Source organism: Apaloderma vittatum, unplaced genomic scaffold (assembly GCF_000703405.1).
Source record: "Apaloderma vittatum isolate BGI_N311 unplaced genomic scaffold, ASM70340v1 scaffold11967, whole genome shotgun sequence".
NCBI classification, from domain to species: domain Eukaryota; kingdom Metazoa; phylum Chordata; class Aves; order Trogoniformes; family Trogonidae; genus Apaloderma; species Apaloderma vittatum.
In genome coordinates, this window is record NW_009726785.1 from 4612 (window position 1) to 127561 (window position 122950).

The following is a 122950-nucleotide window of genomic DNA, read 5'->3' on the forward strand; positions in this document are numbered from 1 at the left end:
ATATTGAGGTGAAACAACTCAAATTATCAGTGGTATAGTATAACTTAGACTTCCATCCTAGGGAAAAAAAATATTTTTGCCAAGTTGCTTCAAGCACATAAGTATATATGTGTATATACACATACACAATCACCTCGTGTGAAAAATTCCATATGAAGATGAAATTCTGAAGTTAGAAAATAGAATACAATGGAATACAAATGGAATACATTTACATTCAATGATTTATTAGTAGTCATACCAAGTTAAAGGTTTTTATTATGGGAAGACACTTAAAAGTTATTTTTTGTATCAGATGAAAATATACATTTTAAGAATTGGTTGGTTTATCTGGGAAGCACAGAATTTAAATACTCTCAGTACTTCCGTACTTCCTGAACAATTTGCTCCTTTTAGAACTGTGTAGTGAATGGAGCAAGAATGGGCAACCTTTTCAAAAGAAGTTTGCTTTTGCTAGTCAGTTGCTTAACGGGGGAAGGCAGTAGTTTTGGTGCATATCTTTTGCTTCTCAAAGAAGCAGCTAAGAACACTTAGTATTCCACTTCTCACCTTTGTGTGCAGAACTTAGGTTAAATGGATAAGCTTTGCTTGAGACTTGTATCCTAACTGCTTTTTGTCAAAATGAGACAAATTGGGAAAAACTATTTGATTTTTAGATCTTTTCTGGTCTTGGCTCACACTGAGTGAGGTTGGTTATGTAATAGCCCTGTTAGTAGATCACAGGATCACAGAATCACAGAATTGCCCAGATTGGAAAAGACCTTTAAGATCATTGAGTAATTAAAAAATCATTAACCTAACACTGACAAGTTTTCTGCTACACCGTGTCCCTATGCACTATGACTCTTCATTAGCTCAAGGGATGGGGACTCCACCATTGCCCTGGACAACCTGTTCCACTGCCTGATAGCCCTTTCAGTAACGAAATTTTTCCTAATATCTGGTCTAAACCTCCCTTGGTGCAACCTGAAGCCATTTCCTCTTGTACTGTCACTTGTTACTTGGTTGAACAGACTGACCCCTACCTCTCTACAATCTCCTTTAAGGTAGCTGAAGAGAGCAATAAGGTCTCCCTCCAGCTTCCTTTTCTCCAGTCCAAGCAGCTCCAGTTGTCTCAGCTTCTCCTTGTAAGACTTGTGCTCTAGACCCTTCAACAGCTTCATTGCCCTTCTTGGCACATGCTTTAGTGCCTCAACATCTTTCTTGGAGTGAGGGGCCCAAAACTGAACACAGGATCTGAGGTGCAGCCTCACCAGTGCTGAGTACAGGGGCACAATCACTGCCCTGATCCTGCTGGCCACATTATTGCTGACACAGACCAGGATGCCATTGGCCTTCTTGCCACGTGGGCGCACCGCTGGCTCGTATTCAGCTGTCTATCAGTCAACACCCCCAGGTGCTTCTGCCTGGCAGCTCTCTAACCACTCCTCGAAAGCCTGTAGTGCTGCGGAGGGTTTTTGTGGGTGAAGTGCAGGACCTGACATTTGGCCTTACTGAAACTAAGTCTACTGGTCTTGGCCCAGTGATCAAGTCTGTTCAGATCCCTCTGTAGAGCCTTCCTACCCTCCAGCAGATCAACACTTCTACCCAGCTTGCTGACTTATGCAAACTTGCTAATGTTTTGCTCAATCTCCTCATCTAGATCATTGATAAAGATGTTAAACGGAACTGGCCCCAGTGCTGGGCACTGAGGAACACCACCTGTTACTGGCCACCAACTGGATTTAACTCTCTTTACCACTGCTCTTTGGGCCTGGCTATCCAGCCAGTTTTTAGTCCATCAAAGTGTGTGTCCATCCAAGCCATGAGTAGCCAATTTTTCCAGGAGAATGCTGTGGGAAACAGCGTCAAAGACTTTTCTGAAGTCCAGATGCACAGCATCCACAGCCTTTCTCTCATCCGGTAAGTGAGTGACCGTGTTCTAGGAGAAGAGGAGGTTAGTCATGCAGGACCTCTTTCACAAACCCAGGCTGACTGGGCCTGATCATCTGGTTGTCCTGCATGTACAGCATGATGGTGCTCAGGATGATCTGCTCCATTGCTCTTCTCAGGACTGAAATCAAACTGAGAGACCTGTAGTTTCCTGGATCCTCCTTCTGGCCCTTCTTGTAGATGGGTGTCACACTGGCCAACTTCTAGTCTGCTGGGACCTCCCTGGTCAGCCAGGACTGCTGAAAAATGCTGGAAAATGGCTTGGTGAGCACCTCTGCCAGCTCTCTAATAGCTCTTGGGTGGATTTCATCTTGTCCCACAGACTTGTGTACATCTGTGTGGTGCATCAGGTCACTGACCATCTCTTCCTGGACTGCAGGGAGATCATTCTGCTCCTGAGCTCTGTCTTCTAGCTCAGGAGGCTGGATTCTCAGAATACAACTGGCTCTATTACTAGAGACTGAGACAAAAGCAGCATTAAAAACCTCAGACTTTCATCTGAGTTCTGAGGGTTAAGTAGCTTCTGTCAGGATAGAAATTATGGGAAATTTTTTAATATTTCCATTGGCTCAGCTTAATATCAGATGGGGATTCGCCATTTTAAAAACTGATAGGAAAATTCCCACGTTTTTGGGCCATATACAGATTGTTGAGCAAACACACCCTTCTTGATGACTTTATTTCACAAGTAACCTTCAGTCTGGCAATTTCCTCCTGTCTTCTCCCATGAAGAATTGATTATGTCTTCTATTATACGAAGATGAAATCCTTTCTTCTGAAGTATTCAGTAGTTATTTTAACCTATAACTCAATTTAAAGGACTGTTTTCTCATGAGATATGCATCTTACTCGAATGGCCAGAATTCTCTGATTATTCTAGTAATAATGGGAAGTACAACACAATAAACTAAACTCACATGTTTTTGTTTGATAATGAGGAAGTAGAGTAGTCAAGAATTTATTTTGGCACATTTGCTTAGAAGGATAAAATATGTATCCTATCTAAGAAAATAAAATTAAATTGCCATGATTAATGTTCAGATCTGATTTGGTATTAAAGTTATGCAACAATGACTGATGATAGTTAATATCCTATAGATCAAAATTCTGAGGAAATATTTGCTTTAGGTTTTTTGACATTTGGAATTGCAGGTAATTCTTGTTTGTATAATGAAATTTTAAATTGTTCCTCTTACCAGAGTTGTCATGTTCTATACCTAAATGTTTTAGTTAAAATCCCACGAATAAGTTACTTGTTTAGTGCCTAAGAGGTGTATGTTGAGTGTTGTGGGGTTTTTTCCCATGAGATGCATTGGGACAGTCATTTCTCAGTGAGTTGTCTTTTCAAAAGTGTGTGGTTTCACTGGATAATAGTTGGTCTGGAAGTACTTGCAGTTCAGCAAATTCTGTTTAAGGCTGATAAATCGCATTTCACAAGTAGGATAGAATATCATGGAAGTTCTTTATGGGTTTTTGTGAGGGAAACTTCTCTAAATAATTTAATAAAATATTTAACAGATTTTTGTATTGTAGCCATTAGCAAGTTACAGTCAGTAGATTAGATTTTGATTTTTTTTCCTGTTCATTTCAGTGAGTTTTGTGTGTGATTTTTAAAGCATTAATCCTGTCAATACATGTGAGATGTTTGCCATCTATCATCTGGGCTGGCTAGTAGGAAGAGATCTTAAAACTGGTAATCTAAAGTAATCAAAACACCATGTTTCTAATGCAGTTTCCTAAAATAGAACTATTACCACAAAAGTTATTTTTTGTAAATTATTTTAATTAAAGTTATTTTATCAGAAAACATGAATCTACTTCTAGTGAAACCTGAACACTAAGTATTAGTCAGTAATAATGAAGGCAGATTGGTTAGTGAGCTTGGTAAAGGTAACAGTGTGTGGGGCCATAGTTGAAGAAGAATATTTTGAAAATTAGACTTGTTTCCTGAAATTAAGGTAGCATTAATTATATATAAGCTCTTAGCATGAAGCTATGGAAGAGCAGATACACATCTTTTAACAATCCATACACAGAATTTTTACTGACGTTGATAAAGGATATGATATTAATCTTTTTGTTTCAGCAATTACCATTGAGACTGCAGTTGAGTTCTATATCTAGGTCGAATGACAGCAGCCTAAAAAGGATGTTGAAAGACAGTGGAAAGGAAAAATGTTAGAGAAGAATCCTGAAACTTCGCCTGATAGAGACTCAATGAGCTGAATATGCTTCAATTTATTCAATAGTGTATTAAGAGGCTTGGCAATAGTAAAGAAATACTGAAATGGATATAAGATGTCTGACAGTTTAAATTTCTTTAAATTCTTCAAGACATAATTAGATCCATTGATCAGTAGTTAGCAAGGTCGGAGGAGGAGAGAAGTATTTCTTTGTCAACTGAGAGATTATGTACTGTGGAACTGATTTTTAAGGTAGGAATGCAGTAAATTCTTTACCATTTCTAGCCTTCAAATATGAATCAGTGAATGAAATTTCTCTTTTAATCATCAAACAAACCAGTGAGCTCAAAAAGCACCATTTAATAAGCCTGAGACTGGAATAAGCATGTAGATTTCTTGGTGATAATAACTCTTAATCAGTTCATACATCTGAGTTATTTATGGAGAAGAGCTTGGGGCTTGAGTTCTGAATAACTGTTGAAGTACAATTTTTTGAGGTTGGGAAGAATTCTTTATGTAGTCCTTCTGAGGATGGCAGAACTGTCCATGTGAGACTTGTGGTGGGAAATTGTTCTTTCTGTAGCACATTAATTACAAGTTTTTTGTCTGTTTGTTTTTTTTTTTCCTTTTTTTTAGTTGTGTGTTTTCTCTTCAAAATCAAGCTGCCTTCATAGTATTAGCAAGCAACTCCTCATTGACTTGGCCTTCTGATTCCCCCTTGCTGTCTCTGCATCATTCCCCAGTAGATTTACAATCCCTTTGTGGCAATAATGTTAATTTTTTAAAGCTAATTTTATCGTTCAAGTATTTGCTAATAAACCTTTACATTAAATGCAGTTCTCTTGAGAGGGATTCGTTAGATTTTGGAAACCTTTCATCTTCTTTGTGAAATGTTTCCAAACCTGTGATTTGTGAAATCGTCTGTTAACTGGGACAGAAAACACCTGATGGATATTATAACATATATAATGTTCAGTTTAGCTCATTAATGGTAGTGGAAACTTCTGGTCAGCTATCTCTACGATTAAGATCTACATTCATTGGTGTCTGTGTGATTTAGAACCTGCTGGCAAACATTTCAGTCTCCTGAGGTTGAACTTTTGGTTAGATAAGATGCAGATCATCTTTTGTCATCATAAACTTACTAGACCATATACATTCCTCCCTTCAAAATAAGTAATTTACTTATACTCATTTGTAGCTTCCTTCTATTGTGTGATGCACAGTAAATTAAATGGATAGCAGAGTAACAAGTGCTGAAGATTTTCAGAGAGAAAAAGATGTCTTCTCATTTTTGGTGGTACACATGTAAGCTTTAAAAATTAATTATGTTCTCAGCATTGTGGTTGTAAAACCTAGCAAACAGTTTTACTTAAAACAATATTGTTTTGAGTTCCAATTTGGCTTTAGAATTTTTCCAGGAAGTGTTGGGGTTTTTTTAAAAAAAAAACACAACCCACAACTTTTTTTTCCATCTAATGGAAAATAATTCTGAATATAGATTGAATTACTTGTCTGTAAGTTGGTGTTTTATCCCAGTCTGTCAACAGCATGAACTCCTTTCGGTTCTTTCTGTATAAAAGTATATTTTTGTAGTTGTCTTCCTGGACCATTAAATCAAAATTGCCACTGATACACAATGTGGAATATATGTTTCCAGTTACTTTATGCAGAGATACTACTTCAGAGGACTGCAGTGGATTCATAGAGTCCATGGACAAAGCTTGTTTGCTCTACAAACTTTTCCAAGTAGACATAATGTATCTGATATTTTTTACGTAGATTAGGTTTACTGACATAAAATTTAGCCACTGAGTAACAACTTTCTCAGTGACTCTAGAACAGCTAATTTTTGAACCCAGGGCCCATGTTTAGAAGGGTCTAGATGACATTAATAGCCTCCTGAGCACTGTACATGAAAAATAGTAGCATTATAGTTCAGTTTCACGAATTCTCTGATATTTTGGGGAAAAGTCCATGCATTTGTAATGTAGGTGTTCCACATGTAAACTCTCATTTTTTTTTATCCTCTCCTTAAGGTTAGCACCCTTACAAAAGAATTAGTGGAATGAGTGATGTGAACATTACTTTAGTAGAAAGTTAGTGGCTTAGCTTAAAGAGCCTCCGCATCACGTTACGTTCAAATGAATGATTTAGCAGTGAAACAGCCAGATGATAATATCTTAGACAATGCCAAGTAGATCTTCAAGATACAAATAAATTAAATATTTTTTTCTGAGCATTTAGTCTGTACTTTCTTACTGTTAATATTTCAAGCTTTTTGTTGTTCTTTCAAATGAAAGCTGAAGTACTCACACAGTCTACTAGTTTCAAGAGTGTATGGTCTTGGCAAAAATATACAGTACTGCAAGACTTCCAAAAGCAGTAGATGAGACAGATCTACCCACTTTGCCTGGAATATAACTTAAACGTATTCCATGCATATTCAGTGCCATAATATAGGAACAGTTTAACACAGTGAACCTTGCAAGCTTCATTACTTGTAATGACCGTGAATCAGAAGTTAACTTAAGCAAGGCACTTTCAAACTGTTGCAGATATTATTTAGAATGAAATATCAAATGTGTGTGACTAGTGATTTTATAAAATTCAAAGCAGGAGGAAAACATAGAGGTACATGAAGTAACAAAATTGTGTGGCATCGAGGAGGCCAGATTTTTGCATACATGCATGCATGAAGTAAACACAAAGAGTACAGAACTGATAGTCTGGTACCTGATCCCAAGATTTTTTTTAAAAAAATATTTTTTATTACTCTGTCATTTCCAGAGATTTTAGGTCTCTGTCTCAGTTTTCACCTGTGTGAAACATAATACTTTTTGCTTCCACACAAACCTGGTTTAACCAGTATTTTTGTGTACTGTGCAGCTATTGCTTGAGTTCTTACATGGAAATACCATGCATAGTTACTACTTGAATTACCTGCACTGAAATACCATGCAGATTATCTAAAAACTTGTTCTCAAGAGTAGCGCAAGATGAAAATAAGGCAAAACTTGCATTTATGAAAATCAAGATAGGCAGGAGGATTTGTATGTGCCACATCTCTATCCTCACATAGTTTATTTTTTATTTCAGCTATAGTAATTAAGCTTTATTACTGGAAACAGATTAGGAATCACATATGTCAATCATGTTAAGTTCTGGTGACTTTTTTTCTTTCCTCTTGACTCTCTTCCTTTGGCATAGGAGCATGATGTTTTGGTGTGGGAGAAAGTCAAAATGATGTCTTGTGAGCAATCAGTTCTGGAGACTTGTTCATAATACAGTAAGACTGCCTTCATCAAGAAATTGGTGCTATCTCGCATGTGTGTAGTAATTTGCACTGCACTGGCATAATACTTTGCTTTTTGTTTTGACATGTGTAAAGGTGTGAAGCCCACTCGAGATATATGAGGATGGCTTTTACTAGACTAACCTATCTATTTATAGATATGTGTGCAGTGCAGAGCTGATTAAGAGAGCACAGCAAATGAGCAGGCCTGGTTAAGAGGAGTTTGAATAATGACTGTGCTGGTCTTTGCTGAAAGCTGTATGTTTACAAAAGGGTTACTAAAGCTATTTTCGTCTTTATAAACTATGTATGCTTATATTAATATTTTTCTGAAGTTTTTCTTGATTAAAATGTTAGCTGCTGCAATAAAAATGCAGTCAGTTGTAAGAGCTTGCATTGGAGAGCTTTTCCAACTGACATTTTTACTGCATAACTTCATTTTTATAGGGTTCGTACAGTTTCAGGTAGATTATCTTAACTGAAAATCTAAAACCAAAGAAAAACTTGCTGCAGTGCAGAGAAAATAGAGGACTAAACCATCCTAAATTGTGCCAATTATCATTCTTCATTTATTTAAGGAAGTCATGCTAGTATGTCTGTGGCTTTCTGGAAGACAGTATTGCTTGTGCTTGTGCTTTGTTCCCAGACCACGCGGAATGGTTTTCATGTTAAAATGCAAATGCGTTTATGCACATAGACAGGATGACAACTCTGCTTTCCGCATAAGCATGGTGGAAGTGAAATTGATCGAGTGATTTTTGCCTTGCAGCACATATAAACACAACTTTTTGCTGAAGTCTAGGTTTTTAATTGAGCATTGTGCTTTGGTCATACTGAGCCTCCAAAACTAGATAAGCTTGTTTTTCTGAAATTCTAAGTTTAGAATTTCATGTTACCCACAGCTTCCAAGTTTACTGTATATGAAACAGAGGAGGTTAATTCTGTTTGCCGGTGTAAGACAAAGAGTCTCACACAGGAAAAAGCTAGGGAATTCACCTAGTGGTGATGGATTATAAACTAAGAATTTGTAGTTCTTTCACAGTAGTTTCAAATATACATGCACATATATCCCGTTTGCATATAAATACAGTGACTTGATAACTTAACCATGTGATGTCACTCGTGTTGTTCATGTGCAAAAAGCAGATGTGACATGAAAATACCCTTTCTTTTTTTCCATCTGGAAACTTAGTTTACAACCTAACATGATTTCACCAAAGGCTGAAAGTATCTGGTAAACTTACGCTTCTGACACTGACTTCTCTGCAGCTACTGTATGTACTGAAACAAGATGGTTCAACTTTTTCAGTGGTGGGAACTAAATGGTAGTTTAGCAGTGCCTGTCCTGGGCTGTGTAAAATGGGCAGTAGCTTGTGGGTCTAAACAGCTGCTCATAGGCATGTGCAAGAGGATGTTTTGGCATTTCATGCACTTATGGAAGCTGTGTTGTATTTCCACAAAATTGAGAAAGGAGATGACGGGCCACGAGGAGCAAGGAAATTGTGGAAGCAGTCAGATTCAGCCTGGGACCAGCAGTCTGGCCTGTTTGCATTTGTTATTGATGCCTCTCTTGGTTCAACAAAAAACACGTCTGGATTTTAAGCATATAAGTATTCTGAAAATTTAAAATTGTATTTCAGAAGTAGTTTATTTTTTCAGGATCCTTCTTAAATGCATTTTGCCATAGTAGGAAGGAACTATATATACAAAGCATCCTGAACTTGTGTTTCACTGATAACTTCTAGTTAAATGGAAGCTGGCAAATGGCCCAGTTGTCAAGAAGGGTAAGAAGGAAGACCCTAGTAATTACAGGCCTGTCAGTCTGACTTCACTACCTGATTAAAAATTATGGAGAAGGTTCTTCTAGAAGTTAGAAGAAGACAATGCCATTTGTTGGTCATAGCGAGCATGACTTCACAAGAGGGAAGTCCTGGCTAAACAGCTTAATTTCCTTTTGTGGCGTCATCCACGTAGTTGATCAAGGGAGGCCAGTAGATGTGGTGGGGGTTTTTTTGTTGTTGTTTCGTTTTAATTTTAGCAAAGCTTTTGATACTGTCTGTCACAGTTTCCTTCTGGACAGAATATCCACCACACAGCTAGAGAAGTTGATGGTATGTTGGGTGAGCAACTGACTGATGGGTCAGGCTCAAAGACTGGTCGTAAATGGGGTTACATTAGCCTGGTGGCCAGTCACCAGTGGGGTTCCTCAGCGTTCAATTTTAGGTCCAGTGTCCTTTACTGTTTCTATAAATTATCTGTATGCAGGAATTTAATGTACTTACACTAAGTAAGTTTGATACTGAACTAGGAGGAGCTGTGGACTCCCTCGGGGGTAGAGGGGCCTTGCAAAGTGATCTGGGCAATCACCGATCATGTGAAATTCAACATGAGAAAGTGCCAAGTTTTCTACCTTCTACAGGGTAATCTTGGTTTTTCAAGCAAATTGTAGGATGAGAGCCTGGAGAGCAGCCCCATGGAACAAGATCTGGGGATTTGGGTTGGTGGCAAGTTGAATATGAACCAACAATATACTCTGACAACTGAAAAGGCAAGCCATGTCCTGGAATGCATTGAGTACAGCATCACCAGCCAATTGAGAGAAGTGATTGTCCCACCTACACTGCCCTGGTTCAGCCCCATCTCGAGTAGTGTGTGCAGTTTTGGGTGCCTTAATTTAAGAAGGACATCAAAGCATTAGAGTGTGTCCAGAGGAGGACCACCAAGGTGGTCAATGGCTTTGAGGGCAAGACTTAGGAGCAGCAGTTGAGGTAACTCTGTGCATCTTGGAGTAGGCTGAGGGACACCGTAATGGCAGTCTACACCTTCCTCATGATGAGCAGTGGAGGGAAAGATGCTGATCTTCACTTTCTGGTGACCAGCAACAGGACATGAGGAAATGGAATGAAACTGCATCAGGGGAAGTTCAGATTTGACATTAAGTTCTTCACTGGGAGGGTGGTCAGTCTCTGGAACAGGCTCCCTAAGGAACTGGTCATGGCACCAAGCCTGCCAGAGTTTAAGGAGTGTTTGGACAATGCTCTTAGTCATACTGTGTTGTTATAGGTGGTCCTGCAAGGAACAGGGACTTGATGGTTCTTATGGGTCGTTTCCAACTCAAGATATGCTGTGATTCTAAGAAAAAAAAGAAATACAAATTTTGCTGATTCCCCAGGTAAAAAAGCTGGGCTTTTACACTTATCTAAAGAATAGCTGAATTGTTGAGGGGGCATCTGTGAGTTGAGTGAAGAAAGAGTTGAGAATTTTGCTACTACTTGATTGACCTGTTTGGGAGCACTTTCAGCTTGATTGCTGTGGAGTATCCAAACAGGTGTGGGGATAGATGCTTGTTAAGTACTCATGAGTGCAGAACAGCTTGGAAAAGATAGATAATTTAGAACAAATAGGAGCAACACACATGTACTGAAGCTTCTGCGCTTTTCCCAATATCCATCTTCCACTAGCTCTTAGTCAGTGACATTGGAAGGGTTACCAGGCATTGGAACAGGCTCCCTGGGTTAGGTGGTTGTGTCGCCATCCCTGGAGGTGTTGAAGAGATGGACGGACATTGTGCTGAGGGACATGGTTTAGTGGTGTTGACAGGGCTACGAAAAGGTTGAACTCGGTGATCTCGAAGGTCTCTTCCAACTGAAACCATTATATGATTCTGTGATTTTCTTATTTGTTTATGTCTTGCCTTTGCTATTTTTAAATCTATACATTTTCAACTCCAGCAAAACAACAGTACCCTTTTCCCCCATGTGGACAACGTAACTGATAAGGGCCTTTGTTTTCATCAGAAATAATAAAATTTAGTACTACTTGATCCACTAACATTTTGCTTTGGAGTTTCAACCTTACACAAAAATCGGAAGGGAATATAGGGTCTTCTTTAGTAGCAGCAATATTATGAAGTGACCAGTACATGAAAAAATTATGTTCTTCAGGGTTATCCAGATGAATAATAGGACTGTATCATGACTTTTTGGAGACCTGAGGCTAAGAACTGTATTTCTTCTCTACAAAAGATGCTGTCTTCCTTTCTGAATTTTTGGGAGGAGGAGTCTTATACTTTGATGTCTATTTCAAATCGTAAATAAGTAAGAATTTATGTATTTATCATAGTCTATGTGACTCAGTCTGGCCTGATCTTTATAAGCCTTTCCTAAGTTTTTATGAAGATTGTGCATATAAAGTTTGTTATTTCATACATAAATACAAAGTAAAACTCATTTTTAACATATTCTTTAGTCAAAAGTGCATAGTTAATCTTTATAGATGAGTCAAACTTTACATTGTTTAGAATAGATTCTGTAACTTAAAAAAAATCAAAATACATTTAAGACTTAGAATTTGATCTCTTTTGTTATTTCCTTTTGTGAGGTAGCAGTTCATTGCGAATGGAACTGCAGGAAAGTGACTGTGAGTGAGATCTAAGACAACAGCAAAAATGGTTAAAATTAGTTGTGATGCGTATAAGATCAGTTGAAGTGTTGCTTCAGAGAACTTTTAATTGCTTGGCTGCTTAAATTAAATTTCAGTTGATTTTTCACTGCTTTAATGGGGCTGAGTCTTAGTTCTGATCTAAGTTATTTATGGAAGAACTACTTGAGATCCAAATGTGCCTAAAGTATTTTATAGCCATGACTAATCAGCTTTTTAGAAAGCATCCTGTTTTCCTAGTGATTTACTCTTCCTGCTTTTGCTGTATCATGCAAGACTGCTCTTGAGTCATTTCAGTTCATGCAGGTGACAGTAACTTGAACTGTCGATGTTCTTTACCAGAAGTCTCCCCCTTTGATCTTAATCAGATGTTCCCCACAGGAGATCAATTACATCCCACTCTTATCTTTACTAAGTGGGAGATGAGAGTTGTTTTGCTTTCTTGCCCCATTTGGAAAATGACACAAAATTGTACCTCCTTTTGTTGTTGCACCCTTGAGAAGTAAATCACATAGTATCTGTAATTCAGCTACTCTTCTGTATAGAAATAATAATGAAGTTAAATATTGCTAGGACAGTAAATGAACTTGTGTGCATAGTCTCAGTAAAATGACAGTGCTCGATTTTTCTAAATTGCACAGCATTAGCATAGATTTTGAATTATTATTAATTCAAAAGCATATTGACTCTTTACAGAGCTCACTATACATTAAAATCACTGAAACTGTTACTCCTTGAATGTAAAAGTCATAGGGGGTTGATTCTCTAATCTGCTTTATGGATGGTTTTCTGAAGACTTGCTTAGATTCTCTGAGGATTTGAGCTGTGGAGAAGTAATGTGCTTTGATGCAGGCATCCATGATTGCCAACCTAATGCCTGGTGCAAAGGAAAACAAACTCTTTACTGAGTCAGATTTGCATGTGACTTCATCAGTAAGAAAGAAAGCTAATTAGCTCTCAGTGCCAGTGAGAAAGTAAATAAAAACTAATAAGTTTTTTTCCCTTGGTGCAGTCCAGTTGCCCAAATGCTCATGTCTAATGCAGTTAAATATATTCAGTATTTTAGGAAAATGCAGGAGGAAATACTTTCTCCCTTAGTATCTCCCTAAATAATGAAGGTTTATACGAATTCAAGCACAATGGACACGTTCAGGTTTTGCCTGTACATTGGCCTACAGAAGGGGTTTTATCAAATAGACTGAATCCATTAGAATTACCTTGAGTTAAACTTGAGAAAAAAATTCTTTAAGGAAGAAACCATCACAACCATGCAGTTAGAAACTTCTAAATGAATTATTTTTATTAATGTATGAGCCCTACACCGCGGTTTTCAGTAGAGTATATGCCTCCAATTTGAAGACTTACTAGTTTAAAGTTTTCTGTATCAGTCTTCTGGGAATCTGAACGATGTTCTGCAGCATGTTTGTGGATTTTGTTTTAAATGGCTCAGTAATTTGTCTTTCTGTTTATCTTCTACAGAATTTTAATGTATTTAAGATAGGAGTCAATGCAGTGCATTCTTCTCAATAATATCCAAAGCTTTACTTAACATAATTTTCCTTTTATGCAGTTTATTCTTGTGCATTGGTTCTCGAAACTGCTTGTTTGGTCTGGGGGGCAATGAGGGATGTTTGATCTGCCTCCCCAGCCCTTTCCCTTCCATGTCTGACAGTTATCCTGTCTTAAGAATGTAGTCACATTTTTTAGATTTCTTCTATTTTTCTACATTCTAGGCAACACTTAATATAACATGTATATGGCATATAATTGTCCTTCCTTAAAACTATGGATTCATACTGGCATAATAATTGTATGTCTGTGTACCCTCTACTGCTGCTTTCTGTCCAGCAGTTAGCTTATTTAACCTTTCCTCATTCTCCACAATTGATCTGTTTTTCACTTCCATATTCCTTCTTAGTTTTTTCCCCCCTACTTGTATGTTCATTCCCATCATGTTTCGTATGATATTTTTTCTTCTAAGATTGTAAAGTTTATCCCACCACTTTTGTTTTACTTATAGTCAGATTGTTTGTTTTGATGTGAGGAAAATTCTGCTGAGCATTAGTAAGTGCATTGGAAATTTTCAGAGACTGTTAATGGAAAAGATATATAGTAAAGTTATTCTTTTGTTTTTAATCAAAATTTTATGTAGTTTACTTCCCTTTTCCAAATTTTGGAGTTGGTTGTTTTGATGAGTTGATCTGCAGATGCTTTGGGGAAATTTTCAGGTTTTTCAAAGAAGTAGCAATGTACTTAAAATTTTGGACTTAAAATTTTGTACCTAAAATTTTTTACCTAAAATTGCATGGGCTATTTTTTCCATAACTTTGGGCAGGCCTTTAGAAGAGAATAGTTGAAATAGATACTTAATTTATATGCAAATACAACATAACTTTATGTACAGGATCTGCTGATTCAAAAAATTGTTGAGAAAACATAATGTTTCCACATCAGCTTGCTTTGTACATTAATCATGTCTCCAGCTCTGCTTACATTCTCCATGGATGCTCTTCCTGGGGTGCAAAAACTGAAGCAACAGGGAGATGTGTAGATGTCCCCGCGTTCCTCACTGCATGATCAATGGCCTAATTAGTTGTATGGACTGAAGAGGTTTTTTTTTTTCCTATTGATAACTTCGAGGAAGGAAGACTGAATGGCTGAATTACTTAAGCAAATAATTTCTAAATCTGAGTTCTGCTTGCATGAGATGTGTCAGTACTAAATTGGTAAGATTTATATTATGTTAATTACTAGCTTATTTCTAGGAAGTCTATTGCTACTATTATATTTTTACCCCTTTGAAGAATGCCTTTTTCTATTGTTAGCCTGACCAGTGGTTTAATCTGGGAAGACACAAAAATTACTCTGTCTGGAAAGCTTGTGAGCTTTGCATTTCAGTACAAAGAGGCTTCTTAGGCTCTAAGTAAGAGGCTCTGTCAAGTATAATACTGTGTCTTTACAACTATGTTCAATATAACTAAGAATGGTTTATATAGATGTATTGGTAGGTAACTGTTGGTATCTGAAAACAGTTCTCCTCTGTATCCTTCTCTAGTTTTCCTCAAATCTTGCATGTATTGGCCAGCAGGAGGATTTTTTTCTTAGTAATTCAGAACGTCTACTCTCTATCCTCTCTCAGAAGTGCATATGTGTCATTTCAATTTTGAGTTGTTTGCTTTTTAATTCGTTTGATTTTAATTCATTTGATTGGACACTGGGAGTAGTTCCCAGTCATTGTTATTAGATGTTAATCCATTTTTCCTCTGATAATACTAATTATAATTCAGATGTAATTACCCAGATGGTGATAATTTCTTCCATCAAAAAATGGCTACCAGTTTCATGTGGAAATACAGAAAAATATAATTTCATAGTTGCTTCAATCTATTTGCTGCATATCATGTAAAAATAAACTTTGGTGCTTGTTTCTTACTCTGGTAAAATGTTTTATCTGTTAAAGTTCGGGGGTTTTTTTACGTTTAGGGATTATTTAAGTTACAGAGAAGCTGGAGAATTGTTATAAATTATTTAGTTATGTCAATTTTTTGGCAGTTCTTTACATAGCTATGATTTTATGTTGGATGTGACTTTTCTTGTATTCTGGTTTAAATTATTTTAACTTTGTTCAGATGCTGGCAGTAGGTAGCTTATTTAGAAGTCTTTCTGCCAAGCAAGTATGGAAATTTTCTCTTAGATTTCTCCATCCGTTTGTGTGTACAAATTTTTTCAATATCTGGCAGGTGATTCAACCATCATTGAGTTCACTGTGCTCCACAGAAGGCAGCTATAATTTAATTCTACTGAAAGAGGGCAAAGAGAATACAATAATAAAAGTTTTCTTGCTGACATAGTCTTATACCACCATATGCACTAACTGCATCTTTACAGAACTTTTCAATTATTTCGTATATATCTGTTCTCTTTACATGTTCTGCTTTGCATTGTGTTATGTAAGCAACTTAATTTCATTCCTATGTAGGTAAAGTGGTTTTATGTCATTAAAAAAAAGAAAAAACAATCTTGCTTTAAGATCAGTTTTTTATAAAGAAGTTTAATTTAACACTTTCAAAAATGTGTTTGCTATCACTGATAAGATGGTAAATCTGGGCCCTGCCAATAAATTTCATTGCAGCATGCCATATTTGTATGGTGTTTTTAAAGTACTTTATAGCTTTCTGAGGTAGCCTTTTTGGGCAACCTTATTTTACAAAGGTAGGCATCGTAACATATTGCACAGATAAGCATTGTAATATAGTTACAAGATCCACAACATTAAGCTTGAACTGTACTTTTACCAATATTGTGCAAAAAGGCTTTGCAGTCCGGTAGAAGTGGAGATGGGACAGGCAGAGAAGCTTACAGGAATCTGACAGGCCAGGCTTTTAAATGTTCAGATTGGTTCAGTCCTTGAATTTCAGCAGATTGTATTAGAATAGTAGAAGAAGGGGCAGTGGCTTGTGGAATCAGGATTTGGAGAAATTTTCTGTGCTTGCAGGCTGGTAAATGATGGTGCATAAGTACCTTTAACAATATGTGTAGTACAGCAGTATTGTCAATAACCAATTTTATTAGAAAATTTGACTTGGTAGTAATACTGTAAGAAAAGAGAAGAAAAAAATTGCGAGGAGAAAAAAAACAACATGAGAAGACCACAACAGAACAAAAAAAAACATCCCCGAACCATAGTAATTAAAATAGTAGTTTATTATGGGTCATTTAACTTCTCAGTGGTCAGGAAAATATCCACATTACATTTCCAAAAGAACATTCCCATCCTTTTGTTAGTTGCTTTGAATTGCTCTTGGCAAATATAAGAACTTTACAAAATCTGTTTTGCAGATGTGGAATCCACCATTTAAAAACTTCAATTCAGACGTGTGTATGTGGACACTTTTTCACGAAGGTTGTTTTTTTTTTAAGAAGATTATGAAAGAGAAATTTGAAGTGTTTATGTGGCTGTGTGCATCCTTCAGTATATTAGAATCTGATGTGGTGAAAGAACAATATTTAGAGTTGGAGGGATAGTTTAAAAAGAAATCCCTACACACACACACACACACACACACACACACACACACTTTTACTAAAGAACAAATTTTCATTAAACCTTGTTTGTTTTCAGGTGGAAGAAAGCTCCATTCAAGATATATTTTCTTTTTATTTTCAGTGGAGTTCAAAAATATCTTGCTTACACCTATCAAAAGATAAATATTAGTATTACATTTCTGCTAAATGCTGAAGCGTAGAGTTTAAAATAATACTATTTTTTCATCTCACAGTTATTTAGGCCCAGGGAGATACTCCCAGGAGGAGACTTATTTGAAATGAGTCTCCTGGAACTGATCGGTAGGGTCCAAGGATGAAATTTTTTATTCATTTCAACACAAATAACACTACATTGGACCCAGAGTAGGTTAGGAAGTGAAAGTGGGACTTTGATAATGCAATCACAGTTATTTTTGTGTTATGTCTAAGGAGGAGGAAGAATCATTAAATGATACACAATATTCTGTAAAAAATGAGAGGCATAATTCCAAATTGTGCTAAGTTGACTGCAGTATGATATAGTGACTGAAGGTCAGTAGCAGAAGTGAAGAGAAAATACAGAAGCAGACTTAGTTAACATTTGTTTGCCATATTGCCAGTCTAAAGACATATTCCCTGGAAGTAAATCATTTGGGTTTCTGTGCTTCCATTTTTTTGTTTTAATCCCCTCTCCTTCTAGCTAGAATAAAGGGAGTTAAATATTAGGAAATATTAAATGGTATGAGGGAAAGGGACTGAAAAAGGTCTTTAGATACGTTTCAGGTGGAAACAGTAGACAGAGAAAAGCATCAAAGTACGTGCTGAAAGAGGAGACGGGATGCTTAGGTAGTTATTGATGGAGCATGGGGGGTGAAAGGCAAATGTCAGAACAAATTAGTTTATGTCATACTCATGTGGATGCCTCCTCCCTAGAGGTGTTCAAGGCCAGGTTGGATGAGGCCTTGAGCAACCTGGTGTAGTTGAGAAGCATCCCTGCCCATGGCAGGGAGGTTGGATTAGATGATTTCTAAGGTTCATTCCAACCTGGGCCATTCTATGATTCTGATACTCAGCCTATGTGATGTGGCTGCAGTGTTGGTGGATAAGGTAAGAGCAGCTGTCATCTACCTGGACTTGTGCAAAGCACTGGACATTGTCCCACATGACATCCTGGTCTCTAATTTGGAGAGGTGTGGATTGGATGGGTGGATGACTTGGATAAGGAATTAGCTGGATGGTTGCAAACTGTTCAGTCCCCAGTGACAACTGATGTTCCTCAGGGGTTAGTATTGGGACCGGTGCTGGTTGAGATCTTTGTCTGTGCTAGTAGAAATGAAGAATTAGGGTGGTGAAAGATTCTCAGAGGTTGTTTTTGGCATTGCAGCTGACATGCTTATGAGGCATCTTAGATAAAAAAGCAAATTAGGGGGAGGCAGGCGTTAAACTTCTTGCACATAACCATGTTACTAGTTACACCAAGGCAGTCCTGAAAAACTTGCAATGCAAAGAGGAAATAGCTTCCCAGCAGGAGATGATCGTCACAAGAGGAGAAGGAGAGGCTGGAGCTGGGTCTCTTTAGCTTGGAGAAGAGGAGGCTGAGGGGTGACCTCATCAATGTTTACAAATATGTCAAGGGGGAGTGTCAGGAGGACAGAGCCCGACTCTTCTCAGTGATGTCCAATGACAGGACAAGGGGCAATGGGTACAAGCTGGAACAAAGGAGATTCCACAAAAACATTAGATAAAACTTTTTCACTGTGAGGATGCCAGAGCCAGGGAGGTTGTGGAGTCTCCTTCTCTGGAGACATTCAAACCCCGCCTGGACACGTTCCTGTGTGACCTGCTGTAGGTGATCCCACTCTGGCAGAAGGGCAGGACTAGGTAATCTTTCAAGGTCCTTTCCAACCCCTGACATTCTGTGATTCTGTACAGGATATTCAGATGAGATTCTGGAAGGATTGAATATTATACAGAAAAGGGACTGGTAATAGACTCAAGTTTTAAGTAAATACTAGAATGGGAGAGAGTGTCAATGTGCCTCTTGAAAGGTAGGACACTGAGCTGGTTGTTGACAGTTGGTTATTGAAGATGGAAGCAACCATCCTGTTCGAAGAAAGCTCATCTAGGCACTGAGCACGTGACTGCGACTTTGAAAAATGAGACTAATCTTGACAACTAGAGATTCGTTCTACTTGAGTTACTGATTTCTCATTAGTGTCATTAACTATGCAAGTAAATAAAACTTCTATGAGCTATTTACAGCTCATTTCCTTGCCTGTTTTATCCTAGAATTTATGTATAGGTCAGCAGTGCCTGTCTGATCTTGCAGCTCTGATAGAAGTTGCCACAGTGTCTTGTCTTGTTCTGAAGAAATGGCAGCCTTGTTAAACTGTTATTTTCTTTGCTTGAGACCAGTAAATTACATGTCGTTGGATCATAGGCAGTGTTTGTATAGTCTAAACAAATGAGGTTGTCTTGAACTTTGTGATTTTTTCCTTTTGAAATTGATGCTCTTACTTCCTTTGCCAAACTCTGAAACTCCTCTCTGGTTCAGATGCCAAAAGAATTTTGAATTTTTGTCTGGAAAGAATTCAACATATTAAATGGACAGAAAACATTTGTATCTAAGACAGTTTAAAGAGTCCACCTGTATTTCAGTGTTTTAGTTCTCTCTCATTTGGATGTTTTTGTGTCTCTAAGAAACATCTAAGATCTAGGCAGATATTCTTTTTTCCATTAAAAAGAAAAAGGATGTATTTATTTTGCTAATAAAGTGGGAAAAACTCAACTTGAAAAAAACAGTCTTACATAAATGAGTCTTTGTAAAGTATTTGAAGAACACTTTTACAACAAAACTTTTAAGACTTTCAGGATTAGTGGAAGAGAACTACAATAATATTGCAATTAATTCTTTAAAATGGCTTTTTAAAATAAAGAAAATTGTGAAAAATAACCAGCCCAGTCTGCAATACTGCCAGTGAAAAGCAGGCTTGTCAGTTGTTGTCATGTCAGAACAATTAAGACTATTCGTTTAGTTAGTGAAATAATGCCTGGTCCTGAAGTCTTCATTCTTGTAAAGGGTGGAATACTTTAATCTTCCTGATTTGCAGTGACGATGGAAACTTTGAGGTGCCTGCATTTTAACCTTTGGTCATTTGTCCAGTTGTATATAGTTGTATGTGTTTACACAACAGTTTGGAACAAACTGAATTTTTTAATTTTTTTTTTTTTTTAAATTTCAGACCTTCATGTGTGTCCTAGTAAATATGATGTTTCTTACTTGGAAAGTTGTCACATTAGTTTCATGACTGCTATCCCATATCCTAAATGCTATTTTGCAATTAAAGCTTCATTTGAATGGTATTATCTACCAGTTATGCTTGAAAAGGTGTTTAATTATACCATAAGTTGTTTCATTTGTATTAATTTTATCTGAAACAATTATTTGTTTAAATCTATTTTCCAGAACTGTGAGGACATGGGATGTTAACAATGAAAAAAAGCACAAAAGTGTATTTAAACCACGATCAGTTCAAGGAAAACGGGTGATTCCTACAACTTGCACATACAGCAGAGATGGTAAACTTATTGCAGCTGGCTGTCAAGATGGCTCCATCCAGATCTGGGATAGGAATATGACTGTAAGTCAAGTATTTGATACCAATATACACCTACATTCCACACCCACTCTCCCTCTTCCCCCCTCCCTCCCCCCCCAACTAAAAAAACCCCAAAACATATGGCAAAATAATTAATATTTTCTCTGCCTCTGTACAACTGGTCATTCAGTGTGCTGCTGTTCAGATCAAAACACAGGAAAGTCTTGGCACTCTGCTGGTTTGGGGTTGAGGGTTTTGGGGTTTTTTTTTAAATGTTGACCACATACCTATATTTAAAATATTATTTATTTAAGATGCGATGCTTCTGAAAAAAAAACCTGTAATTTCTTGTTGGTTGTTATGTAATTAAAAAATGTATACTTCCATATTTTATTTGAGATATTCAATATATTAAGCAATAACCCATAAAACTTAATAACTGAAATGAGTTATTCAATCCAGAGGAGATTAGCATGTACATGCTATCTAGGAGGATAAGGGTAGTGCTGCACATTAAACGCCAAATGTTGTTACATTGTCCAACGTGTAAAACACTGAGGCAAACTTGAACTATTCAGGTAGGTGCAGTGTGGTCGTCAGGAGTCACAATGGGAACTATTTCAAATCCTTTAAAACGATGAAAACACTGTTATTCCTTCTCTTCAAATTGAACTTAAAATTGAGTTTCAAGTAGTTGTGAATCTGACAAGAATACATACAATTCCTCCTGTTACAATATAATGTGAAATATAGAACCATCAGTACTCCCTGTTGCTTTGTGTAGTATATTCTACAAACCCGTCCAGTTCCAACTATTTAATTTTGCGAAGTCAAGTGCAAATTCACCAGACAAAGCTTTACTGCCTTTAAAATTAATCATCCTAATAATCATCCATATCTCCTTAATGCCCATATTACCCAAAGAATTGATGCCCAGTCCCTTTCACTTCAGTGGAATAAGTACTGATGGCATGCATAGGAGGAGAAAATGAGATTACAGCCAACTTTTTTGGAAGCCAAAATAAAATTACTGAGGGAATGGGGTGGGGATGGGGCAGGATGCTTTGAATCAAACTGACATCATAAATCTTTGAAAGCTGTGCAATTCCAATAGGACAGCTTTGGGAAAATAATACTGATCTAACACAAGTTACGAGTCTATTGAACTTTATCTTTCAAAACATGTTTTTAAAAAGGAAAATAGGCAATTTAGGGAACTTTTCATGTAGGTTACATAAAATTTGATTGCAGGAGGCAAGAGGAAATGTATAGATGTAAAAGGAAAAGGACGCCTGTTGATCCTATTCAAAGTACAGCCTGTATTTTGGGGTTGTCATCTATTTTTATTTCTGTTTTTATTTCCACTGTAAACCCAGTAAAACTTCCTAATGGCATGAAGCTTGAGAATTCATCCAAAGTATAAACTTGTTCTAACAGAATAATAAATTTTTCAGAGACTGGCTTTCATCACCTGTGTATGTTGTTTATTTTAACATATACAGTATTGAAATATTAAGCTTTCTGGTGTAGTTTTAACAATAGTTCTCTTGGTAGTCTGCTTTTTCATGTGCTTTTCCTTTTGAACTTTCATGTGTCTAAAAAATGACATATTGCAATGCTGATTGAGTGCAGTTTAAGGTGATTATGAATAATTTAAAGGTATATCCTGTGCATCTTGTTCAGTTTCCAACGGATGACCTCTGTATAACAGTGCAAGACTATAGTGATTTCCTACTGAAAATTAATTTGGTAATGCATTTTGATTTTTATTTTTAAAGCTTAAAGAAATTTTGCCTTTGCTTTTGCTGGTGTCATTAAGAAACGTTCAAGATTTTTGTTTAAGAGACCAATGTAGAATTTTTTTTTCTTAGTGGAATTCTTATCTGAAACTGCTGTCATCCTCTTTCTTTGTATAGTTAAAATCGAACATTTCAAAAGATATCTGAATGGAATAATTAAAAAGAAAAGCCCTTTATCTTACATTTAGGAGGTGGGGTGGGATAAGAAAAAAGATTAAGAGGGAATATGCATTCAGTGTAGGATTTAGAAGGAGGAAAATGAGAATGACTCCTGCACTGAAAGTACGTGCTGGCCTAACAGGATGCAGAAATACTTGCAAAGGTGAACAAGAAAATATGGACTTATGGCAAAGCGGTGCAGTTTTGGGGGTGCGAACTGTAGGTGACACAGGAAAATAGGTAAAGCTGCAGAGAATCAAGACTTTAGGGTTCAGCTGCTTGAAGAAATACATAATGTTAACTTCTGATTTTTGAAGACAGGATTTTTTTAATTCCCATCCAGCAAATATCATTTGACTTTGTTGAAACAAGTGTAGAGCTGTATACACAGATTTTGCTGTACTACAGTACAGCTCTGTTTCAAATCAAAATTAAGACAGCATTTGTGTTTAACTTGAGAAGGCTCTATTGAGTTTGTAACAAAAATCTCTAGTGTTTGAAAGCAGAGAATAGTTGCTACAATTTCTTATACTTGATCAGTTTGGAATCGTTCTGGCACCATTATGTTAGACTATGGATTTGGCACATATGCAGCAGGAAGGACAGATTCAAGAAGGTGTTTAAAGTTAACTGTGACTTAGTTGACTGTACTGTCATGCCAGAGCCGATCCGGTAAAGGACTGTTTTGACGGACTGAATTAATTTTTGCCTTTAAGCAGAAGTATAAATGACATTTCAACGCTGCTGTTGAATGCCCCTACCACTATTCCATTATGTAAGAGTAACAGCGCAAACTGAATCTGGGAAGGTATTCCTGCCAGATATGTTGTTTTGCACTGCATATTGTCCATAGTGCCGCTCAGCCTGGTGTCTGTGAAAGTTTTTAGACACATTTATTTCTGACAGGAGTAAAAACTGTCTAACACAGAGCCTACGTGGGAGAAAAGGAAGTTTCTCTTTGCTTCAGTGGAAACATATAGACAATGCTTTCCATCAGGAGAAGGGTCATGAAAACAGCAGTACTGAGGGCAGAAGTGGATCACCTCAATAGGACAGAGGATCTGATAATGCCCATTCCTAGAGAAAAAGGGGCATGTATTACTTAGACAACACTACTGCAGTGCTGATAGAAAGCCAGTCTTCTTCTGGGGATTCACAGAGACCATACTACTTTACAAGGTGGCAGACGCTCCCTGACAAAGCTCCCTGAAATATTTCTTGCCACTGCAGCCGTAGTTTCTGACTGATATCATAGGTTTATTAATCCTCTGCTCCACGAATGACTTGCTAACTTTATGCCTGAGTACAGGAATCCCACTGATGTGTCTCAAAGGGCAAAGAAAAATCAACGTGTTGTGTGGTAGTGTCCCCATCACTACTGAGGCATTACTTGTGTTTGCTGCTCGATAGTGTACAACTCAGTCCAGAATGGTGTGATTAAATAATTCTTAGATTTTACTGTTGTTTTTTTTCATTAGAGAAAACGAGAACTTTTCTGTCCCATGTTTTATCATCCCTGCTGAAGTCAAACTACCTGTTTCTTGTAAGTTTACATCATGAGCTAGCTGTTTTTCCAAGTCACTCAGTGTCTTCGTATCTACTTTTTAAAAATTATGTTGTTGTGCATCAGGATGAGTTTGGTGTGATCAGTTCCTTTCTTCTGACTACTAATGCACACCACAAGGGTCTCATTCAGTTTTCTGCTTCCAGTGGTTTTTGGTGCAATTCCAAAATTTCCCAGCTGTATGTATTGACAATAAAAACACTTTTGGAACTTTTTGGAGGAAGACTTCTTCTGCCTTTGGGACACTGACATGAGCTTGCTAATGAACACTGAATTAGCTTGCTAATGGTAAAGCTAGCCAAATGCATTCCGGCTCTGCCTTGCCTTTCTCCAAACTTCCTCAGCATGATCATGATCCATTATAATCACCTGCCTCAGAGGACTTTTTTGTTTTGTCATAAATCTGTGTTATTTTCTCACATATGTTATTTTGTCAGTGCATGGTACTTCTTCAAGGTTCACGTACATGTGCATTTACAGTGCACATTAGCAGAACAGTCTGTCGTCATGTTTGAAATATTATGAACACTGTCAACTTGGCTTAAAATAACAGCTTCAAAGGACATAAAAAATAACTTCCTTCAAACTTTCAATGAATGGTGGAAACAATAGTGTGAAATAGTCAACTGTAACATAACACAGTAGAACTCTCTCGATTTAAATGTTCTGCGACACAGAGAAATGCCTGGCAAATGTGGAGAGCTGGAGATTGATAGTGGTCAAAATCAGACAAGACCTTGAAAATTATTGATTCAGAGGGTACTGCAGCAAAACCACTCCACTTGTGTGCGGTTCAGACAGGTTCAAATTCCTTGTCTTGCGTGTGATTGCTCAGCTTTCCTGTGTAGAAGTGGGAGTAAGTCATTCATAGAGATACAGAAAGACTGAAGTAATTTTTGTAAAGCTTATTAGTATGCTTGGTGGCTAGATTAAAATTGTTTTGTGTGTTTCATTGATTACAAATAGAATTTATTAGAGTGGAAGGCTGAACTTCTTAGTTAGCCTTTCTTAACCTTTCAGATGACCTGATGAGGCTACCTGTTACATGAATTTTCCCTCCAGCTTCTCCTGTGTGCCTTCAGCACAGGTTTGCATATGGCAGCCTGAACCATGTTTCTCAGTTTCACACATGGCATATTTTACGGTATATCATTGCAGATGCAATAAAAGATTGTTGATAATTATGTTGGGGAGGCAGAGTTTATAAGGAGTAGTGGAATCTTTTTAAATGCCTTTCAGAAAACAACTTCTACACCCAAAATCTTGTCTGTTTCATTTTTAGCATCAAACTGGATCTGTATAGAAATCTTGGGTAATTTTTATAAGTTTTTAGCTATCTCATGGCTGCACTGTAAAATCTGTAACAGATTTATCTTTCTAGGTAGAAATCTGAACAGGAAAGATGCAATGTTTTATGATTTTCAACATAATTTAATTTTCATTAAACATTGATTCTGTTCTCAGGGAAATATTCTTATAGCTAGTGATTACCTCTTGGTTCTTTACTTTTTTGTTTCGTAAAAGACCTAGCAGTATGTTTACTCCATTCTTCAACTATTTCCTGGTCAAAAGTGAGCATCTACTGAAGCACTGCTGAACTACTTCTTTGCTAGTGTTATCTTTTTTCCTGATTTTGAAACCTTACTTCATTTTTAAATTGCTAGAATATTTAATAGATTTTTATCCGCCTTAAATTACTTTAGCTAAAGCTCAAAGTGACTTTAGAGAATTTAAAATGAGCAACAGTAATGAAATCCAACACTATATAAAATACTGCCCAAATGAATATCCCCAAAAATGATGCGATCAAATGGTAATCCCAGTAACCTGTTTTCCACATGCCCTTAAGCCACCCTATCCTCAAAACATAAGGGCAAGAAAAGTGGGATGCTACAGTGTACACTGAAGTTAAGCAGATCCATGGTCTGTATGTTTTAATTACAAATACTCATTTTAAAAGTATTTTCCAAATAATGACATGATTTATAGATGTAAGATAAGCACGTTTCTATATTTAGTGATTGTTTGCTTTCAAAGGACTTTTGTAAGCTTTAGTTTTGTGGTGTGCAGTATGAAGTTTTAAGGTAGAGTTTTCAGAGATGAAAAGTTTTACAAGTGTTGGAACCATTTTGAAGACGTACTATAAAACTAAGGGCACAGATTTAGATAATGCAGAATGATCCTGTAAGACAATTTTTGGGTTTTGGTTGGTTTTATCCTGGTCTGAATCATAGAATGTGTTGAGTTGGAAGGGACCGTTAAAGATCATCTAGTCTAAGCCCCCTGCAGTGAGTAGGGACATCTTTCACTAGATCAGGTTGCTCAGATAGGGTAACTCTTGTTTTGGAATGAGAATCCAAGACCAGATCTTATTTGGGAATTTGTTGTAAACTTTATTTTGCTATTCTCGATGGATTTTACAGCTGATGTTGCCAAAACAGAGCAGCTAACACTAGTAGTAAGATCTGAGTCTTGCTGTAAATATTTTCTCTGTTAATTGGAAGGTCCTTTGAGGGGGTTTATACCTGTACGTTGGGAAGATGAGCTTGTTGAGTCTTTGTACAATTATAGAATACTGACATGCAAAAGACATAGCTCTCAGTAATAAGTTCTTGAAATATATGTCCATCTATTAGGAAGCATTACTACTGTGCATATGTCTTTTTAGATACAGTTTCTGCCAGGCAAAGATCATAGTGTGTGTTTGGCGTCTGAACTATCACAGTATTCCAGCATTATGCTTTTTTCACACCAGCTAGATTTTATTCTTTATTTCGGCCATCTAATATTCACTTGTCTACTTGGATATTTGGGTTTGCTTATACAAAATTTGGGGTTTATACTGATATCTTCACAGCTTTAAAATTTTTCCAGTGAAATGTCAATATTTAATAGAAACAATTTACAATGACTATTCTTAAATTTGCTGAATATCACTACTACAGCTAAACAGCAGGCAAATCATCCAATTTCCCCCAAGTATGTAACATGCTTCATGCTTTTTAAAAGGGCAGTCTGGCTACATCTGGAAATTTCTTGTGTAAATACAAGATGAAGGATATCCAAATATACTATATTCCCCTTTCAAACTTAAGGTAAGTTTTCCATATCCATAATATCCCACCCTTTCATTCCATATGTATATGTGCCAGACCTCTGCTCCAGAAACTGGAAATCATACACAAGCTTGCCAGCAGCAAATATTAACAGATTCATATATTATTCCTTTTTGTATACGTCTGGTTTAGCCAGTACATCACTATCTATACCCTGAAGCTAGCTGCAGTAAAGAATCTGACAATCATATGCTAAGATAAAATGTGCCCTGCTGTATTTCTAAGTGCATTTTCTCTCTTATGTAATAAACAGTTTATAGTTAAGAACTATCTAAATGTTTGCACTATCTAATACAGTGATGAAAGGCAATTCTAAATCTTAAAGTCTGTCACACCCCAGTGAAAATAGCATAAAGGATTTTACTTTGGATTCATATACGGTTAAAGGGAAAAAGCTTATCCCACAAGGATTATGTATTTTACTTTGATTTACTATTTAGAAAAATAACAGTAGAACTTACAGAAATAATTTTAAAATGACCATTTGAGAAGCGTAGGCATTATAGTAACATGATTGGTATTATTGATATTGTAGTGTTGCTAACATGAGTAACGTTCCAGAAATAGATAAAAATAATGAAAAATAATAAAGCAGAAGGGCCTTCTTGAGCTAGCTTTGTTATCTTACACAAAATTTTCCTTTTATACAAAGGCAAAAAGTTAGAAGTACACATGCTACATTTCATTCTAATGCAAAGTGAGTTCCAAAATGGTCTAGTTTATCAGAACAATGTCTTTTTAGGTTACTGTAGTATATGCACCGCATAATCAAGCAGAACACTACATTGATCTAGAGAGCCTGATAGTGTTTGTAAATTACAAAGAGAATTTTGTGCTCAGTGCGTATCAGGAAGCTAGTTTTGCCTTCAGATGTCTCCCTTTGTTGTTCAAGAAATAGTATGTCACTCTTTCTTGAAGCTAGCAAGATGAACAGCAGATTTATACTGTGAGTTTTGTAAAAGCAGTGAAAAGTACATTTCTGCACAACTCTTTGTCATTAAGTTTGTTTTATTAGAGAAACCTAAAACTCCCGTATTTTAAAATAGTCATGAACAAAAAGCTGTTAGAACTTGATCAACTGGATTTATTTAAGAACGGAAATAATGTTTACTGATCTGCGGAACATATTGAATGAAGAGTAGGTACTTTCTGTCTGCGCGTTTGCTTTGTCTCTTGGGTTATTTTATGGGCCCTTTATCTTCTTGCAGCTTCATATTTGGATGTGTCTCTTGCAGGCTACAGTTTTCTCATGAACTCATACTTTTTATAAAAGCTTTGTATTTTGAGGTGTTCATAAAAAAAATACTGTGAATTTTAGGAGATAATAAGAGCTAGCTGGGTTGGGATTTTAATAGAATAGAAAATAGGTGTGGGGTTTTTTTAATGAAATGGTCATTTCAGACAGTACAAAATCTCAAATCTAATGATTTGGAATTTTTAAACTTTTGAAATGTATTTCCCTTCTCAATTCTTCCGTAACATTTCTTTTTACTTCTTTTTTTTTCCTGCTCTCATTTTAAATATTTCCAGATTTCTAACTCTTCCAGAGATCTAATGTAGAACATAGGTAACATATTCTTCCCATTTAAGAGCTGTGGGATTTTCATGTATTCCTTTGCCACAGACCACTATCAGAAAGTGGATACTGGCCTAGGAAACTGATAGTTTAATGTTGTGCAGTGCTTGTGTGTGAACTTTTTCATAACAGTTTAGATTAGAAAAAATAAACTTAGCAAAGAGAGAGACAGAAAAATATTTTATATTTTTTTAGATCGATTAAGAATTTTATTTTGGAATATGTTCATTTTTTTGATATTAAGAAATATACTTGTCTGTTTAGTTGTTTTAAGTTTGCCTGGTTGGAGTTTGGTGGCGGGAGGGCTACAGGGGTGGCTTCTGCAAGAAGCTGCTAGAAGTTTTCCCTAAGTCTGACAGAGCCAGTGCCAGCCGGCTCCAAAGAAGGACTTGTGGCTGGTCAAGGCTGATAGGATAGGAACGCCTCTGTGAAAGCATATTTAAGAAATGGGAAAAAAAGAGCTGCACCACACAACAACTGGCAGAGAGACAGAGGAGTGAGAATATGTGAAGACACCAAGGTCAGTGAAGGGACGGGTAGGATGTGCTCCAGGTGCCACAGCAGAGAGTCCCCTGGGTTGTGGTGTAGCCCACGGTGGGGCACGCTGTCCCCCTGCAGCCCATGGAGGTGATGGGGTGTAGATGTCTACCTGTAGCCCGTGGAGGATGCCATGCTGCAGCAGATGGATGCCCGAAGGGGGCTGTAGTCCCATGGGAAGCCCATGAGAGGGACCCCACAATGGCCCAGGGGGAGAGTGAAGAGTCCTCCCTTGGAGGAGGAAGAAGTGGTGGAAACGGCATCGGATGAACTGACCACAGCTCCCATTCCCTATTCCCCTGTGCCACCCGAGGGGAGGAGGTGGATAAATTGGGATTGATGTTAAGCCCAGGAAGAAGGGAGGGATGGGGAGAAGATACTAAGGTCTGTTTTTATTTCTCATTACTCTTTTCTGATTTTGTCTTTACTAAATTTACCTAATTTCCCCCAAAATGGGTCTGTTTTGCCAGGGAAGGTAGATGTGGGTGATCTCCCTGTCCTTAGCTCAAACCATGGGCCCTGCCTGTGTTTTCTTCCACTGTCTAGCAGAAAGCATGTGGGGAGGGGGGCTGACAGAGTGGCTTTGCAGGCACCTGGCCACTAGCCAGGGCCAAACCACTACATTAGTACAAAAGTATTCCCCATGAATCTGTTAGAAATTGGAAGCTATATAAAGAAGAGAAATTGCAGTTAAGTACAACTTTTGTTCGTAACATTAGGTTACACACGCTTGACTGAGAGTAAGTCTGATGAAGAATGAACTATTTCTAATAGAGAGCAATTGTTTCATGGCTCTTTCATTCAATTAAAATATACACTTCTGTGAGGATACAATTTTAAATGTGGTTAAGTAGTTGGGCATAAAACACGACAGACTTCCCTCGGTTTCTGAAGAACATTTCATAAGTCTAGTTAAGTTTAATTAAAAAAAAATTACATAGCATTTTTAGAAAACTCATAATAAGGCTATAAACCAAAGCTTTGTGTCCATGATTCTTAGTGAGAATATAAACTGCGCAATTACACTATCTCTTGACAGCAGGTACAGAATTAAACCAATTATGGGAAATGAGAAGTATTTTTAATAATAATTTTTTACAAGACAGCTTGCAGTGAGCAAATTTCTTTCAACTCTTAAGTATGAATCTCAAATTTAAAACATAATTGAATATATATAGGGCTTTCTTTAGAAATAAGTAAAAAAAAATCTTCCAATGCAAAATGTTTAAAAGAGAAAAAAGGTTCTTTTCATGATCTCCCTATTTCTTAAAATTTGTTTTCGACAGATGTTAGCGCTAAACAGTTAGCAGAGAGGGTGGTGAAATAGGTGGAGCATTGTCCAGCTGTGTTTTATTTAATGTATGACTGCAGAGATACTACACAGACTGAAATTGGATACATCCGTAGAACAGCTGCCTTCCTCAAATCAAGTTCTAAATTTCTCATGAGACAGAGAACTAGATTTGGATTTGGATATGACTACCTATATATTTCACACATTACTCGCAAAATACATACACAGTGTGCCTCTGTGTGTCTAAGTATGCCTGCAAACTTCCATTAGATTAGAATTTCATTAGAATTTCTGAATGTCTGTAATCTCTCTGAGTTCTAGTAATTTCAACAAGATACTCTTTGATAATTTAATGTATGTAATTTTCATTCAGATTAAACAATAAATAGGATTAAAAAGAATGTCTTTATGGTTGCTATTTTCTTTTTAACATGTATGTGTATCGCTTCCAGATTTGGCTTGTGCTCAAAGCAGTCACCTGTAATCATCTCAACTAAATATTGTATTTAATTTTTGGTGTAATGAATGCATTTTATTATGTTTGAGACCGAGTAACCAAACTAGCTCACATAGGAAGACTGAAATATTCTGAAAAAAAATCCAAATCATTGTATAATCATGGATGATTATTTTTAAGGATGCTAAGAGCCCCTGGTGAAAGTAGCTGCTATGATCAGCACATACCCTGCTAACAGCATATAAATGGCACTGTGTCCTAGCTCCCTAGCCTGTTCTTTTGTCCTCAGCAGTATGCAGGTCTGTGGTCTTGTTTGGACAGGAGATTGAGTCTGACATTGTGTAAACAAACTTCATCTTGTTGTGGTCACCAAAGTGTACTGCTGTGACCTTTATACAGAGTGTTTCCCCAGGGCTAACAAAAGCACAACGAGTACAGGTAATGTGCTCCTGGCCTTGTGCTGGGAGGACTGGCTTATGTTCAAGACCACCTTCATGAGCTTGAGTGATTTTTCAGAAGTTAGGGACACCTGTTTTACTCAGCAGAAAGCATTGCGTTGCCAGTCATTGGCTTGTCGCTTGCCACAAATGCGCAAATGCCTGGTTCATGTTGATATTTGATGTGTCAAAGTGTGGTGCCCAACCGGGTAGGAGTTGGCAAGGGGGTAAGAATGTTTTCTCTGCTCCAGACAGATCACTGTTGTTTCTTGGCTATTGCATTGAGGTGGGAGAGTAAGGCAGGGCTCCACTAATGTGTGCTGCTGCGTGTCTGTGTCTATAAAACAAACTTCACTTTTGATTGTTCTCCTTACAAAACATACAAGGTTGTCAGAAAAGGAATCCTTTGGTGACAAGTTGGTAAGAAGTTTTACAGTGACAGGCAAAAACAAGGCAATGTGCAAACTCAGTTACTGCTTGTCTTTTTTTTTTGGATCATTTTTACATGATAGCTTCTTCTATGTCCATCTGTCTTACAGAAGAGAGAATAGTGATTTTGTTGGTTCTGGCTTATTTTTTTTCTTTATGTGAGGAGAAACACAGAAGTGCTTGAAAAGTCAGTGATCTGTAATTGCTATTATTGGAAGAATATATATGTAAGTCATTGGTAAAATACAGCCATTACAGACAAAATGAGGCAACAGAATCAAGAACTATTATCATGGAAACAGAGGGAAACGATCTCAAAATATGACAATACTGGGCAACAGGTTGTAGATTGGGTTTATTACAGTGTATTTTACAGTATGTGACAGAAAGGAGATGACACATTGCGATGCATATAACATTTTTCTTATGATGAATGGTTAAAAGAGATCATATCTTCCAGGGAAATTGAGGGCATATGGTATTCAGGTAAGAAAATCAAGAACAGCTTTCATCACATTGAATTTAACGTTCCCAGCTAAACATTCACTTTGTATGTGGTGTCAGGATGAAATAATATGTTCAGCAGACGGAGAATGATATACCTTTTCTTGGAAGGTAGTTTAACGGCATGTAAATATTTGTAGTCGTGGTTGTGAATAAGATTTTAAAGTATGTTGTAGAGTGAGAAGTTCAGTGACCAAGGGGATTGAGTAATGGTGAATGGCTAGTGAAACTGAGAGGAACAGAGAATGGCTACCAGAGAGAATAGTGCAGAAGGGAGCCAACGTGTAGAAGTAGTACAGGAGACACCACACTGCATAAAACAGTGAAGACAGGGAATAGAATATAGGCACTTTTTTCCAAGGCTGATAAGAATGATGATGGGGTAGCGTTGTTGGATTTGTCAGGGATAAATCTGTTGAGACTCGGGAAGGAATATAAATGTTACTGCCCAGGAGTGAAGATGGAGAAGGCAATATTGGTTGAAAAGGACAAAATGTAAAATATAATAATGGAAAGAAAGAAACGTGGAGCTATTTGGTGAAAACTGGGATGCAAATGAGGTTTCTGAGATATGACTTTCACAAACAGCAAATCCTGTATCTCCCTGTGCTCTGAAGGTGCCACTGCTGATGGAAAAGAAGTACAAAGTTGCTAGACATGAGTGTGAAATACTGTGCTGAAATGACAGTGGAAAGCTAGGATGAGAAAATGGAAGGAATCTTTCGGTTGGATGGAGAAGAATTTTAGAGATGCTAGTGGTGAAAGAGAGTTGTAGTCAGGAGAGGTAATAGAGTATCATTGAAGTGTGGAAATAGGGAAAAAAGAGACAAGAGGGTTTTGAAGCAACATTAGCAGTAGAGAAGGCTAACTTCAGAACAAAAAATTCTCTAAGGCTGTTGTACTCCTTGGGGACAAACTGGTATGGAGGTACTACAGCCTCTTTGAGGGAGTCTTGGATACTGATTAGGACTTTTTTACATTATTATGTCTTTAATAATCAGGTTATTATTTATATGAAAGGAGACAGAAGGTATTAATTAATTTAAGGATGTTAGGGAATTCTGTCCTCTCATATTTAAACAGTATTCTGGCTTTAATATGTAATAAAGTAACAAAATCATTTTAGAAGCAATTCACGTTTTAAATACATTCGGGTATCTCACAGCAGAGCATCAAGCCACATTTTTCTAAAAGATATTGCAAGCTTTTTCATTCTACCTAATACTTAGTTACATGACTGCTACTCTGTAGGCTAGCTTGGAATCCTGATATGACAGAGTGTTGTGTAGTGCAATGTAGATGGATAAATACACAGTGTGTTTTAAAATGGAAACATTAGTTTTCAAGTCACTTCAATATTAGGTGTCAGAAATCAAATCCAAGTCTGCCAGAGTTTCACCTTGCAGAAGCAGTGAAATCTTTTAAGTTTAATTTATTTTACAAAGTATCTCTAGTTATAAAAGACAGTAAGGAGATTTTTCTGAGGGGGTTGAAGCTGGTGCTACCAGAAAACTTGGACTGCCAGAGTTATTTAAGACTGTATGTTGTTTCTAAGCTAAATTCTGGATGAATTCAAATGCACTGTTCAGTTGTAATTTGTTGTATTTGAACAAAAACACATTTTGTCAAAAGAGCTTTCAGCAAGTGTATATTTTATGCATGGAAACAGTGGTTAACACTGTAATGTTTTACTTGTAAAGCCACTAAATTTGTTATATTTAACTTTGAGTTTAGAGATTCTGAGTCTAAGTGAGGTTTTGTTTTTTTCTTTTCATTGTTGAACAGTTCATTCGTTTAGTATAAAAGACTTGCAGAAATAGTGTTTGAATTTTTTTTTCCACTTTGCCATTCTTGTGTTTTCAAATGTGTAGAGTTTTTTATTTGTTTGTTTATATAGATAGTAAATTATGTAAGACTAATGTGAGGAAAAAAAGCAACATCAAAAATTAATCATGAAATAGGAATATTGCTTTAAAAAGAAAATACAGTTTACTCGAGTGTCCCCACCCCACTCCGCCCCAAGCTTCTTACTTTGACATTTTACTCATATATAACTCTAGGGCATAATCCTGGATTGCTGAACTCATTACATAAAATTCTTAGTTAAAGGTAACTGAAATTGAGAGCATTTCTCTTGCAGATTAATAGCATATCTTTGCTTATTAAAAAAATGCATCACTCCCACCATCCTCAAAAGCCTGGCTGACCCATAACAGAAGAAGAGAAGTTTTTGTTTAACTTCTCAAAACCAGCTTCTGTCAACAACTTACTTTGCTGAATGATGACATATGGGTTTTCTAGAGGTTTTTAAAATTTCAAATACATATAGTCCTTGAAAATCAATATTAAGTATATTGAGCTAGTAATTTCAGTCACCTTATATAACATTATTCATAAACCACTGAGTCTTTAAGTCAATGCTCATTTTATCACTGAAATGCTTCATGTGGCAAAATACCACTTTCTTTTTTAACTGAGACATTCTTCCTTCTTTGCCTTTCCACTCAAATAAAACCAAATCCACATTTTTAATAAGTATGTATTATTTTAATTAATAAGCAGAGAAAATGTCGTAACAGTTTACTGTATGGTTTTATTGGAAAAATCAAATAATGAAGAAGAGATAATAGCTCACTATATAAGTCCAGTGAAAGTGACCATTCATTTCTTAGAGAAATACACCTATCTAGTTAGAATATGCATGTTTTAGCTATTTTTGAATAAGTAACTAAATTTGTTGTACAGACACGTTTCATAACTCACAGCAAACTGCACCTAATTTTTGACTCAAGTGTTTCTGAAATACTAGCTTTATGAGACCAGAAATATTAGCTTTAGAAACCAGTAATATTAGCTTTATGAGAATTCCTGTATATATTCAGCTATATTTCCTTATTCATAATGTACCTATGTAAAATCACTAAAATGAGTCTTAAGCTTTGAAAGCATCAGAGGCTGAAAGAATATGACAAATTATATTAAATTATACTGAGAATAATGTTGTGATAGTTGCTTTTTAAAGACATCTTTGTATTTATATGCTTTATACTATTTTATATACTTTATATACTTTTTATGTTTATTGTTTTACTTGTTTATTGTCATTAGGCAAAAGGCTGCTTTTGCTTGATATGAAATATCCAGTATTGGCATGGGTGAGTTTGTAGCAATCTATGGACTTTCAGTGGGGTTCTAGTGTATCTTGGCTTATTTTAATGAATTTTTTACAGAGTAATATTGATCAGATTTGATTTTTTCTGGAAGGCAGTGAAACTCTTCAAGAGCTGGGCAAGTCAAAGAGCGATCAAGTTGCTTTTGAAGGAGGCAGAAGGAGTGCACTTTTTTATTTACAGAAGCCGTATTTATGATTGTAAAAAGGAAGAAGATAGTAAATTTGCTAGGATAGCATGGCAGGAGCTAGATAAGTTATGAAAAGATGCGAAGGAACATTTCTTGTGTGTTTTTCTCATGCAGTGCAAAAAATCTCCAAAGGAAGCCAACGGAATAATTTCCAAAAGCTATTTTTATTAGTAATATTTATCGGTTTTGTGGCCAAGGTAGATTATTTTCTCAAATGTGAAGTTTGACAGTGCAGCCAAACATTCAGCTGGAGTTTCATTTTCAAACCATTAGGCAAATATTTAGCAATGCTGTTAAGAAGCCATCTTTCTAAAAATTGTTTCCTAAAATCTTTCTTGATGAATTAACTTAAACACGAAGAAATTGTTTCTGTAGTCAGCAGTATTCTTAGAAGCTGAATGTGAAGGAGCATGAGCAACTAGAAGGGACTTTCTCATCACTTTACAGTGATTTGGAGACATCTCTGAGGCAAGCCAGCCTGCTTGTTTTCTTGTGTTATCTACAACCACATGTAGCCAAATGTATTTGCTGCCTCGCCTCGTTGTTTTATGTGTGAATGTTACAAGTTTCTTTTTCAATAGAAGTCAACTTTTTGTATAAATTGCAATTAAAGAAATGCTAAATATTTTTTTCACTTTGGCTGGCTACACTGCTTTATGAGATTGATGTTTTCCGTAACAGCCCAACGCTTTCTGACTAAGCCTTCCATACTTGTGTTTTTATTTTTGTTCATAGTTCCATGATATAATACCTGATCGATTCCAAGGGATTGAAGATTTTTCCACCCAGAAAAAGGGCTTAGTTGCAACAGATGAGAATATAACAGACACATAGGACAGTTAAATACAATTGCCAATCAGATGTCCTGTTTACTGAAAGTGAATTACGTTACTGTATTCATAATGGCTTAATTAGTATCGAGAGAAAAGATGGAGTATTTCAAGTCTGTTAATGATACATGTAGATATCACTGAGTTAGAAAAACACCGAGAAGAGCAAATCATGTAACAGTGCGATCAGATAAACAGTAAAACCTCAAATTTCACAAGTTAATCTTGTTTTGCATCTATATGGTCATTACTGAAACACCATCCATTTTGACACCACTGGAAGTGGTATTGAAGAGCTGTCACATAAATTGAAAGCCCAGAGATCATGTTTACTGAGACTTAGGGAAAGCATCTGATACAGTCTTGCAACTGCCTACTCAGGGAAAAAATGAGAAATTCCAGAATTCAGCTGGCATATGTAGACCTGGTAATTTGTAACCCAGAAAATACAGTTACAGGTTTTTTCCTCGATTATAATTGAGATAAAAGCTTCCTTCAGTAGTGATGACCAAATAGGGGAGGAGGAAGTGGCCATTTGGAGAGTATAACTCCTGCCCTGGGAACCTGTCTGTCTTGTCAGCTGTGATCCCAGCTCTGAGATTGCTGACTGTCTCTGATAGGATCGCTTTCTAGAAAGACACAAACAGCTTTGCTCAGCTGTGACTAAAAAAAATGGTTTCTGATTTGTTGGTTTGTTTGTTTATTTGCTTCTTGCATCTTTATCGCTCATGCCTATGTCAACTTGAGACTGGGCTATGATAATGTTACCTTGGAAGGCTTTTATGTTTTTTAAAAAATTACCATTTTTGCCGTTGCCTATTTACAGCATTAGCTAATTTATTTTTCCAAAAGTATCTTAGCTGGGTAGCATTACCCATTTAAATCTCAAACACCCATACATGGCTTGGCACTTGCCTGTCTGGCATCTCTGTCCAGCTTGTCCTGCCCTTCTGCCTCATGTCTGAAACCAGCATAAATCCTGATTTCCAGCTCTCTCAAGGACAACTGTTGGAAACAGTCCTTGCTGTGAAAGAGGGGGGAACAGCTGGTAAGCAAGCATGGGAGGAATCTCTAGAGATGAGCTTCTCTGCTAAGAATATGTTTTCCATGTTCTGGAGCAAAGTGGAGTAGATTGCACATTGCTAGTGGCAGATTCTGTATTGGACTGGCTGGCTGACTGTGTTCTCATTAATAAATGACTAAGATTTTTTTACACATCTGTAATACATGGAAAGGTTACTATAGTAATCTTTCTAGATCTCACTTTCCCCAAGGTCCTCCTTAATTTACTGCGTCTGCTTAAAAAAAAATCTTGAAGTTATGAATGAGAAAGAAGAAGAATGTCTTGGCTGGGACATTTGTTGTTTCATTAGAAGAAAGAAAAGGAGGGGGGAAACATTATAATCTTGGGAAATTGTTGGCTTACTGTGAAGTATTGTATCCTAGAAACAATGCGGAAAGTTCAAAATTTTCATTAGTTAAGCATATTGTTGTTCTTATTATGGATGTGGCTTGAATTTCTGAGATGAACAAACCGACTAGATTTATCTTCTACTTTTCCTAGAGCAGGCTTGTTTCAGAATTCTGGGAAAGTAGAGCGGTTGTGTGATAAAAAGCTCTAACCATGTGGCTCTGTTGTAGGTAATTAATTTCTGATAAACACTTCATGTGGCCACTGTCATCTTTACTTCCCATATTGGCCCTCTTCAGTCCACCTAGATTTCTATACGAAAGATACGCATTACAGATGCTCTAGTCATGTGCTTTCCCTCCGCCTCTCCTCTTCCCAATCCTTTCTCTACTTCCTTTTATCTTCTGGCTCTCAACCTCTCTGAGAACTGCAGTGATACTGGAAACTTGTTGTCCTAGGGTTTTTTGATACATGCAAGTGTATCCTGTCTCACACGTGCTGCCTGTTTTCTGCCTGTCATTTCATGTTGCACACAATATCAGTCAGCTGTAACTGCTTAGCAAAAATAAATGTGCTAATACAAAGCTAGAAAGAAAATGCTTACATTGCTTGAGTTGTTTACTAGAAAGCTTTCAAGCAATTTGCAGACTCTGTTACTGCAGAATTTGCTGAAATAACTAAACCTTTAAAAATTTTGAGAACTAATTAACTTTTTAAATTGCATATGGCACGTGACTAGTATTCTGTAATAGCAGGCACCTCTGCGGCAAAAGGAGAGGGAGATGCACTTGGCTCAAATTATCTTTAATCTTAATCTAGTGTTTCAATGCTCTCTCCTTCACTTCCTGAATCAAACTTTTGGATTGTGTACATTAGTTCTGTTGTTTCACATCTTTCCAGTGAGAAACATTCTGATAACAATTTTTGTTCCTAATGATTTGTTAGCAAGATTAGACATCTGTTAAAAATATTAAGAGGCCAGAGGCCAAATACATTGTTTTCTTTTGAAGCTGCAGTGAACATTTGCCAGTATATGTAAAAACCTCTTGTTCAACCTTCTATCATTTTTAGAGCAACCTTCAATCATTTTAGAATATTTGATTTAGGATTACAATTCAGGGTTATATTCCTTTGGACAGTAATATATGGGGGCAAGATTGCAGAGCTCAAAGTTAGGAAAACAATCTAAGCAAATTTCTTTTTCAACACAAACAGACTTGCTGATGCAAGTCTTGTTTTACATGAAATCCTAATTCATCAAAGCTGGATAGTGTTGGGCTAATTTTTTTCTGTTGTTTTCGTTTTGTGATTAAGGGGCAAATTATGTCCAAGTCTTGGATATCTCTATGTTGATATTTTTCCTTTTTCCATGTAATACTTGAAAAGGGGTAAGAACTGGTTGAAGTATAGATACTTCATTGAGAAGACTTAATAGTGGGTCACATATTTAAGGTTAGCTCTTTAATTCCTGAATGACACATTTTAGGTTTAATTAATGGATTATTGAATTAATTTTAAGTAAAATCAGTATCTTTGACCATAGGAAGATAACAAAACACCTGAAATACTATGTGATTATCTATCTAATCTATCTATCTGTCTACGTGTATGAAAGTATTTGGGCTTTTTGCTATTGAAACATAAAAGAAAATTGAGCATGGCACTAACAACGCTAAGGTTGTGGATTCAATTCCCGTTCGGTCCCCATGTGTTGCCTGATCTAGTCAAGAGGTGGCGTCCCTGGCAGTGGGGAGGCTGGATTAAAATGATCTCTAAGGTCCCTTCCAGCCTAGGCCATTCTATGGTTCTATGAAAAGACATTGTTTGGACAATACTTGTTGTTATTTTAATTTGTATACAAAACAAAAGGAAGGAATTTTAGATTGATTGAGAATGAAATAGAAATGTCAGTGTTACATCACCCAGGAGGTATACAAGTGTTGAATATACAAATGTTGTGGAGCCAAAAAAGGTTTTTCCAATTTGTTTGAAATAGTTAAATGCCATACTGTAATCTTTCTGTCATTTTTTAGGTGTGATGATTATTAACCGTTTATGATGGGGTTTTTGCAAGTGTCCATGGTATTTCTTAGACAGAAAATACATCATTTGAATTGCTTTTCAGTGCTTAATAAATATTGTAGAAAAAATATTTTCTGATAGCCAAGTCACAGTTTATTCTTTATATGTTACCACATACTTGGAAAATTTAATGTAACTGGAGGCATAAAATATGTTTCGTAGTATTTATAAACATCCCCTCCAAAAACATACAGTTGTAAACTGCAATCTGTTCACAGAGTTTCTCCAGAATGTGCACAATTGACTGCAAGTGACAGTGATTTTAAAACAAGTAGTATGGCTAAATTGGGCTATTATGTTCTATATCCAAATACTGTAAGAAGCATTTACTTGTTGTTTGAAGTCCTCCTTTGTTGAAGAATCATTTATGGAGGAAGTGCCTTATGAGACTCCTCTCAAAACTTGGCGAAAATTGCATGGCAAAGTAAGGTTGGAATCATTATTAATGTCATCACACAAAAATTCTCAAGGTTTTGGAACAAATTTAGAACATACATTTGTAACATTAAACAACATTAGTTACTTTACTAGCTTTGGTCTTTTGCATAGAAAAGAACCCCTCAGTAAGGTACATAGTAAAAAATTAGAAGGTACAGTAACTGTGGGATCCTGTGTGAGCTTAATTCAGTCCATATGTTTTCAATTTGTGGTCACATCCTCCTTTTTATTCTGTAGAACTCTGTCAGTTTTAATGTATGGATTGGGTTGTAGTCACTAGGCATCTGCTCAGTATTTTGTCCTCTTACAGACCAGGGTGTGATTCTAGATCTGGCTTACAGTGTGCCGTTCAAACCCTCCTCTGAAAATATGTGGTTCTAGGCATATTTTTCTGTTTTGCTTATCACTATGGTAAATAAGGGACTTTAAGGTCACTAGTTTGCCTTCTTCCACTCTGAAAAAAGGCATGTTTTAATTCTCATTTTGCAGGTGGGAAGCTGAGATACATTTGCACAGGCAAACTTTAATTCTTAAGTGCTTTATTTTACAACTACACGAATTAGATTTGTGTTAGAAAAAGAGTGCAAATGAGAAGTGTCATTTACACGGTGCCAAAAAAGAGTCAATCTGCATCAAATTCCTTCATCTCTTTTTGTCCTTTCCCTTTTCTTCCATTTTTCTATCGCATCTATGAAAGGTGTCTCGGTATCTTAGCTGAGAGCTTTGTTTTTCCTTGGGAAGTAGGAAAGCTTAATTTTACAAAAGTGCTAAAAATGAATTGAAGGTTCCTCCCTTTTTAACTGATTTTTTAGGTATTTTACTAAATAGTGACATAATAAATAAGGAGTCAGATCTATACAAGAAGAAAACTTTAACTTGAAAGTAACTTCTACCTTTCTCTACATTTATCAGCAAAATAGAAATATTAAAAAATACGTAATTCCCAAACTTGAATTTTGTGGCAGCTAAATGGAACATAAACCTCACAATATCTGAGCCTTGTTCTATTATATAAGCCATGAATTTTGGCAGAGATTGTTTGACAAAACTGTTTTCCCAATCCTATTTTAAGTCCCTTCCGAAGTAGGTATGTTGCATTTTTGATATTTTTTATAACTGTGTGTTTGCTTAGGGGAATATTGAGAAATGTCTTAAAAATATATTTTTATCTTAACCAGGCCTAACTACCTTTATTCAGTGCTAGTGGGAGTTGCCAGCAGTGTTGATGCATTGTAAATGTGGACTGTATAGTTAAACCTATGAAAAAGTCAAATTTTGCATTTAAGCTCTGAAACATATATGACTTTTAAAAAAAATACTTGGCTTTGGTACCTGCTAAAAATGTAGGATTTCCTGCATTAAATTTAGGAATAGCACCAGAGCACAGAAAATAATACCAAGAAATGTTTGTCCCAACTTGAAACATGTAAATTTTCTAATGTTTTCTTTGTCACACAGGTACACACAAAGTTCCACTGCAGGCAAGCCCATGCTCCAGGCACCGATACTTCATGCCTGACCTTTTCCTATGATGGCACTGTACTTGTTAGCCGAGGAGGTAGGTGACTGAAAAAAACATTTGATGTGTTGAATGTAAGACAATTTTAACTTTACTAAGTGAAATGGTTGGGTAAACAAACCGTTTTAATTGTATCATCATTAAATGTAATTGTCATGGAGCTAAGATAATGAAATCAGGTATTAGTGATTTAAACTTGAAGTGTTTTGCAGTTTACATCTTTTATTTTGATACAGCATGCAATACTGTCTTTCTGAAAGCACACTTTACAGCAGTTAAGTAATATTTTAAGAGTACTTTGCCGTTTATAATACGCAGTTCACAATCTGTCTTCTTGTCTAGCATTAGTAATACACCAAGAGGAAATTATTACCTTAACCAAAAATAAAAAAAGACCAGTTTTCTTACTTAGTTCTTTCCAGGAAGGTTGCTGCCTCTTAATAACAGTATCTCTGTTCTGAAGTTAAAGCAGCTTTCTTATGCAGTGTCCTTTTCTTTTCTGATTGGAATTTTGATCAAGTTTATATTAGTAACGTCAAGACGTGATGGCTGGAAGTGAGAGGCCAAGATGTACTTGAATGGCAAAAAAAAAATTGAAATGTTTACAGGGCAGGAAGAAAAAGCTTATTTTTTAAATATCAGGTAGAACTTCTGTAAAAAAGTGTTAGATAACAGAAAAAGTCTTGAAAAGCAAAGACGTATTTGAAGACTCATTCATCTCAGTGTTAGATGTCTTGTATAGGATGGTGTCTGCCTAAGACAGCTTTTTATACAGAGATTTGTCTACCCAGTATTTTGCAGGCAGGTGCAAGCATACAATCTGAGCTGTCTGAATGGAAACCAGCTGTAACCAGGAGCTGTGTATATGCATTAGCATGGCCCCAAGGCCAAATAAACAGGCCTAGGGAGAGGCAGTATATGTTAATGTCAGCTAACATTGTGCCTAACATGTGTACAGGACATCTGTTAAGTTTAGTACTTAAGAGAGAATGATATTACATATACAAAATACCAGGAGAGAGGTATTCATAGAGAGGTATTCATACTCCTGTTCCTGGTGAGTGAAGTGGCACTGGTGGCTTGTACAGTGATAGGCAGTTGCTATTGGATGCTACCTCTCTAGCTTCTTAGTATGTCTTGCCACATTTCTAAGATTCCAAATATTATGTTCCCCAGAGCACATCTTTCAGAATAAGATGATGGTGGTCTTGTCCTTGGACAGCTCTGGGTTTACAAGAGCACACTAATAGTACTTGGATTGTTTCGTAATTGATGTTCAGGCTCCTGGATCCAGTGTTCTGCCACTACAGCCATCATGAATGAGTCCTAAGTGGTTGAGCTTTCAACCTTGCTGGTCCTTAGTGAACCACATGCTTTGTGAGAAACTTTTCCTGCTTGGAAATAGGTGAACCACCTGTCTTTCTGTGTGCTATGTGCAATAAATGCTGCCCCTGTCTGCCAGTAGTGTTGCCCTTGAAAAATTCACACAGACATACTTCATAAGATTTAAAGAGAAATCTCAGTGTGCCTTTAAATGTTAACAGCAAATAAGCTTACTACTTACATGAGGAATATTCACTAGTGCTGTCTTGAAACATTCACTTACTAAGTTCTCTTATGTATCATATTTATGAATGCAGAACACACATGAGTTTTGCTTTTTTAATTGTACAGTGCACTTTTGGTTGCCTGCTCTTCTTCATCTGTCTCCAGATTTTGTCTCATGTTAAACAGACTTTCACTTACTTAATATTGTGCCTACCACACTCTGCTCTAAGCTACATAAAATGTTGATTGGTTTTTTGTACAGAAATTTGGCTGCTCAGTGTGGATAGTATATTCAAAAAAAAGCCCAGTGTCTATTATATTCAAAAAAAAGCCCAGTGTGCACTGTGCTAGAGAACAAGGCGGGTTCATACCTTATTTTGGCTTGTTTGGTTAGTGCTTTATTGTGAGTATTGCTTTGGATCTGTACCAACAAAAGCAGATGTGGATCCAGCATGCATAGATTAACACACCTGCCAAGTGCCAAGGATCAAAGAGAGAATAGTTGTTTGGGGCATGGGGACTTCCACTGAAAGCCTGATTGACTCTTCTGCATCTGATGTAGATTCTGTGTTGGATATGAGAGAGATGAGGCAGAGCTCAGCTGCAGGCACAGGGGAGAATGAAAAGCTAAGGAGCTGCTTATGAGAGTTCCCAGTCTTACTCTTGGTGGGTATTAGGTTGTAACTTGACAGAAACTTAAGAAAGTGATATTTTTGTACACTTGTAACCATGAAAGTGGTTTGGTGGGGGTTTTTTTTTTGTTTGTTTGTTTTTTAATCTAAATGCAGTGAAGGAGTATTTGGGGAATGTTTTCTTTTTTTAGCAGTGAAATGGTAAGCATTAGAACTGAACTTGGGGTCCTATTATAAAATTCTAAAAAACTTCTTTTTGACTCCTGGTATGTATTTTCTGTGTGACAGTGTACAGACTCACTGCTATCTTAATTGGTAAATGTTATAGGAAAATATGTTCACCATAGGTAAACCAAGAAAAAAATATTCACATCTAAGCCTATCAGATAGCTTATGCAGATTCATGCTTTCTTTTTGAGCTCAAAGTTTTTTTTTTTCCCAGTTGATGTTTTGGCTGTGATTTGGCTTTTTTTTCATAGTTTTAGCTGTATTTCTTTTTTCACAGTGTTCTTGAGGAAAAATAAAACATTTAATTTTGAAATTGGTTTAAAAGGCAGAAACACCTTGACTAGAGTTTCCTGTGTACTCAAGGATTACACAGCACCATGTATAGTGACTTTCTGTTTTCTGTAGACTACTAATACAATTCTCTTTATGGAGAATACTGACGTCAGAATTTTAAAAATCAAATGGTTTTATGTAAAGTAATAGAATCATAGAATCATAGAACAATTCAGGTTGGAAAAGACCCTTGGGATCATCAAGTCCAACCTTTGACCCTACACTACAAGTTCACCCCTAAACCATATCACCCAACACCACATCTAAACGACACTTGAACACATCCAGGGATGGCGACTCAACCACCTCCCTAGGCAGTCTGTTCCAGTGTCTGACCAAATGTGCCAATGGTAATGAGCAATGGATTTACCCAGAGGTCCTAGAAGAAGAGTCTTTAGTGAGCCAGGATAGGCATTTTGCAAACAGCTCTTAGTCAAAATAAGGCCAATGCACTGATAATCCAAAGATACTCCAGATTTCTGATACTCCAAATTTCTGATACTCCAAAAATTTCTGATACTCCAAATTTCTGCTTGTTAATAGAGAAGGTCTTGTGGAGGATGTAATTGTTGGAGGCTGTCTTGGACAAAGTTATTTCTGAGGAGCTGAGTGCTGATGTTAAATTCAAACAATGCCAATAGTCCTGTTCATAACACTTGGAGCTGAAATGTCCTCAAAGTCTTCCAGTTTCTTTCACTTCCATATGTTTGGAGAGAATGAATGTACTGAAATATTTGGCCAAGCTGGTATGGATGCAGGTGGTGGTGAGAGTTATTCCAAGTGTAAGTGCAGAAACCCCAACTTGTAGCTTCTCTCCCAAGGCCTTTGGCTCTGGGTGAGCATGGCCCTGACCTGTGGTGCCTCTGGAGGTCATTCTTTAGCTGTTGCAGCTTCTCTTGCAGAACCAGTGCAGAATGCAGAAGCATATAACTTGTTCTGTAAGGTGCTACTCCTCACATGTATTGTGTAAACCTTCACAGAAAGGCTTGGAGTTTATAAATACATTCTGGTGGTCCCTGACGGTAAGCCTTGTTATACTGTGCATTTCCCATGCTGTATTTTCTTTAAATTCTCCTTTCCTGTGTTTCTTTGTTTACCTCAATGATCTTTGTGAACTTCTGTCCTTGAGCTTTGCTTTCAAACACAGGACTCCCTGTTTAAAATAGGAACTTCTTCAAGGAAATCGTTCACTTTAGGCATTTTTAAGTTGCTTGCAGCACTTTTGCTTCTTTTGGGCCAATTTAAATCCATGTACTTATTTTCCTGGTTGGTATCTTCTGAAAAGGAAAAAAACACAAACAGATAAAATCTTTGGAGTATCAGTGCATTAGCCTTATTTTGACTAAGAGCTGTTTGCAAAATGCCTATCCTGGCTCACTAAAGACTCTTCTTCTAGGACCTCTGGGTAAATCCATTGCTCATTACCATTGGCACGGTGGTATCTGACCTGATCGTATCAGACTACAGTCTGTTTATTGGTATCCTTTTTATTAAAATAGCAAAGAATAGGAATGCTACTAAAAATTCTGTAAAAGCTTTACATAATCCTGCCAGGCTTTGGAGATGTCTGCCATGAAGAAAAACACTGAATGATCTGAGTGCTTCATACTGAACTGCACTTCTCTTTACAAGGTTTTGTTTTAATGGTAACTGGTTTTATCCATGTATGAAGAAATTAAAAAGTAAGTCAGTACTGTTACAGCTCTCCTAAAGAAGCCCCTTAAACATCAAGGAATGTTGCTACTGGAAAAAATCCTCAGTGGTGTGGAAATCTAATTGATCTGTTTGCTTAGTGACAGTGATTCAAGTCTGAATGCAGATTAGATTAAGTAATGGATATTGCATTTGAAATACAAAAAATTTTAATTACAAAAATTGAATTTGGGCAAATTTTTAATGATGATCGGGGTTTCATGGCACTGGCCAAGTCAATCTCCTTGCGTCTTTCCAAATAATCATCCATTTCTGCACAGTTAAAGACAGTGTTGATTTCAAATCAGCCATGACTTTTTGAGTCCTTCTAGTGTTTTCTAAGTTTTTAGACTAGCAGATTACGTTCTCTTGCTCACAGAAGATCTGTAGCTAAGTGTCTGACTGCATCTCTGTTGCTAACGCCTGGCAGGACCACAGCTTGAAGATCGTGTCAAGGCCCGTTCCACTGGGAACAGAACAGCCTTGCCTGCTAGCCTTAGATCTGTCCCTGTCCAGGAGATAGGCAGAGTGGTCAAATGACATCCTTTGCATACATTTATAGAGTGCTGGTCCTTTAGATATTATATTTAGATATTTAGATGTAATATCAAAACTTTTGAAGATAGTGAGTTTTTTTGTTGGGGGTGAGACTGTAAAGGGAGGGTTCATATTACAATCTACTGAAAAACAATACGAAAATAGATATTCCCAAAACAAGGACTCAGCATTCTTTAGCTTACCAATGAACAGAAATATACTCTGTCCTAGACATCATTTATTTAAGTTGTCTACCTCTTAAAAATATTTTGTAGTAAGGAGTTATCCTAGTCTTTAATATAAACATACATGATGTACGAGGCCACACATTACTGCTTTCTCTGTAAAGGGTACTGCTGGTCTTGATTTTTTTGTTACAGCATGTTTGGGTTTTGGGGTTTTTTTTAACTTTTATTTTAACATTTTATTTCCAAGGCTTCTTTTAAGCTTGATCTCAAAGGCTGTGAACCCACAAAATATGCTTAGACAACAAAATTACTGCCCTGCCATGTTTGTGCTTTAGAAGCAGGCAAGTCTGTGGGTTACCAATTGCTTACCTGCTCTTCCCTCTATGCCAGGAAGATTTTTGGGGTTTTTTTGCATAACATGAATTGTTTGAAAGTCATTCTTTTCACTCTTGAAAGCATTGAGGCACTGTTGTCAAATGCAAGATGTCTAGGCGCCTGGGTGAGAGGCTTCAGAGCTCAAACTCTGTAGCTCATCTCATGCTGGGAATATGTTTCCCAGAGGGATGATCAGCCGAGATGTAGATCACTTTGAGAATTACTAACTAATCTCTTTTTTTTCCCTCGTATTCTCACTTTGTTAGTATGTCATAACTTTTTGAAAAGAAATAAACATGCTGACTTTTACTGGCCTACAGTCACACCATGTTTATCAAACACAGATGAGAATTGCTATAAATGTCTTGCTGTAACTTCGATTTTGGCTTTTATGGCCAAAGGTGGTGTAAAGGGGTGTGAAAAGGTTTCATTATAACAAGTGTAGGCTCACTTGCTTCCCATCAGCCTTTTTCCAAGGATTTTTGACTGATTCCAGGGCCTGTTCTTTCTACTGAGATTGCAATTTGTTTCTGTTTGCTTGCTAAAGAAGGGAGAAGACTTCACATGCCTTCTCTTCTTCCTGATCGTTTTTTGGGGGCAGGTGGCAAAAGGCCACATAAAGCTCATTTAGTTTTTCATCTAGACCATGCATAATGACATTTTAATTTCTTTTGCTGTCACAGAAGTTACATTTACTCCTAGTACCAAAGCACTAACACTCACAAACACAGAATAAATTTAGTGTTTGGAGAATCTGATTTCACTGTGGGTAATGGGTCTTGGTAAGTGAGATTGCCACAATGGAGTTGAGCCACTGAGCAGAAGTTTCTGATCTACCGGAGTGCAGCAGGTAGAACTTTTTATCCCTTGCATTTCATAGTAATTTAGGGATAAAAACCTTCCAAACCATCATTTTGAATGCTTCTACTGTATCATTCCATTCTTTTTGTGTCCGAGTGAGATGCTATTTTCTAAATTTGTTCAAATTCTTAATTGAAATTCTTTATGTCTAACCTTTATTCCGTTTGTTTCATAGGAGATGATACTTTAAAGATATGGGATATCAGACAATTTAAAAAGCCTCTTAATTCAGCAGAAAGACTGCCCAGCTTCTTTCCAATGTAAGTGCTCTTAATTTATTCCAGCTACTAGAAATAGCAGTAGTTAACATTGAACAGAATGGAGTCTGCTAGTCTTCTCCTTAGTTCTCACTATGTCCAGAACTGTGTAGAAAGGACAGCACAGGGAGGACTGTGCAGTGGCATTTCTTGACTATTTTAGGATGATTCTTGACTATTTTAGGACTTTACATTGCTTTAAACAATCTTGTGTTCTTTGCGATAATTCATAGCTTTGCTTGTTTTATGTTATTTTTCAGTCTCATATGTCTTAAGTCTAATTAGATTAGCCACTTTTCTGGAGGAGGCCAGTGTATTACCTTATGTTTGTGTAATGAGATACATAAGTAATCTTCATTCCTATTTGGTCTATGATTAATAGAAAAAGAGCTGGATTGAAAAGTAGACATAACATGAAGGTGCATGGTATGAATTCAATGTCAGAAGTGCAGATGGCTCTTGGTGTTGTATTTAATGTTTTTGCTGGTATTACCTGCGTTTCTCTTGCTATAGAACCTCCAAGTCCAACTCTAATGGCAATTTGTACTTCTGAAATAAGATCTTAGAAAGGCAGGTAAAGGATTTTGTGATTGTTTGTTGGGTTTTTAACTTAATGATGATAATCAGATTTGAAAGTACCTTTTTTGGTTTTTTGTTTCTAATGTTCGAAAGTTTGCCAGACTTTTGAGTCTAGGCAGATTTTATTGGGAGAAGGATTTTTACTGGATCTCCCAGTTTTACATGTTCTGTGCACAGCTGTAAAGGTATATGTAAACTTTGTCTGATAGATGTCAGCTGACAAAGGTTTTTTTTTTTCCAAGCTTTGTCTTGAAAGAATTAACAAGTAGAAACAATTATTTTTAAGGAGTGCAATTTGTGTATAAATTCTCCGTATGTTAATTAATTATTTGCTCAGTATGATGATTTATTTTTATCAACAGGACAGACTGCTGTTTCAGCCCAGATGATAAAATACTCGTTACAGGCACCTCTGTTAAGAAAGGTGGTGGCAGTGGGAAGCTTATTTTCTTCTATCGGCAGACATTTCAGAAGTTTTATGAGATAGAAGTTACAGATGCAGTATGTATTTTAGTTTTCTTTTGTCTACTATTCAAAATGTGAATGAAATCATATTCATATGCTTTTTCCACTTCATACAGGTAATGACCTACTAACACCATTGTAATTTTTCTACTCTGTATTTAAGAGATAGGGTGGCCTGAATAGGTGCTATTCTCTATTTAGAAAAAACCCCACAAAATAAAATCTTGAGACAAGGTGTTTAGGCACTAGGAGGTCCCTGCTTTGGTGTACATACTGCAATTCTCAAGGATTTCTGTGAACCCTTCTAGATCTGTAAAGTGAGGCATGGATCCTAAAGTTCTTATATCTTTATGCTCTTTACTTCACCAGTTACCATGACGAGATGCCATACAGTGACAAAGCTCCTACTTATCTGTGAAACTAAACCTGTAGTTACTAGAAAATGTATTTCAATGGACTCAAGCTTGTGTAAATGCAACAATTTTGTGGCAAAGGAAGGCATTGTTAGAAATCCCTCCGTCATGCTCTCCCTCTATTCTCACCAGTAATATAAAAACCTATAATTGTGAATCTGTAATATGGAAGAGTCTTGTGTATGGCTTGAGCTGCCTGCCTGTTCCTTTATGCAGAAGGAAAAAGATTACATCATGGTTGAAAAAAGGTCCTTTTACTCTTGTGATGTACACAAATAAGCTTATACATTATAACAAACAGGAGTGGGAGAAATCCTATCTTAGGATTTCTTAGGGAGAAATCATATCTTAGGTATGGCAATGTCTGTGTGTGCTTAAGTCCCATTAGGTGTTGTGTTCTGTCAGATAGCAATTTTGTTTCACGATATAATTTTCTCATTCTGCATTTTTCTAGCCTAGCACAGCAGTCTCTCCAAGCAACAGGGGACCAAAACCAGTTGTGCTGGAGATCATTTATACAGAATTTACATTTGTATTTACTTTTCAAATCCCATTTTTTCTTCTAATTCATCCTAAAGCAAAACATGCTTATGGATGCGTTTGTTATATCCCTCATTTCTATGGCAGCAGTCATGCAAATTAAAAATGCAGAATTCATCTCAAAGCAGAAAGCATGTGTTTTCTGGAGGGGATTAAAAAATTGCTGTTTTTATTTTAAATGTGTGTTCTAAATACTGTTCTTACAGGACATTTTAAGTTTTATTTAGTGGTAAAGAATTTCTCCAATGATAGCATGAAAAGGATTTTATTTTTTTTCTCCTGTAGAACAAATCAAGCCTCAACTCTTCAGGATTTTTAGTGGACTTATATTTTCTTATACAAGTATTACAACCAAGTATTGATAATGTTTTCCTGAGACAAAACATGAATGTTTCAGTATCTCCTCTGAAACTTCATGACAGAGAAAAGAAAACCCTGCTTAAGGTATTGTGCAAGAGGTAGATTGTTGTAGGAGCTCTTCTGTCCTTAGGCACAGGTGTCACATGTAAAGGTTTTGTTAGACAGCTTTGGGTTAGCAGTATTTTAGGATTTATAAATATTTTGGAGACAGATCACAGGATGAGCATCTCATCGTCAGCAAATTTAACAGAATGATTCAATGGAATTAGTTACAATCAAAATAGCGAATTAAAGGTTTGAAAATCATAATGGTCACCTGAAACTTAGAGTAGGGTTATACACACAGGTGAAGTTTAAATCACATCACAGGTAGGGACAAGCTAACAAACAGTTCTAGGTCAAATTACACACACACAAAGACAGGCAACACACACTGAGATTAACCTATGATAAAAGTTTCCCTTTTTTTGAGTTACCAGAATTACTGTCTTTTATGTGCCGGCATTCACAAGAGGCAGTCGATGAGCTTCACAAAACCAAGCCTTTGAGTCCTTTCAAAATCATTGGCGGACAGTCTTTCACTCCTTCCAAAGACCTCTCTGAGAGGCATCCCAGCTCAGGGTTGTGGTCCTGGGTAACACAGTGCACTGCAGTCCCAGAGAGCTCAAAGGGTCTCCCTCCTGTATTGCTAATATTTATAGGTTCTCGAGGTGATCGGCTTTGGTCAGTGTTTTTCACCTGAGCTTTTAAGACTGCAAGAGTGAGAACTTTGTCAATGGTGGATCCTGTATCTCCAAAAGAAATTAAATAGTGAGAATTACTGCTCACCAGCCTACCTGTTTTGTGATCAGAGGAAATATAATCATCATTTGCTAATATGTCCCAGAAAAACAATTCTTTAATTCTCTGAAAGAGAGGATCTGTTTACATGCTGAGGTAGATAGTGCTACAAGAGAGTCCAGAAAATGTTGCTTTGCTCTCAGTTTCTTTCAGAATTGAGAGGTAAAGTTCTGTTTATCTGTCTCAAAATGGAAAAGAGACACGGAACTGAGAACCAGCAATAGGAAATTGCTGGAAAAAAAAAATTAGAGGTCAATAAACGACTTCACTGGGGCCACTCATGTAGTAAAATTCTAAGTATGTGTACAAATCTCAGCAGGTTCATAGTTTTATACTATAAATTTATGTAAGTGCTGATATTTATATGGTCCCTTTTAAGACTCTAGTTAATTATTTCTGTCTATAGAGTTGTAGTGCTGCTGCTTTTCTTCATTTGTAGTTGTAAAATTTAAGACTGTCATTCTCTTGCTTAAAATCTAATGGATCAAATGAAAATCATGGAAATAATAGGTGAAGAAATAAGACTTAAAATGCTGATCTTATGACATAATTTTCAGTGAGTCAGCACTAATAATACTGCTACAATTAAGCATATCAACCGTAAGTGGTGTTATAAAATAAATGCAGTGGTTTTTTTTCAATATACTTCTATTGTTTGTATCTTTCAACTTCTTCATTAGTGTTCTTTTTTTGTCTTCCTCACATCTCAATGTTTGGTGAAATACAAACACATAAAGACATACTAAAACTAAATTAGTTTTCAAGAAGCTGGTTTTTGTATTTTATAAGCAATACATGCTGTTGGACAAATCATTGGCCTGATAGATTATCTTCTGTGTAAGTAATAAACTACATAGAATTTCTTCTACGTAGCTTATTCAAGGTGGGGGGTTTTTTTCAGCAGTGAAGTAATTACTTGCCTTTTGTGGACTGCTTTCCTAGTTTCCATTTTTTACTTATGCTCTCTCAAACATGCAGGTAGCAGTTACTGTAGTTAAAGGTAAACACAGAAAGTTGTCTGAGACTTCAGTTTGCCTTCTGTATCTAGATATCATACCTTACCTTTTGTATATTATATAGTGTTTAAATATGTAAATTCAATGATTCTAATTTTGGCGTTTTTGACATTGCATCGATGAAGTTACACTATGCCATAAAAAAGCACAAATATACCAATATCTATCACAGAGCTTGATCTGCTTTTATTTCTCATGGAAATAATTTCAGTTGGATTCAGTCCAAATTACTTAAGAAAAGGGAATCATTAGTCATTTATTTCAAGTATAAAACGAAAATAATGAGACTTTTTGGGGACCATTTTTTACCAGCTTAGTGGTAGGACATACATAATCAGAATAATAGAAAATTGACTGTGAAGAGAAAATGTGAAGTATTAATGTGTTCCTTTTTTAATTTGACAAGGATTTTTTTTCAAGGAAATGCCGGTAAGCTTAGAAAATCAAGAACCACTAAAAAGCAGTAAACATTATCTTAAGGCTCCTTGGTAAATAGCCAGTGCAATTGGCCTGTGAATGAACCTAGGGGGTAATGGGAAAATATTTAATGGGAATGTTTGACCAGAGCTGTGTTTGGCATTCCTTTCCATCATACCACACAAACCTTTTTTCACCTTTTCTTTCAAGTTTTCATGGGAAAACCCATTACTCTTGCAGAGCTGCTGGAGTGAAACCTTGTGGTTTTACTTATGGACTAACAGCTAAATTAATCTCTGTGGCTGTGGCTAGCTATAGAATATTAATTTGCTTTTCATTTCCCGTTACTTTTTTTTTTTCCTTCATCATAATCTGTGCCTAAACTAGTGATTACATTGTTTTGCCCACTATTGAATACCATCCCACCATGTAGGCATTTCGACTTGTGTAGAACTCAAGTTTCTTGAATAGGCAGCAGTACACTTTTAAAAGAAAAGTGAAATAAATGTCACAAGTGGTGCAGACCATGGGCTCAGTCTCTGACCAGGAGCAATATGCTGGCAGGAGGAGGTGTGAACAGGGCAAATACACAATGATGCTTCTCTGTTCTGCCTCTGGTGACCTGTGACTTAGAGATACGTTGATACAGACATAGGAATTTTACAATTAACAGAGCTCTGGATTTTTCTTCCATTGGTTTACCCAGGAGTGAAATTACTCATGTTGCAGGTTACTGGCAAAGGGTCATTTACTTACTGCAGATTAGATCAAAACTCAGGGGTCAGAGCTCCTGCCTCCCCCAGTCTCATAAAGAAAGTGATGCTCTGTGTGTAGTGCTTCAGCATTACTCTGACCCAGAATATACAGGTCTGATTGGAAATTGTGAAGGCCATAGTTACTTGTGCTAAACTATACAGAATTTCTCTCTTTTTAGCAAGAACTGAACTTCAAAAAATCCTGTTACGCACATGCAGCTTTTTCATAGTTTTTCTGTCCCCATTTCTTCTGTCTTGAAACTACTGTCTGTAAACAGTTCTTTTGCTCTTACCTCAAATATCCACAAGAAAATATTTACATTAAACTTTCTCAATTTGAGGACTTGAGGCTTATTTTATGTAGAAGATTTATAATTGCATGGAGAATGTTTCTTCATTCCATTTAGATGGGTGAGGATACTAGCAGATGTCAGGAAATATAAGTGCCAGAAGAGGGGTACAAAGTGTTTGGACAGAAGCTTCAGGGCCATTCCACTTTCCTCAGGTAGTATGAGAGAAAGGAAGACTTGTAGCTGCTTTGGGATGAGGTCTTATCTTTTGGGATGTGTATAACTGCACTCTCGTTCTGGAATGGAAGAGACGTTTCCTGGTCAGATGGAAGTCAGGCAGGGTTTATTCCTAGTTCTTGGTTTGGTTATGCAAATATGAGATCTTCATGGGAACCAGTTATAAATACCTAGTGTATGGGAAACAGAGTTGGGTGCACAACATTTCCCCCAGTGTCAATGTAATTTAAAATAGCTCTGGATATCCACTTGAATCACTCTCATATGTCTATCAATCATTTGGCTAGTTCAGACAGATCACCCAGTAGTTATCCTTATTACAGACAAGATTGATTTTTGGCAGCAGTAGAGCAGTCATTTTCCCCATATGGAAAGAAATAGTACACCCGTTACTGCCAGGCAAGAGTGGGCACTGGAAAAGGGGGGAAAAAAAAAAAAGTACAATTAGAGAAATTGCTATTTTTAAATGAAAATGTAAGTAATAATTGAATTCAAAAAGAAGTCAATATGATGAGGCCATGTGCATTATGAAATGAGATGTATGATTTTTTTTTAATACCCCACAGGGATTTTTTAGGTAAGCAACAATCAAAAAACACAGATTTATGATTGTTTTGGGAAACCTCTGTATGTTGGAAGGATTCAGTATTTAAATTTAAATTATTAAATACTTGAGAAAATACCTCTAAGGGATGTTTCAGGAAGGTCTTCTGAGACAAGCTATAAATAAAGCTTCTTGTTAGATTAAAGAGTGAAAAGGAAAGAAGGGAGTAAGGAATATGAAACTTTCAGCATCCTTTATGCACAGTTGATGTAGGATTGCAGTATTTCTTTCCTTGACCTCAAACAATACCATTTACTGTTTATAAGGTGCAGTAATATAGTAAAGGGCTTTTCCGCTGTGGCACATATCACTAAGATTTAAAGCTTTTGAATTTAAGAAAAATAAATTCTTTTAACTTCTGGAAGAGATCATCGTGCTACTTCTGGGTTTGTTTTTATTAAGCCATTTATTTTATTTGAAAGGTCCAGTAAATTTCTTTTGTGATTAAACTAAAAAAAAAAAAAAAGATATCTAATTTAAAAGGTGAATCATGGGGACGTGTTTTCTTTGTTAGTGAGGTAGCTTGTCAATTTTCATTTTCTGCTCTCATATATGTAACAACAATCTGGTCCTTCCCTTTGTTTATCCTGCAGCAGCATGTACTTTGTTTTAGGGAAGCTGTCACTAGAGGTTTGAGGTATGCGAGAGACATAAGCTGTGCAGGTTTCCTTAATGTAATGGGGAGTAAGGAGGTGTACGTGAAGGTTGTCTGCCTTGATTTTGTGATATGGTGTGATGAAAGTGTGGCTCTAACTTAAACAGAACAGGTGCCTGAAAGTGCCCTACTTTGCAATTACAAAGAAAACAGTTTGCCACTGATTAAGTTGCTTTTTCTATTAAGCAAAAAAGGAAAGTGTTGTCTACTCACTGTGTCAATTCACTTCTAAGAACATATTTTGTAGCTGTACATTGGAAATGATACAGCATTGCTACTCAAGTATTTTGTATCGAGATCCTGCTTTAAACTATTGGCCTCTGAATATGTTTTTAGGATATTTCTGGTTTCTGCGTAGAAAATTGTAAATTTTATTAATTTGTGGTCCCTTTTCTATTGAGTATTTCCATACATTTTCTAAGTCATATTTCACAAGGGAACAACATAGTGCTGTTTCCTCTACTACTGTATTCTCAGGAGTATTTTAAGTATAATGATAGCAGGTCGCTGAGTTGTAGATATTCCCTAACCTCCCACCTGATTTATTGTAGTTGGCTCCTTTCCTTGATTCCAAGGGAATCTCAGACCTGAAGATTTTTGCAATTGGAGATTAAAGTAGGTTTTAAATATAATATTAGTATATTTTTATTATGTGAGCAGCCTTTTTCTTTTTTTGGATCAGAGCATGCATAATATCAACATACGAGCTTTTGGCTCAGAAGAAGAAACAAGGTGGAGTCGAACTAGTAGCATTTGTTGTTCAGCTTTACAGGCATTTGGAAATGGCATAGTTTGGGGTGGAGGGGTTTTTTTTTTGTGGTGATGGGGGTTTTTTTAATTAAAAATACAGGAGTTTTGTAAGGGTTACTCAGTCTATATTTTTTCCCCTCCTCTGGTCGGTGGGTGCAGCCAGAAGGCAGACCTGCCTTTGCCAGATACAGCAGCATGGCCAGCCAAGTTGTTGGCTTTTGGATCACCACTGCACTCTAAGACACCAGCGAAAAGAGATTAGAGAGTGTGTGGTGGGATTTAATGTTTTCTCTAAGCAGCATATCTTTCTATGATTCTTAAGGCAGAACTTCTGTTGTTCTTGGAGGAGACAGTAAATGTGGCTGATGTTAAGAAAGGATCTGTCTATATAACAGCTTTTCCCTATTATTGGTTGATTTTACTTTCCATTCTGTATGTCAACAATTCTTATTTATGATCCTATATTTATTTCCCTATATTGGTTGATTTTACTTTCCATTCCTTATGTCAACAATTCTTATTTACAATCCTTCATTATTATGTAGAAGTAGAATATTGAGATTCTGATTGGTTTTTTCTTTGTTTAGGTTTTTTGGATATTTTTGTTGTATTTAATTCCAGTTCTACAGAATTGGAGAGAAAATATCTCTTTATACCTCTGGAGAGCAATGTGCAGATATACATTTGGGAAAAAATGTACTGAAACACTTGTTTAAAACTTTCAGGCCTGTTTCTGGACTTTATACATTATGAAGGTGTGAGAGGGAGGAGATAAGGGCTCTCTTTTGAAACTTTGAGATCTCGAAGAGAGGCAGGGATACTTACAGATCTTTCCTGCAGCCCAGCGTCATGAGATTTTATTATCTTCTGAGGCATTTTTCTCTCCTTTAACCCTTACTGTGTGCATTCTTTTATTTCATAAGCAGTTGCAGAGAAGCTTTCATCCACTGTAACTGTAGATCACTTGAAATATGTCAGAGAATCACAGAATGTTAGGCATTGAAAGGGACCTCGAAAGATCATTTAGTCCACTGCCCCTGCCAGAGTGGATCACTCAGGAACGTGTCCAGGTGGGTTTTGAATGAGAAGGAGACTCCACAGCCTCTCTGGGCAGCCTGTTCCAGTGCTCTCTCCATGAAGACTGTATGAAGACTAGATTTGTTTCCCTTCTACAGCAGCCCAAGTACCTGGAGTTTCTAAATGATTCCTTTATTATAAAACGGGAAAGTGTGAAAGCCAGTGCTTTAATATTTTTCCTAATCACAGAAGCTGTTTAAAAGCAACAGTAGCCAGATAGTGATGGGGAACAATCACTGAAAGATTTTGTGGTAGTGGGAAGCTATCTTTAGCTGTTAGCATGAAAATATTTTAATGTTTTATTTAAAGACATAGAAATCCTTTGACGTAAGTACAGGTTTTTTTCTAAAATAACATTGTACATTTCCTTTGTCTTCTGGGAAGATGCCACTGAAGTCAAATGGACTTAATGTCCAACTATAAAAGATTAAGCTGGAAGGCGTATTGAGATTTGATCCCCCACTCCTCCAGCACAAGCATGAAATTGTTTATCCCTTTCAAATATAATCTGATATATCTTAGACTTAGGTAACAAGTGATGTTAATTTGAAAGGTAATTACTGTTTCTTAAAAAAATTACTAATAAACACTTAAGTTTACTATATAGTACTTCTAAGTTAAATTTTAAGCTCCTATGTGTTTAAGAGGTATTTCACTACACAAGCAGTGCTTCACCATGAGTATGTAGGGCTTTACAGAAGAAGAGACAGAACAGATGTACTAAGTAAACAAGCTGCATGCATACTTGGAGTGCTTTTGACAGGCTGTGTTGGGTTTTGCTTTTTTTTTTTCAGCAATGTTGTTTTGTAAAAATTACACTTAAGGTAAATATTCCGTACTACTGCTGTGGTAACCTGTCCTTTCAGAGTCCGCAACCGTGGTCAGAATGTCCTTTTGCACACTGACTGTCTTCCCTGCTGACACACCGCTTATCTGGCTGTCTGGACAGCCAAGTGCAGCAAATTGAAGCAGCACTGTTCAAACAGAGCCCATCACATACCGTCATGGCCACTGAAGCAAAGCTTGCACATAGGAGAGGGAGAGGGTTTGTTTAAGTTTTTCTTTTCGTAACTGAAAATATTTTCTTAGAGGAGCAGCTTTTGCTGTCACTTTTTTATTGTATAACTTCAGAACAGATTATTTGTCTGTTATATTATGGAGTTATTTATTACATTGTAGGTTAGGAAAAGGGTAAGCAGTAACGCTGGGCATAGGCTATATTTGTTTCTGTTTTATCCCCATTCAGTTCTTAAGTATCTGTAGAGCTAGACCTGATCTTTCAAGCTAAGACAGTTTTAGGAGTTTTTATCTGCTGTGTTCTTTCTGCACTAGGAGTATTTAGTTTGGCTTCCAGGATCCTTTATCTTTGAACTAGAGAGTTTTGTATAAGTAGCACAACATGCTGTAATATAGAGCCTCATTAGTTTTTTTATTTTTCTTACATAGTTATTTTGGCCACTGTAGGCTGCAGGGATTCACCTGACCAAATATAGATGTCTAGAGCTGATCCAGTCACCCTAGGCTCCTTTTCTAATCAACAGAGCAAAATAAACACATACAGACTGTGATTTTATCTTATCCTAAAATAGATATCTAAAATATGTTAGACAAAGGCCACTGTAAAATGCTTATTTCTCTCCTTTAACTATAGAGGGAGGTGATCGTTTGTAGGCATTTAAAGATTAGAAGTGTAAACATCTTAACTTTGGTAAGTCCCACCTAAGATCTTCATTTCCCTCCACTGGTGTTTATTCTCTCCTGCTAAAGGACTGGAATATTTCATCTCTCATACTTCAGCCTTACCAGTAGCAAAGTAGGAGACAATGGGCTCCTTTTGCAGGATTTATGACTGTGGGCACTTTACAGGAGAAAGACCTGCCACCCTAGGAGAGGATTGTGCTCACTGAGTGTCAAGTCCTCTTTCTTACTTGCACCTGATTTCCAGTCATAACTGTCAGAACATCAGCAACCTCACTTTAGGATTACAGAACTTTGTGTTTTAACGTACCTGTTTTTTCGATCGGTAGTAACATCACCTGAAGGAAACAAAACACTATGAATTTTTACTTCAAGTTAGAGGTGTGCGAAAGCCTAGGATTAGCACATTCCCTTTAGATTTTTGGTATTTACCTGAAATTATCAAGGTGGCTTTTGGTTTGTTTGGTGGTTGGTTTGTGTTGGTTTTTTTTCCTAGTGGTAATTTGCAAGGAAACTCACTTTTGCTTTTTCCAGTTTGCACATGGAGTAGTGGCTGCACACCTATGTCACTGTTATTCAGTAGATATTTCTACCCTCTCAGGGTAATTTCCTGCAGATATGAAGGTAGATAGATGCATCTTCTCCACTTACCAGGTTTGTTTATATGTGTGTTTAAACAGTTTTGGCTAATAGCCATGGATATAGACTCTACTTTAGTGAACTTAACCTACAAGTCTGATAGCTGCAGGTAACTGAATAATCAGTTCTGGAATTGGGAGCAAATGTTTAGGCAGGCTGAGGCAGGAACTATCAGAGAACAGTGAAAAGCTGTACCTGAAGTGAAGAGGAAGAGAAATTAGAAGATTTATTCCAACGTTGCATAGCTGGCATGGAAGCATGTTTTTCTTTCCCCATCCCTGCATGGCAGAAGGAGCTTTACTTGAGAACTTGAAAAAGCAGATACACTATCATACATTATCTGAAAATACACTTCCATGAAAAGACAAATGCATGGTATTTAACCTTAAAACTTAACTGTCTTTAGGTAGAAGGGGTTAATTCCAAAGAAAACAATGCCTGATTGAGAAGCAGTAAGACCTCCTGAAGGAGGGAAAAGAAATTAAAACATCATTGTAAAGCATGGCACCTCTAATTTACTTCTGATTTTGCAGTAGTGAGGAAAGAATATATCCCCATCGACCTAAGTCCTGCAGAAGTGTATAGTGATTCCTATTTATGTAAAAAATATGAAAGCCCTTGGAATTTTTTGGAAAATGGTGAAACTTGATATCATGCTAGTCTTGCAGCAAATTATGGCCTCCATATTCCATTAGATAAGTATGTGCATACACACATATGTGTCTGTTTAATAAAATCTTGCTAACGACAATAGATTGACTGTTGTCACGGTATAACATGGTATAGCTACATTTTGTTGGATATCAGTCAAAATTTCAACGGAAATGCAACAAATAAGAAATCAATGCTTATGTACAGCTTCAGCTCACAGACATCTGAAATGTTAGTGATGGAGGAAAATCTTAATTAGTGTTCTCACAAGCAGAGTGATAGAGTTGAATACTACTTTCAAGAGTCATTCTTTATATGTGCTTTCCTTATTTTGTTACATAACAGGCAACCTTACATTCTGATAGATTCAAAAACTATTAAATGAGATTGACTACGCAGGCCCTGGAACGTGGCAGAAAAATGTTTTAGGCCTAAGAGTTAATATTTACTTGAAAGGTATATATACTCTGCAATATGTAGAAAATAGGAATGCCCAATGTATTTGCTCAAGTTTTTTTTTCTTAATGTGCTTTATCTATGTTTTCTGTAGTGCATCCTCTCCAAATCCTCTCAGGAGCGCCATAGTCTCTGAGAGTTCTCAATGTGGAACATCTCTAACCCTTCATAGTTACTGTGCTTGGATATATTAACCTTTCCTTGCCTTCTTGTCTCTAACCTGTACTGACCCCCTTGAGACTGTTCTGTCCATCCTGGATCTTCTCTATCCATGCTGTAAAACTGAATGTTTTTACCTGAAGTGTGGGCCAGAGGAATTAATTTTGCTTTTGCTGCTACAGTCTTGAACCATTTTTTAAGCAAAAATCCAGGAGAATTCTTTCAATCCTTGACATCAGTAGTTTTATGACCCTACCAGCTTCATGGTTTCATCTTAGGGGTAAATTTTCCATTCCTGTGCCACAAATCATTTTAATCTTTTCTTGCTGACCTTGTAAAATGCCCTCTCTGCGTTGTTTACTCCTGCTAGGGTGTTACCCAAGTGCTCTGGACAGTTTCAGTTGAGGTAATTAGCTTTTGCTTGCTGAGAAATCTGCTTATTCTTCACTTTGCCTGTTAAACACAGAGGTATATTTCTAGACCAGAATAAATGTCCCGTTCTGTGTTACAGAAAATTACGTTTCAGGCTTTAGTTTCTCGTTTAGAGGCACTGCCATTAAATCTCTTCAAAGCACTGTTCCATGCATAGTACCAGCACAGCTGTGTGTGTAGTTTACCTAGTGGGCTAGAACCAACCTAGTGGAGTTAGAACCAGCTGAAAAATTATTTGGTGTAGTTTACTGTTTACTGGCAGCAACAGCTCTGCTTATATGATACAGTGGGAAAAACATAGGGGAGCACAGAATGTTAGGGTGAGACTGCTTATGAGCCACCCCAGAATTGTACATGATCTGGGACTCTGCACATTTCTCAGAAGAAATGCAAATGGAACAGCACAAAAGAGAACAGTGATATCATTACCTTTGCCTTCCAGCTTTCTGCGTATTTCTTTAGTTTCATGCTTTAAGATTAATGCATATTAATAAAATTTTTAAGTTACAGGTAAAATGTTCTAAAAACAGAGTGCAATTAAAAGAACTGAGAGTCCAAAGTAAGCATAGTATTTAGTTTAAAAACAAAGTAAAAATTACATATTTTTCAGGTAGTTAATGTTTTCTATTTAAAACAATGGTGTAGTACCTTTAGAAAAAAAGGTATGGCTAGTTTCAAGAACAATCAGTAATATTTTCTTATTTCATTAGGCAGTTGCTTAAGAAGATAAAACTTTTCATCTAGATTGCTGAAAAAAGATGTCTTTAAAATTGCGTAGATATTTTTTAATTAACTTTCAGTTTAAGTCCTTATTGCAAGACAATCTGTTACCTGAAAATAGTTACAAAGCCCTACTATCAATAAAACCCCCTGAATCTACTTCAAAATCTTTCACAGTGACAATGAAGATAAATTTGGAGTGTTTCTCTCTCTGCTAACATTTTTAATATTTCCCTGCCTGACTTCACAAAAATATTTTCACAATCTCCTCCCAGTATTTCCTAATGCAGGCGACTGTGTTTGTATATGCGGTAGGCACTGCCAAGGGCTTTTCACGTTGATTTAATTTGAAAGAACTCAGGGCTTTTGCAACAGAAAAGGTACCAAACAGCTTTTGAATCATTACTTGTAATTGTCATTTCTAAGTGCAGTATTCTCAGCTCTTACGGTCACGAAGCTGACCGCATCAGTTCCATGGATAAAAGTATTTTCAGGATTTTTATGACAAGGTTCCAGGACTCCATACTGCAAAGATATACTGTCCAAAATATCCATCCACTACAGAAATCTTTTTATTAAATGTTGAAAATGTTTATGTAGTGATACAGTCTGTATTTCATTGTTGTTATTTGTTATAATAAGGCATTATTTTCCATTTGCAAAATTGCTATATGACCCAGATTTTTTTCTTTTAATTTCAGAATTTACATGGATTTGTCTTGTTTCAGCTTTAAATGTCAAAAGAAACAGCTTTAGTCTTTCTGTGTTCAGTGTTTGAATTTGAAGGTTTTGGTTGTTGTACTGGTGTTCATATGGTTAATCTAGTCGCTTGTGCTAGGCTTCAATACAGCAATGGTAGGCATTTTAATTCCCTGGTCTCTTACGTCTCTTACCAAGCATGAAACCACCTTGATACGTGGACTGAGAGCTTGCTGTGGTTATTGCTTCCAGCCTAAGCTCCTGCCTCAGGGACAATTAAATCTAAAGTACCATCTCGTTTGTGTTGGGTTCTATTGCAGGGTACAACCTTTAAATAAATCAAGTTATTCTTAAAAAGTGATTGTGGAATGCCAAATCTCCATCTCAGAGAAACAGAAAGTGGCAACAAGAATCATAGAATGCATTGGACTGGAAGGGACATTTAAAGGTCATCTAGTCCAACTCCTCTCCAGTGAGCAGGGACATCTTTAACTAGATCAGGTTCCTCACAGCCCCATCCAGCCTGACCTTGAATGCCTCCAGGGATGGAGCCTCCTCCACCACCTCTCTGGGCAACCTGATCCACTTCTCCACTCTAGGCTGAACAACCCCAACTCTCTCAGCCTGTCTTTGTGGAAGAGGTGCTCCAGCCCTTTGATTATTTTTGTGGCCCTCCTGGACCCTCTCTGACAGTGGGCATTTGCATCAGGCAGAAGAACATTGCTAACAGGTCAAGGGAGGCCATTCTTGCCCTCCACACAGTTCTGGTGAGGCGCATCTGTAGTGCTGGGTCCAGTTCTCAGCTCCTGCTGCAAGAGAGAGCATGTTAAAAGTAAGTGGAAATATTGTAAGTTGGAAATATTCAGAACCAAACTGGACAGTGTCCTGAGCTACCTGTAGTAGCTGACCATACTCAGAGCAGAGGGGTTTAAGTGAATGATCTCAGGAGCTCTCTTCCAGCTGCAGCTATTCTGTAATTGCATAAAATTCAGTATCAGTAGTTCGGTCCCCATGTGTTGCCTGATCTAGTCTAGAGGTGGCATCCCTTGCGACAGGGAGGTTGGGTTAAAATGATCTCTAAGGTCCCTTCCAGCCTAGGCCGTTCTATGGTTCTGTGAGTGTCTACTTCTGTGCATAGGTAAGCAAAGCCATGAAAACACTTCTTTTCTTGCTTTTAACGCACTTACTTGCCTGGAGAGCTGGAATGTAGGACCTTCTTTGAGCTGAAATTTGATGTTTAGCATTTCCAGTAATAGAGGTGTCCACCTGACTTATTCTAAGCATAAACAGTAGGGAAGTTAGAGGCATCAAAGGCTAAATGCTCTTTAAGAACTTACTATTTTTGTATGATAAAGATTCCCCTTTTCCACCCCACTCCCAGGGTTACAGACCTAGACTACAATGATCCCTTTGTTGTATAGTAGTTTAGAATTTTCTTTAGGATTATATGATTGGGAAAAGCTATAAGGATTTAATTCAGGAATTCAGTATTTTGGTCCTTTAGAAATTGCTCATTTCTACAGTAATCTGAAAATCTGCATAAGTAGTTTTTATTATTTCTTATAAAGTAGTTTTATATGCCAGTGGATTAATAAAACCACTGGCATGTTCAGAGCATGTATTTGTAATTTTTAACAAATTACATTCTGGGGACGTTTTACAGATTCAGAAGATTTATAGGGCTGCATTTAATGGCAGTTTCTTTCGCCTGCTCTGGAGCATGTGCCATGGTGGTTTTAAGTGTGCTGTGCATGTTTGAGAAGTTAGAAGTTTAGCAATCCCCATCAGTGCTGAGCCACACTGTCTCAGGCTGTGTTTTTGTTGGCTGGTATCCAGTACCATGTTATAAAATACATTTACTTGACAGTAGAAAGTAGAGAACCACATTAAATACAAACTTTAAAAAGGCTGGCTAAACACATGCAATAAATATTAATAACAGAAGACGCCACCCACCTTTGACCTTCCAGTATTTGTTATTTGCTTTCTGTGTTTTAGAGTTACTATAATATTTCGAGCATTACATAACAGCATGTAAGAATCTCTTACTTAAATTGAACAACTTGTGGCTGTATTACATGCCTAATTATATTTCAGCTTTGCTGTATTTCTGTTGTTAAGACATTAGTGATTCCTATTTTGTGAATTTCCTATACTGTATTATGTACTGTTTAAAAAGTGTATATATAGATACTTTAATAACATGGATGAGAGTGGTTGAATATTCAATATTCACTTTGAGTCTATTCTTGGGTTTTGATAAAGCAGGAATAGCAAGCATGGGTGAAAAAATAAGCTAGAAAGATGAGCATTGTTCAGTGATATACTGAAAGGGTGATGCATTCTGATAGCTCTGGACACATTTATTACATAGGTAACAGACACTGTTAACACCTGTATTCAATCTTGGATAGTAACCCTTTAAAGAATTACTGTCTCTCAAAAATAGATAAATTGTTTCCCCGGTTAGTCAGATACACATACAGATTTTGTGTTTGTTTTAAGATATATTGTCCTTCGTGGCAGATACTGCCCACTTCTTTGGTTCCCTTGAGTCTTCTCATGCTGAATCAGACTGAACACAGTATCACATGGAGATTCAAAGTCACATGGAGAACCACGTTGTGTGTATAAAAGAACAATAGCATTAATGTCTGAAAATGGGCTTCTCTACTGACCACAAGGGTGACAGAACTGTGAGACATTGGCTTCAAATGCCAATTTCTTCTGGATGTTGTGGGGATGAAAGAAAGAGTGAAAATCAGCTACTCTTCCATTTCTGCTGTCAGCAAGTGAAAGGTCAGCACTGTGTGAGAAGAACAGGAAAACAGAGAAAGAGCGTGGTGGAAGAATGGAGAAGTAAAAATAAGAATGCAAAAATTATGAAGGCCTGCACTGCTGTATCTGAAGCACTTTATTGTTCTCCTTCAAATTGCCCTTTAATTTTTCATTTCCATAATGCCCACGAAGACCCTGGAGCCTGTGGAAACCACTTATTATCACGCTGCCATCAGTCTGTGCTTCCTTCTTTGCCTACATCCATGTGTTGTCACTCCTCTTACGTTGTTTTCTGCTCAGGAAAGGAACTTCTATTCAGTCACATCTTCACTGACGTGTTTAAGCTTGTTCCTGCTACTGTGTGAGTTGTACTCATTCACTATTGGACAATATGAATATTAATTCTAAGATACAGATGAATGACCAACTGACTATCAATATATTGCTTTATTTCAGAGTGTTGTGCGTTGCCTTTGGCATCCCAAGCTGAACCAGATCATGGTTGGTACAGGAAATGGTTTGGCCAAAGTGTACTACGATCCTGTCAAAAGCCAGAGGTACGTAATCATGATTAATGAAGAAGAACATTACTTTTTTTTCTCAAATTTAGCCTGCTTCTGTGGTTCTATGATTATACTAAGAGATGAGAAAAACTGGATTAGTAACTTGGGGGGGGGGGGGGGGGTTGTAAGGGGGGGGGGGGGGGGGGCAGTTTTACTTATTTAGTAACATTAGAAAGAAGAAAAACTGAGACAGTTTGTTTCTTTAGAATGTCACATTTTTCCTCTGGGCTTTTCATGGATAGTATGCTGGCTGCTCTATCTAAATTTACAAACACTTTTATTTTGTAATTGCATGAAATCTGAAGTAAGAATAACTGACCTTTCATCTGATCTCTTGGATGTTGCTTATGTGGTGTTACTGAAAGGATATTTGTTGTATATGGTCCTGTTTTTCAGTTACTTTTTTTTGTAAAGTAAACATCTTGCTTAGAAGCATAAGCTTGAGCTTCACTGTCTGTGAAGTGATACTGGAAAACTTTATTTAAGAGGGGACAAACCAAGGAAGCACATTTCCATCTTTCTGCTAGTCTTCTCTCTCACCCCCACCTGTCACGTGTGGATTTTGCCTGTACATCTAATGGAAAGGTGGTAGTGATTCATAAGAAGGTGTCTTGGAAAGAAAAGAAGAGGACTTAACTATCCTACAAATCCTTCTTTTGCAATTAATTTGCATTTACCATCTGGATTGGCTGGAGAACTGGGGCATGCTTCCTTCCTGTCAGCAGAGGGAAAACATCTATATTGAGTGATATAAGATAGAATAAGAGATTCTTTCCCTTGTACGCTCTCATCTTTGTTTCACTGGCATCTGAAAACATACAGTGTTACAGTTCACAGTTTCTGGATACTTGCTGTGACCTGGATACCTGGATGGGAAGATCCAGTTTTGGTAAACAAGAATACTCTGCTTTGCAAGATTATCATCGATAAGTTTTATTTTTCTGGTATTTGTCAATTTGGAGAACAAGGGAGTTGGCCCTAATTATTTGGACCCCTTTTCAGAGATCAGGCTGTGTCTCCTAGGCACAGACCACGAGAGCCCTAGCTCTGTTTTTCGCCATTTGTTTCCTGGTGCTTACCATGAGCAGAAAAATTCTGCAGTCTTGCTGCAGCTAGGCTTACGCAGTCTTTCCTGCTGTACTGTTACAGACACCTCTGAGTAGATAACTGCCACCTCTGCCGCTTAAGAAGAGTAGTAGGAGCAAGTCATTGCCTGTGCTTAGAGAGCAGCCCTTTCAACGTGCATACCACAAGTACTGTGGACAAATGAAGTGTGAAATAAATATTACACCCTTATTTCAGCATATTGTATAAACTGCTCCATAACAGAAACACTGATCTCTCTAGCCTCCTTCACATGTGCATGGACAGGCAAAGATACACACGTTCATGAATATATAATGTTGTTGAGTCAGTGTCTTGAATAAAAAATGGTTTCTGTTTGATATAAACAGACCACTGAACTGCTGTGTGTTTCCTCCTAGGGGAGCAAAATTATGTGTGGTCAAAACAAAACGAAAAGAGAGACAAGCAGAGACTCTTACGCAGGATTATATTATAACACGTAAGGAATTTAAACATATCTTTATAACAGCATCCTTAACTCTCTCTGAGATTTCAAATTATTTGCAGACCCTTTAACTTTACATTTTCCCCCCTAAAAAAGGTGTAGTTTTTCACTAAACATTAGTAATTGGTGTGAGATGTTAGTGCTTCATACATTTCTTTTTTTTTGTAGCCTTGCACAACCAGAAAAGTATATATTATGTTTTCTATGTTCAGTTTTTAATAATGCAGTTTCTACATTCTGATGTACCTGAAAGCCTGAAAGGACAACTGCCTTAACAAAAAAAATTTACAAAAAATACCTCTAAAACTTTTGAGTCTTATTTTTGCATAACTAAGTTGGTGACTGTAGGCAAGTTTAGGAAGTGTTTTGCCACTTGGGAACGTTGACGGTACCATTGACAAACTAGAGACATTAGAGATAGGTCTTGAACAAATTCCAAGTGATTTTTCAAAATTTAGAATTTGCCCAGAGTTATATGGGGTTTTACATAGCTTAAATATATTTCTAACCTCAGGGTTATAGTTGTATAAGACCATATATTCATATTAAGGCTAACTGATGCATAAGAAATAGTTACCACAGTTACTATAAAATGTTTACTGATCTGCTATTTCCCAAGGAGAGGTTTTTCAAGGGAATGGAGGACTGACTTAGAGAATTTTGCTGTCCCCATTAGCATTGCCTATTGTAGTGGTTCCTTGTGTGAGATGAGAACAGTCACATGGCTGTGATGTCCTGCTTCTCTTTATCCTCTTCCAGTTCCATGATGTTTCATTTTGCTCTGTTTTCCAGTACTGTTGGTCTTGAGAGATAGCTAAAACCATTTCTGTAAAAAAAATAGTTGTTTGGCAGCATAATAAAAAGAAGGTTTAGAATGAGAAAATCTGGTCAGGCTTGGTAACCAGGCCCATATCAAGGCACTTTAGTTCTGGGTTTCCATCTCAGGTGCTTTCCAGCCACAGCCGTCTCCTGCTTACCTCACTGCTGCTGATGTCCAGCTCCAGTTTTTGGGTTGCAGTCAGTAAAGTAGCACCTGCAAAGATCAGAGATATTTATCTCCTTTGGGTACTCTTCTGAATACATGCTTGCTACAAGTTTGAGTATATCAGTCAAGATCTGTTACCTAACGCTTTGTGTGCACTGTCATTAGTGTTTCTACTGTAAAGAGCTTTTGTGATTTTAAAAGAACTTTCTAGTTAAAATCCAATGAAATTGGTATATTCAGTGGCATTTATAAAAGCCATTCCAAGATTTAGGTCCCAATTATGCAAAATTTCAGAATGTTATCACTGAGTTGTAGCTTTTTAGCTGTTTTTTCCACGTCATTTTGAAACTAAAAAAGGATACTTCTATATAAAGCAATGCAGAAAAATGTTCTGAGGATTGGCTGTGCAAATTTTTGTTTGTTGCATATTTTTCAGAGGTTAGATGTCTGTTTTCTAAGCCTACAGATAGAACTGGAAAAAAAATTAGGATCTCAGAAGTCCTTTTGTGAAGTGAACTGATCCCTTTTTCCTTCTTCTCTTTCTCTGTTTTTTTTCTTCTCCCTTTTATTGTTTTATACACTTTAATCTCAGGATTGCCTATAATGGCTATTTAAAATGCAAGAATGTTATCTTGAGGGATTAGGTGTTACTTTAAAACACAGGAATATGTAGTTTGGGTTTCCCTTTGGCAACCTTGACTCCACAAATGGCAAAAAGCTTGGATCTCCGCATTAGCTCTGTGCAAGCTGGTCAAGCTTAGTGCTTGCCAGAAAATTGTCGAGGCATCTCATACTTCATGAAATCTGCAAAAATAAAATGTAAACATTTATTTTCAAAGGTCTGATGCTGTGCCACCTGGCTGTGACTTCATTCAGCCTAACAAACTGAGGAGGCTTCCAGAAATAAGCTGAAAAAACAAATAGGTCCCTGGATGGTGCTTTCTGTTTTCTGTTCAGCATAGAGCCAGTGCCACCACATTTAAGATTTGTTTGACTGGGTTTTGTCTTTGTTGGGTCTTTCAGCCCCAACAGTGTTTCCCATATTTTGGGAAATGGCAACAATCAGCAATGTGAGAGCTAATCCTCACCTCAAGGTAACCATGTCCCTTACCATGGTGGTTCTGTGTTGCTGACAAATGTGTCTCTTGTCTGAGCAGACCAAAACCCTTACTGTGATTCAAGGTATTGTAGCAGCTTTATGGGAAAACAAAAATTTTAAGTTGTAGTGATTTAGCCAGGATGTCTCAGTTACAGGTATCTTCCCAACCTTGATTAATCTCATAGTTTAAGAAAGAACATCATCGTGACTTACTATGCGGAAACATTACATTTTGGATCATTGAGGGGATTCTGCCTCTCTCTGTTTCAGATCCAAGAATGCATCTAGGATTTTGTCGTGCTCTTAGAGTACTAGAAAGCTGTAGAAACATGGAAAGTTCAAAAAAGAGCAACTGATTGGTCACAAGACTGATGTTGAGAACAGGATGACAGAGGAGTAGATTAGATATGCCTAAACTGTGCAAACAGTATTTTAGATTAAAGGCTCCTGCCTGGAGGAACCCTGAAAATCTGACTGCTTTCATCTTTGAGAATTTCAGTAGAAAGCAGCTCTCTGAAATATATCTCACTAAACCTTTGCTTGGATATAGAAAACTTGGAGGCTGCTTCCTCCACCTTTTCCGTTGCAAGAAATAATCCTCATCTTTGTCTTTATAATTAAAACCATAAAAAGAAAATTAAATTTCTAACATTTCTCTTTTCTCCAAACTGTGACCCTTCAGCCCATGCACTTCCTATGTTCCGTGAACCACGACAACGAAGCACTCGAAAGCAGCTGGAAAAGGATAGGTTGGACCCCATGAAGTCTCACAAACCTGAACCTCCCGTAGCAGGACCAGGTATAATAATTTCAGAATATTGTCTGCCAGAGGGACTGTCATGCCTGGGTTCTACACTCATCTGGATTTTCATTCAAACTTTTGGGTGGCCACTCTGCTATATATATATATTGGCTGTGTCTAGCACTGTAAGATGTTGATTTTTGTTTGGAGTACTTGCCTGGAATAAATTAATAATCACAATGACTTACTTCAAATTATGTAATCAGTAAAAGACTTATGTGAAGGGAGCTCTAAATTACACTCTTACTATGGTATGAAATAACTTTTGCATCAGATCACTGTTACAGAAACAGTACAACATTTCTCTGTTTCTTAAATATTTTTTTCTAAAATACTCTTTTTTTTTTTCTCTTGTTTTCTTCCTTTTACTACAGGTCGTGGGGGACGTGTAGGAACTCATGGAGGTACCTTGTCATCATATATAGTCAAGAATATCGCACTGGATAAGACGGATGATAGCAACCCTCGAGAGGCTATTTTACGTCACGCAAAGGAAGCGGAGGAGAATCCATACTGGGTTGCTCCAGCATATGCGAAGTAAGTAAACAATTAAATACAAGTAGTATTTCTAGAAGTCCTTGGGAATTTGGTAAAAACAGAAGACACACATTTTTAAGGGTATACTTGCCTTTTCTGGATTGCTGCCACAATAAAACATAACATACATAAACCAAGAATATGCCATAAACCAAATACATAAACCAAGAATATGCCATAATCTTTTATAAAGGTAAGAGTTTCTGGAAAGTCAAATGGTTGAAATTTGGCATTTCCACTTTTAAAATGTACCTATCAGTACTAGAAAATTGTTTTAAACTCTCTTAAGTTGATTAGAATTTAGAATCTTCTCCAAATCAATGTATGAAATTGCAATATACCTTTTAGTGAGGTACTATCCCATTGACAGACTGGGATGATAAGTTTTCCAGTATGTCCTCTAGTTCTGACTGATTCTTAAATTAAACCTTCAAAATACTTACTTGGTATTATGAGAGCATATTTTAGATGATTTCTCAAGTTGCGTAGTTTTTATCTGAATTTTTCCTACATAAAGACCTCAGTACCTGCTTGGTACTCTCAGTTCAAGAAGGACAGGGAACTGAGTCCAGCACAGAGCCACAAAGATGAAGGGAGTGGAATATCTCCCTGATGAGGAAAGGCTGAAGGAGCTGGGTCTCTTTAGCTTGGAGAAGAGGAGGCTGAGGGGTGACCTCATTCATGTTTATAAATATGTAAAGGGTGGGTGTCAAGAGGACAGAGCCAGGCTGGGTACAAGCTGGAACACAGGAGGTTCCACAAAAACATGAGGAAAAACTTTTTCCCTGTGAGGGTGACAGAGCACTGGCACAGGCTGCCCAGGAAGGTTGTGGAGTCTCCTTCTCTAGAGACATTCAAAACCTGCCTGGACGTGTTCCTGTGTGTCCTACTGTAGGTGATCCTGCTCTGGCAGCGGGGCTGGACTAGATGATTTTTGGAGGTCCCTTCCAACCCCTGACATTCTGTGATTCTGTTCAATTCTCTGAGTTGGTGGTAAAGGTATAGTGATATTAAAAATGGCACCAATAAAATTTCCTACTTAAAATTCAATCTATGGAAATAAGTACTCAGTTGTTACATAAATTAAAGACCCTTATCAAGATTGTGGTAGTACAATTTTAGTAATCCCACAGATGGTAACTTCCTCAGTTTAAAATGTATGCGTTACAACAAAAATTTGGTGATATGCTTCTATAATACTTTCTACCAAAGATTTTTTTTTCCTAAAAATAAAACGAAATCAAACTATTAAACACATTCACAATAGTACTAAAATAAATACAAAATAAATGCGTTTCTTACTAATGAACAGAAACTACCACTCAAAAAGTTACTAAGACTTTCACACTTCCTTACTATCATTGCTGGTTTTGTTATGCAAAATTAGCTAGTGTAGGTCATATTTTTAAAATCCATAAGGAAAAGGCTTAGAAAGAGTTGAAATAGTCTGCACAGAACAGTCTGCCAGTTATGAACTATTTTTTATTGTTTGCAGTCCAGTATTTTGTCTCCTAAGCTGTATGTTCATTAGTGCTTTACTGACTGTACTTACTTTATTGGTGTTTAGCTCTTTAGTGAAACAATCACCAGCTCCTTAGAATAACTCAGAATATAGTAAGAATCATAGCTCTTTCTAGTGAGGACACTTGTTTTCTGACTCGAGCCATGTGTTCAAAAAGATGACTGAATAGCGGTTCCAAAGCAGCTTGAGAATGTCAGTGACTCAGCCTGGCTTGACTAGGTAATCAATAATCAATAAGGATGCAAACTGGTAATTAATGAGAATGGCCCTTGATGTTATACAGCAAATTAATGCATTATACAGTATCACCCTTGGTACTGAAGAAGGAATATTTGAAAGCCTGCATCCGTAACAGTTGTAATGAGTATGCCAAATACTGATTTTCAGTTGTTTGAGAATTCTTGTTTTCTAGAGACGAAATTTACTCGGAATGTGTAGGCACTTGGTTTTGTTTGAGATATGCAGCTATCCATTCTCAAAAGTAAATAAAATCACTCATTCCATCAGTTAGAGTCCTCAGTATATTTTTGACTCAGTAGCTTCACTGATTGTGTATTAAGTTACATCCATGACACCTGTGATGTAGTAGACATTAAAGTTTTAATACATAGCTGTATTACTGAAGGCTTATTGTGTCAGGTGGGCAGATTTAATTACAACTTCTTGTTAAAGATGTAGCTGCAGGGGAAGAAGAGAGCTGGCTGAGAAGCGGAGAGGATGCAAGTCCAGACTGCTATTAACTTACACACCAGACGGTGATACGTGTGTGCGGGAATTGGACTGCAGCCTGCAGCATACTGCCTTGATAGCTTTGTCAGCTGATCTCATGCCAGTGAAACTGCCATTATCCTTGCTTTAAAAGCTTGGCTTTAAGATGTACTCTCTGCAAAGAATGTTATTGTTGTCGTTGTTGTTATTGTCATCATCATCATCATCAACACATATGCAAAAACTTACTTTATAGTTGTGTTATGTTCTTAATTTTCAGAAATGGAGGTCTGCATTAACAGTTGCAAACCAATGGCAGTCAGGTTTTGTTAGCTGCTTGCCTGCACACACAGATAATGGAGAAACCTGTGTTAATTATATCATTTATTTGGTTTTACAGCGCATGTATGTTTAGCCTGTGTATAAAGCCTTTTGCAAATGTTCTTAGAGATGCATATTTAATAAAATATGCAAATTACAAGTAATTGATAGGAAATACCACACAATACTGGATTGTAAGAATGTCCCAGGTGGCCCTGTTGATATTGGGATTTCATAATAATGATCAGTATACAAACCTAGGGAAACTGTATGCTTTAGCTACAGCGTAAGATAGAGTATGGAGTTATGAAAGGTGATAATCTGATACGTGCTTATAATTACATGCTGCCATGAGACCTAAAAAACATATCCAGTACATTTAATTTTTTGTAAAGTGTTTATTCTTTTTACTACTTAATTTCTCAGCTGTCAGGTTTTCCACATTTGTAGTAAATTTTCATTTAAATATGGTATAAAACTATCCACTTGATATATCTCTTGTTTGACAAAGCTTTTGTTTTCGTGTTGTCTAACATATGGTTATTCAGCTAGTTTTTCATTGTCCTTAAAGTGTCTAAGGAAACTCTAGTTACTTAATTTTCTTCAGTGCTGGTTATTAAATAATTTTAGACTCACAACACTAAGAAATGCTCTTTTTCTGGTTGGTCAGAGTTTTCATAGCTCTGTAATGACTGGGTTACAGTTTGCCTGGTCCTGATTCATACTGATTAGGTCATTCTAAATCAGATAACTGATCTCACGCTTTTTAAATTGTATTTTCACTTCAGTAATTCTTATAAGAAATACCTGCAACATGACTTAGTTTGTGCATTGTAAAAATATCTTTTTGTTGGAGTTAAAGGAGCCTAATTTATTCTTTAAGCCAAATAGTCATTTGCATTATGTGTCACTTGCAAATTTTTTCAGACTTGTTATCATTAGCCTGACCTTTCTGTTTCTCGTACAGCTTGAGCCAGAAAAGGAGGAGAAAGTACGTAAGAGACAAAAGGATAGGTGAAAAAAGCAGATGCTGCTGAAAAGGGTACTAGAGATGATAAGAAGTACACGCATAATCAGGAGATGATGTGTTACAGAAGCCCAATGTGAATAAGGTGTCAAAAAAGATGTGATCAATGAAGCAGAAAAGTCATAATAGATGAGGATAAAGACAAGATCTTGAGGTTTTTCAGGAAAAAGCTTGTTAGACACCTTGGCAAGAGCCATCCCAGTAGAGTGAAAGGAAAGGAAGGACAGATTGAAGATTTCAAGTAAAGAACTACAGGAAAGGAACTTGAGGCATTACTTGTAAATGTTTGAAAATTACATTCTTTGTGAGCTGTTTGTTTTAACACAGCTGTACAGAGATACTATAATGACTTCAGATGTCCCTCTGAAGGACCAGCAGCATTAGTGCTGAGGGCCTGATCAGGCCCAGATACAGCTATCATCTGTGCTATAGGGAAGGTGAGGGTGAAATTTCCCTCCCCTCTTAGACAGTCCAGAGTTCTTAGACCATATCTTTCTCTTCAGCAATGCTGCCCCTGTTTTGCTGTCTTCGTCACTGCTACTTGCCACAGGCAAAAGAGAAGGACCTGAAGCAGTGGCCTGTAGCTGTGCTGCAGCCAGGAAACTTTTTCTCAGTGGCGGTAGCAGTGTGTGAAGTGTTAGTCATTTAGTGGCTCAAGTGTCTTTAGCTGAAGAAGCAGGACTGAACAGAATGTCTTTTCAAGAGTGTTTTAGCTGGCACATGTTGGTATACTTAAGCTGAATCGTTTTCTGGAAATTGGTAATTTTGCGACAGGCGCCCCTGAAATTCAGAGACGAGTCAATCTGGTTGGTGGGGTAAGGAATACAGAGGGGCCTGATGCTGAAAAGCTTCACTTTTCTGTCTGGAAGTAGCCTTTATGACATTATTGTGGTTTCCAAGCATGCTTGAAAATCTTGGTTTTCCTTTGTTTCAGTGCAATGTAAACACAAATTTCAATAGTTACTGCAACATGAGTCACCTGTTGTGATATGCAATTGTCATCTCCAGCTGGTTCAGCTGTAGCAGTAGTTTTTTAGCTGCTAGTCTATGAACCTCAGATGTCAATGAACTACTTTTCTTGGATCCTTGAAAGGTAATTGAGAAAAACAGCCCATAACCAGAGGGATTATGATGAGTTCAGAGCAGTCTGCATGGCCCCTGGAAATTTTTAGGGTTATGCATATCTGAATATATTGAGAAACACTGAAATGAAGAGAAGGACACATCATGAATAAATCATGTTAATTTCTTTTTCTGTTTTTGTTTGCAGCCAGTTTGCAATAGGAATGCATTTGTCAGTCAGTGTATGAGATACTGGTTTCAGCTGATAGTCCTGTGGAAACACAGGATCACAGAATGACAAAGGGACCTCTGGAGGTCGTCTAGCCCAACCTCGTGCTTAAACCATATTTACTTAGATCAGGTTGCTTAGGTCCAATTAGATTTAGGTTGTTCAGGAACTTGTCCAGACAAGTTTTGTTATCGTCAAGGATGGAGATTCCAGAGCACCTCTCTGGGCAGCTTGTTCCAGCAGTCTGGCTGGTGGGCATAGTATGCCTTTGCTAAATCCTTGCTGGCTCTTCCCTGTCACCTTCTTGTCCTTCATGTGCCTGGAAATGCCTTCCATGGGGCTTTGTTCCAGAGCTGTCCCAGGGACTGAGGTTAGATAGAATACCCTGTAGTTCCCCAAATGCTTCGGTTTGCCCTTCATAAAGATGATGATGCTAGTCATAGAGAACCTCTCCTAATCATCATGACCTCTCAAAGATAAGAGAGTGCCCTTGAAGTGACATTGGCCAGCCCCCTCGATACATTTGCATCCATCCTACCTGATCTCATGGACTTGTACATGTGCAATGAGCTGCATACGGCCTGTGTCTGTCTTCCTCTTCTGCTGGTAGTGTCTCACTGCCTCCCAAAGACTCAGCTGGTGGTGTAGGAATCCTCAAAGATCTGAGGACAGACCATCTCAGGGAAAATGGAGCCAAAAAAGCACCTAGTATCTTGACCTTTTCTGTATCCTATGTTTGTGGGTTATCTGCTTGGTTGAGCACGTTTTCCCTAGTATTCCTTGGCTGTCAGTGTAGCTGCAGAAGCCCTTCGTGTTGCCTTTCATGTTTCATTCCAGTTTTGGCTCCAGCTGAGCTTTGGCTTACCTAACTCCATTCCTGCCTGTTCACATACAGCCTCTGTTCTCTTGGCCTAAGCTGTCCCTGCTTCCTCTGTGTTCTTCCTTTTTGGGCCTTGGTATTTAATCTCAGTCAAGAGATCCCTGCACATCCATACTAAGCTTCTGACAGACTTCACTTTCTGCACACAGGGTGGAATGTGTTTTGAGGAGGTTGTCCTCAGGTAAACCAGTTCTTTTGGGCCCGTTTGCCCGCCATGGGATCTGCCAAGCAGATCCCTAACTGAAAAAAAAAAAAAAGGCCCAAAGCCAAGGATAAATAAAATTGAGAAAGTTGATGGGGAAGAAGACACAACTTTCTACATGTATTATATAGCCTTAAGAAACAGAAATATTTTGAAGTAGTAAACCTGTTTTGATAATTGTATAAAAATTAATAATGCAAAAAACTCCAACTCCACTATCAATCTCTAGTGCACTTACTAAGCAGAACAATTTGTGTTTAAATTAGATGATCACTACTGATAATGCTCTAACTTCCTATGTGTATGCCTTTAAAATGGTCAGGCATATGAATCGCCCTGGGTGCTCTGGTTACTGCTGTGTAGCTTGTGGAGGTGGAACAGTTTACATTTCAGCTGAGCTGAGGCTATAGCAATTTCATGGTAGCTGTAAAAAATGAGATAGCAAGCAGACTTGATTTCTTCTGCATGTTTTTGCATTAGTTGGTTGCTGCTGGATTATGCTACAGTTTTCTGGGGTTTTTTTTCCTTCCTCTGCCCCATCCCTAGCTTTACTGGACTCAGCTGCATGCTTATATTAAAGTCTGTAACTTTGCTCTGTGCCACTCCTGTCCTGGAAACAAGTAGGTTCTGCTGCTGATTTCACAAATTAAGTTTTTGCTTGGAGTTTTCTGACCCAAATTATGACAGTTGCAGGTTTTATGGTCAAAAAATGATAAGTTACACATGCTTAGTTGTGCTTTACTAACAAGCATCTCGGTACTGACTTGATGTGATCCTATATTTTAGTTACCTTTTGTCTGTTTTTGTAAAAGGAAGGCGCACTGTTAAAATAGGCTGAATAAACGTCCATCAATATATCTTGAAAAAAAAGAAGATTCCATACATTCCACCTCTTCAGCAGCTAGCAAAATCCCGTGTTTTGGCCTATAGTAGTTGCATTCCTAGTGTCCGTTTTAGATTGAATGCTAATTTTGTTTATTTTTAATTCTTCCTTCAGTGATTGGTTGATAGAGTTTATGTAACTGTTGTCTAATGAAATTTTTAAATCTGGAAACTTTTTATGACCTTAGTTCTGCTTTCCATAGAGAGCAGATTTACTTACTGAGCTTCAGTAGCGAAAGTCCTCATCTGGGCACAAAGGTCTGCGTAGGGTATAGTGAGAAGTACAGCCTGCACCCAGGGACCATGTGCCAGTAGAGTACAGCAGCAAGACCATCTCTGAAACATCTTAGTGTACTCTTTACCTCCATGGCAAGTTTGGAGGATGGAGAAGAAAGCATGCTGATAGAAAGATCCTGTATATAAGGGAAGTTGCTTTTGACTAGTTTTGGTGACTTCAAATCTAATTTGTGCCACATATTTAACAAGTGGAAAATCCAGCTCTTTGATAGCTGATGGCTTGCTATTAGTGTTCAAAGTAAGTGGCAATGTTGAATTACGCCTATTGTGTTAAGTAAGGCAGATGCAGTTTTGTTAAGCTTTATGCATTTTGTAGAGTCTGCCAAATAGCAGTTGTTATAATAATAATAGTGCTTCACATCCTTAGACGGCTGTAAAAACATTAGTTAATACATTAACGAGATGATGACTTGACTTGGCTGCATTTTGTACTTCTTCATGTGTGTGATAATGAGAAGTCAGGCACAGCCAGCATCAGAAATCTTGTAGTTTCAGCTCTGCAGTGAATGCGATGAGAATTAGGTTTGAAAAGGGGACCGTGCAGTGATTTAAGGTGTAAAACAGGGGAACTGAATGTCCAAACAGTTTATTGAGATGCTACTTGATACTGTGTTCGTTTAAAAAGTAATCAATAATTATTTTTATAAAGTTTAAGTGTTGTTTAAAATACAAGTAAACAGTGACAGAAGAGATACCATCATGCTTGACTGTAGGATACACTGTGTTCTCCTATGTAGATCATTAGGTGTTTTATGTTATGGTAGTGCTGGATAAAGTCTCTGGAGGAGAAGCTGTTTTTTTCATGCATAGGCTAAGCCAGAAACCTGGCTTAGCTGTTCTGTTTTCACTTACTGGCTGCTGTCATACTCAGTGTATCAAAAAGTAGATTTCTTTTAAAAAATTTGTGTAGAAGACCCGTGGCTTCATTTTTCTAGCGTAGTATTAAACTGATTTGTTACTTTCTCCTATATTAATTTTATTCATGTAATATGCATATAATGATTGCAAGCTGATGAGGAAATAATACTTGCAAAAGATGTGTGGTTATTATGCTTGTTCCTTGCCTGAGACCTGCGAGTTTCTTCAGCTCTTAGAAGAGTAGTTGATGGGTTTATGTTGAAAATGAAAATTGAGCAAGTCTAGGATGCTCTTTTAAGTATAGAAGTAGTATCGTTTGTGTCTAGTGAATGTCTAATAAGGTTTATAATAATTTCTGATAATTATTATCTTTTTAATCTTTTCTAGAACACAGCCAAAAACAGTTTTTGCGGAGGTGGAACCAGAAGATGATGAAACAGACAAGCCAGAGTGGAAAAAACGTAAAATTTGAAAAGTTTAGTTTACAGAATAACTTTAGAACATTTGAAACAAGACCTGACACTTATTTCTGTGTTTTGGATGGTGAATCAAAATTTGAAAGCAAAATTTATGTCATAAAACCTGATGCAGTGTAAGAAGGGATTCTAGATCGTAATCCCACGTCTGAATTTTGCAATAAGGAATTGTACTGTGCAAAGAACTCCTCTCTGTCAGTTATTTAGCTTTGTGATTTAAGTGAAATGCTTATTTCTAATAGAACTCTAGTAAATTCATTGTATTTTCAAATTGCTCTGGGAGGGGTGTTGGACTGGATTATCTTTTGACATCCCTTCCAACCCCTGACATTCTGTGATTCTGTGATAATTACTCCTGACTTTACAAGAGCTGCATCATGACTGTGTTCAATGATTTTAAGTATATAAATAATTTAAAATATATAAATAGTTTCTCAGACTCGTTTTTTTCCTAGTTAAGATCTAAAAAATTGTCGCCTTTATTAGAAGTTTAACAAAGTGTACGCTTTCATATTAATGTGGAATTATCCAGTTTAGTTCATTTGTGTGTTCATACAAGTTCCACTTTAGATCATGCTTCTGCATGAATCTTAGAAAACATGTTTTCTAGTGTCTATCCTTAACTGTGAGTAGTATCTCACAGTAGTATTTTATACAGCTTTATTTTTCAAAAATGAAATTTGAATAGACAATTATATATTTTGGTTTAATAAAAATAAACATGTTTATTGCATAGCTGTTGCAGAATTTTGTTCAGGCTTCTTGTCCCTGCTAGTTTGTATCGATAAGTGTTAGGACAGAGCAGAGATGTGTATTTATTACCACGTCTTTTTGTCTCTTGGCTTTGTTGCGTGCCTGAATTATGTATATCCTGCCTCACGCTCTTTGAAGACTGATACTGTCCTTCATAAAGTAATTTCTTAAATATTGAAAGTTTTAATTGTTTAACGCAAAATTGCACTTCTGAATGTCATAAACTTAAGGACAAATTAAAAACAAATGTCCTTTGGAGAAGGAGAAAGGAACCTAGGATATATTTAGGCATTTATATTGTAATTATAATAATACACAATATGCTAAGTATTGTGATTATAATAATATATAATATAGAAAGCACTCTGCATTTCTGGTAAGAGTAGAGAGTGTTAGACATCATAAACAATTGAGCTTTCTTAATTACGAATAGATTTTTAAGGCTATATTTAGCAAAGCACTTAATCACCATCCTAACCTCAAGCGTATGATCCTGATAGTCAGCAGAGCTTAGATATTTTTTAAGCATTGTTCTGCATCACTATTTCATTGTATGATTTTCTTTTCCAATCTTGCCTTTCTTTTTCAGTTGTCGTTTTCATACTTTAGGGAAAGGTAAGCCTGACTTCAAAAGGTGTAGTGAGCATTGGTGTAGCATTCCCACAACAAAGTACTGCTACTGCTTTCACTGAGTGTAGTCTCTTGATAAGAGTGTAACCTCACTAAATAATCCAGAACTTGCTGGAAATATTTTAGTGCATATTTATGTAAAATAGCAAATCAATGCTTAATTTAGTTACAGCTATAATATGTAGAATGAAGGATTTAATACCTAAGTGGATGGTAAATGGAGGAGAAAAAGAAGTACCAGGTAAAGAGCAGTAGTTGACAAGACCTGCTGAAGTCTCTCCTTATGTTGCCCTGAGCAGATAAACTTTAAATGACATTTTTTCATTTAAGGCTATCTTTTTGTCTTTTTTTTTTTGTTCTGCACTGGAAAATGTTTTCAAATAAATTTCTAAAAAATCTTGAATGAGACTTTTAAATTGTTGTATCCTTGGTTTTAGGCTGAATAAATTTGTAAGTTCTGTTATTAGTTGTTCACTGAGGCAGTGTGACTTGGGGAACAGCCGCAGGAAAGACAGATGAGGAAGAATGCTGCTGTTCTCTGAGCTTGAGGGGAGCTTCTCCCTTTATGTTTTTTATTCATATCAGCTAGATCTAGTTTTCTGATTCTTAGAAGAATGAGTTCTGTAAGTGATCCCTGCATAAGTTATGTTAGAATTTCTCAAAGAGTTCATCGTTACATGATGTGATTTTTTTAAATTACTGTTTAAGCAGCCTAGGATTTCAAACAGTGCCTGTGCAGACATGTATTAAAAAGATACAAAAATAACAAATTGTGCTTATATTTAAATTCTTGGCTTGTCTTTTTTGCAATAGTCCTTACAGTGTTCACCAACTAGGCGGATTTTAGTGCATTTTTTAAAAGCAGGCTTTAATCTTGAACATTTTAATGCTAGGAGTTAATCCAGTCAGGAAGGAGTTATGAACAGTCTCCTTCACTATACTTGGAACAACAAACTCTGACTCAATCTTCTGAGTTGTCCAGGGAAATATCTTAACATTAAAATATTCACCTGATTAAATATTTAGGGTAAAAGATAGACTTTTCATGCAAACTGGAATATTAGAAACTATACTTGCATTATTTTTTTATTAAACCTAATTTACTTTTAAACTTTATGAGCGATTTAGGTTTTTAGTAGTTGCCAAGGCATAATCTTGGTCCTCCATGTGTCCAGATTTGGTGTTGATGTGGCCAGAGCCCGGAGGGGCTTTTGTTTCCATATTTCTGAATCAAGGTGGGCTTCTTTAATTTGCTTGCTTCCATAGAAGACAGAGGTCCTACAAGTAATTTGTAGAGGTCCTACAATTAATTTGGCATGCAAAATGGCTTCCATGATGCTTTCTCCAAACCTTGATATTTCTCTCCATATGCTGTGCAGCTTCTAGATGGTTCTTTATAGCAATTTACAGTCTTTTTTTTTCCTTTGTGCTAATGAATAGTTAAGACCAGCTGTTAAGTACTGCATGCCCGTACATAGGATCAAGGCTTTTCCCACCAGAACATTGCAGCCCACCATCTGGTCAACCCAGTTTCCCGTTCCTTGTTTGTGCTGCTGCCATTGGTATAGAGATCTTAATTTGATTCCCTAGTCCTTTGTCTCAGCCTGTCTTCCTTATTCCTATGCCCTGTCTTACTTTTTTAAGACCTCTCCCACAGGTGAGAAGATTGCTAGGGCTGTCCTTGAGTCCTGGCACTTTTCCTCAGGCAGTTTGCAAATACTTTATGATTGTTTAAGTTCCTCTCCAATCTACTTCCTATGACCTGTGATTTACTGAAGATGATACTTTTGCCTGTGCTTTTTGTGACTGATACTAAGAACTGTGAATTTGTGCCCAGAGGACTCCTCCAGTCATTGGCTTCTTGCTTATAATTATATCCCTGGTTTGATGTTCTTTGTCACGCCTGACTTTTCTCTGTTGGGCAGTAGAAAAATGTATTTTACGGGAAGAGAAACCATGAATCTTTATCCTCGTGGTTCAGTCGTGCTCTGTGAGAGTGTTTTGCAATGATTAGCATTGCTGAGCTGAAGTGCCATTCCCTTGGTTAGATCTTTATCCACTAGTTTCTTTGACCTCTGATGCCCTTAGGCATGTCCATCTTGAGACATTTGTAGCTCCTTTAATACCGAATAGTTTGCATTTTTTTGTGGCCTGTTAGTTACAATAGTATTGTGAAATTCTTTGTCATGTTAAATGCCCATATGTCCTCCTAGCCTGCTTCTCAGCAGTGGGAACTACCGAAGGCCCAAAAGGTACCCTCATTAAAAATCAGCAGGCTAGTTCTGGCTTTTTACCATGGGTAGGGTGGGATTTTGTGGGATTCTGTCCCCTGTTGTTGATCCCTGAACCCTTCTCATTTGTTGAACTGGGTCATGCATACACGTAAATGAAGAGTTGGATAGTTGATTAGCAGAGATGCCCATGTGCTTGCCTGGTGTTGAAGCACAGACACATCTTACTACATCAGTTTTTAAATCTGCCAGGATTTTTGGCTAATCCCATTTAAATAAAATTTTGTATACAATATGAATTTCATCCTCTGAGACTCCAGTATCTAATTGCTTCATGCAGTCTGGATAGCTCTGTAACAGAAGATATATGTGTAGCACATCATCCTGGTTTAAATTTGCTTTGGTTGTCAAAGCTTCCCATCCTACGTGCAAAAGTATTGGAGCATGCTAATGGTCTCCCACTTGGCAGCATTGTCTTATACTCAGATCAGCTTGTTGGAATCTCCATAATCTCTGTGTTGCTTGAGTTGCTTGGCAATAGATTGTGATTTTTTTTTCTTAATGGCTGATGATCAGACAAACATGTTCATCTTGTACTCTGACAAATGACTCAAAAGAAGGCTGATTCAGAAAGCATAACCATTAAGGTAGGGTGGAGTTTTTTGTTTGTTTGGGGTTTTTTTTAACCTTAGCTATCATGTGGGACTGTTGTATGTCAGGAGTAGTACTCGGGATTTTTCTTACTCTTTCAAAGAAGTATTCCTGCAGGCTCTGGTCTTTTTACTTGCTGTGTCATGAAATAGTAGATGCAGCAGGTGAATAGCTGCGGTAGATAAACTGGACTAGATGGGTCCTCAAGAAGTTAATGTAGTCCACCCTGGACTCAGGTTACTGCTATACCTGAACCAGTTCTAGCATGTTTATTAGATCAGGTCTTTAAACGCTCCCGTGGTAGACACTGCACAGTCTCCCTAAGCAATCCATTCCAATGCTTCATTCTTCTTAGCAGAAGAAAATTTTTCATAATCTCTAAGAAAAACATTCTTGCAAAAATTTAAGCCCACTATTTCCTATCCTGTTCCCAGCAGCCAAGGAAGTCCATTTTCCATTCCCCTTTGCAGCAGGTTTTTATTATGTTTGAATTTTATTAGCCTCTCCTGTCTCCTCTTATTCTTTCAGTTTTCCTTTACGGTTTATATTTTCTGGCATATCATCATTTTTTTGCTTTTCTTTGACTTATTCCGATTGTCTGCATTTCTTGAAGTGTGCTGCCCACAATGTATTTGACATTTCAGATTAAGCTATTTTTTTGGTACTACCAGGTAAACAGGAAAAATGTTTGTATGTCTCATTACAGTCATTTTTTTCTCTGTATTTTGGCATTAAGAGATTTGCGTGCAGGTCCTAATACCCCTCAGACTCCAGAACCTCCACTGCAAAGCTGCTGCCCAGCCAGTTCACTGTCCTGTGGTTATGCGTTACTCTTAGTTACTGGATGTTGTTCTTTATACAGAATTTCACTGTATGTTCTCAAAATGTATTGCTATTTTGTTCAGATTACTCTGAGTTTTCTCTTGGCTCTCAAGTGCCTACAACTTTTTTACAGCTTCTAGTTTGTCAGCAGATGTAGCAAATATATTCTTTGTTCATTCAGTTAAGTCACTGTTGCAGTTGGTGGTTAGTGGCAAATCCATAAGGTTTCCCATACACGTAGGAGAGAAATGTTTCATACAGTGTTAGTTTTCTTAAGGGTTCATAGGCTTCTAGTTAATGTACTCGGATTTTTTCAGCATCTTTCCTAGAAGTTGCTGGATTCCCTTTGTGTTCTTTGGTTTCAGCGTTTTTTTAATGGCTCTGTCCCTTTGTGTCCAGCGGGAATCCTTCTGGTATTAATGGTGTTAGATGTGGGAGACCTCAAGACCTCATTGTGTTCAAGATTTCTGAACTCCACATTCTGAACATATTTCCAGCCTCAGTTAGGTGTTTTGATCTTGAATTCTCACTTACTTAAATTCTCCTTCTATAACAAAAAATGTCCTCTGCAATAATATTGTATAATCTGTGTATTAGCTGTAGGGCTAATACACCTGTAGGTGTACATCTGGCCTGATCTGTGCCACGATTAAATTACTACACTCGCACCTCCAAGAGCTTTGATACTGCAATGAGATGTTAGGTTGCCTTGGTTGTGGTGGTTGTGTTGCCCACAAGTTTTCTTCCTGAAACTTCAAGCAAGATAGAAGCAGCAGTATTTCTTATTCCACAGCTTTCCTGTTTACCATCTGCCCTTCCAGTGGCCTCAAACATTTCACTGAAAAACATAATCTTTAGGTACTTTTCTAGCCCATTACTCATGCTTGTCAAGATCTCTGGGACTGTATTCCAGCTGATTTAAGAATAAAGGGGGAGTCTGCGACGCTTAGCTCACAGGTGTTAGGTGACACTTAGTGTGCAGGTTTCCATAGTGCTCAAATCTTGAGAAACTTGGAGCTTGCCATAGGTCTCTGGAAGTCTGTGTCTTCAGGCATGGTCCGTACTTCCATTCATTGCATGCCACTGACCACCCTGTGCCTCTGTTTCTCATATCCTCAGGGGCGCCATTGTTCCTAGCCTGGAAATTGTCTCTTGCTGTTTCCCCTTCATTTCTGCAGAGTGTGCACCTGACTGTGAAACCCTTGTTTCTTGATTCTGTGCCAGTGGGGGATTATCTTTATTCACTTCCCTTGTCACTTGGTGGCATCTCTCTAGTGCAGTGAAACCTAAGTTTGCAATGGTTTTGCAAGCAAAGGGCTCTGAAACTTTGGAGTTTGCATGTACTTCTAATAAAAGATGTCTCTTTGCAGACAGACTTCGTGGTTTTTTTTTTTAATGCTATGACTGGTGGCATCAGCAAGGGGGCCACTCTGTGGCGAAGCTGTTGCACAGTTTGCAGTTGGTTCTTCATCTAAAATTACCTGACTAAGCAGAGGCAAACATGAAGAGTATTCCAAATAGAGAAGTCAGCATCTTCAAAATAGCTTGCGCGAGCTGTGTCTTCAGCAACAGCTCTAAGTTTTTATGGCACTTATTAGTAAGACCTTGATTATTCATAAAATAATTTCAATATGTATTGATATATATTTTGAGCAAGTGGCTGCATTAATAGCAAAACCATATATTTATTGTAGCATTTTGGGAGAATACAGAGTTTCCAGTTTGTTAGAGTAATACCGCTATGATTTGTAACAACATAATTGCCTAGAGCCGCATCCCCATAGCTTACTAGTGCATCAGAGAATTAGAGCAAAATTGTGCTCTTGTTGCACTGGTTCAGAGAAATTAAATTGAATCCTTAAAGGCACAGTGGAGCAGTGAAAGGAAAACCAGAAGCAATCCCAGACAAAGAAGCTAAGGCCTGGTGACTCAGGAATTTTCACCTGTGTTCATACGAACACAGAATGAGCTCTTGTAGAAGATGGTGAAACAGGTCATGATAAATAATATGGTGCAGAGATGAGTGGGAGGTGGTCGGTGGGATGCTACAGGAACAGGGATTTTATGTCCAGTTTTATGTAATATCATTTTAAACTACTTCCTTGGAGATCATTAAACGGGATGTTAAGAAAATTAACAGATGATGTAGATTAATACTGCAAACACCACTGGAAAAAGAGAAGCAGGAAGTAACAAGAACTTACTGACAAATGCAAGATAATACATCTGGAAAACAATAATTCAAAATGCAGATTATTTTTTTCCTTTATGGTGGGATGACTCTCAGCTATATTAGAGTTGGTGGATGGCACTTTGTGTTTCTGTGTTTCCTGTGACAAGGCAGACCAAAAACCAAAAACAACAAACATTTGGAGCTTTTGCCAAACTGAGCAGCTTGAGTGACACCCAGACTGTGAATGTAGCACGTTCTGTCTCACAGCCACTGATTTAAAAAATGATTGGGATGGCTTTCGTCTGAAAGTCAGCTTGTTAAATACAGCATAGAGGGGTCTCCTTTTGCAAGCACTAGATGCTGATGCCACACATACTACAAGTTAAAAGAGCTCCTTTCTATTTGTACTCTTGCAAATTTAGCTGGCTCCCTGAGAGGCAAATTTGTGTATCCAATCAGCTTAAAAATCCGCTTTTCTCTTTCCTGATTCTAATTGCAGTTCATTGCCTACTTAAAATCCTAGCCTTATTGAGAGGAGTCACAGGAAGATAGGAGACTTTTTTTATCTCTCTCTATATTGGAAATTTTCACATTTCAGAAAGGAATTCTGATGATCTGTCACAGGTTAGGGCTGGAACTGCAACTGGACAGTGACAGATGCTCTCTAAGCAGGAATAAAAGGTAGTGAGGCAGAGAGACTTATGGATAGGAAAAGAAAACAAGCACCTTTAATAAACGGTAGTAGTAATAATAAGGAAATAAAGTAATGAGCTATATACATATATATACAAACACGATACTAAACTTGGCTCCCATACCCTGATAGCAATCCCCGCTGATGCTGCAGAGCAGGCAGCACTGGGGAAGCTCCAGGCTCAGCAGCAGCGGGGAGCTGGGTACAGGACCTGAGTCTGGGAACTCAGAATTGGTATGAAAAGGCAGAAGAACAGAGTGAATCCTCCTTGAATGCTGGCCATTGAAGAATAGAGCTTAACCCCTGTGATCTTTTGGGTTTGTACTGAATATGGCATATATGGAATGGAATGGAATGGAATGGAATGGAATGGAATGGAATGGAATGGAATGGAATGCTCGTGTTTGTCACCTGTCTTGCCTGTTACTCACTGGTGGTGTAACCTTTTACTTACCTATGACCCCTTCTGCTTCCCAACACCCCCAGCGTGGCACACAAGAGCCAGCAGTGGCCTTGGTCACTGTAGGAATAAGTATCAGCAAGAGCCTTTCTGCATCCCAGTCCCAGGCAGTAACTGTAAACATCAGGTGTCACCACTTTTAGAAGCAGACACTGCAAAACCATGCTGTTGACTTCAGAAAGTGAATCCTCTTAAAAGAGACTGAGCTGAAAAGTAAAATTATTGAACAGAATTGGTTCTGGTTAGCTCAAACCAGGACAAGGTTCTTCCTAGTCATGCTGTTATCCATATGGATGTGCTTCAAGTGCTCTACAGAGTTTCTCATGAATGTTGAATTGCTAGGGCAGACCTTTTTCCCTTTAAACAACCTTTAAACATTCTGGGGGTCGGTGATTTTTTTTTTTGCCCTGCATGGAAACGATATATCAAGTTTTCAAGGAAATATTTGTCAAGGAAATATGATAATGAAAAAATAAGCCTCCTGTTGGACTTGTCAGTCCGTTATAAATTATCCGTATATAGTAAGGTGGAAAATACTTCCTAGTTTCTTAATTTACTAAACAGCCCATGCATAACGTGCAGATCCATGATCCCTGTAAAATTTGGTGTTTGGACAATGCCAGCACAGCAGGCTCCTGATTCACAGGAGACTCTTCCTCACCCTGCAGTGACACTGTTGTTGGCAACAACCACAAGGCAGATTATCTTTGAGTGCTAAGGATTGCCTACAAATTATTCTGGAAGGTATGTTCTGTGTTACAGTGATGAAAATATATGAGAAAACCTGATGGTTCAAACTATCATCTTTTTGCAGATTAAGAGGTCACATGGTAATGTAACTAAGATCAACTTCATATTTAATGTGACAGCCATTTGTATATGCATATATGTATACATATGTTGTTTCGCTGCTATGCAGGGAATTATGCCTGAGGAGTAACATGTATCTCAAGTGGTTCTCTAAGTGTGTGGATGAGCATTTGTCTTGGGTAATATTTACCTTAAGTAAGGCAGTATCTTAGCTGAACTATAGAGGACCAGAGAAACTGGAGCTGGCCATATAATCATTGAGGGGCACAGCCAATGAATCAACAAGTGAAAGAATCTCCAGTAATTTAAATGAGAGACATGAGTCTCCCTCACCCCGATTTTCAAAGGTTCCATAATGTTTTCCAAAAACACTGTAGAATCATCCTGAAATGCAAGAAAGATTACAGAAGATGATTTCAATGAGGGTGACAACTGTCACATTCCCAAATGCAAGGAGAGATTTTGCTGTTCACAAGATTATAATCTTTTTGGTTGAAGCTCTACAAAATGTCAGCTTGTAGGATTATTTTGTTAATTTTCAATAGCTTTTAACTCATGTTTACACTAAAAAATTAAAAAAGGAAGCTTTATTTCTGGAAATAAGTATCACAGTGGTATATATCCTTGCCATTTCTTTTAACCACTTGTTTTATTGTCCTACTCTAGCATACAACCAAGTTTATAAACAGTGCTGTAAGACAAAAGTTGTTAAATGTTTTTCTTGGGAGGAGAGGGCATCACAAAAATTTCATTAAATTCTAGAGAGTATCCCCATTTCCCACTTTTCCTTTTTGCTGTGCTACAAGAATCATTGTTCAAGTGCAGGCTTTTCTTCTATTAGGTGCTTCTCAAACTTATGATCAGACTTAGTATCATCTACTCTAGAGATCTAAATGAGAAAAACAACCATTACTGCAGGATTGAAGAAACAGAAATGCAAGATGAGGAGAATTAATTAAAGTCAGATTAGTGGCAAATCTAGGAATACAGTTCAGCTATTTCAGTGTCCCTTTGGTGCTCTTTACTAGCATCTCTCTGCTGTGGGAAAATCTCAGATCTTTTCAAACTAAGGAAGCACTTGTCTTGTGTTTGTGACCTAACTTCTGGGGGTTTGTGCCTGTACTGGCATTACAAGCAGTGCTGTGTGACTGCATCAGCAGCCGTTTGGTTGTTGTGAGAAAGGGAACCCTTCAGGTCCTGGGCATATCACACTGCCAGTTCAGATTGAAATGGCTCTTTCGGGAACACATCCTGGCTGACAACGTGGCTTCCTTCTGTTCTGTGCTTGTCTGCCTCCACTCTGCTCCTAAACTCACCCCTCCTGGCACACCGTTCTCTGCTCGCGGCCGAGGAATGTTTCGCTTCCTCCAGGAAGCGAGGGTGCTGCTCTGACTCCACAGCCCAGGCTCAGCGTTGATGATGTTTATTACTGAAACACACTGCACTGCTTGGGAGTCAGGGTTTTTTTTTAATTAAAAATGATTGGAATCTCAAGCATAGGGCCCTCTGCCTGCAGGAATGAATGCAGGGGCTGCAATCCAACAGTCCTGGGCAGAATCAAACCTTGCTATTTTGCTTACACTGTTTATAAATGCAACAAACAGGCAGGACCCTCGTGGGTCAGCGAGACTGTCTTCCTTGTCCCAAGGCACGATCAGCATTCCCATAAACATTCCTGCATGGTTGGGCTTTGGTTTAGTTTTTAATCTGTTGATTGAATGAGACTTTTTATTTTTTACAGGATTTTTTTACAGGCAATTTTTGCCACGTGGAGAATTTTTATTGTTAATTACCACAGTATCGTTAGGTATGGAGCAGATGCTTGAGAGGGGAGGAAAGTGGTGCACAGCTAGTTGCCCTCTGCAGCACAAACATTCAGCTCCCAATATTATCATGACTCCTACTAACACCACAATCAAAAATACTGTGCCAGTAGCGCAGAGCAAACTAGAGCTCAAGAGGCGGAACCTCTGCTGGATGGAAATGAGTGCTAAGGAGCTGCTGTTATTTAAGCCAGCAGAGGATATTGTCTTGGGTTTTACCATGTTTGTTTTCCCAGAAATTGTCACAAAGACGCTAGTTTTGCTTTAACTAGACAGAAAGCTGGGCCAGAGTTCTGTCTGCAGAGCAGAGTCCTGCAAAGTGGAAGAAGTGAGTCTGAGCCAGCACAATGTGAGCATATCTCCGAGGTGAGCTAGTTGATTACACAAGGGACAGGGACCAGCTGCCAACTCTCCCGGCTGGAGAACAGCTCTGAGCAGCAGCAAGGGAGAGTGTGCTGAGAGGGAAAGTCCAATGTCCGATACGGGGATGGGGAGGATTAGCAAAACTGTGGCTTTGGGCTTTGTAACATGTGAGTTGGCTTTTACACGTAATCTCCTTCTGCATGATCCGTAGTGAAGTGCCTTGGTACTTGTCCTGGAGTTAGTCTTATATCTTTTCTGTAATTGCGAAGAAATCTGTCAACCTGTTTTCAGTAAGTTTCTACAGGCACAGGAACTTGTGAGCAATTAGCAGCTGGAATTTCTGAGACTCAGCATGTTAAGTCATTTATATGAAAACCACTCTAGAAATAGCTACGATTCTCAATGCTAGAGCATAGTTATGTAAAAGTTGTCAGAGAAGAAGCTGAGGAAGGTAAATTGGATCAAAGTGGATCATTGGAATGGTTTTGTACGTGGCAGTGCTACGTTAATTGTTGGACTCGATGGTCTTCAGGTCTTTTCCAACCAAAGAGGTTCTGTGATCTGTGGAGCCTCTATTTATAGGGTGGGTGTCAAGAGGAAGGGGACAATCTCTTTTCAGTGGTGCCCAGCAATAGAAAAAGAAATAATGGATTTAAGTTAGAACATAGGAAATTCCACTTCAACATGAGGAGAAGGGAAATTCCACTTCACCATGAGGAGAAACTTCTTTACTGTGAGGTTGATGGAGCCCTGGCACAGGCTGCCCAGAGAGGTTGTGGAGTCTCCTTCTCTGGAGACTTCCAAAAACCACCTGGACACGTTCCTGTGTGGCTGCCCTGGGGGATCCTGCTCGGGAGGCTGGACTAGATGATCTCTAGAGGTACTTTCCAACCCCGAACATTCTGTGATTCTATGACTCTATGTGCAGTATGTGTAATATGCAACTTACCTGGAAGGTGTGCACAGTGCCCGGGTGCAAATTGCACATGTGATTCCTGCAATGCAAGCCCTGCTTTCTTACTTCTTTTTCCAAAAGTGCAACATCCACCTGAGAGATTTCCAGCACTATCGCTAGCATGTCTAACCTATCACATTTAATTTATATCTTGAGTTTGTTACCTATAGGTGGCATCAAATATGTATCTGTCTGCTGTCAATTGATTGCAAGGAATAGGGCTCGCAGATGCTGTTGTTGTAGCACAAAGCAAAAAGAAATCTTTGCCCCAAAATATTTCTGGTTTAAAAACAATTTCCATTTTTTAAGGCTGCAAGAAAGCCAGGTGCCTTTACTTGAGCATGTGTAAGTCTGGTGCTTGTTTTAAGACTTGTATCACCCTACTGTTTTCAAAGGGCTGTTCTCATTGACAGTCATTATGAAATTGCGAGGTCCTATGCTGTATATTAGCGTCATGAGCACTATTACAACTATGATGAGCAGCTAATGATGTGTCAAGGTGATTAGGAGCAGGAGAAGCCTTTAATGTGTTTTGAAGAGAGGGTTTGCTTAAGGGGAAATAACACCTTGAGATTTATGTAAGGATACTTTAAACCTGGAAAATAAAATTACTTTGGAAAAAGCATCTGAATATTAGGCTGCTCTTCAGAGCTCATTGTACACTGTGGTACTGTATCTGTCTCGCTCAGTAGCTAAAATTAGGTGATTATGTAAGGAGACCACAGTGTACATCTGAATAGCTACTGTATTGGGTTTATGATGTCACTCATCTTTATTGAGTCTTTAGCTATTCTATGGCTTGGCTGGGGGGCAGCGTGAATTCAGGAGTAATGAAATCATAGCCAAGTTAAACTTCAGCGAAGTAAACACAACAGAGCTTTTACAAGAGAAAGCAAAATGACTCCCAGCTAAATGTCTCCTGTCAGGACACCCAGGTAATGTTGCCACCAGCTGTTTCTCCCTGTAAACCTTCAGGAAGGCATGTTTATAGCTTTTAAACCAATGATAATAAAAATGCTGCAATGAATCCATGGGTCTGTGATCAGTTTGGAAAGATCAAATGAGCTATTGATTTTAGTATTTCAATTGTTGACTATGAAATTGATTGTTTGCATTGAGGTCCTATTGTTAAGACAATTTATTAATTCTGTACTGTATACACCGTTGGTGTGTATAAATAAATACACATATGCCAAAGATAAAGTGAGAATTAAGTTTTATCCACACGTAGTAATATGGCTTATCTTTCACACCAGGTACAATCCAAATCCAAATTGAATGTCCTATCATATTTTTCATAAAGTGGTTTATTTGCTCACCTATGTTACATGCTGTAGCTTTTTCATACTTGACAGTTGTATATATGCCACACATTTGTCCACCTAGTTGCTGTGCCTTTTTCTGAATAGTTGCAATTTTATATCACAGAAGACTGAGGAGGACCATCAAGACAAGGCATGGATGCAGACAGCCAGGTAAGCAGCTCTGAGCTGTGTGAGCTGTTACTCACCGTCATGGCTCTGGTGCCTTCATCTGGAACATCCCTGTTTAGATGGGCTTTGGGGCTGCCCTTTAAAGTTCCTTCATGGGTTTTCTCTTCCAGTGGCCTCGAGTGCTGGTATCACAGGCCCTGGCAGACAAACCCTCGACAAGGAAGAAACCTGGAAGTAAGTTAAAGTCCTGTTTATTTCTCAAAAGGTGCCCAGGTCTGCAGAGTCACAGGGCTTTAAGATGCCAGAAGTAATTCTTTGGGGGATAGCTTGGCAATGAGCTGTGAGGGTCCACGCTGGGAGCACGGCATGATGGTGGTCACGGTTTGCAGCTCTGGCAGCACGAGTGATGGAGAGAGCACCCCGCTCCTCCAGAGCAGAAAGCAAAGGCTGCATTTGTAACTTTGCTCTTTTCCTGCATATCTGCTCCCTTCTTTGAAGTAACCGTTCCCACGCGTTTCCTGTCAGGGGTCCTCTGGGCCCCACACTCTCTTTTCACTCCCTTCTGTTTTAAGCCAGAAAGCTTCCTGCTTTGGGAAAGTTTGCCTGGGATAGCACTGTACCCATTTGTTTGCAATGAATGAGAAGCCTTTTTCATTTTCTCTGAATTATTGTTGCCAGATACCATGTGTACACATGTTGCAGGCCATCTTGCAGAGGGAGCTGGCAAATCTGCAAAGCTGATGCACATGGCTTCGGCAACTGAAATGGGCTCCTCTCAGCCAGGCTGCTGCTGAGCTCAGGAAACGCACATTTATTGCTTTCTGTAAGATTTCAAAAGGAAGGTTTTCTTCAGTTGGATTGAAGCAGTGATATTGGAGCCTGGCCTCACAACTCAAGCACCTTTTCTACTTTTTCACTGTGCTCTAATCTATCCCATTTGCTGAGCAGTTTTGGCAGTTCTTGGCAGCACAAGGCAGCCTAGAGCAAGAGAGGCTTTTGAGGAACACTCAGAAAACACCTAGTGATGAGATTAAAACTGCGTGGCTTAACACAGTATTGGGACTCTATTCTCAGGTGATCTTGCTCCTCTTAAACTGATGAATTAAAAATCATTGATATCTTACATTGCCTTCAGCAGGATGGTTCTGTGGTGATTAGATATTGGAAAAGAGTGACTTTTTTCTGCTCTTTTTTGGTTTTATTTATTTTACCATGTCCTAGAAAGTGCGAACATGTATGCCCTGATTAGCATCCCATCAGCTGGCTGATCACAGGACTTGTAAGGATGGACACAACCTGCCTACTTGCGGAATGGTATTGAAGTGAAGTGTCAGGATTTCTTTTGAAACCTGATGGGATGTTTCATGCAATACCAGAGTGCTTTGTTTCAGCTTTGCCATATATCGTGACACACTGTGTGAGATCCATGGAAGAGGTGAGCTGAGCTCCCTTTATTGCTTGCCATAGGAAGGTTTGGCTGAATGGATGAGTTGTCACAAAAGGTTTCCATTTTGCTGAGCTGACTTCTGATGGAGAAACAAACTGCTGAGTTTGAAAAAGCCTAGCAAAAACAGTCAGTCTTTAGTGTTCTTAAAACATTTGTGTATGGAAAAGCATAAAAGTCCAAGAAGCAGATAATCTGCTCAACTCTTCTTGCTGAATAGTAGTATGTGTGAATCCCTGTAGGTCTAACTGAGGCTGGTAACTGCTGAAGTGGCATCTCTCCCCCCGATCCTTGTGTGCTATTGCTTGGACTTGCTTTAATTTGGTCAGCCCTGAATTGGTCAGGTAATTGTACTAAATGATTGTTGTAGGTTCCTTCCAGCTGAAATAGTCTGCGTTATTCTATTTCAAGTCTTTGTATGGACACAGACAGCTCTGCAGCATCGGTAAATCCTGTGCACAACAGAGGCCACATTTACATGCCACTAGTTTGCAGCACTGTGCTGCAGGTGGTAGACTTCGCTGGTGGTAGACTCCAAGGCTGAGAGGGGATATTATTAATGTGTACAAATATTGTATTTATATACCTATAATATATATTGCATATTATATAAAAATATGTAGCGTATATATGTATTGTATACCTATAATTTATATCCTATTAATGTATGAAAATAGCTGAAGAGTGACTGTCAAGGGGAAGGTGCCAGCCTCTTTTCATTGATGCCCAGTAATAGAACAAGAAATACTGGGTTTAAGTTAGAACACAGGAAGTTCCACTTCAACATGAGGAGAAACTTCTTTGCTGTGCGGGTGACTGAGCCCTGGCACAGGCTGCCCAGAGAGGTTGTGGAGTCTCCTTCTCTGGAGACTTTCAAAACCTTCCTGGATGCGTTCCTGTGTGGCTGCCCTGGGTGATCCTTCTCTGCCAGGGGGGTTTGGACTAGATGATCTTTCAGGGTCCCTTCCAACCCCTGACATTCTGTGATTCTCTCGGATGTCAATGTGGCAAATGTTCATAATTTCCCATAGCATTGGCCTTATTGCCCACGGTCACAGTACCTGTGCTTGGGGTGGGTGGCAGAGGATGACCAGAGAGAACAGCAGCCTAGTGCCATGCGGCTTCTGCATTTTTGTTACTGAGTAGAGTAGGAAAGGTATGTTTCGTGGAACTTCCTGAGGAAAGGCAAAATTAGTGCATATAGTGAGTTTTCTCTGCTGCTTATGGCTCTTGGACAGGGATGGATGTAATAGATCAAGACATCAGCTGGGCCATTTCTAGCATGTGAGAAATTATTGAGCCAAAGCCCTAAAAAGTGAAAAAGAGGGCCTGTTTTAAAAATATGCTATTTCTTGGGAAAAAGCAGCCATAAATGTCATCAACAGGCTAGAGAAAAGAAAGGCAATAGTACCAAATGATGAGTGGGACTAGGGGGATGTGTTACAGAAAGCAGGACTCTCCCTCATAAGGAACAATGCTTGACAGTTTGAGAAGAGCTGACAATAAAACACATGATTAAATGAGCACCAGAGAGCAGACTCAGCCATAAAACTATACATTTAGTGGCTGTCCTAGCTAAGCCATAGCAGTATTTATTGAGTTATAACACTGGAAGAGGTGAATAAACATGACTGAGACCACGTGGGCTCAGAGGGATTACCTTTGTTTTTAAGAGAGGCATTACCATATTTGCTCAAAAATTTTCACACAGTGTAACTTTAAAAGCATGCTTCTGAGTCTGTAGTCAGTGTCAAAGAAGGTAGAGGAGATTTATGGTTTATCATGAGATGGGTAAATTAAACCAATACATGAAACATTTAATGAACTTTCTTGTCCAAAATACAATAGTGTCTCTGTGGCCTCTGATTCTGGGCACTCTTGTTTTCTATTTGTCCTTCAGAGGGTGGGGATGGCGAAGCAATTTTAGACTGTGCATTATTTCACCTTGTACCAAAAAGCATGTTGTAGAATCACAGAATGTCAGGCGTTGGAAGGTACCTCTAGAGATCATCTAGTCCAATCCTCCTGCCAGAGCAGCGTCACCTAGGACAGGCCACACAGGAACACATCCAGATGGGTTGTGAAAGTCTCCAGCGAAGGAGACTCCACAACCTCTCTGGTCATGTCAGGAAATGTTACACCACTGATATCATGTAGGAAAAAATCTGTGAGAGATTTCTTTATATCAAATATGGCCAATATCACATCTATTCTAAAAGAATAGACAGAATTTTAATGGAATATAAAATAATTTCCCCAAAGAGATATCATGACACAAAGGTGCTTCATTGATTCTTACTAGCTCATAGTCACAGAATCACAGAATGTTAGGGACTGGAAGGGACCTCGAAAGATCTCTAGTCCAATCCCCCCGCCGGAGCAGGAACACCTAGATGATGTTACACAGGAAGGCATCCAGGCGGGTTTTGAATGTCTCCAGAGAAGGAGACTCCACAACCTCCCTGGGCAGCCTGTGCCAGGGCTCTGTCACCCTTACTGAGAAGAAGTTTCTTCTCAAATTTAGGTGGAACCTCTTGTGTTCCAGTTTAAACCCATTACCCCTCGTCCTACCATCGGTTGTCACCGAGAAGAGCCTTGTTCCATCCTCGTGACACTCACTCCTTACATATTTATAAACATTAATTAGGTCACCCCTCAGTCTCCTCTTCTCCAAACTAAAGAGACCCAGCTCCCTCAGCCTTTCCTCATAAGGGAGATGCTCCACTCCCTTAATCATCTTGATTGCTCTACGCTGGACTCTCTCCAGCAGTTCCTTATCCTTCTTAAACTGAGGGGCCCAGAACTGGACACAGTATTCCAGATGTGGTCTCACCAGTGCAGAGTAGCAAGGAAGGAGAACCTCTCGTGACCTACTAACCACCCCCCTTGTAATAGTATACACAGACTCACTCACAGTCAAATATAAACCACAATCTACTATTGAGACTTTCTTGCATTGTCCTATAATACTCATATATTACTGACACTGAGAAATCAGCCCAAGATATTACCAAGCCTTTCTTGATAGATTAATGGAACAAATTGCAAGGTTCTGCGGAACGTCCTTTTTAGCTATTTCAAATTTTATTCCACCAGTTGTCAGAATCAGCAAAGGAGGTTTCCATACTCCTTGCAAAAATACCTAGTCCTCATTGACTTGCTCTGAGTTTTTAACTAAGTTTGCCAACTGTAGCTGACGTGAAACCAGATATCCTAGATAGGAAAAGTTTTGCTGTTAGCAGAATTTGACCTCCTAGATAAATACTAGAAAAAAATGCTGCAGGACTTTATTCAGCTCCTCCCAAACATCTGCCCCTTAGGTCATCTTCATTTCTTTATTGTGGTAACCAAGAAGTCCATGTGAGAGCAGCAAAGACCTATTTTTTGATACATTTTTGCTTTTACCCCCTTAATTCTCGGCCTGACAGAAACCCTTTTCCAGCAATCATCACAGCTTGATAGAGGAGACGAGTGGCCTGTGCTACATTTTGGATTCTCCCTGAACCTCTTTTTTGTAGCAGCTCTTGGTCACCATTGCTTGTCCTTGGGCTACTGCCATATCCATTCCTCCAGTAATCACTGCTTTCAGGAAGGGCCAGCTCATTGTCCATGATACTTTTTGATTTAAGGAAACACTCTGAGTAGCTCCTGGAAGACAAGACTCCTTTAATCAACTTTCTGTGAGCAATGAGACAAGATTTGTTCCTAAGTCAAATGGGTGCCCAAGACAGCTGGTTAATATTCAATGATCACCTCCTCCAAGGTTAGGAGCGATGTATCGTGGACAAAGAGGAAGTCTGGCTAGAACACCGGTGTGTGCATGAAAAAAGACCTCCTGGGCACACTCAGACATGAAAAGGAAGTGCCGGACAAATTCAATGGTCTTGCATGACAGCATTACAATATTTGTGGGTAAGAGAAGAGCAACTGGTGCCACCAACCTGGACTGTCCCACATGACATCCTTGTCTCTAAATTGGAGAAACATGGATTTGACAGATGGACCATTTGGTGGATAAGGAATGGCTGGATGGTTGCAATCAGAGAGTTGTGGTCAATGGCTCAAGGTCCAGCTGGACACCAGTGGTGTTCCTCAGGGTTAACCTGTGCTGTTTAACATCTCTGTTGGTGACATGGACAGTGGGATTGAGTGCACCCTGAGCAAATTTGCCAACAACACCAAGCTGTGTGGTGTGCTTGGCACATTAGAAGGAAGAGATGCCACCCAGACAGACCTTAACATCTGTAGAGGTGAGCCCATGCACATTTCGTGAAGTTCAACAGATCCAAATGCAAGATCCTGCACCTGGGTCGAGACATTTGCAAGCACAAATACAGGCTGGGCAATGAGTGGATTGAGAGCAGCCCTGCAGAGAAGGACTTGGGGTATTAGTTGATGAGAAGATCAGTATGATCTGGTGATGTATGCTTGCAGCCCAGAAAGCCAACCTTATCCTGGGCTGCACCAAAAGAACGCTGGCCAGCAGGTTGAAAGAGGTGATTTTCCCCTTCTACTCTGCTCTCCTGAGACCGCACCTGCAGTACTGTGTCCAGCTCTCAGGCCCCCAGCATATGAAGGACATGGACCTGTTGGAGCGAGTCCAGAAGAGACCACAGAGATGATCGGAGGGCTGGAGCACCTCCTCTGTGAGGACAGGCTGAGAGAGCTGAGGTTGTTCAGGCTCAAGAAGATTCAGGAAGACCAGCACTTGAAGGTGGCCTACAAGAAAGATAAAGGAGGACTTCTTAGAAGGATGTGTAGTGATAGAACAAGGGGAATGGCTTTAAAGTGAAAGTGGATAGATTTAGATTAGATGTGAGGAAGAAGTTACCTCTGCAGAAGTGGTGAGACACTGGAACAGCTTGCCCAGAGAACTTGTGGGTGTCCCCTCCCTGGAAGTGTTCAAGGCCAGGCTGTAGGGGACTTTGAGCAACCTGAACTAGGGGGAGGTGTCCCTGCCCGTGGCAGGGGGGTTGTAACAACCCTTCCAACACAAACCATTCTGTGAATCTGCGATTCTATGAAATAAGCTTTAGTGCCAGTGAAGAAGTGTTTGGTCACTTTGCACAGAATTAAATTGCCCCAGAGTGCAGGGGAGCCCAAAAGAATAAATTCGCAGAGGAGGATGTTGGGTGCCTTCCCAGAGAGACAGACCTGCCAAGGGCTGTTGGATACCAGTAAAACATCTGGCTCAGAAAGTTCCTGAACTGCAAACTGTTGAAGCTGGGGTGGGGTTTCCAGGGAAAATACCACTCCCAGTTTGCATTTTTATTCTACTCTTTCCTTTCCCAGCTGTGGGCCACTACCAGAGATGGGGTATTGGGAGATCTTCATCCTTGCTCTGGCTGTGCAGCCACTCTCACCCCTGATGACCTGTCTAGTCCTGTGGGAAAGGAGTCTGTATCTTAAAATTCTGAGTTAACCAAAGGCGATCTCTAAGTTGTTTTTAAGGAAATTATTTTAAAGGAAATTTTTCATCTCCAGATTAAAACTACTGTTAAAAATAATATCAAATGCTAAGGAGTGCCTGTCGACCCCTGTTTGTATTCAGAGGGGAATGATTTTTACATGAAGTAAAGGAATATTGGACATGTTTACAGCACCTGTGATGTAATAGATTAGTGTGGGAGTGCTGAAACAGTTAAGGAAGAGAAAGCTGTGGGGGAGCACCAATGGAGGAGGAGAAAATAAGGGGGAATTAGCAACTTGGTAAAAGCACAGTGAATGTCTTGAAGCTCTGGAAATACCTAGACATGTGAAATAAGTGAGAGAAACTTGAAACAGAAATAGAAAGACAAAGGGTTGTACAAGGATCCAGTTTTTATATTTGTGTGTAAATGTTGCCAAGAAAATCAGCAGCTCTGATATACTTATTTACATTCCTGAGAAACTGGAGTAACTACATGACAGCCAATGGAGTGGCTCTAGTGAGGACATTGGTGGCTTTAGACCTGCTAGGACCACTTCAGCACAAGGTGTGCAGCCCTGGCCCAGGGACTCGTGTTTGCATCTTCCCCAGGGTGGCGGAGGAAGAGGTATTCTTCACCCAACGTGCTGGCAGACAGAAAAACAAAGGTTTGGGGCAGGGGAAACAAACCTGCACCAATGGTGCAGGGCTGAGATTGCTGCAAAAAAAGCTAGAGAGTTTGCCGTCGAAAGTTCAGCCCCGTGGGTAATTACAGTAGACTTTTGCAGCCTTCAAAAGCCCATCATGCTCTTTACCACTTCTTCAGCTGCAAAGTGGAAAAGTTCCATGCTTGTGACTGACCCTTCTGGGGAAAAGTGACCAAAATGCTACAGTTTAAAAGTGAAAAAGCCAATAATGATTGAAATCTCCTTAGTACTGACCTTGAGTACTTGGCGCTTGGGACCTGCTCAAGGAAACTTCCCAGCATCAGGCTAAGCTGAGCACCATGTTTCTCTTGCAGGCTGCTGCTGCAGCTTGTCTGAAAGCCACTGGGATTAATACTGCTAGAATATATGGTTTGTTTAGCTATTTTTATTGACCCATGAATATACCTAGTATATAATTTATTGTAATGTTAGTAATTCAGTCCTGTTGTGCTTGCTATTTAAAATCTTCACTTCAAGGCAGTGGGAAATTTTGCTAGGATGGGGAGTGCAGGGCTGGCCTCTGCTTCACCTTTTTTCTTTTCCATTGCAACACAATTAACCTTTTCATTAGAAGAGCTCTGTTCCAAATAAGCAAACTTCTCAATGTGTATTACTGAGCCATTTCAAGCTGTCTGTTGCTTTGGAACAAAATATCTTTGTTCCAGCCATGCATGACATTTGAAGACCTATTTATACAATGTGTCAGCTCCATTTGTTTTCTTCATCCTGGTATTTTCCTCTATATTTTTGGTTAGTCATCCAGATTGCAAGGAACGAGGCTGCTGGTTTCCTCCTGTGCTGTTCTGGACCGAGGCACTGGCTGTCTTTGGCCTTTGTCCCCCTTTGCGGGCAGGGGTGAAACAACCCAAACCAAACACAGTTTTGCCTATTTTATCCTTTCTGCAACGAGACCAGCACCACCAGACAGCTGTGGGATGGAGCACAAAGAGAGCTTGCGAAAGGACCTGATATTATTAGAATTTCTCTCTCGATGCAATGCCTCTGGGTGACATTGCAATCCGTTCTGCTGGATGGGGCTCTGAGGGCCAGATTTCCAAGCTGCGTCGCTAAATATGCCTTCCTGCAAAACACCTGCTTTTTCCTTAGATGTTCATAATCTGTCCCAAGTCTCTGATCAGCTGTTCTTGTTTGACAGCACAATAGTAATGAATGCAACAAAACCCAATCAAGGTATTGAGTAATAGAACTTAATGTCCTCCTGATCGTAGTATCGAGTAAGTGTGCTAAATTGTGGAGTTGTGTCCACCTTCTCACTTGTAAATAATTTATCTAACTTGGAACATGTCTTCTCTTTCCCGAAGGGACGCAGGGTAGTTCTGTCCCTGCTACTCAAGCAGCTTTGTAATGTCTGTCCCAGCGCTGACACTATCTAGTGACAAATGGAAGTTAAGCCCTTTTTGAAATCCTTTGCACAACCTGCCAGCTGAAGGTTTTAAGGTGCTTTAATGCATGCAGGATGCCAAGGAAATACTGCAAGCCTTACTTTAACCAGAAACGCAGTCCAGCAGTGCTGAGCCTGGGTTGCAACGGCAAAACACCACCTGCGCTCTCCAATATTACCCTCAACAGGAAGGTTGGAGAAGGAGGGTAAAACAATTTTGTGTAAGCAGACTTGCTCCTGCCAGCTATCACAGGGCCCACTCAAAGCCTTTGATAAGGCCAAGCAAGAGTTCGACATTGATGTCGTGCTGAAGAGCAGCAGAAGGTTTGGACTATAAGATCAGAGATTAATCAGAGCACCTCATAGTTGTGTTTTATGTAGACCCTCCTTCCAGTTCTTTCTTGGGAAAGCGCACAATCTCTGCTGAATGTGAAGCTGCAAGACAGTTTCATGCCAAACATTAATGTGTGCCATATTCAGCCAGGCTGCAGTCAGCAGCCTTTGTGCGTGGTGGATGGGCTTCTGGTGCAAGGAGCGGAGGTGGTGGCATGCGAGGAGGAATGCCTTCAGTACCGTGTGCTTCAAAAACATTGCTGTGAGCTTTGCTTTGTGTTCCAGCAGCTGGGCTGGAGCTGCGTGCGTGGCCTCGCTCAGCACAAATGAAACCAAGGCATCCATATGCTGTACATTAAGAGAAAGAGTGTTTGATCTCCTGCTCACTGGCTCACTGCTCAGATGGTCCTCTTCCTCTGTGTAGCAGTTTCGAGGAGTACAGAGCCCAGTGTTAAAACCTGTAAGTCTGCATATGTTTATTGGCTCTGTGATGGGAACTGCAGCACTTATCACAAAACAGTTGAGAAAATGTTGCTGGCCACAGCCAGAAAACCTGCCTTCATCTTTTCTGTGATGGTGGTGGAAAAGAAAATTCCTCAGGTTGTATTTTCCTGTTTAAAGATGAAACTAAAAGGACTGCCAAAGTGGATAGAATTTAGTCCAACTGATGTTAATGCCAGGATTAGCAAAGCAAAAATGCAACCCTCCTCCAAAGCCACCGTGAAGCCACGGCAGCCCTGCATGGGAAAGGGACATCTTCAATAACACCAGCTTTCCAACCTGGCACTGGGTTTATTACTGTGTTACTGCTCTCTGTGCATTTTTAAGCCATTTATTGTAGTGGCCATTTTGCTAAGAAGCTACAGACATCTCTGGTCCACATTAAAGATGTTGGTGAGATAGGAGAGGAAAGGTCCACATCGTACAGGACTTGTTGGCTCTTCAACATTGCCCCTAACAGGCTGGGAACTTGGAAGTGGTCCGATGGGAAAGAAGTACAAGCAACAACCAGGTAACAATAGAAATGAGTTTTATTTTGTAAAAAGTTATAAAATGAATATTGTACAAAAATAAAGTCTGTAGAGAACTTTGGTTGATTAACACAAATGACTGAGACATAAATTGCAGGTGAAGTAAAAAACTCCAGAGAAGCATACTCCTGTCTTCAGTAAGGTCTAAAAATGAAAAAAACAAAAAAAAATCACAAACTTTACCCTTTTGTGTTTTGCACATAGTGATTTGCTTTGGTTGCAGCCTCTTCAAGCTGCACAGAAAATGCTTTGGGGCAAGTTTTCAGCAACCAGGGAAGGTGAAAGCCCACCTTTGGGTGCTGCTGCTGGTCAACTGCCCAGCAGTGCAGCTGACCCTCGGCTTAGCAGGCTTTTACTGCCCAAATTGTGCCAATGCTGGTGGTGGTATCAGCTGTACCACCCTTGCCCAGCACGGGGATAAGGTGCCCCTGTGGCAGTAGGAGAACAGACCCCGTGGGTGGGCTCTGGAGCTCCTCTCCATGCACCCAGGAAAGCAGTGAAGGTCAGGGCTGTATCACATTTCATACACCTGGTACATCTTTCTATGCCTGTTCTGGACTTTTTTGACCTCTAGACCTTTCTTCTGTGGAGCCCTGAAGGTCCCAGGGCAAAATGAATAAGGAGAGCCATTGCGTGCATGAGATAAAAGGTCGGACCATCGTTTTTTGGTTTTCAGTATGAATTTCTTTTCTTCCTGTTGTTTTTGTGGGAGTTGATGCTTCACTGGTTGTCAGGTATGTCTAGCGACCTGCATTGCTGCTCCTTCGGGAAAAACGACTCCAGAACGAGAGCTTGTGTTAGTGGTCAGGTATGAGCGCCTTTGCTGTACAACATCCCTCATCCTGTGGAAACTCAGACTGCTCTGCTGCACGGGTTACGATCCTGTAACGCTTCAGTAAATTATACAAAACACTTTGGTTACTTAACACAATTGTTTACTGGCAGGCTACATTAAATCCAGGGCTAACTAGTAAGAGGGATTTAACCTCTTCTATATGGAAATACGAAAGGAAAAGCTTAAATAAATATAACAAGAAATTATAAGGCTAAATGTGATTATTTTCCATTTGTCAACAGTTATATGAGGTCAGTTGGCAAAAAGTGTGAGGAAAAAATGTGGCTACATTTAAAATACGACTAGAATTAGTTTTTCTAACAAATTGCTAGTGTTGAGCCAAGTTCTGCGACCCTCACTCATCCAGAGACATTGCTGCTCCTGCACATGTATGACTGAAGTAATTTTCAAAAGTACTAGTGAACAGGAGGAACAGCTGCAGGCTTCAGCACTACATTTTGTGAATATAACCAGGATTTTGTTTAAAAGAAAAAAAGGTAAAGTAAGTGATTTTTTGCATTCAAGTCAACACTTTCAATCAAACGCATGGACTGTTGTTCCCGACTTCATTGTCTCTGTATCTTCCAAGCACCTTCTACTTTGGCACCTTTGAAAAGAAACTTTAATAAATAAGGAAAGGAGACTCATTACTGAACTGTAATAAATAACAATAACTTAATCTCAATAAATATCTATTTATGTCTCTGAACGGATGCATTGCATCAAGTAGTCTCTGCTCACTCACAATGACCAAATAGAAATGTAGTTACACAAGTGAAATTAGTCCTTTGTAAACCTAAAAAACCCATGTTTTGTGTAGACCAGGCTGTTATTTCTCTTACTATACTAGGAAGAAGTGCTTAAAAACTCAACTGGTTTTCATAGGTAGCCGAATTAAATCCTACACTCATTTTCAAGAAACGTGATATGGAAATAACCAAACTTAACCAGTAATTGGAACTATTTTGCTTCATATTGGTACTGGCCCTAGAGAACTTGAGCCTGGGAATTTTGATCCTTGCCCAATATGGTTTAACTTACAAGGTTAAACTTATTATAGCTTAGAAGTTGTCCTAAGTGCTTAGGAACTGCCCTTCAATGAGCAGTAGTACAATCTGTCTTTGAGTAAAGCTGAGGGCACAGGGGATGAGTAAGCTACTTCTGAGCTAAGCTTCCTGGCATGGGTAGCATAACTACAACACAGCGTGGTATGGCAGGGTTGTGTTTTTAAGCACATTCCTCATGGATCCAAGTCTCACTGGCAGTGTACTGTGTCAAATGGGAAAGGGAGTGCGCACACCATTGAGCTGTCGGCATCGTCACCTGAGCTTTATTTACTTTCCCGAAGGAAGTCAAAAAGTCTCTATCCCCTGATGCCGCCATGCTCCCCCCTCCCCAGGTTCTCATGACCCCTTGTTCTGTGTTCTTGGTCCTTTTTCCTCCATTCTGAGCAGAAGCATCCCCAGGAACCTTGGTCCCTCTCCTAGCATTGTAGCAGGAATGCGTCTGACGTGCGGCCGTCAGACGCATCCGCACCGTTTTGCGGAATGTTTTTTCAGTATGTGGTAAACCAGGTTATCATCCAAAAAGGACAGGTCATCATCAAAGGCTGTGGGTCTGCAACAAGCTTGCCTCACTTTGTCCGTGACTAGTTTCTTCTTTCTGGTTAAGTTTTTTAAAATCTTGTCATAGGTGGTCTCGGCTGCATCACAAGATCCACTGCAATACCGGAAAATTAGCTCTTCTTTGGTTTCGTATCCCAAATCCAAGTCAGTCACATTTAAATGTATTTCTGTTAAGACACATCCCCGATTTTTGCCCTTTTGATTCCTCCTTCCCTTTTTGCTGGAATTCTCTATGTTTGTGGCTGCATTTTGCCGGTTTCTCTCCCGCCTAGAAAAAATTGGAGTCTGTTTATCCGGTGACCTCCTCAGTCTTTTAATGGTGGCTTGGATAAAGTCCACCACCTCATCAAATTGATCTGGATAATCCTCTGGCATATTAGCTGTTTGGGAAAGAGAGAAAAGGCTTTGTCACATGTCAGTTGTCATTAAGTTTGTCCACTCACGACTCAAAAACATTAGATGCATGCAAGCTGCTCTGTCCATCACTTCAGAATGTGAACCCAGGACCCAGACCCTCAAAAATCAGGGAGAATTAGGAGAGGTTTAGATCACTGTGGAAACTAATTTGGGGAAAATTAAACGAGATATGTATGTATCTCTGTAGGTATCTGCTGATGATTGGTAGCACTCCAGCACATCTTTCAGTATTGAACAAGCCCTGCCAAGAGCAAGGGAAGGAAATGCATGTCATGATATGAATATTAATTAATGGGTGGATCAAGCTACTGAAGGGAGGTGATACAGGCTCTACCAAGCAAAGCAGCAAAAGGATAAGGCTTCTTTAAATCAATTTTGTGATTATAATTGTAAACTGTTGTCTAACACCAGCAGTGGTTAGTACTGCCAGAGTCACCTATTGATAAGGTTTTGGGGCGTGACAGAAAGAGGAATTTCCTGGGCTGCCAGGTGGAGCTATTATTCCTGGCTGAACACCTGCTCTTTTACTGCTTCTAGAAGATAATTATTATCAGAGCTTTGAAAAATGTCTCATGGAAATACTTTGTATCACAAGATGGTGATCACATTGAATAAAAATAGGTAAGAATAGAAGTATTATGTTAATCTAAAGGGAAATGTTATAATGCATTTTCTTTATATGAAGTTGAAATACTATTTCATTCTTCACTTGATATATGCTCTACCAGTGTTAAATTATCCAGGTAAATTAAACGTTGAAGTTAATTAAGTGTTTTGATACTAGCAGAATGAGCTTCTGAAAGGAGGGTGAAACTGAATATGTTCTGAAATTTTCTCAGATTTCAGATTTTCAGCATGATTTGGTAAAAAATTGCATTTTGAAATCTTTAAAATTCCCATGGACTAAATCCCTCAGTGTGATTTGCTTTAGTGAATACAGTACTTCAATGGAGAGTAAAGGCTCAGCACCACAATTCCCTAATAAGCACTGCAGGAGCCCTGATAGGAGACCAGGCAGGAAATGTACCCAGCTCACACATAGTGGCATGGACTCTGTGAATAGGAAAGAAGAAGACATGAGGCTGCCTCCCATTGCCTAGTGAAGGTGTGCCTTCATATCCTCAATAGAAGCACCAAACACAGAGGAGAACAGGGAAGCAGGATCTTAACTCCACTAGTGCAAAAACCTGCTGAAACATGGTGCATCTGCATGGAGGGAAGAAAATGAACCTCTCCCTGAAGCAGCCACATCCTTGAAGCTGCCCTGCCTTCATGGCAAAACACGGATGGATCAGAAACTTACTGGTTTTTATGGATGGCTCCAGCAAAATAGTATAGACTGTTAAGAGAGTAACGAAGGCAGGTAATTTTGTACCTTCATGTAACGAAGGTGGCACGTGGGAAGTGTGATCCTATAAACTGTAGAGTTTGGGACTGGGAAAAGTGACTACTTTGTTTTACTATGTTAGTAAAACAACTTTGCCCTTTGTTTACACTGTGTTTAGATATCTGTGCTAAAGGCACAGTCTCACAGACCGGTGACTGTCAAAAGACATGAAAGAGGGAGGGCTGCTATCTGTATGACTGTATGGGAAATGAAAAACACAGGACCTTGCACCAAGCCCTATATTCCTGTGATGCCAACGGTAAGTGCACCCTTCTTGCATTCCTCTGCCATTACCTCAGGCAGATACCAAAATACTCCCTATAAGCCACACCTACTAGCTTGGGTAGCTTTGATAGATGGGTCCGTGGGATGCACGGGATGCTTTGTTGCAGCGCAGGCTGCTCTGCCTACACCATACAAATACTGCCCCACAAAGCAAGGTCCAGGTGCCTGGGCTACCTTCCTCAAAAGCAAGAAGGGGCACACACCTTGCGAGACTCAGTCAAGTGAGATAACCCACGTGAACCTGGCATAGCACCCATTGCCGAAGTACAAGCTTGTCCCTGACACAGATACAGATGGAGAGGGGTTTGACAGGAGGCAGTTGTTGCTGTGGGACTGAGTGGTTTCTAGGCTTCTTGCACAGAAACTTCATTACTTAGCTTACAACCCAGTAACAGAAGGATGTGGCCCTGAGGAGATGGCTCTACCTGTGCTATGCTCCACTCTTACCCTGAAATTACTCCTCTCATACTACTGTGAATACCCCAGTCCACAATGCTGTCACACACTTCTGGCCCAACACTTGTAGCAATAGTATGACACACTGAGACGCTGGTTATGCAGAGTGAAATACAACCATCAGGGAAGGATACTAGGGTTTAACGAAATACATGCAGTGGCCATCCATCAGGAAGGGGATGGAAGATGGCTACAAGGAAACCCAGCCTATATGTGGAGATTCTTGTCTGCAGCCTTCAGCCTTGTACTTATCCCAAGCCTGGTAGGCTGCCAGTAGAGCAAGGGGAGTGAGTGTCCCCCACCTAAGGAGGTATAAACAAAACTGTGGATTACCTGAAGAGATAACAGCCCAACTAGGGATCATTTTCAAATTGTTTGCAATTCTAGTGCAAAAATACCACCTACCGCTGTGACTGTGCTACCTGCATGAGTCTGCTTAGGTTAGATATTAATCAGACAGTTATAGGGTTCAAGCACTGTCCTGCCCAAGCCTCCAGCCCTGGAGGGTAGATAAGAAGGAGGAAAGCCCATGCTGTGGACTGTACCCCTGCTCAGACCCCACAGTGACACCTATACTGGTTCATACGTGATCACTACCCCAACTGCACCAAGGGAGCTAATACTGCTGAGAGCGTTCTGCACTGTCAGTATCCTATGATATTTAAAGGTGGAGGAAACACACCCTAGAAGAGCCCTATGCAACGCTGCTATCATGGGTATGGTGTGTCAAGATTGCAGAAGGCAGAGGCAGTAAAGCAAAAAGTGGATCAAATGATCAAGCCAGCAGTGTATGCAACTAGTGAGGCCCTCCCCACACACATGGACTTCTTGCAACCAGAAAATGAGGCAATTAGCAGTATAATTTATCCCACTAATCTCACTGGGGCTCTAACACAAACCAGGCAAGAAGCACTGCATACTGTAACCTGTGAATGAGGTGTGTGGCTGATACGTCTAATGGAGCCAGGGATCCCCGCTCAGCTCATCCCCTATTTCAACATCAGGCCACTTGGGAGACCCACTGGGAGGGATGCCAGCACTATGAGTAAGATGAATGCCAATTTTCTGTCTCCAGGGTGGACTTCCTTTTCAGCCTAGGGCACTGGAAACTATTTCAAGCAGGTATTCAAATCTATTGAGAGGTCTCCTGCAGTGACCCCCAGTATTTGGAGATTACATCACTGGAGAAACACAAGGCATGTGGGTGACATTAGGAAACTATTGGGAACAGTGGGCACAGAGCGCCCCTCTAGAAAATGTGCTGGATCTAGTGACCTTGACCCATGTCTGCTCACCTAAACCCACACACGCTGTCATGTGGCTGTATGGGCACACCACACTAACACAATGGCAGCTGCGTTACTGGGCTACTCAGCGAGTCCTTACAAGTTGCTGTAAGCAACAATATCCTCTGTCTGTGGAGCCCCAGACCAGTCAAGATCAATGCAAGGATGCATATTTTTTTTTGGCACCTTCCAACTGGACTGCCAATGTACCCCAATTCTGCTTCCATAATTTAGCACTGTTCGAGGAACACTTCCCATCCCTACAACCAGCCAGCCTCTGGCTGGTACAACTCCATTATTAGACAGTCCCACAAAGACACACTTGGTGGCACGGGCCTGTGCTCTCAGTACTGGTCCAAGCACAGCTGGACCCAGCAACCACTGAACCATGGACCAAACAATGGGGCTCATACTGACTGGATATGGTTTGGTGAGAATTTTCTGCTACTTAACAAAGAGTAGCTGTCAATGTGACTACGCACAGCCTCCAAGAGTGGCTTGCCGGGCTTTGAATGAAACTTTGATGGCCAGGAGTGAAGTAAGAGTTGACTTTGCAATCTTTGCCATGGTGCCAGTCATGACTCAGTAGGGATGTTCAGCAGTTCAGCAAGTATGTGTGAGAAGCCTGAAAGCGTGAAACAAAAAGCTGTAAAAACTTGCTGGGCAACCAAGTGGAAATGCTAGCATTAAAACCAGGAGCAATGGGTTGAAACAAGGCACTAGAGGTAAATGCTAATGAAGCTACCACGGGGCTTCACACATGAATAAGCAATAACCACTGGCCAAGGACTAAAGACCATAAAAGGCTAATGGACAGAAGGGAAGGTGGAGAAGACTGACAGCAGGACCACCCCATCCTGATGGGCACTTGGTAGACATGCTCCAGGCATGGCGAGACATCTCGCCACCGTGTGCTGAGCACTTGTTTGGTCTCTGCACTCCGGTAAGTGCTGCTGGGGGAGAAGCAGGTGCTGCTGAGCTGAACTGCATGGCCAGGGAACGCCACTAGGATGCTAGAGGCTGCCTTGGCATCAAATGCTGGTTTGCAATCTGAAAAAAGCCACTTAATTGAGGAGTACTTAGTTACTCCTCTGTTGCCAGCATTGTTTAGAAAACATTTTAGTCTCAGAATGAAGGTCAAGAGTCCGGCAGTTTTGCTTCTTAAATATTGCATGGAGTACACTGACTTGACTGTAGCAGACAGACTTTTCCATAGAGATTTCCCACCTCTGCGAGAAGCACATATTATTATCCCTTCCTGTAACATACACACTTTGCATGAGCCTATACGTGCGTTGTATTTACACATACACGCATACAAATATGTCTAATTATATACACACAGATTTTTTCAAAACCAACTAGTTTACTGACACTTGCCTTCTGGTGTAAAAAGCGAGAAAACAAACATGGGACAGATGCCTGTCACACTGTACAAAGTGCCAGCAGGAAATGCTCAGATACTACAGCAATAAAAGCAATAAAGATCTCTGAGCAGAAGACCCTGGTCCTGGGCTCGAGAGTGTGAATGAATTAGAATTTAAAAATCCAAAGCCACCTAGGATATGACAGAATGCGACAGGATGAGATGGTAAGCACTGGGACAGGATGGAATAGTCCACAATAACACATGCTCAACAATATATGTTAGTGAAGGTTGGCTCACACACAATTTCTTCAGTACGAGGGCGGCAAGACTTTGGAATAAATTGCCCAGAGATGTTGTGGCTGCCCTCTCCCTGGAGGTGTTCAAGGCCAAATTGGACGGAGCCTTGAGTAGCCTGATCTAGTTGAGAGGCATCCCTGCCCATGACAGGGAGGTTGAACTAGATGATCTCTAAGGTCCCTTCCAGCCTAGGCCATTCTATGATTCTGGGATTCTATGATTCTATGTTGCATCTCAAAGTGGCTGTTTCACAAGGGACCATATGTTCAAAGTGCAGGAAAAAGCCTCACAGAACCCTCTGGGGTACTGTGATGGGCTGAGTCCCACCACTTCGACTATGGCACCCTGGACATTCACAAGATTGGCTCAAAGTCCTGACGTGTTGTTTGGTTTTTACACCTGATCCTTTAGTTTCTGAAAGCTGTTTCCTGACCATTCAACTCCCTGAGGAAATCCCTTGCGGGCAGTCTGCGTGTGGGTATTTTTGCATTGCCTCCGCCTTGCAGCCCACCATCAGCAGCGTGGGGCAGGCAGCCCTGCCTGCAGGAGCTGTGGCCAGCATGTGTGTCCTGCTCCCCCTCATCTCGCTCTCCTGCAGCTCCTTTCCATGCTCCCTTGTTCAGAATGAGTCTGCTTTCTAACCCCGGACTATCAAGATTGGGGAGTATGGATGGCAGCCCATGTGCCTCCTGACACTCTCCCATCTCCAGTCGAACTAGATCTGCCAGGAGTTTCTGACATTATCAGAAATTTAATAACAAAGCAAAGCAGGAAAGAGCAGAACATCACAGGGTTGGTGCATATGATAATCTAGAAGAGTGACCAGGCTGGGGTCAGAGCTGGTGAACGCTAAATGACCAGAACTCCATAAGTCAAATAAAAAAAGATAAGACTTATTTAAAACATCACTTCAAAAGGCAAGACTGTTTGCATCATCTGCTTGTGTTATCTTGCTTTCTGAACCTTCAGGGCAGACTCAAACCATAGTTTCGACCCAAGCTCTCAGGTTAGAAATATCCCTCTCGAATGCAGACTGAAATTCTCACCTCACTGCTGCTCTCTGGAACATGAAGTTTTGACCTGCCTGTCCCTGTCCCCTGGGCACTGCAAGAGCTGGCAGCATGTATGGGTGCAGAATCCCGAGGCCAAACACCCACGGTGCTCCCCTCCGGCCTCTGCCGAAAGCCACCTCAGAGGTATGCTTTGGGCACGCAGGGAAACATGCCTTCCCCTGGGCATTTTTCATCGCTGCCAACATCCCGGAGCCTTCCTTTTGCGTTTCCAACTAATTAGAGACACTGTGTGCCAGCAGGACTGGGATCTGATGTGCTTTTTAGAAGAAGAAATTATACAGTGCTCGGATAGCCTCCTACACAAAATAGTTCTAAATGAATATCCAAACCAAACTCACCACCTTTTCAAGAAAACACCCTCCATTAAGGAAAAATGGGCTATTTATTACTGTCTGTTCAAATGTGATCACAGTTGCATTTTATAAAACTATTCTTTCGAATTCACTAGCAACACATTTATTTTAAAGCCAAATATTCCCCCGCAGTGGCAGTAACCCAGCATGGTGGAGCAAGAAACTCTCAGTTTGTACCTGACCACAAATTGATTTCAGTGGGAACAGATGGATCTTCAGCTTTTGACAAAAAAACCTCCATTTACTCATTTTGGTGCCCGATTATGGAACTAAAAGGCTAACTACATTCTCTTCCACCCATACTGTCTATTACAGTTCACAAGAAAAATTTATATTAATAGCAAAATAATAATTTATTTAAGTGGATTTTTTGTTTTGTGGTTTTTTTTGTTAGATCTCATAAAACTTGACATTTTAAGTTATTTGACATTTTAAGTTATCTGACTCTATAGTTTCCCATACGGATTTTGGGAAAATGTAATCACATTACTGAAGCGTCATTTGGCACTTCTGAATTAAAGAGAGGTAGCAGAAGTCACGTAAGATATACTAAAAGTGATAAAATTATATTTTTATTTTATGTTGCAACTTTCATGCATGCATTTGTGGCAGTGTATAGCTACTATATCAAAACAGCAGACTAAACATTTAATAAAATTACCAGAATATTTCACTTAAGCACAGCTGTCTTTCAGTTTGGGAAGTTCAAACAGCAGCATTCAGACTCTAGTTTAAAGTACAATTTCAAAGTTCAAGGGGGTTAATCCAGCTCATTATAATGGAAGCATTATGCAGAAGATTCAGATCCAGATCTGTGCTAGGATCAAATGCTCTTGCTTCAAAAACAGTTTCTGGTAATTTAGTCTGGGCCCGTCGTAACTAAAATATTTTAATTTCTTTCCTAGTTACGTTTTAAGTTTCTTCCAGAGTTATACTCACAAAGACATTTCTTCTTAGATCATCTGCTAGTGGGAAATAGACAATTAATATGAATCTAACAGTGACTCTAATGCTTCATCCTAATTTTTATTTTTTTGCTTATGAAGATTACTCTGATTTACCATTTATTCATTAATTATTTTTGTATTTAAGTTGCTTTGCAGTAGTGTTTTCAGGTATTTATTATAGTGGACGTGCCCCATCTGAACACAGAATCCTTCCACAAAGACACACTTTAGGAGACCCTCGGTGTGACCTGTTTGTGCAAGTGCAACATTAGCCAGGTTAAAATCATTAACATGATGATCATTAAGCTTTGCAAAGTAAAAAAAAGCATCAAGTGTGGTGGGGATAAACCATTTATTTTATTGAAAATTAAGTATTTTTTCATGAAAAACAAAGCCTATAATGCACCCATCAAAGCAAAGGGAGGTGTTAAAAATAGCTATGCTGAAAAGTTTTCAGGACTTAAACAATTAAAATACCACCTCTCTGAGGCATGACTTTGCTTTCATGCCTTGCATGAAAATCCATGGGGCTAAGAGTGAAATGCAAGCTCGTCAGTTGTGTTCGTTAGGAAACAGAGCATCAAAGACACCAGGGTCGGCTCATCTTTAAATGTTTAACTCAGCTCCGGTTCACTATCTCATTCTCTGCCTTGCCATGTCCCAGGGCATGCTGTGTCCTCCTCCGTGACTCAGAGAGCCCTTAGAAATGGAGCTTCTCATTGCTGTCACTTGTCTTTCATCAAGGTAAAGTGCCAAGTAATCTGGAGGACAAGCCTGGGCCCACTCGCCCCAGGCAGGTACGATAAGGCAGCAGGGGAAGAAGGCAGCAGGTTAACCTTCCCTGATGGAGCAGCCAAGTTTTGTGTTTGTGGCTCACTAGCTAACCCTGCCACTTCCCATGTGTGGCTCATGATGGCCAGTCTGGAGAGTGCTTTATATTTTGACACTGCCATGCTTGGCAGTGCCTCCCCTTGCATCCTTTGCCTGCTTTCTCACATGTACAAAACGCTGGTTCCCACCAGGAGACGAAAGGGGAGGAACAACAGGACCATCACAAGTACTGCCAGTGAGGGCAGTTCCCTGAAAGCTGGGGAAACAGCAAGGTCACATGGACTCACTGAAGCAAAGGAAGCTGCCATGTGAGCTGACCTGTCCACAGGAGCTTCCAGTTCCTCAGTTCATCCAGGCACGGTTGTTCACAAGATCCTGCCCGACTTCGGGCTGGCACCTCGGGCTGGGGCCCTCCTCTGGCTTCTCTAGAGTGGGCAAAGGGGTATCTCACCTGGCAGTCAGGCAGCAAAGAATCAGCCGGAGGATGTGGTCTTGCCTGTGATTCAGGGCTTTGAAAAAACAGCTCTGAGGCGCTGAGGAGCAGACAGCTTCCCAGAGATTACTCTTCAGATTTTGTGACGGCTCCTGCCAGGAGTCCAGCAGCTCACTAGGGTCTCACTTTAGGGGCTGTGAAGACACTTGAGCACCCACAAAGCAGTCTCTGAGGAAGTCAGGGCACCAACAGAGTAAAAGGGGAAAAAAAAAAAAGTGGCAGGGCCCTGCCTGAAGCCAGCGACGGCTTTGGCCAAACCTGGCCAAAGCACATACCTGCCTGTTTTGTTCCCACTAGAGCTTTGCGCCTCTACAAATCCATACCACGCTGAGTTAACATCCAGCTTCCCATTAAAACCTGATTTTACTGTTAACGACGGGTTCTATCCTAATTCTGTGAGAGCCTCAAATGAGTATGTATGAGTGAGACTCGAAACCTGTGATCTCTGTTAGCAAGAATGTATGCAGCCAGCTAACAGGCACGGCACTGAGACTTAAATGGAGGAAATGCAGTCGGCAGTAAAAAACTATCCTCAGCATCCCTGAGGCAGAAGTGATCCAACCCAGTTGTCGCATGACATCAGTGAAACCCCACGTCCATCATCCAGCCCCACTTTAGTGCCAGCTCACTGAAGGGGAACAACGTTCCAAAATAAAGAACAGCAATGGTTTTGAGGCTGCCTGTGCCTTTACACTGCATCTCCTCTTGGATTTTAGGGGTGTTCCCACGGAACAAGCAGAGCCAGCAAAACCACAGAAAAGGATCCTATCCCAGCTCCTCACCTTGGGGCAAAATCACGGCTGATACCCCTCCTGTGACAATCTCTGCTGCTATCAGATCTATAAATATCTATAAATAACCCCTGTTTTCCCATTGTTGTCTTTCACTATGTTTACAATACAAAGAACAAACAAACCCTAGGATTGCAGCCTGGAAAATGTTGTTATTACAATAGTGAGTCCCTGGCTTTAAGGCAGGTGCTACGTGCTCCACTGCAGAAGGTCTCACATTGGGATGTGGGGACCATGGCCTGCCAGACGGTGTTGGCGTGCGCTCAGAGGAGCAAGCTCCTTCCCAGCAGCTACACTGGATCTACACCTCCCTGCCAGAAATTTTCTGGTTCTGCCAAAGAAATCTTACATGCTTGGGATGGGAGCAGAGTCTGCATGTCTGTATGTAGCTTATTAGTTAAAGTGGCTATGACTAGCTTGCCTCTAAAAACATGGCCACCTGTAAAGTTCTGGAATACTGCTGTAACGCTGCCTGGCCCTGGTGCAGGAAAACAAGTATTATTTTGACTTCAGTGTTTGCTTCTTTTGAAGACTATTTCTGTTCAATAATCACTGAAGCATTTGTACAAGTCTCATTGACTTCAAAGAAATGTACCTACAGGTTTCAGTTTAAGTGTCATACCGAATACATACAGTCTAAATATCTGCTAAGTCATACAACATGGCTTTATTCATTAAAAATAATGCTGATACTTGAAATGCCTCACATAATTAATTTTCTGTCCTTTATCTTAAAAACAGACATACTCTAATGTGTGTTCCGTGTTTTAATGCTTTGTTTGTACCTCTCTCAAATATTTTTTTACTCTATTTTCTTTCTTCTCTTTGTAATCGGGACTGGATTTCCAAGAATCATTGAAATCTTTCATTTGGTTTCCCTTATCAAATATTACTTTATCAGAAATTACCACTAGTTTTATAAAAAACCTGACCTTTCTGCAGTGTCAACCACTCTACCAGCACTAATATGGTAGTGGCCTATTTAGATGTCTGAGGATCTTGAACATTGTCATGCTGCAGTATTTAGTAATCAACTTATTACCTCAGAAGTAAGAGAATCCACAACAAGTGTAGTTATGTGGGATTTGGCCTATGTATTATGGGTTTTAAGTTGCAGTTGCCAGATGTTGTGCACGAAGGATGAAGACAGGCTATTTGCAACAGATGCCCATCCCTGATCATCGGCAGCTGTGAGGCACAATGACCCCAATGGCTTCTCTCAGCCTCTGTAATTTCAAATATTTTAAACCTACTTTACACAGTCTTAGTCAGGATATAATTTACAAAGACATTACAACTTATCAATCTGAAAATCCTTTTCTAGTGGACAAATAATGCCACCCCCATCAATTCATCAATAGTTACTACACAGCTGAATTCTTCATCCTTTCAGGAAGGATTTTGCAACTTGTCATCTGCAAACCCTGAACATGGGGACTTCTAAAGCATATTGAAGGGGGCTGTGAAAGGTAACCAATAAAAGCGTGATCAGGTATGTAATGTAGGAACCCACATCTTCAAAGCATCTAAAAGGATCTGCACTTCCACTAGGAAATTTTTGAGGTTCCTAAACTGAAATGCAACAAAGACATAAAATTTTAAATACAGGATAATTCTTAAAATGAGAATAAAAAAACATATTCTCTTGCATTTCAGACATTTCCTCCTTTAGCCTCAGAACACCCTTCACAGGAGTATAATCAGTGTTTATACCTGAGAGTGTGGAGAAATTGGTTTCTAGGGCTACATGCATCTGGATTCAACCAGACGTGTCCTGTTCTTTCTTTTTCTAGAATTTTGTCCATGGATGGGCAAACCTGAACGCTTGAGATTCCTAAGCACCTAGATAACCTGGGCATGCTCACGCAAACAGATTTCACTATAGATACACCAGCCCAGGGACACAGGCATGCTCAGTCTGGCACCGGCGGGAGGCACCAGCTGTACTGGATACATACAGATCAAATGACGCGGTGCGGCACCTGCTCAGCATGGCAGATACCTCTCCGACGCATTGGATTGACTGTGCGTGGGCAGGTTATCTCTGCTGCTTCTGGGCATCTCAGACTGAAGCGCATATGCCACACACGAGACAGGTGTGCTGAGCAGGGAAGCCTGAATGGAAACGTGAGAGTTCTGATTCGTAACGCTGAATGCACTTAATAAATATTGTAGGGAAGGAAATGTGTTCATTTGGAAGTATAATTTAAAACTGTTTTTTGCTTTAAAGGGTCCTACAATATCATTGCTTATTCTAGATAGTTTCCGTATTTGTTGACAATGTTGCAGCTAAGTGCAGTAACTTTATCTTAAACACCCCTTTACCATGGGTATGAAGATATTTTAGTAGAGGTGCAATGCACACGTGTCATGGTGTGTTGTAGCATAACAAACATATCAAAAGAGCTCCAACCACAAATGACCATCCAGTGGCCATAGAGTAACTCAGATGTTACAATGCAAAACCCCACCTTTTCCTCCAATTAGGAGGAAAAAGACCACACTGAGATTTTTTCACTTAATTCTACATGCTCACCAGCAGTTTTTAATAAAGTTCTTCATGTAAGGAAGAGGCTATATGCCATATCCCAGATCTTAAGATACTCCAGTCCTCAGATACATGCTGATTATGGCCATACAGCAGCAAGCAGTTACAAAATGTATTTTCTGGGAACTGCCTATAAGTCAAATCAAGTGTTTGGCTCCCTCTGCACTGTCATGCTTCTGAAGCTGCTGACTTACTATTTAGTTTATAACACTTTGGTTTATAATTGTTCTGTTCGTAGTTGCTATTTAAGCTAATTCAATCCTTACCCCAAGAGACTGGGGCACAAGGGAAACAGAAAAGTTTTTCCAACTTTAGAAACTACAGCTACTGCGCTTTGCGCAAAATGTGCTATCCCATGAACATTGATGCCTAAAACACTACAAACACCGGATTTATTGCAAATGCATTTGCATTTATGGATGCTACTCCTACTCTGGCCTCCAGTCCACTAAAAAATGCAGAAGGCTGCAACTGCCAACACTCTCTGCCATCTCTAATTACTGCCCTGAACAGCAAAGGTCAGCACATTACACCTGATCAGCCCAGGAGGTTAGGACCTTGCCTGTAGGCTGGAACAAAGGAAGGTTTCAAGTCAATGTGAAAGGGATGAGGTAACATCAGGTGACCTCAGAGCACTTTGCAGAGAAAACAATCCCATCAAATGAGAACACAAAAAGGTTTCAAGGCCCTGGGAAAACAGATCTGGGCACCAGCAAGGTCTTCGGCTTACGCTTAGGAGTAAGGTAAGCCCTACTACTCACAACCCCACTAACCCTTGCTCAAGAGGCCTATGGGAGATCCGACCTCCCTAGAGTAAGAACGATGCATACCTTGCAGTGCAACTGCTACTCCTCACGCACACCCCTCTTGGAATGCACACAACACCCAGTCCTGCTCAGTACCCACAGTGTTCTACACAGAGAAGCCAGCATGGGTGACAATGGTGCTCCCACTGCTCTGCGAGCTGCCTCCTGCAAAGGCGCGCGGTGAAGCAGCTGACCGACAGTATCTGCAGAGACATCAACACAGGGCAGGCCCACCAACAGATGAGCCAAGCGGCTGCACGCACGCCTGCATTCGTGTGGCACACTGCCCTCTGCTCTTAAGAGAAACCTCACAGACGAGAGAGAAGTCTAAGTGGTGTAGATATGACTCCTCTTGTGTACATCGTTGCAGGTTTTCTATGTGTTGAAGGCTCCATGCCACCAAATGGTGACTGAAGAGAAACAAACACGCCAAAGTCACTGATGGTGGTGACTCAAAGTCTATTTGTGATCTGCAGTGTTAAAAGATTGAAACCGAACTATTAGCCCTTTCTCAAATGACTGTCCTGGGCAATAATCTGTGACCCAACCCTGCTTGACAAACCCTGCGTCTGTACCCTGGAAACTGAGATATCTGGAAGAAGTTATCTATTGATACTACCATAGCTCAGGGAAACACAGGTTTTCTTTCTTCCCACTTCTTGTCCACCCAATACACAGGAAAGAAAGAGGCAGCAATGAGAAATTTTGGACAGTAGGAACAGACAAGACCGATACTGCTGCCTGTCCCCTAGAACTGCTGCAGAGAAACCAGTTCACCAGGAACTATACTCCTGGAAGTAAGTTTCAAGAAAAAAGCGAGCATTATATAAATATTATCACCCTGGAAAGATGGAACATTAATGCTTTCTCAGCCTGCAGCTTCTGCCAGAGCTACAAACTGACTGGCAATGTTTCCCCCTAATGCTCTTCTTGCTACTGGCGCCGCAGCACACCTGTGCACAGGGGACCACCACAGTGGCCTGAAACGCTGGTCACTGCCTTTTGTAGAACTGTACCTATCCTGCCACACAGCTCACCATGAAGAAGAAGGTCACCAGGTGTGATGGCCCTGCAGCCCTGGTAGCCTGGAACCCTGTGAGGAAGCACTTTTGACTGAGGTCCATGCATGGAGGGGCTGAAAGGACATCAGGGTTTGCCGGTAGGTGAGCTACAGAAGCCTGGGCTGGGACGTGCAGAGGCAGCAGCCTAGGCAGGATTCCAGCAGGAGGGAAACACCAGCAAGAAAAAGAAAGAGAGAAGACTAAATGTGGAAGGACATAGAGGTGTGTGTGGAAGAAGACGGATGTTGGGGGGGACATGAAAGCCGAGTCAAGGCACATGATTCCCTGCTCGGTGCCTCCATGCTGTGTTAGCCCGGCTGCTCCTGGAGAAACTAGAGCGAGGCTGCCCATGACTGGAGCTGCGGCAGGCACAGAGAAAGGACATGCCTCCAGATAAGGAGATAAAAATGAATCCCAATTACTGGATACTGTCTGCATCCTGCAATGAGCTAAACAGAGAGGGCTGAGCAAGAACAAAGTGAGCAACTTCCAAGATTCATCTGTGCCTTTGCTAGGCAAACATCTCCATAATTCGCATGAGTATTTTGCCGCTTCTTACTGAGTCATATCAACTCTCTTTAAAAAGCCACCAGAGTTAGCATAACGTTCACACACCACTGTGAAAATCCTGTGTCTGTTATTGTAGGACACCTATTATTAGCGAGGCATTATCTTTATTTGGATTGTAAGCTGTTTTACTGTGAGCCAGTTCACGTGGATTGCTCTGCATCAAGCCCCTAACCCCGCCACCGTTACTTTTCTGTAAATTTCCATGTGGATACACTAATTTCAGGATCAGGATTCAAGGAGGATTTAACGAAATTCAGCAGCACTCCTGGATGTGTACAGTGCCTCCCACCATGGAGGCCAATCTCCATCAGGACTTGCGCCCACTACAGGCAGTGAATTAATTGCATTGGAAGATATGAGCAGGGAGAGAAGGTTGGTGTGGAAGGAGTTGCGGTGCCTGCACTGCGAGGCGTATGTACCTGATCCTCTTCTCAGCAATTCTGCATACAACTACTCTTCCCATCCCTCTTGGTTTTTCAACCAAAGGGATCTTACACCTGCCAGGAAAGTAGGGGCTGGAGGTGAAGGGGGAAGGGAGGCATTGCCACTGCAATTGCCAACCCCAGGCTTTGGAAGATAACTTGTTTTGGAGCTGCTGGAGCCAAACCAGAGCCAGTGATCTTGCTCAGGGCAGAAAGAGGGGCAGAAAGTGGGGGGGTCCTTTCCTCACCCTGATGTCTAAGCAAAAGGGGAGCAGATTTAGCAAGACAAGACAGCAGTGGCTACAAAGGGGAATGTTTCTTACAGTCACTGTGCACAGCATAGGGAGGCAGCAGGCTGATGGGGGAGAGATCATCTTCAGGCCCCTCTACCACTGAAGGGGGCCCCTTGGGAGGCGTCTTACCGGTGGGCAGGGGCGAGGTGGAGACCGTGTTGAGCAGCACCACGCAGACAGCCACAACATCCCATAACTTCATCTTAGATTTCCTTCCAACACGGGCCCCTGGCAGAGAGGGAAGGCAGGGTTAGCCCCAGGCTGCTGTGCTTCCCCAGTCCCATCCCTGCCTACTGTGAGACAAAGCTGGGCAGGCTCACACCCCACATCAGACTGGTCCACCCTGGCCAGGCTCAGGGACAGAGGAGGGGGAAACAACCTGCACCCAGCTCAGCCTGCCACCCCAGAGTGAGGAAGCTGGGCTCTCCTCACTGAGCGAGAGGTGTGGGAGAGGGAGGTGCGGGATGGCCTCCAGACCCTTTATGCCCAAGCGAGCTGCCTTGGAGGATGCTGGCAGAGAGATCCCAGGAGCCTGCGCTCAGGGACATGGGAGTGTGACCTTGTCCCTGTGCTGATACACAGGTCACCTTGTGCTTGTCCTCTTCCAGCACTCTGATGGCGCCAGGGTGCCTGCCCTCAGGCTGGGCCGGGTCGGACCAAGCTGATGTGGGGTATGGGGCTGTGCACATTTGTTGTGTGCTACAGGTAAACTTTCTTTTACCGTTCCCTCTCCCCATCTCGTCTGCTTTCCCTCTTCTCTTTTTCTCTTTCTTTTTTCCTTTCCTTTCCTTTCCTT

At 39.2% G+C, this 122950-nt stretch overlaps 2 protein-coding genes across 4 annotated transcripts; one reads left to right on the forward strand and one right to left on the reverse strand.

The window, feature by feature from the left end:
• Positions 1-1642: 1642 nt before the first annotated feature.
• Positions 1643-79883, forward strand: WDR70 (WD repeat domain 70; the record flags this gene model as incomplete). The annotated part of the gene is made up of 10 exons (XM_009873424.1): positions 1643-1902; positions 20342-20516; positions 41926-42025; positions 48556-48640; positions 49579-49717; positions 66324-66424; positions 67915-67994; positions 70767-70883; positions 71261-71423; positions 79799-79883. Coding segments are annotated over 10 exons (1305 nt in total), but the record flags the coding sequence as incomplete, so codon positions are not given.
• A 26481-nt stretch (positions 79884-106364) lies between these two features.
• On the reverse strand, positions 106365-122356 carry GDNF (glial cell derived neurotrophic factor). 3 transcript variants are annotated; one of them, XM_009873422.1, is made up of 2 exons: positions 122284-122356; positions 106365-106849 (listed from the first exon to the last, which is right to left on the reverse strand). In XM_009873422.1, exons 1-2 carry the CDS (start codon positions 122354-122356, stop codon positions 106365-106367), a joined length of 558 nt encoding a protein of 185 aa, XP_009871724.1. The 3 variants fall into 3 exon arrangements, with proteins under 3 accessions (XP_009871724.1, XP_009871723.1, XP_009871725.1); XM_009873421.1 differs by having other exon boundaries at positions 122185-122356; XM_009873423.1 differs by lacking the exon at positions 122284-122356 and adding an exon at positions 110021-110060.
• Between the last annotated feature and the right edge of the window lie 594 nt (positions 122357-122950).

Bases quoted from the DNA above. Each gene is read 5' to 3' on its own strand.
- GDNF (XM_009873421.1), bottom strand. From the start codon at position 122,356: ATGAAGTTATGGGATGTTGTGGCTGTCTGCGTGGTGCTGCTCAACACG. The intron at 106,850-122,184 runs GTAAGAAACATT...TTTCCCAAACAG, and splicing joins CTATGCTGTGCACAGTGACT to CTAATATGCCAGAGGATTAT.